Raw genomic sequence first — 119,125 nt, 5'->3', positions numbered from 1 at the left:
GAACCAGATATATGTTTAGACTGTTTTGCTTCACTCAGTCTTTACCAACTAACTTCAATAATTTCTTCATCTAAACCATCAACCTGCCTCTTAGACCCCATCCCGACTAGGCTGCTTAAAGATGTTTTACCCTTAGTCAGCACCTCTATACTAGATATGATCAATCTATCTTTATCAACAGGCTATGTACCACAGTACTTTAAAGTAGCTGTAATTAAACCTCTTCTGAAAAAGCCCAAACTTGATCCGGATGTTTTAGCCAACTATAGACCTATATCTAACCTTCCATTTCTCTCTAAGGTTCTGGAGAAAGCAGTTGCTAAACAGCTGTGTGACTTTCTACAGAACCATAGTTTATTTGAGGATTTTCAGTCAGGATTTAGAGTTCATCATAGCACAGAGACAGCACTGGTGAAAATTACTAACGACCTCCTTATTGCATCAGACAAAGGACTTGTCTCTGTACTGGTTTTATTAGATCTTAGTGCTGCATTTGATACCATTGACCATCAGATCCTATTGCAGAGACTGGAACATTTCATTGGCATTAAAGGAACCGCTCTAAGCTGGTCTAAGTCCTATTTATCAGATCGATTTCAGTTTGTACATGTTAACGATGAGTCCTCCATGCATGCCAAAGTTAGTCATGGAGTTCCTCAAGGATCTGTCCTCGGACCAATCCTCTTCACTTTATATATGCTTCCTTTAGGCAATATTATCAGGAAATATTCCATAAGCTTTCATTGTTATGCAGATGATACTCAGTTATATCTATCGATCAAGCCAGATGAAACTAATCAGTTAGCTAAACTTCAAATGTGCCTTCAGGATGTTAAAACCTGGATGACCTGTAATTTTCTAATGTTAAACTCAGATAAAACTGAAGTTATTGTTCTGGGGCCTAAGCACCTCCGTGACGCATTATCTAAAGATATAGTTTCCCTTGATGGCATCGCCCTGGCCTCCAGCACCACTGTGAGGAATCTTGGAGTTATCTTTGATCAGGACATGTCGTTTAAGTCTCACATTAAGCAAATTTCAAGGACCGCCTTTTTTCACCTACGTAATATTGCAAAAATCAGGAACATCCTGTCTAAAAATGATGCAGAAAAACTAGTCCATGCATTTGTTACTTCTAGGCTGGATTACTGCAATTCCTTATTATCAGGCTGCTCGAAAAAGTCTGTTAAGACTCTTCAGCTGATCCAGAATGCTGCAGCACGTGTTCTGACAGGAACCAGGAAAAGAGACCACATTTCTCCTGTTTTAGCTTCTTTGCATTGGCTTCCAGTAAAATAAAGAGCTCATAGTACCTTACTACGCCACCAGAGCACTGCACTCCCAGAATGCAGGGTTACTTGTGGTTCCTAGAGTCTCCAAAAGTAGACTTGGAGCCAGAGCGTTCAGCTATCAAGCTCCTCTCTTGTGGAACCAGGTTCCAGTTTGGGTTCAGGAGGCAGACACCATCTCCACATTTAAGAGTAGGCTTAAGACTTTCCTCTTTGATAAAGCTTATAGTTAGGGCTGGCTCAGGTAGTCCTGAACCATCCCTTAGTTATGCTGCTATAGGCCTAGACTGCCGGGGGATTTCCTATGATGCACTGAGCTCCTCTCTCCTCTACTTTCTCTCCCTCTGTATGCAACCTCATCCCATTATTGCATGTTACTAACACAACTTCTCCCCTTTCTTGTAGTCTTGTGTTTTCTCGTCCCTCTCCTCACTCCTCCTATCACTTCCTGCAGGTTTTCTGGCTCTGGAGCTGTGGAGTCTGGATCTGTGGCTGCGGGTCACCTGCTGCCACCGTGTTCCTGCTCGACACCCTCTGCTGCAACGACTATTGTTGCTAGTCTTATTGTTATTATTGTTATTATAATCATTAACATTACGACTGTTACCATTAACACTACTATAAATATCTGTACCATTTTTCATTTAGTCTATAGCAACATCACCTTTACTGTCTGTACCTCTGTGTATATTGTGTAGGCTGCCTCCCTCCCCACTCTCTCCTTACATCCCTCTCTTTTTCTCTCTGTTCCTCTCCTGCTCTCTCTCTCTCTCTCTCTCCCTCTCTCTCTCTCCTTCACCCCAACCGGTTGAGGCAGATGGCCGCCCACCCTGAGCCATGGTTCTGCTCGAGGTTTCTGCCTCTTAAAAGGAAGTTTTTCCTTGCCTCTGTCGCCTAGTGCTTGCTCTTGGTGGGAACTGTTGGGCTTCTGTAAATAACATCATAGAGTACGGTCTAGACCTGCTCTTTTCTGAAAAGCGCTGTGAGATAACTGTTGTTGTGATTTGGCGCTATATAAATAAAATTGAATTGAATTGAAATGCCTTGCTACCACTGTGCAGGCTGGTGGTGGTGTAATGGTGTGGGGGATGTTTTCTTGGCACACTTTAGGCCCCTTAGTGCCAATTGGGCATCGTTTAAATGCCACGGCCTACCTGAGCATTGTTTCTGACCATGTCCATCCCTTTATGGCCACCATGTACCCATCCTCTGATGGCTACTTCCAGCAGGATAATGCACCATGTCACAAAGCTCCAATCATTTCAAATTGGTTTCTTGGTGAAAGGGGGTCAAACACAGTATTAGTATGGTGTTCCTAATAATCCTTTAGGTGAGTGTATATCCTGTTGAGTTAACTGGTATTGATACTCTTATGATTGCGCCACAGGTCTTGACACAAATTTTAGCTTTTTTCCAATATTTGGTTTGATATTTTTAATGTATTTAAAGTCATCTACATGGTATCCCAGTGTTCACACCTCAAACAACCTGTACGCACGTTAATAAATTACATTTAAATGAAATGAACAACTGAAGCTACAGGATGAGCTAGGGTTGGGGTCAGGATCATTGGCATGGGTGGTGGCAAAGGTCACACAACTTATGAATATTTATCGCATAATAATTTACATTATCAAACTATTGATTGCATTACTTTTAGTAGAATTTCCTGTAGTGGAATAACACAGGCAGCTTTTAGTTGTCTTCACAGTCATGACAAAGGCAGTTTGACTAGCTCAATGCTGATGAAATCCATTATTTACTCTGTGTCTGTGATCATGACAAGCATAAGACAAATTCATTAACACATGCAAATTACTTTAATTAGAATTATCTCCATATCTTGATAAGCAAAGAGGGGGGTCTCCCAATCTCCCTCCATGGTGCAAGTTTCATGCCACACTCAAACCAATCAAGCCTCTCATCTGCATATCATTAATTAGCGTGACAAATTCAAGAACCAATTAGCAAAGACACAAGATGAGGAGAATAAAAGTTTGAGGATATGCCCTACAACTGACCTCATATGTACATACATATACAACACTACGCATGAAGAATGTTCCAGGTGTGTATCAATATCTGTGAGCAGATCATTCAAGTTTATGTTTGGAATTATAATTATTATCATTACCTTAGTCTGCTTCAGTTACACAGAGATACAATTTCAATTCCAATTAGCTTCTGATCATTATATGGAACGAATCAATTAATGCTTTGGTTGAACAAAAGTGTAGAATAGAGGCATATTATTCAGCAACCCTCTGCCTATTTCCATGGCAAGGACCCACCCAATCTCACCTGATCGCACTCACTCCTAATCAATGGTCTACTTTTTAAGCTCCACCCATTGGCTTTGTTTCCGGCTGGCAGCAACACAAACCGCATGTGAGGGCCCTCTGTCACTGTGACGCAGATATACATCTATGGTTGTGTGTGATAAAGTGAGTTTATTGCCTTTTTCATATTTGCTGTATCTTAATGGATATTTGTAAACTTGATTTGATTGAATGCTTGACTAGTATACATATCAGTAGATACTATATTCCTCGGTTTGATCGTTTGCCTTGAGACTACAGATATCACATTATGTGTAAGTGTGCAGTGCACATGGCTTGTTAATTGTAGTTCTTAAGGAAAGGCAGAAAACAGTATAACCTAACTTAGACCACTATGAATTTTTTTTATATGGAATTGTTAAATGAATGGTTTTTTTTTTTGTAGTACTTTATAATTAGGCCTACCCTTTACCCCTTCGTTGTTTGAGTACAAATGTTTGTTTATTTGGAACCAATGTTATACATTGGTTTACTGTATTGTAATTGTTTCTTTATCATTTTGTAGAAAACCATAACCGTCAAGCCTCATCTCCTGTTGCTCTTCATGTTTAAATAGTGGCAATAAATGGCTTAAACAGAACCATTTGTCCCTTCTGCATTATTATCGATGTACCATGATGATCAAACTCCTGTGAACCAAATATAGAAAGATTTTACAAAGTGTCTTAAGTATCAGTACATTAACCAAGAAATACACTAGTTTTGAAATTATTTGAATACTGAATAGTTACTATGCAGTAACAATATTGAATTTTCTAAAATCTCATTGGCAACAGCATCAGTAAGATCCCAACTGCGTTATAACCGACTAGGTGACTGGACTCAAAAGCAGACTCAAGGCAATTCAAATCCAGGATTTTAAAGCTTATTGAAAAGGGTGTTGGAGCAGAACAGAGGGCAGACCAGGGATTGGAGACCGAGTGAATTTCCAGGAAGGGAATGAGCGGGGCGTGACAGACGGCAGATCCTCCAGGCAGGCAGTGATCCTGAGCACAGGGAGACGAAGATCTCACAAGAAACAAACAGAATACACAATTGTTGGCCGCAGCGCAAATACCACTAAGGTAAGCTGACAATCTGGCGACGAGTGAGGTGAAGAACTGGGTTGATATACTGCCGAGTCTTGATTAGTAGAGTGCGGATCAGGTGTGGAGGTGGAGAGCCAGGGCCGGAGTGGGAAGCCACACCCAGAAAGGCACAGGGAGACTCAGACACTGGGCGGGAGAAGAACATGGACACAAAGGGTAGGGAGGAGAACGGCATACTCATAACAAACTGTATTCTTCACGGACAACTTGATCATCTTTGCTATATAATTTGTTGAACAGAAAGGCTGTACTTTAGGGCTGATAATGCAGCAGTTAATGTTTGTAGAACGGCACTAATCAATGTTTTCATTAACAATTGGTCAAATGGTAATTTGTTATGTAAAAGGTGACATTATCACTAACTGTACAGTTCCCCTCAGCTAAATGGACGTTTTAGCATCTGTCAGTTCATTGTTTTGGTTTTACAACTTGAAACTTTACTTTTTACTCTCACCCTCTGCTCTCGTAACTTTTAGTGAAATGCTCTGTTAAACCCACTGTATGTGTCCTGAGGCCTGTACTAAGTGCAACATACGCAGGATATCTTTTTGATGTCTGGCTTCACTAACCCTAACAATAGCGATCACAATAAGCGGTTACACAAAGCTGGAAAGTCAGCCCAGGGTTTACCAATCCAGCCATGAACGTGTTCACATAAAAGGGATGGTGTTTGCAACATATGACGAATCGCAGCAGTCAACTGGGAGCAGAGCGGTAAATTTTACAAATTAAAGACAAACTAGAATATTAGACAAATACAAAGCTGTTAAACACATAATCCAGAGTAACACAGCTGCAGCTGCAGAATGCAGGAGGACAGCTGCTGAAATTGCCAAGTGTGAGTGAGTCAGGCCTATAATGTCACTAGCCTATAATTAGGGCATGATTAAAACAATGTGTTGCTTAGATGTATTCTTTTTATTGGTTAGGTTTTTATTGGCAGGTTAGGCGTGTTGTATAAGTTACCATTGCAATGTACCCTGCTAAGAAGTGAATCACCGTTGTAACCCTGAAAACCCAAGGTTAAACGTGAAGTTGCCTTGTAAATCTTGCTTCATAGCACCGACCTCTACTCAGCAGCAAACAGCAGACAAAGTTAACTAGCTTGTGAGCATAGTGGGGCATGTAGGAGCTAAAGTAAATAAGATATGTCCTCTAGCTGGTGCTAAAAGGAGAGTGAATATTAGACTTCCATTTGTCAGTTGGATAAAAATAATTCCAAATAAATGATGATGTGTCTTGATGTCTGCTTGTGTGAAAAGGCAAGTGCTTGCTAATCTGTTTACCTCAACAACTTTATAAGGTGAAAATATGTCAATGTTGTCATTAACTTCCTCATGTGTCTTGGGTAACTTTACTTCCTGTGTTTGTGTTTTCCTGCCTGTGTAATTGTCTACCACAACCTAATTAGTTTCACCTGTGTCCAGTTATCCTCTTCTGTCTTGTGTTTAGCCCATGTGCTTCCCTTGTCTGTTCATCTTCATATTAAGTGTCCCAGGTCTTTCCCAGTGTTTACCTGTGTTTAGGATTTTCTGATGTATTGGGCCTTTTTGGATTTTGTTTATTGTATGCTCCTTAGGACTTTTTTTGGTCTGGTTTGGACCTTTGGCTGCATCAACTTTAAACCAGTGTACTCTTTATTTTTAAAACCACAGAATTGATCCTACTCTTGCCTCTGTGTCTAGGTCCACTCCCTTGTGTTCTTGTTTCCTCACTTGAATTTAAAGTGACAAATGTTATGTCTGCAGCTTGTTGCAGTGCCCCTAAGCGGCCCAAAAAAATAAATAATGCAGGTTTAAAGTACTCTTGCTGCATCAGTAATAGAGTTGTCAGGTGCTTAACAGGCATTTAGTTTCAGTACAACACATGTCCAAACTTTGTTATGTAACAAGTCTACAGCCACTAAGGCTTGAATATACTCTGGAGCGGAGGCGCACATGTACAGCCACAGACACAGAATACTTCTGTTTATAGCCTGCTACTTTCTGGAGTCAGCTTGGCAGACTCGTTCTACACATGCGCAGTAGATCGGTTGGTGCCCTGGTAGCATCGTCGGACAGGTCCGCGTGGTCATAAAAAACGGGAGGCACGCGGACGTCCGCACAGACCAAGCAGGAAGCTTCCGGTCTGAGACATGAATCCAATGTAGAAGTCCCTTAAACTTGCGTTCTATTGAACGGCCAGCAGAGGACAACTCTTCTGGTTGCCAAAAGAAATCCGGTTCCATTACAAATAATGGAATAGTCTCACGTGATTTATTACCTCAGTAAACACTTGCCTGATGACTTTATGGTCTCAATCGCTAGTTTCAAGTCTTCAACACAACATGATGTTCATTTAGTAAATAATGGTCCCATTTAGAGGAAAATAGACTATAAAGCAGAGTATGTTTCAGGGCGGGATTATCTGTTTAACAAGTCATTACCATGGCGACCTGTCAATCAGGCTAGCGGGACTCGTACCCTCGGCACTGTGTATATTTAACCAGCGCCGTTGAAAAAGCATATTAGGAGGTGGCTGTTCACTTTCTCTGGTAAATACATTTAGTTTTAAGCCTGGTGTTTGCTAGACAAAATTATCATCCTGCTTAAAATGACAGTTTACCTGAATTACAGATCTAAGCAAGCTAGCTAGCTCCATACACATGGCCATTAGCTCCACCGTCTTGTCCAAATATGGTCATGTCCAGGTCCAGTGCCGCTGGTTGCAAAAACTCAACATGGTGGTGCCCTGTCGGCCAAAGTTCAGCTTCAAAACGACAGTCCACAAACCTACAGGTGACGTCACGATGACTACGTCCACTTCTTACACTTCTTCTACAGTCTAAGGCACAGACTCTATGCGTACCCTGTTTATGGCGATTTCTTCCGCCACGCGGACCCTCGCATACTCGTGGACATGGAAAGTATAATCCTTGCTTTAGAGGTGGAAATCACAACTGTCTTTGCTGTTTCAAATCATCTTGTTCTATTCAGATCAAAGGTTAGTTTTCCCCCCTAAGCCATTTAAATGTGCTTCAGTAGGCACAACAGTAGGAACGTATTGCCATACAGCTGCAATGTTCAGTGCTGATTCAGACTCTTCAGTCCAGTGGTACATTCAGTCAGTTGGTTCAAGCTGTCACATTCAGTTAGTACAAAACAAGTCTATACAAGCACTGCACATTAGGTTAATAGCTCTGCAGACTAATATTTATGACTAAGTTATCAGATTATGACTGGCTTTTTCGTAAAGGAATTAATGAACTGTGAATTACAGCTTATCTGACAACAGTACTCTCAGTCACCAGTGATGAGCTTCACCACCAAAAGCTACTGATTTAGTCAGCGATGATGATGATGATTCAGTATAATGGGTATGCGTTGATGTCACTTCCCCTTCTGGAACACGCTGGACTGAGTGGCAAAACCATTAACCATTAGCATGGCTGCGTTTAGCAAACCAGGAGTAAAACAAGTGATTATTTGCTCAAATTAAAGGCAGTCGGACTCGACAGTGATCCTTACTACTTACCAAAGAACCAGTGGTCCAGCTCTTTCCCATTTTAGATGTGGTGTTTGTGTTTTAGCTGATTCAAGCTAACACTGCTGCTCGTCTTTCTGCAGCGTAACTGCGTTCTGTGATGCACATACCCTCTATAGTCAGTTCAGTTTAAAGATTTGTTGTAAAAGATTAATTCGTACATGAACAGCTCTAACAGCCATGCTAGTGGTATAATGGACAACCAATGAACAGATCAAACAAGTGGCAACGCCCTCCGTCAGCTGTACTGCGACACAGAAGAACTTTGAGCATCACCATGCTACCACGCGCCCTATGGAAATGTTTGTTTTATAGTTGTTCACCTTAGTTTGCATATTAGTGTAGTGACATTTGGTTACATGCTAATTAGCACTAAACACAAAGTACAGCTTAGGCTGATGGGAATGCCATCACTTCTAAAAATGTTGTTCATCAATGAATACATAATACATTTGTGCATACAATTTTGATCTGACAACTTGAAGGCGCCATGCAATGAAACTTGCATATGTCCTCCGGCAATGTGATGAGTGATGACGCGTGTCCTCAGTGTTAAATAATTTCCAGAAAAACCTCAAAGCGTTCCAGGCGCATGATGGCGGTGAAAGTTAACGTTAACGACTATGAGAAACTGATGTTTCTTTGTCAAGTGTACACACAATTGAACCCTCAATTGAAGCCCTTGGTGTTAATTCACCAGCAAGGACCACACAATCAACAGATACGATCAAATGATTTATATCTGATCGAAACAGAAAGATGTACGAGGCTTGCAGTTGCTGAATAGACATTCGAAAGAGTTGTGGGGAAGCTATGATAGAGGAGTCCGCCATAGCACCCTGGTGCAACGGACACTTTATAACCCTATGAAGAGGAAGAAGTACATCAGGAGGCAGGACAGAGAAGGGGGGGGGGAGGGTGCACACAATGCAAGAGCAAAGAAGAGGAGATGTGACGTGTGGGTATTTATGGAAATACTAGCAATAACGTGAGTGATGTGTGGTCCTGAAACTGCTAATTAGCTCCACTTAAAAAGATAGCAGTTTTAATGAAAACAAGTGACATAAATATACTTAAATATACTAGTTATGTACACATCTAGCTACATCAGCTGGTAATGGAACAGTGGCTAAGACAATTGCCTTTGGTGTGAGAGACCCCGGTTCGAATTCACTGTGAGACACCGTGTCCCTGAGCAAGATACTTAACCCCTCGTTGCTCCAGAGGTGTGCGACCTCTGACATGTATAGCAATTGTAAGTCGCTTTGGATAAAAGCGTCAGCTAAATGAATAAATGTAAAATCTAATTCTCAAAAGTCAGTAAATGTTGTAAACTATATTTCCTAAGGTTTTCGCATTTTCAACATTTTCCTGAATAACATTTGTGCAGAGAAGATGACTTTGAGATTGTTTACTGTAACCAGCTACTTAATAAAATTGGCAAAATATCTCTATATCAATTTACATACAGGACAGGTTTTTCTATATGATAGTATGTATTTTAATTAAATAAAGGCAAGTATATTTTATGTTGGCTTTTAGTTTGTGGTTTACCATTTACACCAGAGGTAAGTGACATTTGGGTTAATCAACCCTTTGAGTTGAACACAAAGCTAAAGTGTTGGTAGAAGCTGTATTCATTATTAGTACATTTTTTATTCTCCTCATCTGAAGCAACAGGCTGACAAACAAAGACAACTTTAAAGTCGATTCAGAGGAAACTTGGTGTCACTCAGATTTGGAGTCATGACTGAAAAACCAGAGGAATGTGTTCACCCTCCATCATTATGAAAGAGCACTTTGAAACACTAACATTAAAAGCCTCATTGTTACTGTGAATGTGAAGCTAATTGGACTAACCCTATGAGAGGAGCCGCTGAGTTTTCCAGGCCCGTTAATTTGAAGAGTCACAGCTGGCTACTCATGTGTGCCTCTACCCGTCCTGCGTGCTTCACTTAAGCCTTTAATTCTGCTCTGTAAAAAGCCACACAAACAATATGGGAAAGGAGTGATCCTAAAATTGGATGAGATGATATTGTAGTTTCCATGCCACATATGAAAAGGCTCATTTAAAAAGGCACATTTTGTGCCAAAAAGCAATCATGACAAACCAGAGTAGAGACCTCGGAAAGATCAGAGACCAGCAAACATGTTAAAAATGTCAAGTTAAATGTTTTAATTTGAACGGACAGAGAATAGAGAAATATGACACTTTTTATAGTTGAAAACAATGCATTATCTGACTTTGCTTTTCCCCCTCAGACAGCTGCGGATGTGCCTACTGCCCACAGGAAAAAGCTCCCTCCCTTTTAATTAGACCAGCTCACCAGATTAGGCCTCATTAGACTGCAACACTGGAGTGCAGCTAAAGCCCATGCAAGCCTCCAGTGCATCCTACTTTAATTTCTTCTGTAATGGCCTCAGCTCAGGCCTTTGAAATCCCATTCCTGTGGGTAATCAGCCATGTTGGTCTTAGAACCACAAGCGTTTCTTGCTTCTTACTCAGTCTGAAGCGGCTATCTGTAACTCGTTGCTACACACTTGATGTAGCTGTAGCCAAATCATCCTCAGCACAATCAAGCATTCATCACATGTGAGACACAGCTGAATGACTAAATTATTTTAGTTCTTTTTTTACACAGTCTCTCTTGATTGAAAACCCCCCTACAAATTTCAACACAGAAAACATGATTAATACACTGTAGCACACGACAGGATAATAGTGCACTTTGGACATATCCTCTCAATCTTCCTTCACTTATTTATGAACTTTAGAGTGACCAGTTTAAACCGTAAAAACTCGACCCCTGCTGCTATAAACATTTAGATTGTACAGTATACATCACTGCTGCTAAATCTCTTGTAGAAACATTTTCTCCAAACACAATTACAAACACTGTATGAACTCTACACATATTCATGATGTCTGGAACTACCATCAAGAGCAGAAGAACAGAAGGTACATCGTGATACACTATAAAGAAAACCCATTCATATGGAGGGAGGGCATTTACCTGGCCCTGTAGTTGCCCTCCTAAAAAGTCAGGAATCCTTGTGTATATCTCCACCGATTAATTGTGTAAAAATTATTATAAATCCAGAACAACTTAGTGATTGGAATCACAAACCTTTGGGGAAATATAAAACAATGAAATACATTGAAGAACCTCCACTGTTAGAAACCTTTCTCTAAAACTTTGTTTCATGTCCATTTCTTCATACAGATATTTAGAGACATTAAAGGCTGATTTTAATCAATTCTAAGTGGCATCGCTGCCTCAAGGGACTGTGCTGGTGGTTTTGCCTGTAATATCTAACAATTAACTAACAAGATTAGGAGTCCACTGCCATGCAGCTCTATGATCATAGACTATTAAAAAAAAAGTCAATGAGGTGGTAATACTCATTGTAAAGAGAACCAAATCCATTAAATTCAAATATGAATAAAACTTGAGGTCCAAAGTTTGTTGGTGGTATTAAACAGTAGTGAAATAAATGTAAATATGGATGTGGTTGTCATGCTAACATGCAGCAAAAATAAAATTTCAATTTGGGTATTGTTTTCATAGCTCTGGCCAACACCTCTATTAGTTATACTCATCATACCATACAGTACTCCAAGTCTCAGAACACAGTGATGTCAGCAGCCGGACAGGTTGTAAACAAGTTAAAGGTCAATCCAAATTGTATTTTATTTGGAGGTAAAACTGAAAGTGAACACACCCATAATTTTTCAAATAATCCCTCATTGCATAGGGAAACCACAAGCGCACAGCTACACTGTACGCTGATAAAACCTTTATCAGCATACACCCTTTCTGAGCATGTGAATACTAGAAAGGCTGCAGGACCAGATGGTATCAGTGGGCTGGTCCTCAAACAAAAATATGCTGATCAACTAGCGCTGGTGTTCATAATGATATTCCACCTGTCCCTGGCTCAGTCTGTTATGCACATGTCCTTCAAGAAGTCCACCATCATTCCTGTACCTAAGAAACCAAGACCAAGGTCTGCTCCTCACTATTCAGCACACTGGACCCACTACAGCCAACCAACCAATCAACGGACGCCATAGCACACATCCTTTGCGCCACCGTGTCTCACCTGCTGTTCATTGACATTGGTTCCGTGTTTAACACCATGGTCCCTTCCAGGCTTGTCACAAAGCTCAAGGACCTGGGATTAAACAACATGGGACTTCCTGGTTGTGTCAGGTGTGGTAAAGAAGTTCTCAGAGACTCTTGATGACTTTCACAGCATTGTTTATTGAGCCCGGCCTGGGAGACTGATAACAGCACACAGATATAATGTAACACCACAACCTATATTTCTCCTTCCTAGACCTACAGAGATTCACTATGTGTCCAAACAAGGTTGTTGTTCACCACACTCTACATGTGTGAAAAATCAATTGGATATTGGTTTAAAACAAGACTCTGCTTACCTACACGCCACATGTGCCATTCAACACTCTCTACATAGAGCCAGTCAGTCTGTCTGTAATGAAACAAAACAAAGATAATCTGGATCTTGGGTTACCTAACAAATGGAAAACAGTGCATCCTTATCAAGACAACTGTGTCAGTCAGTGGACCAAGCAGGCAGATAGGAGAGGCAGAGTCTGACCTACTGTTCTGGAAAGTCACAGGCTGTCACCTTTGGCTTTCTTTAATTCAGCAACTGACCCTCACATGACCTGGGGAAACCAGTGTCATAGTACCTCTAAATTCCTTTATAGTAGTGAGGGTGGGTAGACACACCTCATCCACTCCCAGGGGCAGTGTTTTGAGCCCCCTGCTGAACTCCTGTACACACATGACTGTGTAGCCACTTTCAACTCCAACACCATCATCAGGTTTGCTGAAGACACAGCTGTGGTGGGCCTGATCACAGATAATGAAAGCATCCTGACAGCGAACATCACTGCGTGGTATAGAAACAGCACCAAAGAGGACAGCAAGGCCCTGCAAAGAGAGGTTAGTACGGCTGAACGTCTCATAGAAGGTGACCGACCCTGCCTAAAGGACATTTAAACCAGGCGGTGTAAGATAAGGCTAGCCGAATTGTTAATGATCTCACCCTCTGCTGTGGTTGAGAAGAAGGTATTGGATTCACCAGGCCAGCATGGAGAGGCTTAGGAAGAGCCTCTACCCCCAGGCCACTAGGATCCTAAATGAGGACACTGCCTACGACTTAAAGTTTAAGGAAGGGTTTGTTTTCAACCTGTCTGATCATCTCTGCTTCATGCTGCTGTGTTACAAGAGTACTTTGTGGAGTTATCATAGTGCGTGTTAAATGATGGCCAAAGCTACAAAAATAAAATTCAAGTTGTTATAAACCATAGTTTTTCTTTAACATGCTGATGTTTAGCAACTAATGTCTACCATGTTCCCCATTTTAGTTTATGTAAACACATGCCGACATTTGCTGAAATGTCAACTACTGTAGCGTATGCCGGTATTCACATTATAGTTGCCAGCACAAACAGATAAAGGCTGGGTCGCAAAACACTGAGACCGGTAGAATTACCTGTAGCCTCCCACAACTGCTTCAGGGGTAAATTCAACACAATGTACATTTCCAGAGCACTAATTCAATCAGTACAATAAGAGTCATGTTATTCTCATCACTCTGAGCTGAGTTTCTTTTTGTAAACAGAAATATTGTTTTCATACTAATTGAAATGTTCATTATTATTATTAGGGGTCCAAGCCCGAGTAGGCTGGGAACTCGCGATTGCAAGGCATCGTGGTTCCCAGTACCAGCGGAGCAGGTAACCCTATTGGAATCGTTCTCGTTTTTATTATTTTTATTCTTCTGCCGCTAATTACACTACTGCAGCCTAGACGGTAACTGCTAGGGACGCGAAACTCATAGGGTAGGTACAAGCCCCTGCAAGTAAATTAGGCGCAAAAAATCTGCACACTTCTAACTAGGGGACACTATAAGCCAGGTCAACGCATTTGGGCTTGGAACTCCCGCCTACGAAGGCGATCAAAAACCTTATATCCATGCAGTCGGGGGATCGAGCTGAATCTCGTGGTATAGGCCACGCCCATTTCCGCCTAGACTTTTTTCGCTACATCGCGAAAACTGAAAAACCTATTTTAATTAACTCCTCCGAAGTCCGATCGACACCAAACTTAGCACGGATAATCTCTGGACCAAGCTGATGAAAGTTTGTAGAGGAAATTTTGATCCCGCAAAAAATGTTGCAATTATATGCTAGCAAATGTTTGCGAAAAATGCTATAAACAGGAAATTATGTCATATCTTCGCTTTGGAATGGCCGATCGACAGCAAATTTGGAGCATTAATGTGGGACGCCCCCCTGAGGGCCTGTGCAAAATTTGGTGCAACTCGCCCCTAGGTGGCGCTATTTAATCCCAAAAAATTGTTCCTCTATAACCACAACTCACACTGACATGAAACCAGTGCCGAATTGTTGCAGCATGGTCCCCTTACTACAGGCACCAAATATGCCCATAGGTGGCGCTGTTATTGCAGATTACATGCATTTTATATCTCCATAACCACAAGTCCGATTGATACCAAATTGGGCCCTGATGACACCTGAAAAGTTCTGTGCAATTCGGCCTAAAGGTGCCGCTATAATGGAAGCTCAAATACCCCATTCATTTCAATGGGATTTTGAACCAAAGGACATTTATCCTCATCACTACGCGCCACTACATCGCACATTCATAAACTTTATGTCTACATGTTTGGGGGATACTGCCGATTCCAATGGTATAGGATATACCTCTGTGCGATGACGTTTCATTTAGCAAAATCCTTAAAACTGGAAAACCTATTTTAATTAACTCCTCCGAAGCCGCAAGTCTGATCGGCACGAAACGTCGCACGGACCATCTCTGCACCAAGCTGAAGAAAGTTCATAGAGGGAATCCGCCAAAAAACGGCCGAATTATAAGCTAAGACATTTTTGCGCAAACGCTAAAAACAGGATGTCATATCAGATCTTACGTTTGCAATGGCCGATCTACACCAAACTTGGGGACCTTATGTGGCGTGCCCTCTCGAGGGCCTGTGTGACATTTGGCGTCAATCGGCCTCTAGGTGGCGCTATTAATTGGAAATCAAATAACACTCCCATAGACATACATTCATTTCACATCTCCGTAACCACAAGCCCTTTTCATTTATAACTCTGTGATTTATAAATCATGGCGGGCCCGGACCGACTCGCGGGGCCAGGGGGGGCGGCTTGCGCCGGGAGGCTTGGACCCTGCTTATAACTGCTTACAGTTCTAGTTATTATTATTATTATTATTATTGTCAACAATGCTCAATGTTTTTTCATATTAAAAGCAGGAAGGACACAAGACTTTTAAGGAGTAAAGATTCTTGCATAAGTGGCCTGACATGACTCTTGCAGTAGTAATGTAATGTGTGCTGTGAAAATTGACATAATACTGAATTTATCAAGACAAAGGGTGAACATGGAAGAAGTGTTGACTTTGTATTAACTGGGGAGCAGGGGAAATTAGAAATAAAGGCATGGTTCTTTCTCATTGAGGTAAATAAAGGACCCAGCCACTATTTGTTGTTAATGGGTTAAAATGGTAAAAAAAAAAAAACAGAAAAAAAAACAAAGAAACACAAAAAATGATATGGTCCTTTAATACTGCAAAGTAGCCTGAGAAAAGTTTTGTACAAAAAGTGCGAAAAGAAAATTCAAGCAACATGTATCTGTGGTAGGAACCTCACCACCAGAGCGTGATTAACATGTTTGTTTGTTGAATATTTCGCAGAGAATTATACAGAAAATAATAAAAGTATCTATGTAGATGTTTTTTTGTACATCTGTCTCTCAGAGTGTGTGAGGAGACATCCAGCAGCCGAAATGACGACTCAGGAGATGTTTTCCTCAAACTGGTCACACTACGTGTGTAGTCTGTGTGATTTTGGAAATATTTCACCTCTTTCAGGAATCACATTGTCAGTGTTCTCTCCTTCTTCAATGCCCACTGTGACTGGCTAGCTTGGTAAAGGTACTGGATGATTCTGCTGGAATCACACAAATGACAGTCTTCCATCCCCCCCCACCCCCCCACCCCCCACTGGCCATGCCAGTTCTTATCAGTAATATTGCCACAGTTCACGTTAGACAACAGTCTACTGTATAAATAAATTCCAACCATCCTCATCCCTCCAACAGAGCACTGGACCAGTAGCAGTGATGAATATCTGTGGAGTGACAGTCCATCAGAATGGAGGGCGGTCAACCAATGGCAGGATTTACAGGTAGGGGAGGGTAAGGAAGAGACAGAGGAGAAAGGAGGGGGAGAAGGCACATGTTTGGTTTTCCATCCTCTTCCTCAGCAGACCTGGAAACATTGGAGAGAAGACGTTGTAAATGTTACCAGTAAAACCTATTGTAGAACAATGTTTCCTTCATTTGTGGGACTGCTGCCTAATTCGAGTGACAAGCTAACAGGTTTATTGCCGTGGTAATGCTCCTGTGAGGTTGCATTTCTAAAAGCAGCAAACTGCCTTAGCTAACTCCAGGATTTTTCAATCCGGGTGTCAAATCCAGAATGCCTCCAAACATGACCTCTCAGATGGTATGGTGTCATTTTTATGGGTTCACCTTCTGTTAAAAGTCTTGTGCTTATTTTACTTCTATTTACCACATCAGACCTAAGGGCTGACACTCACAGGAAGTTACTGAAACTCCTCCCTTGAGGTCTGCCGTTTTCCCTTTGTACCATGTCTGCATCAGCGCTGAGTACAGAAATAACCTTTGTAAGGTAAAATACAGACTAAATTTAATATGTATTAATATGATTGTTTAATGGCTTCTTTTATATTACATTAGAGCCAATGTTTTGTAAACCTTAAAGATATTTATCCCAAGACATGGATGCATTCACTGATTGTGATTGAGTTTAATGATGACTTGATTGACCTTATTAATTCACTCATCTGTTCATTCATCCCCGATTGCCATATTAATACAGTGGTGATAAAGAAATGCTTACTAGCCTCTCACCTTCTGGTCAGACATCATGCTGTTGGTCTGCAGGGGAGCTGGATGTCCACTGAGCAGAACTCCTCCCGGCCGGTCATGTTCACAGAAGATGGTCCCATTAATGTAGTGAAAGCGATCTCCAGGGACCAGGCGGTTCCTGCAGGTCGCACAGGTAAAACACTAAGAAAAAAAGAGAAACAGTTTCATGTGTTATTATTTATCAGCAAGTTATTATCAAGATGATAATATTCTCACTGATGACAGCCTGATGATGTGGTAATGGCAGCAGCGGCTGGTAGCTCCTCCAAACTTTTCAGTTTTATTGCTGAAACACGTGTCACATGTTATCTATGACAGAAATACGTCAGTAAAAGTCAGTCATCGGAAAAGGAAGCCAGGGTTTGGATCAAAGATCAGCTCCTGGCTAAGGTCTGGGCGAAACTGGACTCAGGTTGGCCAAGCAATGGGAATTTAGAGACTGTGCTGCCCACATCTTTACACACACCTGCTCCATCAACATCCTGGATCAACACTTGGAAACGAACCGTGTTCTGAGCTGAAAGAGTGAAAGACTCCGGCAAGATGAGAGGGGGCGGACTCTGTGTGTTACATCGATGATGCTCAAACTCAGTCAAAGCGGACACTTAATCATATATAATCAAACTCACCTTCAGGTGGTAAACGTTGCCTTGTGCTCGCATCACCATCTCACTCGCAGGTATAGACTGTCCACAAGCACTGCAGGCTCCACTGTGTCCAAACAGCCTGCAAATAAAACCGTGGCACAAGTCTGTCACTATCAACAGCAACATCACATAGACACACAACAAGTTTTTGTTTCCAAATGTACAAGAATTTCACAAAATGATGTTTCTGACAGGGAGCTCTGATTTATTTTTTGTTAAGGTGTCCATATCCGTCACCCTCGTCAACTCCCCGATACGCCAAAGAAGGCAGTATACGCAGCCCTATTGTCATGAAACTACCACTGGAACATATTGAGAATATGGCTGCTCAGATGCTGTTCTTTGTAAAGAAGCAAACCTCTGACTTTTTACGGTCAGTTTAATATATAGTATTTAATATTTATTTTATTACACTTTAAAAGTAACCTTTAAATTGCTAAGATTTGAAAAGGTTCCTGGAATCAGTCATCCATTTGTTACATAAAATGACTCTAGGAAGGTGAACCACTGGCTTTATTGTATTTTCTCCAGACCTCTGTGAACTTCATGAGACAAAGGTTTGGCTAGGTGAGTTGAACTGAGCCGGCTCTCCTAAGTTGCACCTTGTTATGTTGTCCTGGGTTGAGAGACGTCAATACTTCCACATGGCAAGTTTAACAATAACTTTGTTCCTACTCTGGCTAAAAGAACACAATAAAAAGTATGGCTTAACAACATCCAATGATACAGTTTCTCAGAATATGTGTTGGAGCTTTGTTTAGCGTAGATACTGATACAATCCCTTAAATGATTTTACTTACTTTAGTCAAGCTGCTTCTCCTGTATTAATTCATTAGGTTAATTCATATATAGAGTATAATTTTAGCAAAGGTATGGTATTTAGCATAGACACCAAGTGCAGGCAGCACTCTTTTTAGTCCCGTGGTCCACAGCTTTTCTTGCGGCAATAACAGATTATCCATCTCATCCTGTGAGACGGCTGTGGCTTAGAGGTGGAGCGGGTCGCCTTCGAGTGGTCGGTACAGTGCATTTATCATACAGTGGTGAAAGTTGGCTGATGAGCTCTCTAAATTTAATGATCTGCTTTATGTCTTATGCTATTTGACTGTTTTTGTCCAGTCGTTATGTGTTCAGCGGATGAAGGAGAGCTCGGTGCCCTGATTGGGAGTGTTTAGTAGATGTACAGAGTCCAGATGGAGCTGGAGATGTAGAAGAGAGCCAAGAGCACTTAATGAAGCAGCTTACTGGAGATAAAGTTAAGCCCCAGTGACATATTTCTCAAGATGAATGGCATCCGGCAGGCCTTCCCCTACATGACAAAGCTGGAGAGTTAAATCATTTTTATCAGTCAGATAAAACCTGGCATCAGAGCAAATGACTAAATTGGACTTTGGTGAAATCATTTCTGTGCAGTCGTCACAGGTAAGCCTTTTACATTCCCTGCTGTGTGTTTTTTTGCTTTTGTGTGTGGGCGCAGATGTTGTGCTGCTGTTTCTGAGACCCTGCACGAGTAGACATGCTCCTGCGGGGGTGTGACAGTTACCATCATGCCTTCCCAGAGATCTGTCTTATTGAATTAAAAACTACTGTGCAGTGCTTTGGCTAGTGATTAGCCTTCAGACTCATTAATCCATTACTCAAACTGGCTTCCCTGGATCTTTCACCATCTCAGCGGGGCCTGAAACAAAATGCTAACACAGACCTTTGGTTCAATGCAAGGCTGTTTTGTCGTTGAGTGTTGTAAAAGCTCATCATAGCTAATGCCTGTTACCTTCCCTGCTGAATGCCATGTTTTATGTGTTGCCATAGCAACATCAGACATGTGGTTTTGCTGTTGTGTGGCATCTTGAGGTCATGCGCATTATTTCCAGAGCCATCTGGATTTCATTTGCATCTAATAGAAACACCACGGCCATTCTGACATCTGGACCTTGATGAGAAAAGTCAGAATAAACTCTGGACAACATCCGTGAACAAAAGAGCACATTTAACATTTACCAAATGCGGACAAACATAAACCCTCACAGAAGAAGTCAGATCTGTGGTCTTTGAATTTGGCAGCACGCAGCAGCACTTAATCTTCATCTATCAGAGGCTGGAAGCATGTCAGCACCTGAACTGCAGAAGGCTGAAGTTTGAACAGGAAGCCTCTGTCATTCTTGTGTGTCATGACACCAATGCCCTCTGACACTTACTTGACCAGTTTGGGTCTGTCTTTCAATGGCTGCAGAGTGGCGAGTAATGCATTTCTTATCTTTTTTTATCTTTTATCTATCTAAGTACACCTGAGCAGGTACCTGTTCACACACACACACACACACACACACACACACACACACACACACACACAGTTGGGTCCTCCAAACTTTGCTATGTCTCAGAATTTGTTGGATTGGACCTGACAGATCCACAGGGCCAGAGCGGAACACATGCTGCGTCTTTAGTTAACCACACTAAATGCAAACGTCTTCTCATCATGTCACTTCTTACTTTTTTTATACACACTTTATGTTACACTTTTTATTTGCATTGGTGCCACGGAACGGAATAAATTAATGGCAAGTGGCATTTCAACAGTACTAACCTGGCACATGAGCACAAATTGCCATAAACAAATAGCATAATAATAGTCAAGCTGCAGGGCAACATCTAGAAATTCACACCACCCTTCAATGCATGCTGAGCAATTGAAACTAAGGGCTAGTGAACAGACACAACACGGACTAAAGAGTTTGCAGCTCATTTATGATTGCTGTGGTAACAGATGTTTAACTTGATATTGTACTTGGACTTTCTTAATAGTGTATAATAAGGATGCGACTGTATCAACATTTTATGCTAAATGATGAATGGTATTATCAAACTTTCCTGAAATACTTGGAGCTGAAATCTAGCGAAATGATCCCACTGTGTTTGCCTTAATCAACCTGCAGTGAAGTGCAAGCTGCAACAGAACGGAACTGAATTTTAAAAAAGGCACTTCTAATCAAAGACCTGCAGTATATAAAGTGCGGCTCTCTAAACTCTGTTCTTCAGCAGAACAGGACTCAAGAACTCAAGTACATCAGGTTCTGGTCTCAGTGAGAGAGCTCAGTCTTTCTGCCCCATTCAGCGTTCCACCTGTTTCTCCCCCGCCTGCTCTGCTCATGCTGCATGTCTGCCCGCTCACAAGACTACCAGCAAGAAACCATCTCACATTCTTGTGAAGGTGTCAATAAATCGTTGTGTGATTTCGTCTTTTACAACTGTCTCTGTGCTATCGGGTCCTCAGGAATATAAACCCCCCACACGGTGGGATTTGGGGTTAAACCTCGGGCTAGTTACAAATACAACAGGAACCTATCAACATCCAATTTGGAAGAACACTACTGGAATACCACATGAGTATTATCATCATCATCAGGAGCATTTTAATATACACCTGAAGAAACATCTGTATAGCAGACCCATTTCACTTGTGGACTAAATAAGGAATTTGTTCAAAACCCAGCCGGCCTCTCATGACTATGCACTGTATCTTGTTGCAGATTGTGGTGTAATTTTAGTATACAGTAAGAGCTTTATTTATTTCACAAGAGGTCCTAATAGCTGATGTATCATTACTGGCCTGATATACAAAGTCTGCAGTGTCTCAGTTACTCCTCAGCAGGCCTTCAGCTGCGGCTTTCCACATCCAGCCCTGTGTTTGCCCCGGAGACGTGGGCACCCACAAAATCCCCATCTGTGTTAAACCAATCTGCCTCATAGGCACTAAAAGGCACGCTGTCTACAAAGAACAAAACACAGGCACAAGCTCGCACATACACGTTTACCATTACTGTTCTAGTTTTAACATAACCTTCAGTGCTTGCTTTCACTCACCATGTGATTATCTGTCACAGACAAAAAATTTATTTCACTAAAAACAAGTTACTTAACTTCCCGTGAAATAAAATAGTGATGACAAATATTGCATACTAGATTTAGACTATGCATTTGCAAAGTCAGTGTGAGTCAGTTAAATGACAACAGGCAGAATATCTACTTCCTGCAGAGACGTTTTGATGCTGAAAAGAGGTAAATGAGGAAATTCTAACCAGGGATCTCTGTTTTGGAAAATGGCGTCAACAGCATGTAAACATTTTTCTCCAATTCTGATTGATTGCATTCAATTCCTGCAGTCCACTGTCCACTGTGGACATCGTGCTGTAGCGCTCTCTTCCCTTAGGTCTTCACTTACACTGCCTTCTCCTGTTTACCGGCACTGCCTTGGCTCCCAAGCTGCAGATTATCGTTTGATCAAAATTTGGCATATGACAAAGATAACCAGCTAACCATGCTAGCATCAAACAGACATGGTGTATTTAGTCATATTTTGGTATTCATCAGGTGCACTTGCTGTCGTTGCATGTGGAAGAGAAGTCTGTAATGATGGGTGCAATACATTTTACATTGCGGAGTAAGACTAATAGATAAAAGTATATAAACATGACATTACATGACAAACATGACGTTTCTGAGAGTAACCTGATGGTAGAGAATTATACTTGCATGATGTCTTGCAACTAGCAGACAATATCTTATGTATGTGTGCCTTTTGTAATTGGCAACTAATCTGATAACTGATTAATTGTTTTTGTACTTTTTCAAGCAAAATCACTTAACATCACCCAGTTCCAGCTTCTCACTTGTAAGCATATGCTCCTTTTCTTTGGCTTTGAATTTTTTGACTTGAGTTTTTATAGCCCACTGTTTGCAACGAACATCAGTGCTCACCTGATGTAGTCGTTCTTGCAGAGGATCATGCCTCCTTTGCTGTAGCAGGTGCTGCTGTACTCGCCCAGCTGAGCGTGGCAGCAGGAGCACTTGAGACATTGCGTGTGCCAGTACCGTTCCATGGAGAAAAGCAGGAAACGGTCTGCTATTCGACCTCCACATCCTGCGCATGACCTGCCGGCTGTCCCCCCGCCACTGCCCATCACTGCCACTGTGGGCGCCTCCACCCTGCTGTTCACCATCCTGTAACAACCTGAAGACAGGGCGAGAGGTAAAGGAGAGAGGACAAAAAGTTGAGGCAGGACAGTGGCATCTTTAAATAAAAACTCTAAATTGATATCCCCGACGCAGAGCAGTGCGAGTTTCTGTTGCGTGGTGCTGAATTTGAGCAAAGTCGGCTAAACTTCTTTTGAAGCAGACACTGTACAACCTCCTCCACTGTTTACTCAGCTCTGCCCGCTGTAGAGGGCAGGACAGACGCTCCATGGTGAGCTGGACTATGATGCACACTTTTAATCTCTGTGCGGAAAAATGTTTTTATATCACAGATGAAGCACTAAAATGTGACACTTACAGGTAAAACATGAGACTCACGTAGGCCATTATAGGAGTTTATGTGGTGCAGCTGCCCTGCAGGTACGCAGTATGCCATTAATAATATATTTCTCATGTGCCATAGGTAAGGTGGAAAAAAATGCCAAGGTCACATGCATATGCCTAAAGTGCCAATACAATGAATGATTTGTGTCCTGAAAGGGTACAGCCCTAATTAATCGATTCATTGTTTAGTGTATAAAAAGTCAACAACTATAGGGGTAATGCTCAACACAAGTTCCCAGAACCCAAGCTGACGTCTTCAAAGGTCTTTTTTAGTCTGATTAACAGTCCAAACCCAAAAGGATATTCAGTTTACAATGTTATAAAACAGGAAATGTAACTTCATATTGGATAAGCTGAAATCAGAGAATGTTTGGTATTTTTGTTTGATTTTTTTTTCAAACTTAACTCACTTAAATATCCAGGTCACATAAATCCAATGATCAGACTGTGCTGTTCTTCAGCGCAACAACTCCCGTGTTTCTTTCAGGAAAAACTTTAGAAGGGAACCAACAGTTAATTCAAGTTATCCCAAAATAAATCCATTCCTTGCTGTACATTTAATGTGCAGGGAATTTAAAGAAAAGTACAGAGAGAGAGAGACAGGAACACAACCCATCTTGTGGCTCTTGGCACCAGATCCAATCGATTGGTTTTAGAACTTCCTGGTAGAAAGCCTGGGGCTATTTACTTATGGGGTATGGGAATGTGAAACCCCAACAGGAAAACTAACACACACACACACACACACACACACACAAACACACACACACACTCCCATCTGAGACTTGCTGTTTTACACCAAACGAAGGTGTGTCCAACTCAAACGAAACCACACACACGCCAACAAATATCTTAATTTAACTGTTTAATATGTCCCATGATGAGGATCTTTGAAGCTATGCAGCATTTGGTCTTCCACCAAATGTTATGGCTGCTCTCTGACAGGATGCAGAGGCCTATACTTTCTGGAAACGTAGTTTATTGGATTCAGTTGCTAATTTCTTCATCATCATCTCTTTTACACGTCATGAAAACAAAACCAAAATGTCTGAAACAAACTGTTTCAAAATGAAATGGTTAAGAGTAACGTCACCATGGTGGAAACAGTGTAACAACCATGCCATTAGGCAACATTTACTGTATTTCTCCTGTCTTTATTTTTCCGTTACAAAACTGAACTGATTTCATGCACAGCTGGGAATAATATTGCTTTTGAATCACACTGAGTACAACCACAGCAGTGTGTCCTACTCAGCAATGAGTCAGCAACACTGCCTCTTCAGCCGCTTCCATGATTTATAATTAGCGCCAACAACAACATAAAATAATTGCAGGACTAGATTTCATTTTCCAAATGAGCAACAGCAGCACAATTTGTCCTCTAGAGCATCTAATTTCAGCGAGGGCATGTTTAGCTTTACGACTAGCCTTCCCACAAGATTATTTGAGATTGCAGCAGCTGGTCCTCTGCAGTGAAGCAGGCTGCCCTCAATACCCTTGTTTTGTAGAGTAGACACCTGGCTCTAATCAGCCACAGGAACACAATGTTAAGAAGCCCAAGGCTACATTAAAACCACAGACAGCCTCATGCACTGGGACCAAGCCTTCCTATTAGTGAAGGCTTATTCATCAATGAGCTGATCTTTGAATGACTTGAAAAAGTGAGTCCAACTATCTAATTCACAAATGAAATATTAGAAGTAAACAACTTGATTACAGGAAATATTATTAATTAAATTTCACTATGTTTGGTATTGAGTAAATATTAATTAAATGAGACCCTTAATAGTTATCCATTTAATATGAGTAGATTCAAATAGAAAACAGAATTAATTACAACCTAAACAAAAATATTGACTTGATTTGAAAAAGATAAACTCCCTAATGTATAAATAGCACTAATATTATATATAAACACACACACACACACATATATATATATATATCTCAATCTCAATGATATATAATTGAGTATTAATCATCTAGGAAGATAGCATGGGGGCAGCCGACCCAGGCCACCGGCTAGGTAGGGGACATGAACATACAAGAGAATTGCTTTTGATACATCCGTCATGAGCAGTGCAGCCTTATCAAATAAAACAGGCACTTTACTCCTGGTTTCAATAGTAAACCATAGACTGTATAGAAAAACAAACACCACAAGAAGGACAATTACCAACAAAAAAACACTATATTCTACATTTTGTATTTCAAACAAATAGGAGACTTATTAGTTAATTTTAACAAAACTCCCTTCACCGCCATGCATCATGGGAATTCTTGACAGGAAGCTTTTCAATTAAAATTTGCCTGATTACATTAATTTGAATTCACTCAATATTCTCTCTATTTGGGTGCTATTTAATGCTTATGTTTTATTTAACTACAATGGGTGGATTTTATTCCAAACATTTTTATTTGAAATTTAATTAAATATTTGCCTCAAAATCAAAAACACAATCATATTGAATATATTTTACCTAATACATTAATTCAAATCTATATGACCACAGAATCCTTTTTTACAGTGTATGCAGGCTTCTGTTACTGGTTACTTGTCTTGTTTTGCTTTTAATGAACTATATTGGGATATGAACCCCAACCTCAAGGTACACTGACAAAAGTCATCTAATATTGTTTTAGATGATTTCACTATAAACACTGCTGCTGATGAAATAACAATCTTTAGTGTATTTATATTTTTCAATATTTCATAATCCAGAGGGGTGTGTCCCATGCAGCCTAACTTGTTAGAATCTTCTTTAGAACACAGCAAGAACAAGTTACCAAGAGGAGGGTATTTAATTCTACATTGAATAAAGAATATCCATCGATATTCAGAATATTCACAAAGTCAGGACTTCAAATAAAACATGTTCAATGAATAATTAATGCCTATGTGAGTTTTTTTATTCAGTAGAACATGTCCTATCCATGCAAAACAGTTATTCAATTCAAAAGGTTTTTTAGGCTCTTGTGCAGTACCACTTTTCCTGTAATACCACCTGTATTAGTGCATGGGGCACTGCACAAGAGCCTGAAAATTGTGCCCAATGTTTTTCTAAGCTAATTTTCAACACTGTTTTCATTTCTGATCTCCCCTGGTGTGGGGTGTGGTTCTTCTGCACAAGCAGAAATACTAACCAGAAATCCTAACTTGAAGAGTGATACAACTCCAAGCAACTTAATTTAATTTGCCTTTGTCATATGCTCAGCAGTATTGGAAGACAGGAGCGACAGTTAACATTTACCCTCTGCCCTACTGGTGTCAGACTTTCATTTTCAATTCAGATTGTAGAGTAAAAATCCATTATATTTTTTGTTTTCCTGACTGACTGTTTAGGTATAACAGTATCCTGGGCTTTATCTGAGTACACCAGCCAGCAAATGTGGCTTCCTAAAGCCAGGATAAGGGCTTATCCGGGTTTGTGAGAACAGGATATGATGTTTACATGAACAAACACATAACTGGGATAGCCCAAAAACTCAATCATAACCTGGATACTAATATACAAAAGTGACCAGAGTGCAGTGGTTTGTGGCAAATTGAAGAGCACAGATACCCATGTCCCCCAAATGAATGCAAAAAAATGCAGAGCTTCTTGACTGTATTTGGAGGAGCCACTGAAATGGGACAGCCTTGCCAACCTATTATGAGTAGAGGTGTAAACTGAAAGCAGTGTAATTGTTAAATTCTGGCAATGGCATTCAAGAATGTTTTGTTAAGTTGATTTGCATAAAGTTAAAAATAAGTTTATTCAGTACATCTTAGTCAAATCCGTTTGTTCATCAAATACCTCTGTGCAAAAATGTGCAAGTGTATCAGTATGTTATAATTCCTGTTTTTCATTGGCCAGGCCCGACGCTCCCATCTCAGTGAGACCTTCACAACAGATGCAGTGCTTCCTAATTATATAGAGGAATGGTAATACTTTCACCGTGAATACTGAAGTCATTAATAAATCTTCTGTGAAGCCACCTGGAGTTAGGTGAGGAGTTGCCAACACATACACTTCATGAAGCACGAGCGCAGATACAGTCTGTTCAAAGTAACTTCAATATAGTTTTCTTCTCTATACACTCCGGTAGACTTTGCTTACAAAAAAATAAAAGGATCAACACACAATTTAAGTTTATTATCTGAAAGCGCTGCAGCCGGAAAACTGTTGCTCTTCCCCATCTAACTCACACACAGGCCCTTTCAATCACCTACTTAAAGCTATCTATCAGTGCCTTAGTGACGCAGAATCCAGGAGGAGCAGGTCAGTAAACAAAGCCACACTTCTTCTCATTTCATAAATCAAAATATCATAAATTAACTCAATATGGCTCCAACAAATACCACATATCTTAAATTCTACAATTGGCATTAATTGCACTTTATTATATAAGTTCATCACTGGTAATGCATAAGTACCACTTTAGTATCAGTGTTGGTGGCATCACTCAGTATACTATTGAACTAGTAGGAACTAGTATTATGATGTCTGGAATATGATTTATTTGACATGTAATTGTATTTATGTAGTGACTTTGTTGTTGCTGCTCTAGAAACATTTAATTATATTTAAAATGTTACAATGTTACTGAACTGATTCATCTACAAAGCAGTGATTTAGTAATGATATAATGAATTATTTATAAAGATGACAACATGACTTGATTGACTTTGGTCTTGTTATTTGATAAATGCTAATAAATAAAACAATTTGTATAAGGTAAAGCTTGACTTTGTGCATGTAGATTTCTGAGTGCACTAAACACTACACTTCCCATGAGCTTTAGAGAATCCTCTGACCAGAGCTGTGATATCTGGCATATCTAGAGCAACCAGGACCAAAACATCACACCACAGTTGTTGAATAAGTAAGTCTACAAGTGAACTGAATCATGTTGCTGAATTTATCATTAAGCTCAACCTCTGACTTCCCCCTGCCATTAGCAACGTGGCAACTGACTTTTAAGCAATAAATGTAAGTGCTTATTATGTAACATGAATATAAGATTTTACTAGATTTATACAGAGAACACAGGATGTCTTAATGGTCAATGGTCCTGCTGTTTTTCCTCATGTATTTCCTGTCTTCAGCGCCAGATTCCTTTGGGCGGCACATCACCAGCCGTGAAATCAATTAGTGGGCCGAGTCTGCGTGAATACAACAGCTTCCACTAAAATAAAGCGAGAGCAATCTCTGGCTAGGTCAACCAGCTCATGCGTTAACTTGACGACTTCTTCTACCTTGCAGTTAGTCTCTCCTTTTGTCATTCACGTGCATTTCTCACTAGCATCTATATGGATCCACACATTTCCTCTGGGTATTTTGCAGGTGGTTGCTGGCAGCAGCAGTCAAGCACAGAGAAAGTGATTTCAACTTCTCTCTCAAGCTCTCTTTTTTTCCCCCCATTCTCAAGAGTAGCCCCCATTTGTACAATTCACCGTGTCTCGCCTCTCTGTATGACAGCATTTAAGTGTGGCTATTCAGGACAATTTGCCTTAATTTAAACGTGTTCAGACAACACAGCACTCCAGGTAAAGTTCTGCTCTGCTACAATAAAAAATACCCTAAAATGTTCAGGGCTAGGCTAGGATTTATATACTGTACATTATCACATTATTAGTGACTATTTGAAAGCTGAATAAATTAATAAATACCATTTTATTCAGTTAGGAGCAAATAAATGTTTATGTGACATATGTGCTGTTGAAAACTGAAAATTCGTCACTCCCCTGGCACATACTCAGTAAACGGACCAGTTGGACCCCCCTAGTCTTTACTAGATACTTGTACCCTCCTCACCCAAAACAAAGGCTGGTGAATTAGCAACTATTTCTTCTGGCCTGGTAACAAACTGGCTGATAAAGCGGTCAATAAAAACAGGAGCTAATAAAGAGAAACATAGTTCCACCGCAGTCTGGAGCCACATGCAGTCTCAGGTTGACAGAGCCAATAATGGCTCATTGTCCCCAAACTGAATGCAAGTGCCTGATGCCTCTCGTACTGTAGGCTCTTACACAGGAATAACTATTCTGTCAAAATGTATTTCTGGACTCCATGACAACAATTACATCTTAATTCAAATGAAAAGGCAAGCATTTAAGGATAGAATATCTGTTTCCATTAACAAGCCTATTCCTGGACAAAGGCTTGTTGGATCAGAGGTCGTATCAGACCATGGCATTGTGTGACACTCTAAACCTTTTAGTATGAGTGAACCTCTAGAATTGCTCTACCTAATAGAAAATATAATCAAGTTGAATAAATAATTATAGTATCTCTGACCCTTTATGCATGCAGAGGTATAAAAAGTATGTTTTAAAATATGTTCAAAGGCTTGACTGATCAGTCTTGTCAGCCATCAGACACTGGTCTACTGTTTCCCTGGGATTTAGCTAAGATTTGTGGCAATTTACAACCCAATACACACGCACCTCATTGGACCAATCGTTTTACCCAGAGGTTATTTTATTTTTTTCATCTACAGTACATACACTAATGAAATCATGGATCCCCAACACACACACACACACACACCTCATCTGATTTAATTAACAAATAACCTCAGCTCATATAAGTCTGGGGAAAGCTACTAAGTAAGCATGAGGAAGGCAGCAGGGACTCCACAGTCTCCAGTAATTTAATGGTCAGGCTGGCACCACACTGAGGTAGATTGGGTTTCCTTCTCCTGAGAAAGACGTGCTGTTTCATTAAAACGGGTCTCTATTGAATCAACACCAAGGGCACGAGGTCCTGTGGCAAAAGTGTTCTCTTGCAGAAGCCTACTACAGTTGCAGTCAAGTTATAAAGATGCCTTTCCAGGGCTGTATACACATGCACAGAAACAGGCTGCATGCACAAGTTCTTCACGTCTTCAAAATTAAAAGGGAAGTCAATACACTTGCAGATCTGCAGTATAGGCACAAACACTGAGGAACAACTTATTTCACTATATTTTCATACATTCTTCCAACTGCTACTAACAATATAATTACTACTACTAGTTATTATTATTGTTATCATTTTAGTACAGTTATTAATGTTTAATAGCAAAACATTACCGTGTGGACTCAACCGTTATTAAAACTAGCCTAGTTAATGTTCGCTTCGCTTCGGAGAAAAAAACAGTGACACAAATAACCATAAACAAGTTTCCCTAATCTTGACGCTGAACAAAAACGCCATTAAATACCAAGTAATTAGTTAGCCGAGGTCGCTGAATTATGAATTATTTTTATACAATTCAGGTCAGTTTCCGTTGTGTAAAACTGGGGGGGGGGGGGGTTAAAGGTAAAGTTTTCCATGAACTGGAAGCTGTGGGAGAAGCATGTTGGTTTACTGAGTGAAGGTTCGCTGTAATACAACTCACCTTACTGCTGTGCGCTTGGAAGTCGTCGGAGTGAATAACTTAGTTGCAGAAACGGCAGCGGCTTCCAGCTTATCTCGCCGTCAGCTAAAGCACAAGAAAGTGCCAGATGTTGAAGAACGACCCGTAAACCCTTCAGCTGCTATAACGTTACTCTCCACGTCTGCCTGTGTGGTGAAGACCCGAGTAGTGTTGGACAACTCCTCTTCTCTTCTCCCATTTAAAGCTCTGTGGCTGTGGACGGACACCAACAGCTCACTGACAGCCAGTCACTTCGCTCACCAGTCCCTCCACGGCTGTCTTTGTTCCTGCTGAGAACTGCGCTCCCGCGGACACAGAACAGAGGTCTGCAGTCCTTCCAACGGGTTTATAACGTACTCCTCCTCTGACGTTGAAAAGGGGTGTGGCTCCTGGCTCCTGGCTCCTGGCTCCTGTCTCCTGTCAGGATCATGGTCAGGATGGACCAAGTCGCACTCATCCTGCTTGTAGTAAGGATATGTTTCCCTGGCATTAGAATAGTAAAGAATCCTTATCACCAAAGAATCAGAATCAGAACCAGCTTTATTGCCAGGTATGTGTACACATACGAGGAATTGGACTCAGGATTGTACATTGCTCACGATGTGCTTACTAATACAAAAATACAAAATCACAATAATAAGAATAAAATAAAGTCAGACACAGACTTCAGTGTAGACAACACAAGTATACACACTATGAACAAAAACAATATAGACATGTTGATATATAGTGCAGTGAGCAGAGTGCAAAGGATGCAGGAGTATGTAAATGTCAGAGGTGGATGTGATATACAAGTACATATACATGCATACATGTACACATGTACATAGTCCAATGAAGCATAGTGCAAAGGATGCTGGATTAAATAAGTATTGTGTGCAGGAGTTATGACTTGAGGTGGATTTGGTATCTACAATATGACAATATAACAGTATGAACAGCACTGAAATAGAGAATGGTGAATAAATAAGAAGTGTTAGCCAGTAAACAGGTGCTGATTAGAGGCAGAGTTACTGGGTTATTGCACAGGAATTGTTCCAGACACCATGAGTCAGAAATCAGCTGTTCATCAGAGTGATGGCTTGTGGGAAGAAACTGTTCCTAAGTCTGTTGGTTTTGGCATACAGTGTAAAGCCTACTTAAAGTGGTAGACAAGTATTTAGATGCTTTTAATAAAAGTAGCTATACTACAGTTCTACTTGAGTGAAAGTACATAGTATGATGTAGCCTACTTAAAATATAAAAAGTAAAAGAACACATTACACAGAAGGGCACTTTCAGTGTACAGAGCCCCCATGGCCCTGAAAGTTTAATATTTTTTTTATCTTATCCGCACGAGATATTCATTTGTGTGCAAAATGATCTTGTGCAAGGAGATAAAAAATAATAATTCTGGACATCAAGGTCTCTTGAAGCTGTGAGTTTTGTTGCGAGACAGGTTACAACTTTATCATTCTTACTAGTACATGGTGACCTCACGTAAATCCCAGCATAAGTTAAACATCTCCATCCTGTGTAGGTCTAACTCTATGTCCTAACTGAAACCCCCTGTGTGGGGCTGCAGTGTTGCGTCACATTTTTTAAGTTGATCATTTTGCATATAAAATCGCAGTTTGTTACTACAGCTGTCAGATAAATGGAGTGAAGTTAAAAGTAGGCCTACACTATTTCCATTTGATATTTAGTTATGTAGTAGCATAACATGGGAATAATTAAGTAAAGTATGCACTCAGTTGTAGCTCACGGGGCTATATGTACGCTACCTGTTGAAATCATACTCCAAAAAAATAGTGGGCAACATATCAGGTTATTCTGCTGCTAGCTACCATTAGCTAGTTAGCTCAGTTAGTCGTGCAGCTAACTTTGCAGTCCTATTAGCCAATGGAACCTGGCTCAACTTTTCGAGTTATTTAGTTTATCTGGTGTTCGTATCTGTAAGTCTGTAGCTCCGCTCTGTTAATATACTATTGCTATTTTGGCCAGGTCTCTTTTGAAAAAGATTTTAAATCTCAATGAGATCTGGTTTAATAAAGGTTAATTATTCAAAAAATCTATTCCACTTAAAAAGCTAAGAATTTTCCCCCCACTTACAATGTTGTCCTTTCATCCCTTCCTTGGCGATTGAACAAACTCTCACACCATAAGGACTGTTGTTACAACAGCCAGGAGCACTAATGAAACAAACAACATTTGTCGCCTTGATAGCAACCGCGTTAAAAACCTGGGACTCCCTGCCAGTCAGAACTAAAGAAGGCTCTTGGATGAGAGGTGAAACATCTTTGAGTATCTTAAACCAAGTCCCGTTGCCCTTGATTTTGACCCCCATTTGACAACGATAACCTCAATGACTGAGAATCCTGACATTTAAGCCTTAATGTAATTTAAATGAGTTACCCCCTTGTACAGTTGTCATGAATGGGGAAATTTGCTATAGACCGATACCAGGATTTGTACCAGGCTTTAAACATGTTTAGTTCTGCTAATGGAGCATTTTAATGGGGACTGACCGGGACTGACTGGCTTTAGGGAGCCAGCCTCAAGTGGCCATTTGATGAACTGCAGCTGTTGGCACTTTGGTGTTTGTTTCATTTTCCTGCCCTGGAGGTTGCCATTTCAGGGAGACCTAAGGGTTGTCTGGGTTGGGCGAGTGACTGACAGGTTTTAGGTTTTAGCCCATTTGCAAGACACAAACGAGCAGAGTTCAGTTAGCGGTATTTATTTAACTCATGGAAACTGAAGGTGTACATAAGATGGTGCAGGTGACATCCAAAAAGCAGAATCCATCCAAGACAGCATTTTCCAAAAATAACCAACAGAAGAATACACCAGGGAACATAACACTTGGCTGACGATGATGACCGGACACAGACTAACATAACAGACAACCATTTATATACAGGGACTAACATGCAACACAGGTGACAGGGATCAGAATAATCAAACCAAGGCAAACTGAACTATACCCTGGAACTAGAAACCTTTGGAGGAACTTGCTGCATTTCCACCGAAGGGACCAGGGTCTAAATTTAGTTCTAGGGTCTTTTTAGAGATGATACACTCCCCAACATTTTGTCCATCAAGGTGAAATGTACTGCTGAAGAGGGTGCTTCGCTGAAATTTCATTGTTCGCACTATTGAGCCAATTTCTTTTGAAGAAAGCACACAAAGCAATATAATATCATCAAGGGCATTTCTGCCAACATCAATGTATAAAACATGTCATTTATTGATGCCAGTAGGTGGCTCTATGACTATGTCTGAATACTGGCATGTTGTTAGGTGTGTTTGACTTCATGCAGCGCTGCTGGACTTAGGTATGCTGGTTAGAAACTGTGTCCGACATTCGCCAGCGCTGCAAAACGTCACCATGTCACACGAGTCTGGCGGCCGCACAAAATTGGAGCCACACTATTGCCTGGTCCAGGGATCAGTCATTGATCTCAGCTCACAGCAAGCTGATGCAGGTAGAATGTGTCCAACTTGACGGTGCTGTTTTTATACCCCGCCCCTGCAGTCACCTGCAGCTCACGTTAGACTATGAAGTCGGCGAAAGTCAGCCGCAGTCATCTCGAACTGTTGTCTTTTGGGTGGAACTCAAACAAATCAAACATGTGAAGTTTGGGTGAGATTTGACCATGTCAAAGTCCATTTACACACTACTTCCGTTCATTTACACACTACCTTTCATTTACACACTATTTCCTTTTTCATGGCAAAGCATCAAAATTTACACCATGGAGTGAATTTAATGAATCCTAAAAAGCTTCACAATTTAGCATTGATGAGGTGTTTCGATTGCACTGCCCAAATTTGAAGTCGATCATATTCATTCTCTAGGAGTATGTAAATGGTAAACATGGTTGATTTTCTGTTGGGTTTGGCTCCAAAAGTCATGTTTTAAATCTAGGGATGATACATCTGCCTTCCAGATTTCATACATCGAAGTGAAATGCACTATGTTGTGCGTTTCACTTCACTTTGTGTAGGGGGCGCTATAGAGCCCCCTGGCCACATCCAAGCCCAATCAGTGCTTTGCAATTTTTGCCAAACCTGACGTGTGTGCAAAATCTCATGATGCTTTAGCCATCCTAAGCCCCTGGCACTTTTGTGCTTGGGCCCTAATTACTGAGATGCTATGATATCAGATTGAAGTTAAAGTTCACTACAAATTTTCTATAAATAAGCCTATGTATGTACATCTTTTAAGGATACACTAGTGTTTTTGCAGTGGGACTTTTTTAGCCAAAGGGGGGCTCAGGGGAAATCTGTTCTAACCACACTGTCAGTTCCCTGTCAGTGCCTTTAAGTATGTGGTTATTTATGGTTTCTTGCCTTTTGTGATATAACTAAGCCTATAGCTTGAACCACAGTCATACATCACACCTGCAGAGGTCTGTAATGAGCACAGCAGAGTTTATGTCTGGGATAGTGCTGCTCAGGGATCCAGCGTCTCAGAGGTTATCTCGTTGTGTTAACAGTATTAGTAACCAGAATATGCTTATATGTGAAGACACTGGGGAAGCAATCTGTTTAGTTAATGGGCAGGAATAATAAAGCACATGCCAAACTGACTGTTATTTGCTCCATTAAGATGTGTTGTGGCTTGAAAGCACATCCAAACACATGGGCCTGTGTTAGTTCACTTAGCTATAAAAGGGTGAAGGCTACTTACATTTCTACTTAATGTGACACATTGGAGGTTAGTCAGTAAAGAAAAAGAAAACTGAGATTATAATCACCACCACATGCAGGCGTACTGCACACACATGCACTCACGCGCTATTTTATTAGGTACACCTTGCTAGAACCGGGTTGGACCCCCTTCTGCCTTGATTCTTGGTGGCATACTCTCAACAAGGTGTTGGAAACATTCCTCAGAGACTTTGGTCCATATTGACATGATAGCATCACGCAGTTGCTGCAGATTTGTCGGCTGCACATCCATGATGAGAATCTCCCGTCCCACCACACCCCAAAGGGGCTCACTTGGATTGAGATCTGGTGACTGTGGAGGCCGCTGGAGTACAGTGAACTCATGTTCAAGAAACCAGTTTGAGATGATCTGAGCTTTGTGACGTCGTGCATTATCCTGCTGGAAGTAGCCGTCAGCAGATGGTACACTGTGTTCAGAAAGGGATGGACATGAAAGTGTGCCTAGAAAATATCCCCCGCACCATTACCCCACCAGCAGCAGCCTGAACCGTTGATACAAGGCAGGATGGATCCATGCTTCCATGTTGTTCACGCCAAACTCTGACCCTACCATCTGAATGTCGCAGCTGAAACCAAGACTCCTCAGACCAGGCAACGTTCTTCCAATCTTCTATTGTCCAGCGTTGGTGAACCTGTGTGAAACGTAGCCTCAGTTTCCTGTTCTTAGCTGACAGGAGTGGCCCCCGGTGTGGTCTTCTGCTGCTGTAGCCCGTCTGCTTCAAGGTTGGACGTGTTGTGCGTTCAGAGATGGGATTCTTGGTTGTAACAAGTGGTTATTTGAGTTTCTGTTGCCTTTCTGTCATCTGGAACCAGTCTGCCCATTCTCCTCTGACCTCTGACATCAACAAGGCATTTTCGTCCACACAGCTGTTCACTGGATATGTCCTCTTTTTCAGACCTTTCTCTGTAAACCCTGGAGATGGCTGTGTGTGAAAATCCCAGCAGATCAGCAGTTTCTGAAATACTCAGAGCAGCCCGTCTTTCTTCTTCATCATCATTCTTCCCCATTCTGATGCTCAGTTTGAACTTCAGTAAGTTGTCTTGACCACAGGTACATGCCTAAATGTATTGAGTTGCTGCCATGTGATTGGCTGTTTAGCTTTTTGGGTCAACAAGCAATAAAGTGGCCGGTGAGTGTACAGGTGAAACTCGAAAAATTAGCATATCGTGCAAAAGTTCATTTATTTCAGTAATTCAACTAAAAGGTGAAACTAATATATTATATTAGACTCATTACATGCAAAGTGAAATATTTCAAGCCTTTATTTGATATAATTTCGATGATTATGGCTTACATCTTATGAAACCCCAAATTCAAAATCTCAGAAAATTTGAATATTGAGTCTATATATATATATATATATAATATATATAATAATATAATATATTAGTTTCACCTATTAAGTTGAATTAGTGTAATAAATTACATTCTGCATGTTTCCTAACTTGCCCTTGGCTATTCCAACAAAAATGTATTAAGTGTGACCTCTGGTGGACAAACTTCCAACATGCAAGGTTGAATGCCTTACAGAAACGGGCACATAAAGTAGAAAATGTGTGAGGCACACAAGTGGTATATCTTATTATCGGCAATGTATTTTTTAATTGCACCTCTTTGACTAAAACTCAAATTTTCACTTTCTAGGAAGAAGCACTGTACTACAAAGTTTTGTGCCCATTAAATGGTGTTTGTGTTGTTTAAACCACACTGATCTCTTTTCAGACCCTTTTCTTGATTTTATTTCTAAAAAGTGACCAGCGACAAATTTAGTGACTTACTCAGATCCTCTGGGAAACGGTGAGAAACATATTCAGATATATAATATTATAATTCTTCCCATGCATCCTGCACGGCTCGCCTGCCAGCAGTGAGAGGGTCTCTTTTAAAAGCAGCAGTCAGTGTGGCGTGTGGTGGGGCAGGCAGGTTTGAGTGGGGACGCTTGTGCTAGAGGTGGCAAGACTGGACACCTTGAGGTCAGGATACTGCACACGGGGAGATGACGGGGCTTTGTGGAAGAGAGGGATACATTTGAGCCAAATACTTTGATTCCCACTGTGAGACATCCACCATTGTGTCCCTGAGCAAGACACTTAACCCCTAGTTGCTCCAGAGGCGTGCGACCTCTGACATGTATAGCAATTGTAAGTCGCTTTGGATAAAAAGTGTCAGATAAATGAATAAATGTAAATGTAAATAAATCAAGTTCAGATTTGTGGGAAGAATAGGGTTTTATTGAAGTTTTCAGTTGAAAAGACTAGATCAATCTTCTTCACAAAAAAGAGGATTAGAAGAAATACTGATTTGAAACTATATGGAAAGAGTTTAAAGACAGTTGAATCATTTAGATACTTGGGTGTGTATTTTGGTGGACGTTCAAACTATTGTAATGTTAGAAATGTTATGAAATGCCTTTTTGGCTGCCTGATTTGGACTGAGCTGCTGATATATCATCCTTGAAATATATACCCTACTCAAAAAATTAAGGGAACATTAAAATCACATATCTAGGGAAGCCTTAAGCGGCCATCCATTGAAATATTTTTTACTCCATTTTCCCATGATAACGGGATAATTAACTCGAGAGCTCACCCATGATAACGGGATCGTTTTCTCCTTATCTTGAGATAACAAAATTAAAATAAAAAGTAGTTTCCCACAAGGGTTGGCAGGAACATTTCTTCATGATACAATCAATATATTAATAAATGCTCCCAGTTATCTTTTTTATAATCCTCTTCAACAAAGACACTGTTTCACTTGCTCACAACAGAGCATGTGCTGGACAGTGTGCGTCCTGGGTATTGGTCCACATACATCAATCTATGGACTTTCTGTTTCCCAGGCAGGGGAGTCCATTTACACATTTTCTGCTGAGCGCACAGAGATAATCACCCAACCAGAAGAGTGCTACAGGCTGCTGGGAAAATCAAGTTTTGGCTGGATAGAGATCCTGGGAGTGTATGGTTTTGTCACATGGTGGTGTGGCCTATAACCTGTGTGGGTACTACAACCACTGGTGATATTTTTACTTCAGGTTAAAATGAAAGGGTGGAATTAGTTTATGAGTACTATAATCATACAGAAAGTAAATAGGCTGCACAGAGTGTGTACATGTGTTTATAGACGGACCAAACATCCATAATAGAGTGGGTATTGAGAGAAACAATAGGAAATATAAAAGAGGAAGTAATGACCAGACTGAGAAGGGCAGCTCAGCGTGACTCTCCACATGATAAGGAAACATCTGTGATGGCAGTTGTTGAAATAAACTCTTTGAGGCCAAAACTCGTCTTTCTTATAGGTTTAATCAATCATCTGCAGATGGACTTACAGCTAAACTCATACATCCATGTACATGTATACTCGAATAAGTGAGGAATAATGGAGGGAATCAAAACATTAGGGCTATCCGGAGTGTGGCAGAAGGCAGAAAGTGTCTAGTCAGCTTTCTTAAGAGGACAGGATAGATACAACAAAGGGATTAATATGCAATATTCTATTTATTCTATTCTATTTATATTATTATTAATTATATAGCCTACTCTTTCTTATGCCTTGTTACGTGAGCAGCTGTAACGAAAGAATTTTCTGACAGGTAAAATCGGAGACTCTGGACACTGCAGGAGTTAACTAACTCCAGAAGACGGCAGTAATGGAACACCGAGGATGCAAGCTGCCTTTAAACCTCAAAGAAGAAGAAGAAGCGGAATCAGCTGGAGGCATATCAGGACTATTGCTGTATTTATCTTATATTTATGAACTAACGTCAGTAAAGTAACGTAAAATATCGGTTTACGCTCTACTTTTGACGAGTGCCTTCGGTCAGTCACTAACTAACGTTAAATGTTATCGATCAACGTTAGCAAACAGCGGATCTCCCCCTTTATGTTTTTTCAGCGAAACTAACGTTAACGTTACTCGAAAAGGGTGAGGAGCAGTGAAACAACATCGACACACAGCCCGTGAGTATGACACCTAACGTTAGAGTTTTTAATGCTTTGTTAGGCTCGTGTTTTCTAAATGTAACGCAAGTTGTCACGGGGAAGCTAACAGCATCACTCCTGTCATTAACGTAAAGCCTTTGTCGGTAGGAAGCAGCAGTTAATGTGTGAAGCGAGTCACACAACGAGATTCATGTTGTTGTTATTAAGCTTAACGTTAGCATAGCTGGCTTTACAGTGGGTTTTTATGGTGCAAAGTGTAGCTGGTTTGGTCACCTTTTGGTAACATTTGTGCTAACGTTAGTAACGTTGACTCCGTAATTTACGGTAAGGATCCACACCCGCTGGGCCCAGTGTAACAAATACACTTAAGCATCTGGAATGTGGAAGTAACGTTAAGTGGAATGGTTCGGTTAATTTAAGTAATAACAGCGAAGTAAGACTATTTGGAGTCTCAGTAACTTCACAACAAATGTAAACGAAATTGAGGAAGTAAAAGTATAACTGAAAAGATAAATGAATCAGTGAAATGGGTTAAAACCCCGTCATATATTCCCTTCTCCCCAAAAGGAAAGAAAACCTTTCATTTATCTTCTCAGTTTCATATTGTGAGGTCCTGGGTGCGTCATTACATCCCATTTTACTTATCTTTATTAAGATGATGGAAGGAAAGTGTCTTAAATATCCGGACTTAGTCAAAAACAAACCAAGTTTTGAGTTTAGTTTTTATTTTGGTCTTTATTTCAGGCACAATGCCTTGAACCTCCACCAACACAGTATATATAACGTTATATAGGACAATATAAGAAACCTGAGCACACAGCAGTGAAATGATAAAACTGAGAAAATGGACAAAATAAGAGTAAATAATTTGTAATGTATGCAATAAACTGTTGATGAGGTAATGGGAATATTTATCCATTATTTTTTTAAATAACGCATTTAAATAATTTAAAGCTGCACTTATAAACATTTTTGTATTAAAAGTGGATTAAATGACTGTGTATACTGCAGTGATAAAGGCATCACTCAGAGTTCCAAGCCAACATACATAATCACCAGACTGCATTTCCCCAGAGCTGTGAGGAGATTTTTGTGCCGCTAATTGTCATGGTTTTTAGGACCTCAATCTCTGCTCCTATCAACTTCATTGCCAGCTTCAGCTAAAAATCTCTGATAAACTCACGGTACACTGCCTGCCCAGCACCAAACAGCTGACACAGAAAGTTAGCCACTAGCAGGTGATAATAACGGGGCATTAAGCTGCTGTGAAGCCAGAAATGATCTCAGGGTGGGGCCGAAAACAGATTAAATATTGGACTTACATTAGGTGGCAGGAAACACTACTTCAAACGAATGCTTTTTTGTTTTGTTATTTATTCAGGGGAGAGCCCTGATCACATTTACACAGTTAAACATTCACCTGAAAGCTGTCCAGTACAACCACAGTTTCTGTGGTCTGCTGGCCACTGAGCAGCTCCACTAGAGCGGTTCGGGTTGAAGGCCTTGGTCAGGAGCACCTCAGTGGTGGGAATGATTGCTTTTCACGTTCCCCACCCAGATTTGCCCTGCCGTTCTGGGGTATTGAACCAACAACCCTCTGGTCACAAGCTTGCTTCTCTAATGCTAATGTTGCTCTGCTTTTGCTGAGTGTGTACATAGACCATGGAGGGTTAATGCATTTACCATGACAACCTTTTAGAATGATAACATGTCAGTGTTTTCTGCTTGTTCTGCTGCTAGCAAGTGGCCACAAAAGTGAATGAAATAAGCTTTAACCTGTATAATTTCCACTTTTAGTTATAGTTTTGAGTCATCATATAGTTAAGGGGTATTCATTTAGAATTCAAAGAGGTCCAGCTAGAGAGAATTTCCCGAAGCAAAGGTCCGGAACATCAAAACGACTTACTTGCGTTATCATTCAGTGCCATAACATATAGTTGTATCAACATATGTTTTTAGTCAATAACGGACTGTCAAATCAAATAATATTTCAGTCAGTTTTCACATCAAACTGGAGGGATAATAAATAATAACTACTCTAATAATAAATTCTAAATTTAAGTAAACTAGTGTAGTCTTAACCAGTTTTATAATAAACACTCAGCACATCATAACAAATGAACAGCTGTAATGCCTCCTCTTCTCTTTCATTCCCTCTTACATAGCTACCACTCCTACTTTCTCTTGTTCAGTGAGAAACGTGAGCTCTAGTTTGTCCTACAAGCTAGGATTGGAGATCTATGAGATATTCTGGTTCTGAACTGCCCATGGGACGAATGTGCATGTAAAAATCTGTACATTCTTGATTAAAAGCCATGTGACATCTCTTTTCTCTTTCGTCTCCTCAATTCGTGTGTGTTTCCAAAACGTCTCTGGTGAATCTCGCGGACTCGACTTGCAAGTATCAGAATGCACACGAGACGATAGGGAGCACATGCGATTGGTCTGTGAGTTTCCTGGTCTGCTAAACCAGTACAGTAAATGCTAGAAAAGCTGCGCGGGTTAAAATAGAAACGCTCCGTCACGAGGTAGTAAGTTTCAATGATAAATCAGCTGTAGGTCAGCGGTCCAGAGAGGACAGAGGCTGGGTCCGGATCCGGACCGCGGTCGGCCTATTAGTGACCTCTGATATAGTGTATTGTGGAACATTTTAAAGTTGAGTTTAAGCCATATTGCTTCATCTGATCAGTCCATAGTAACACAATTTTCTTCCTTTTTGTGCAGGCAGTGTTTTCCAACCAGTCCGTCAGTCCTGTGGGGCAGCTCTTGTTGTAGTGAAGGGGCAGGAGGGAATCCCAGCAGCCAGAGAGACAGCAGGACAGGCAGGACTCAGGATGCCTCTATTCTTCAGAAAGAGGAAACCCAGCGAGGACTCCCAGAAGAGACTGGAATATCAGCTGTGCCTGGTAAGAAGTGTGAGGGTTTGCTATCCAAAACAAAGAATATATATTCCAAACAACCTCAAAAACTGTTATTCCTTGTTCTGCAGTCTAAGGAAGCAGGTGCTGATGACATCCTGGACCTCTCAGCTTGTGAGCTCTCAGAGGTGAGTTACTGTCAGCAGGTGTGTTTCATTTACTTGTGCTGAAGGACTGACATTGACATAGGTAATTCTCTTGTCTATGGATGTTGAATTACAGATTATAACATTGTTTTCCTTTCACTATACATTACTGCTGCACCTGCAGAAGCAACTGTTTATAAAATTCTGTATTAGTGTGTGGATAGCGCTGCAGATGACAACACCTATTGTCTATTTCTGCCACAGGTTCCCTCGAGTGCCTTTTCCATTTGCAAGGTGCTACAGAAGAAGGTAAGAATGCAACATGGAGATGAATTGTGTCAGGTTTCTGTTCGTTATTCCAATGTATTTGCAGGTGCAGAGATTATTCTGTTCTATTTATTTAATAATGTTTCACCAATACTTACACAACTCCCCTATGTTTGTGTCTCTGGTTGAGCAGTCAGACATGTCCTCTGTTACTCTCCTTCAGGTCCTTATTCTCCATAACAATGAGCTGAGGTCATTGATACCCAAAGGGTGTGACATTAGCACCCTTTCCTTAAAGGTAATGTAACTTGGACACAAGCATGATGGGACATTTAAACGCCTGTTGCAAGCATGTTTCAGTGTTTGTTTGTTTTTTGAGATTTATGAAGATATACATGTTGGGTAATTTGGTGTAGACTGTGGGTTTTAAGCATCCTGACTGATGATGGAAAATGTATGATTGTCAACAAAAGACCAGACTTTTAAAAGCTACGATAAAATGGCTGCTAGAAGCCTAATCTCTGACTCCTGTCCTCCTCTGTCTGCTTCCAAAGGTTTTGGATCTGCATGAGAACAAGCTTACCTCACTCCCAGAGGACATTGGGAAGCTGGCGTCACTGCAGGTAAAACCATTCTGAACTCAACTCCTGGTACAGAGGAAATGAGCGTGAATAAATGCTACTCATCATCCACGTGTGTCCATTTGGTGTCCTGTCAGATTTTGAATGTAGAGAAGAACTGTTTGAAGGCCCTGCCAGACTCCATTGGGGATCTGCGGCTTCTTCAGACACTCAATTTGAAGGGTATGATGCTTCCTGCTTCCTATATTTTTCCTTTTTTCAAAATGTACAAGTCACATGACATTGGTTATGTGTTTTCCCCATCACTGTGTATCTGTACAGGTAACTGTCTAAGTGAGCTGCCATCCTCGTTTGGTTCTCTGAGCAGCCTGCGCACCCTGGACCTGAGTGACAACAACATAGTCCAGCTCCCCAAAGCTCTGGCCTATATCCGAACACTAGAGGTCTGTGTCTTGGGATTCAAACTTACAGGAAAACTTGGACATGATTTTATAAAAAACCTGTGTGTGTATGTTTGCTGTGACAGAGCTTTACACTTGATGCGGCGATGATGTCCTACCCACCTGCGTCTGTGTGTACAGAGGGGACGGAGAGCATCCAACGCTTCCTGTGCACTGGTGAGGGTTTACTTTGTGATACCTACTGCTTACACACGCTTCTGACTACAGCGTAGATTTAGAGATATGTATCCACACGCTGATATTGCCAAAAAACTATTAAAACACTTTAGGAGCCACGGTGTTGCATTAGAACATTTCTTCTGTGTAGGTCACTGCTGAGCTGAGAGTCAAAATGCAGATGTCACAGATGTGAAGTATTGATCTTTTATTATATAAATTGTACTTGAGAATTTTACTTTTTTGGTACTACAATAATAAAATCAATTGCTTTTTCTGTCCACTAGAAGAAGAGTTTTCTTAAGGGGAAACAATTTAAAGTTTGGAAAAAAGTAATAACATCGCAATAATATCGTATTGTGACTTAAGTATCGTGATAATATTGTATCTTGGGGCCTCTGGTGATTCCCACCCCTACAGTAAAATTTTTCATTTTTGCTGTAAAGTTGGATCTTTGAGGATTGACAGTCAATGAACTGCAGGTTTAGGGACTTCACGTTGGCTTCATCTTTTATCCCTGGAGGTTGCCCCTTGCATAAAGCGTAAGCTTTGATTTTAAAAAGTGATTTAAGACGTAATTGTTTCAGAGCTGGGAGAGGAGTACTGCCCCCCATCCCAGTATCTCCTGCCGGTGCTCGAGAACAACTGTGGCAAAAAGAGCTCTGACTGTTTGGATGGCTTAGAGGAGGCCTGGCAGGTACAGTACTAACACACACGACCCCCATGACAGGAGTAGAAAGTCATTTTCATGTAGTTCTGTTTAATTGGGCCTTGGTAATTGCTTCTTACATTGTATTAACTGGCTTCTGTTGATGAAACTGAAAGCGTCATTCAATCTTTCCTCACTTTCTGTTGCAGAATAAATTCAGTGACTACGAGAAGAGAAAGGTGAGTGACTCCAGCAACACAGTCACTGTTAGATTCAGCCTGTCCTGTTTCCCTCAGCTCTGCAGAGATTTTTTAGCCTCTTTTAGCTAATTTTCAGGGTTTTCCAAACCTCAAAGTCTGCTTTCATCTTTGTTTCCGCTGTTTTCAGCTAAAAGTTTCTGATAAACCGACAAAGCTGGCGACTAGCTGGTGGAGCATTTAGTGTGAAAGTTGTTGGCTGTAGCATCCTTCATAAGAAAACAAGTACAGATACTGTGTAGGCTGGGGCGCCCCATGAGCTCACCTGGTAGGTAGAGCACATACCATTAAGGCTGAGTCCTTACCGCAGCGCCATGCACGTCATTCATTCTCTCTCTCTCCTGCCTTTCCTGTCTCTCTAATTTTTCAGTCCTGATACCGATACTACTTCCTGATACTAACGCCTTGGGTATCGGCCCATGCCGAGAACCAATCTGGTACCGGTGTAAAATGAAAAAGCTTTATTCCTCACAATGAGGAAGAGACTGGGAATCATTATTTTATGTGTAAGGCAACATCAAGCGTGACATAAACATTGCTTCCTAACTTTTTAAAACAAAATGCTGTGTTAACTCTCCTAGCAAAAAGCTTGGGTGTACCGGCACGCTGCTGATGCTCTATGTAGTATTCACATAATTGAACTGTATAGATCGGCCGCCTTCTCGCTGATACCCAATCCAGCTATTTGTGCCAGTATTGCGCTGATATCAGTATCGGATTGGCGCATCCTTAGTGGTAGCGTGTGAATCTGCATATAGAGTGTAAAGCCATGAAGGTAATTTGTTCAGAGTCATTGTGTTGTTATATGTTTTATTTATATATTTCTTGTTTTTATTTTCCTGGCTGAAACGTGTGGCAGCTGCAGTGCAGTCTTCAAGCAAAGCTGAAAAGTTGACAAACATATGTACACACACTGTCTTGTCCTCTCTGTCCTTCAGGAACAGAAGCAGCAAGAGAAGCTGGCCTTTGAGCGGCACCTGGAGGAGAGGCAAAAGGAGCACACCCAGCTTGTACTCATGAACAACTCCCACAAAGAAAACATGCTCAACTCAGTCCGACAGGTACACAGTACTCACTCGCTCCACTGTTCGAAAGACATGCATGTTATTGATAATTTGATTGAGCTACAGTGGGTACGGAAAGTATTCAGACCCCTTTAAATTTTTCACTCTTTGTTTCATTGCTGCCATTTTCCAAAAATCAAAAAAGTTAATTTTATTTCTCAGGAATGTACACTCAGCACCCCATCTTGACAGAAAAAAACAGAAATGTAGAAATTTTTGCAAATTTATTAAAAAAGAAAAACTGAAATATCACATGGTCATAAGTATTCAGACCCTTTGCTCAGTATTTAGTAGAAGCACCCTTTTGATCTAATACAGCCATGAGTCGTTTTGGGAAAGATGCAACAAGTTTTTCACATCTGGATTTGGGTATCCTCTGCCATTCCTCCTTGCAGATCCTCTCCAGTTCTGTCAGGTTGGATGGTAAACGTTGGTGGACAGCCATTTTCAGGTCTCTCCAGAGATGCTCAATTGGGTTTAAGTCAGGGCTCTGGCTGGGCCATTCAAGAACAGCCACGGAGTTGTTGTGAAGCCACTCCTTCGTTATTTTAGCGGTGTGCTTAGGGTCATTGTCTTGTTGGAAGGTAAACCTTCGGCCCGGTCTGAGGTCCAGAGCACTCTGGAAAAGGTTTTCGTCCAGGATATCCCTGTACTTGGCCGCATTCATCTTTCCCTCGATTGCAACCAGTCGTCCTGTCCCTGCAGCTGAAAAACACCCCCACAGCATGATGCTGCCACCACCATGCTTCACTGTTGAGACTGTATTGGACAGGTGATGAGCAGTGCCTGGTTTTCTCCACACATACCGCTTAGAATTAAGGCCAAAAAGTTCTATCTTGGTCTCATCAGACCAGAGGATCTTATTTATCACCATCTTGGAGTCCTTCAGGTGTTTTTTAGCAAACTCCATGCGGGCTTTCATGTGTCTTGCACTGAGGAGAGGCTTCCGTCGGGCCACTCTGCCATAAAGCCCCGACTGGTGGATTGCTGCAGTGATGGTTGAGTTACTACAACTTTCTCCCATCTCCCGACTGCATCTCTGGAGCTCAGCCACAGTGACCTTTGGGTTCTTCTTTACCTCTCTCACCAAGGCTCTTCTCCCCCGATAGCTCAGTTTGGCCGGACGGCCAGCTCTAGGAAGGGTTCTGGTCGTCCCAAACGTCTTCCATTTGAGGATTATGGAGGCCACTGTGCTCTTAGGAACCTTAAGTGCAGCAGAAATTTTTTTGTAACCTTGGCCAGATCTGTGCCTTGCCACAATTCTGTCTCTGAGCTCTTCAGGCAGTTCCTTTGACCTCATGATTCTCATTTGCTCTGACATGCACTGTGAGCTGTAAGGTCTTATATAGACAGGTGTGTGGCTTTCCTAATCAAGTCCAATCAGTATAATCAAACACAGCTGGACTCAAATGAAGGTGTAGAACCATCTCAAGGATGATCAGAAGAAATAGACAGCACCTGAGTTAAATATGAGTGTCACGGCAAAGGGTCTGAATACTTATGACCATGTGATATTTCAGTTTTTCTTTTTTAATACATTTGCAAAAATTTCTACATTTCTGTTTTTTTCTGTCAAGATGGGGTGCTGAGTGTACATTACTGAGAAATAAAATGAACTTTTTTAATTTTTGGAAAATGGCTGCAATGAAACAAAGAGTAGAAATTTAAAGGGGTCTGAATACTTTCCGTACCCACTGTATGTCTTATCTCGACTAGCAGTTTGTTAGTTTGTCTTCCCTACCCTGTCTGTGGCACTCAGCCCCAATCACGGTTCATACGGAAGATGTAAATCTTTAAAAACAGCTCACAAATATATTATTATTATTATTATTATTAATATATTCATTTTTTTGAAAAGGCTAAATAATTTCCAGCTTGCCACTGTGCATTTGTTGGGGACTATTTTTAGCCGCGGATGAATCCAAATGTGGTGCTCGAGTGAGTGTTTGGGGCAGCAAGACGGTGTATGTGGGACTGAGTCAGAATAATCTACAGTGTGTGTTCTTGGTGACGAAGGAACAACTCACCCAGTGCAGCAGTGAGGCTCCCTGATGTTTTAATATTTTCTGGACAGTGGAGCTCTATGGCTCAGAGGAAGAAGAGACATCAGGCTGTGAGACACACAGAGGACTTGTTAGTATACACATTCATACAATATCACCAGACTAGTCCTTTAAACATTCAAGTGACAACTGAACTAATAGTTTCAGCAGGTGTACGCTGGCAGTTAAAAACAGGTATGGTTTTTGTTATTTGCATTGGTTGGAGGTCTCTGCCATCACTGTGGTTGTCAGTGCATATTTTATTTAGTTTAAGTTTTATTTTTGCATTTGAATGCAATGAAATTTCAAACCCAATTTCAAACTCTTGTGATTGTTTCGTGTGTGTGTGTGTGTGTGGCTATATCTATTTCTATCTAAGTATCGTAATCACCAACTTCTAATGAGTTAATGATAAGAATGGCATTCTGAGAAATTGCATCCCTAATGAAATGAAGTTGTGGGTTGTATACACTGGAAATGCTACGACCATGACAGTAAAACAACAACAAAAAACAGCAACCCAGTGGAGTTGATAGCGCCTTCTACCGACTACTACCAGTCTTTTCTGTGTGTTTTGCATTGATTTCATCTAATTAGTGTGTATAATCGGTCTGATGTTTAGGAGCAGGAGCGTCTGGAGCAGGGGGTCAGCCAGCAGCAGAGGGCTCAGGAGGCAGAGAGGCTGCTGGTGCTGGAGAAAGTCCGACAAGCTGAAGACAGCATCAGCAATCGCATCAGCAACATGCTGATGGACAAAAACAGGTAGGCCCTGAAGGAACCGGCTATGTAGAAGGCTTCAGGGTATACCAGGGTATTCGGAAAGCCCGACTGTATGACTTTCAAAACTGTCACAAATATAAACGCTAATCTTTCTGTTAAACTGAACTAGAGATGCTGTATTGAGCTCGTGTAGTGTAGTGTACACCCTCAGCGTAGCCTGGGAAATCGGCCTTAAATTGCCTGACATCGTCTACAACACAATAACTCCCTTCACTTTACGGCAGTTGGTAAACACAACAAACAGGAGCTTCAGCTGTAGTCTTTACTCACTGACTGTACATTTACTGCTAAACTTCACTGCTCCCCTGCATTCACCTACCACTCGCTCACTTTCGTTTAGCCACACACTCTCTATGGTATGAAAGGTATGAAAAAGTAAATGCAGCCCGAGCCTACTGTGTACTGTTTGTTTTGTTGCAGAGTTGGCGTGTGGATCTGTGTCACAGAATGCATGCTTTATTCATGGTGTACGCTGACGAGTCTCTGCTAACTGCACTATATTTTAATCTGTCCAGACAGAAAAAAAGTGCAGAGTTTCTTCAAACCATGGAGGAAAATCGGTGAGTAGACAGACCACTGATCCATTACATCCAAATCTATTACAGCAAAAAAAAAAACACATAGCCACAGTCATCCAATTGTTTTCCACTTAGCAGACTCAGCCTATTTATAGAGCACTTTCCAAGTAAGATGCACGTTCTTTCCAGGAGAGGGAAAATAAAAACACAATGAGAGGACACATGAGGCTTTAAAACTAAGCTTTGGCACAGCATACAGTAGTGGAAAATGAAATTTAAAATATGATTAGGTGTTAAGATAGTTCATTCTGTAAGAGTGAGTTTAAGGGAAACCATTCCTTCTCCCCATACTGGCTGTAAAATGATTCATAGCAGGTGTCTTGGTTGGTGGGTATACTGTGGCATAACCTAACAACCCTGCAGTGCTGTGCCTGCTGGTATAACATCATTATCCAATGTTATGTCCGTCTCATAGTGTCCTTTTGGAGATACTTCCTCCTCTAGCTCGTAACTGTCGTCGGTGTAAACGTTGTCTGTGCCTTGGTTTGTTCGCTTCATATTTGTAGTAGAACAAAATGAGAAGTGACAGATTACATGACTGTAACATGATTGCCTACAGCCTTACTCTGCAAGATGTGCACTGATATCTGTGCCGACTTTAGGTAAGAATATATTAAATCCCCCGCCCACAGAGGTGGGTATACGCTGTATACCTACATCACACCCACCACTACACCTCTGTTTATGTCGCAACTCTCATGTAAGAGATGGGTGACAAAACCTACAGTCCTAGTTTGTGAAACAACTAAGAGCATCTGAAACGAATATGAGCCACTGCAGCAAAATATCCATCATCTTAAGTTTTAAAGCTAGACTGTAACAGCTAAAAGGCCACAACAGCTGGACAATAAAACAATAACAATAATTATATATATATAATTTTACGATATAATTTTTTTCAATAACAGTATAACAAATGTTCAATAAATATTCAATAAATGTTTGACTTTATTAACTTGAATCATACACAAATTAGGACTTATTTTTTTTATTAAGATGTTTATTTTGTGAGGGAAAAGGGACCGAAAAAAGCTTTTACTTAATTTGACTCGTGCATATTTGTTGACAAAGATTTTATCATAATTATGTTCTACCTCAGATTTGTGAAGTGAGACACTGTTGAGCATTTAGTGTTGACAATAATTTTGAATTTAAACCACAATTAACCATCAGGTTTCTTATACTTCCACTCAATAGCAAAAATCAGCCTTTACACTCAAAAGAAATGACGATGATACTTATCATGATAAGTATCGAAATCGAAAGATATGAAAATCATAATCGTGATAACATTTTTGGCCATATCGTCCAGCCCTAGGTTCAGTGAAATGAACCTTTTTGAACCTTTGAATCTTTTTGATGGATTGCCATAATTTTTGGTTCAGACATTCATGTGTCCCTCTGAATGAATTCTAATGACTGTGGTGGTCTCATCAATACTCAGTACTTTGGTTTTTGACCAAAGTATACCTGCAAAACCAATGACATTCCCATCAGCCTTAGCTATATTTTCTGTTTAGTACTCATTAGCAAATGTAGAATGCTAACATGCTAATGTAAAATGGTGAACATGGTCATTTCTGACAATTTCTGTCTGTGTATGTGTATCAAATACACTATGGGATTAAATGAATAGGTTGTCTGTATGTCAGTGCCATTCACACAACAGATTTACATTTAAACTGAATTTGTATTACAATGTAGTATTCTTCCTGATTATATATTTACATTTTACCATGATTTTCAGCTGTCTGGCCCCGTGGTTACTGTACTGTAAAGTCAGCAGAGCATTACTTCACATTGTTGTTGTTGACCTCCCCTTCAGGATTCATATGGAGCATCTGGCTGCCATCACACAGGAAGAAGCCAGTTCACTGAGGAAGAGGGACGTGGCAGGTAAGCAACCTGGCTGATGGACGTATGAAGTGTTCTGTATGAGTCATGGCTGGAGTGCCCCTGTTATTCGCAAACCATGAACCCAAAACATTTACTTAATTTGCCAGAGACCTTTTGTTAATTTTATAAAGCTTACCAAACTAAATTACATTATGAATGTATATACATTCATTTACAAACTTACAATAAAAATGTGGCACACTATCAATTCATTATCTGTAAGACACCTAAAACCTTATTAAATCACTTTAGATCTTTTAAAGGAAAAACTTTGTTCCGCTTTTCTCAGGACAAACTTTTTATTTTAACTTGAGAAATGTCAATATTATGTAGCTGAAGTACCGGAGGTTGCAGTTTCAGGACCCCTGCGATCCTGGGACTGCAATCCTGGTACCACAGTTCTAGAACTGTAGTTCTTTTGCGACAGCACCATCTAGTGGACTTGTGGCGGTAATGCATAGCAACACGAAGGAGATTGTGGCGCAGCTGTAGGGTTAACCGGGCGACATGCATATAATCAATAACTTAAGTTTAGGTGGTTGTGGTAAGCTTGCTGGCAGTTTCAAAGTAAACAAGGGTCTCGAAATGCAGTTCCGGTCTTAGGATTGCGGCCCTAAACCTGCAGCCTCCGGTACTGCAGCTACATACTACTCAGACTTGTGCTCCCCAGAGGTTGAACCCTTTCAGTTTTGGTCAGCTTTTCTTTGGCTCTAACCTCAGGACATAATGACAACCTTGCACACAAGATATCTCATCATCAGATTGTCATGAAAATTGCTGAGCACATTCATGCTCCTGGGGGGATTAACCTTTTTCATCCAACACCAATCTCTGAAAAGGTTTATCTTTTGAACCCTATTACAGCAACAAAAGATTTTCAGAATGATGGTTATTTCCTTTTAATCCAACACGTAAAATAAACGTATTGTTTGGCATTCGTTTCCTCACTGCACATTTTCTCTTCTCTCTCTCTGGGGGTTTTTAGCGGCCATGCAGAAGATGCTGTCAGACAGCTGTGCTATGAGTCTCCTCCAGGAGGCCAGTGACTTTCGCAGACAGAACCTGGTGTCTGAGGCCTGCAGAAGGTTAAACACACACACACACACACACACACACACACACACACACACACACACACACACACACACACCAGATCCAAGCAGATGGATGTCAACACTGCAAATGCACCTAATAAATCAAAGCTTTGAGAAACATGTTGGGAACTCGGTGTGTGGTTTCTCTTCCCTTGTGTTACAACAGTATGGAGAATTTGGACAAGAAGTTTGATAAGATGCTGTCCCTCCAAGTTTTGGACAAATCTAAAGCCATTGCCCACATCTTACAGGAGGTACGTGGTGCCTGGGTATGGCTTACGTTGTGTCTCGAGAGGTTGATGGAGAAATCCAACTTGTGACCTGTCACGTCCTCTGATTGTTCTCTGCAGGAGGAGATGCAGAAAGCAGCGTTCCAGGCCCTGCAGCTGCAGAAAGATGCTGTCCACGGCTACATCCGCAACCAGGTCTGTGTGGACAGGTGGAGATGGGTGGGGTGAGGGTCCAACAACTCACTGGTGTGTTCATTTATTTTTTTAAAATGACCCCCATAGAATGGAGCTCACATCACATGATAAGCTGATCAGTAAAGCATGTAGATTCATGTCTCTGTCTCTCCGTAAATTTGCAAGTCATCCCAGTTTAGCTTTTGTTCAGAATCATATTTTGTATTTTAATACATGTTTATTTTTCCAAAAATAAAATGACAAATATTTCAGTGGAATGGCTGAAGATCTAGAAGGCGTGAAAGTGCCTAATGTGGCCTGCATTCTGCAAATCAAACAGCATCCCCAGAACCATACGCACAATCACTATGTACAGGAATAAATGCCTTGTTATAGCAGGCCTATATCAGGTAGACAACTGCTAGCTAATACATTAGTTATATCAATGTAATAAATGCTGATATAGTCAAGTGTATGCCAGTGTTGTGTTTACAGCCTGTTTTGCTGCCCCAAAGTGACCAATACAGTTAATAGAGGTTTAAGAAAATCACCATTTGGAGATGCAAGTAGTCACACACTGGCTTTTCTCACTGGCTGTTGGGAGAGATACAAGTACGGCGGTACAGACTGCAGACACTGGCCATTATTGTCATTTCTATTTCTGTTTTGTGTTTTTTTCACCTACAGTTTATACATAAATAAATAATTTCACTCATACTCGTTTATTTAGCAGACGGGTACCCTTGAGACCCACAGACCTATGTTTCCATCCTGACTTCATCCTGCGTTCAGCAGCATGTCCCTTCTCCCTGCTAGCTTCATGTTTGCTTCTTTACTGTCCCCAGATCAAGCTCATAGAGGGTGAATTAATGCAGCTGACTAAATTGGAGATTAAAAGACGCAGTCTGGATGCTGAGAACCTGCAGGTGGGTGTCACCGCCTTCTTTCTTTGCCTTCCCGCATTTTTTTCCCTTCTTCCTGTTGATTACTGTATCATTGCTATTTTCATGTCATTGCTCCATGGCAACAGTGAGGGTCAAGAAATTGTAATGGATATTAAATACACGGTTTCAAGACAGTGTTTTAGTTTCAAAATTTACTGATGAGTGTGATTTATCACTACTGTGTGTGTGTGTGTGTGTGTGTGTAGGAGGTTCTGGTGGAGCAGCGCACAGCTCTCAGTGATTTGTTGCAACAGCTGCTGAAGCAGAGAGACCAGAGAGAGAAGGAGCTGCGGCAGCTTCTGGTGAGGAAATGGCTGCTTTGAGCAGGCCTCAGTGGGCACTACTCCTCTCTTTCAGTGTCAAGCCCTGTCTCATGCTTTCCTCTGTTACATGTTATCAAAATGGTGCTGCTTTGGAGGCAGTGATTACTCACATTTGCCTTCTGTCATTTACACAGATCAGTTAGTGCTCAATTGAACCAAAACATTAAAGCTGTTTCCACCTGTTGTGTTTCTCATTCCGGGGTCAAGTGTTTAAATGACGAACAATCACTTTGTGTTTTCCAGGCGGAGATCGAGCTGAAGTCTGAGTCCAACCAGCAGAACTACTGGATGATCCAGTACCAGAGACTGTTGGATGCCAAGCCCCTGTCACTGCGCATGCAGGTACAGTACAGAGCAGGGAGAACACGCAGAAACATCTGAAACCAAACTGTGCTGCTGCTAAACTGTAATCTTTATACAGGAAGCGGGCGTGGAGAAAGAGTTAGTCAACCTATTGTGCAAACTGTCAGCTCAACACTACCTACCCATCCTGGCTCATCATCGAGTGACAACTGAGGCCCTTTACCACATGAACTCCGCTGACCTCAAGAAGGTCTGTCTGCAACATCATTCCTAACGCATTTTTATCAGTTGACCTGGGAGATCTTTGGCAACACAAAGCCACCGTTCGCCTGTAGAGAAGTGGTGTTTGCTTGACTTGCGATTGACACATCTGTCTGGTCAACATCATTATCAGTCAGCACAGATGCTGCGGGGGGAGGGGGGGGATGAAATGAAAATGAGTGTTGTGTTTACAGCTTGTTGTCCTGCCCCCAAGTAGCCAAGAAAAATAAATGCAGTATGAACTATTAATGAATGTGCAGAACAATCAGCATTATTCATTTCTTTGTTTTCAGCTTGGCATCAATGAAATAGGAATCCAGAAAGCTCTTCTGAACTGGGCTCGGGAACACCATCTGGAAGGTACATTCCTTTATTTCTATATATTATACATACTGCAACAAACTGGCAATTTGGTGACGTGCGTTTTCAAAGGAAAGAAATCATCTCTGGCCCACACTGGTCACAACAATAAGTATCAACAATCAAGATAACAAAAGCTGAAACTAACCAACATGGATATGATCGTAGGCGGTAAAAACAAGGATGTTGAGTCAAAACAAGATCATCTGTCTTTGCGGAACTCTTAATGTTCAGTTTTGGTGAAGTGGTAAATATAATTATACGTTTATTACTGAGGTCATAATTACATATGGCTTTATCAAATTTTTACTATGACCTCAGTACTAAAACATGATTTAATAAACACCTCTATGACAGAGTCAACAAAAACTGAACATTATAGGCTTTAGAAAAGATGAAACAGACTTTATGGCTTTATGAATTGTACTAGTGTAACTCAGAGTGGCCACTGTGTGTAGATTGTAGGGTGTAGGGATTAAAAGATATGCTCATGTAATCATGTAAATGGTCACATCGTATTTTAAAACGTGACACTGCAGCATTTGCATCCTAATGCATTCGAAGAACAAAACATGAATCGCTGAAATGGATTTTTTAAAAAGTTAGAAAGGCAGCTGTGCCACGGCGGATGGTCGTGTGTAATGGCACTGCGCTCGGGCACGGCACATTTCAAATCAGAGACTCCAGATTCATCAACATGTGTGTCGTGCTGCCTGAAGATGGCTGCAGGGATTTAATGAACTGAAGGTGAAAGTTCCCGTACAGTACTGGAAGAATCACTAAGAGACCAATGCAGACGCATTCACTGACCTTCTTGCTTCATCACATTAAGTGTTCAATACAAAAATGGAACAAAAGGGATATTTAACATGTGAGTGCAGGGCTTCCTCTGGTCACAGAAGTTTCAGGGCTGAAATCCAAGAAGGAAAAGTGAGGGCCCCGGCAATATTTGAAAATTCTACAAATTGATTAATGTTTAGAAAGCAACAACATATTTTTCAGTCTATTTCGAGGATGTGTATTTGTGTGTAGGGCATTGGAAAGTCCATGAAAAGCCAACCTGATTCTCTCCTCCTCCAGCAGGAGCTTGTAAGGCTGTCCAGCAGGATGAGGAGGCAGAAGTTGTCCCCACAGCTCCATCCCTTTCCCCCCCTCCATCGTTTCCCCACACCTCGATAGTCCAGATCCCCAGCCCGCCACTCACCCCGGGGACCCCTGTCACTCCCTCAGCCCCAAGCCCTGTGGAGGGACCAGGGAGCTCCGAGTGTGTGGTCTGCATGGAGACCGGGGTAAGAAAAAACAGAAAGTGATACCTTCAGTCTCAGTAATAATCGGTACTACACAGCTTTTTAAAACTAGGATCATAATGTATTCTATTCATTACTCAAATGTCTTTAAGTACTCATATTTAGATGTGAGGCCAACACTTCTAGTTCATTAATGCGGGACATGAACTTCTCACCAGGAGTGAGACGTCACTGGTGGATAACAGCTAACAAACTACAAACCATTCTTATGGTGTCCCCCAAGCTCCTGTCCTGGGTCCTGTTTTGTTTGTACACCAGGTGAATAAACGATTCACTTTCAGCAGCACAGACAGCAGCTGGCCAAACTGTCCTCACCAGGCTACCTGAAATCACAGCTACAACCTAATCTCTTCAGTAGAACAAAAAAACGTTCTGTACTCTTTCCCAGAGTCATAACTCAAATCTGAACACATATGATACACATAATTTAGATTCAGTACAATTTTTCCCAAATAAGTGATCATGGCTGCAGCTGTCGGTTATTTTAGTAATTGAGGATTCTATACATTATTCCATCAAGTCATCAAATAATTGGATAAGAAATACTTTTGCTTGGCGTCCCGGTACTGGGAACAGCTGCGTACCTCATCACAGTAACGTTATTACTTAAACTCAAGGACTAACCAGTTGGAGAATAATAACAAAGAATGAATGTAATGATAACTTTACCTTGTTTCGGTTCCATTCTGCGGACTCGATGTGTACATAGACTGGATGCTTTGCAAGTGTTACACAGATAGTCTGTGTTTGTGTCTATAATGTGAATTTGTGGAAGTTAAATGTTCACCTGTATTTTTTCTAGTAGTCCCATTAGTATTTCATCTTAAAGTGTACTGAAGTAGCATAGCACATGACATGGTTAATCTACGTTTGAGTCTAAAAGTATTATAAATGCAGCTGCAAGAACAAAACTTTCCAATCGTATCTTAAGATGCTTGATTTGAAATAGAAAGTATTCTAACTAAAGAAACTACCTTTCAATCTCTTTAAGTGCAGAGGATCGCTCTCCAATTCCTCCAGAAAATTACTTCAGAAACAAACCTTGGCAGTAAAGAACATTAAATCTTACCATTCTTTATTAACATGACTGACTGTGTCTTGTCTTTCTGTTCCTCCAGTCTCAGGTCATCTTCCTGCCCTGTGGTCATGTCTGCTGTTGTCAGGTGTGCAGCGACGCCCTGCAGAACTGCCCTCTTTGTCGTAGCAACATATCCCAGCACATACGCCTCTACCACGGCTAGAACCAGCTGTGCGACTCCTTCACTGACCACAGCGCTCTTTATTTTTGCATGATAATGAAGCTGCTGAGAGCTAATCCTGTTATGTATAGAAAAGCTTTTAGCAGGTTTTCAAAGAGCTGAGCCACTTTATGTATTAACCAAACTACTTTGTGATGTACATGCAGAAACAAGTTTTTAATAGAATAATTTTTAATGGTGTTTTTGGTTGTCACTGGGGTCTAAGCCTGTTGTATTTTGTTGTTCTTTTTAAATTCTATAATTTATTTTTTTGTATTATATATTAAGAGCCATGTAGGTGGACTGACTGTTCTTTGCCTTATTATACCTTCTCAATTGATGTGTGCCTTTTTCTGGTAATCTCTTTTTAAAAAAATACTGTTTGTCTGTGTTGTCAACCAGAGTAACACCGGTCAACAGTTATTAAGTTAACATAATCTATTGATTGTTATTGTTTTTTGTTGCATCAGTAATGCAGCCTCATAATGTTATCTGACATGTCTTGGCCTCACTGCCAGAGGCTTTCCCTTCTCTTCCAGGTACCTGGAATTCTTTATCTAGTGTTAATATGGATGAATTACATATCGGTGCATATCAAGATAATTAGAGAAACATGTTTCTGCCTGGGTCAGAAATGAGCTGCTGGATCCCTGTTACCACCCCAGTCCCCACACTTTCTCTATTATACTGCTGTGATTCTAATACTATATTACATGAGCCCAGGTTTACTGTTTGGCAATCTGAAAAACAAAGAAATGTATAAATATGCACCTTATTAGCACTATTGGAGTTCAAACGATGAAGATTGCAAAGGGAACTCAGTTGTTATGTTTATATATGTTTAGTTTTAGTTGTGAGTTCTCATCCTGTTAAACAGATGTATATTTTTTTTCTGTGGATCTAGAGGGAATTTTAAATTCTAAGAAAGTAGTAACAGAAAGCCTGTCTTTCAAAGAAGAGGCATGGAGTTTAAAGGACATGAGTGTTGACCCAACAGGTGGGATCTAATAAAAGAGGCTGTTTTATTATATGCTGTTTTTGGAGCTTGACACATTCTAATAACTACAGGATTTCTAAACTTCTGCTTTGATTTTTTCCCGTCAGTCTCACCCATTCCCCCTGCTTTATGAAAGTGCAATACTAAATTGATAAAGTAGTCATTTAAAACTACATATTAACACAGGGACTCTCTTTAAGTTGATTGTGTGCTTTGTGGTGAAAATGTTCCACTATTTCCAAACAAAGTTAAGTTAATTTATCAAATGAACACAACAGTTTGCCAAAAAGTCCACTTTAGCTTCTTTTCCATTTGTCTCTGACATAGTTTGGATCACACTCTTTGAATTGCTATAGATGGTACGTTCTGTACTACCAACACATCACCTGTTTGTAGCCATCACTAATGCTATCATACTCTTCAAGTGCTCTTAACGTTGACATCTTAGCATGTTTCAGGAAATATCTTTACCTGTTGTATATGAGTCTGTTAAATGTAGGTTGTAAGAGATTCCACTTCTATATACTGTAAATCTGACATCAACAGACTGTGATATAAAATATATGTGTGTCATTTTCCTGTACTCACCATTTTCCTGTGGTCAATATAAAAGCTTTGTGTTGCACAGACGCACTGCTGCTACACAGGCAGCAACATTTGGAAATACAGTATTTAAACAGAACCATGTTGTTACGTCATTATAAATGTATTTGGACAACTGCTGTGATTTGACATCTTGCTTATGTAGGGAGTAACATGGTTGGATTAACACCTATGAACAGTACTTCTTCTCATGTGAACATCCTACACTCGCCGCCTGCGATGAGTCATAATTTATACAGGCTGTATAAATTATGAATTGATGATTGTAGGTACATTTATTGTCACAATATAACAGGTTATATAATGTAATTGAGTTTTGTAACTCTTCGGCTACATAGCAGACAATATACATTAATACAGAAGCAATTGTAAAAATGGTAAACAGAAATAAATATTCAATGATAAATGGAGCAGTGCTGAGGATGAATCTTTACCCCTGAATACACTTGCCTTTCATAGATGACATTTTTCTTCTTTAATGTTGTAGTCACATGATTTGATGGATTGAAATCTACGACCTGGACTCTGACAGCCGTACACAGTCTCAACGTATGACTAAACGCTTTTTGGACAGATAATACAAAAAGACCACTATCTCTACAACTCCAATATCTTCCCACCTTCTTCTACAAACGAGCCACCTCCATAAAGGACAGACTTGCAGTTGTCTTCTAGTTAGGAGGGGAGGCCGCTGGCTCAGGAGACCTACTGGGACTTTGAAATGCACGCAAAATACTTGTAATCTCTGATCCAACATTACACAACAGAAGGAATTTGTAGCTCTCATGACAAGGGAAATGCATAAAAATAAACATTTTATTAATTGTAACTCCACATGTGTTGTAAACCCCCTCACCTGCCCATGTGAATGTTTTTACACAGCACAGCATTTGAAAGATAATGGCAGAACACGAATATGCCATAAAAACCAATAATGAAGATTACCTTGTGGCATACCACTTCCAACAGCAACGACAGCCTTTTGAAAGTGAGTTATTGAGTTTTTGGAGCAGCCTATCAGACGTGGCGATTATCTCAATTAATTACTTTAGAGAGAGTTATTGGATTTTTAAATGTGACGCTTTGGTGTATGCAGGTCTTAATGAGGAATCCGATTGTTAACTGTCCTTCTTTGTAAACAGGCTTACTCCTTTTACAGTCTACATTCTTCTTGATTTTTTACTTAGACACTAAACAGATAAAAGCATTTTAATGAACCCTTTGCTCGGTCCCAGTGTGCATGAAGTAAGCCTAGGGGTATCCCTTTTTCTCTGATTTGACTCCAAGAGCCCCTTGCATTCATCTGTGAGCACCTGGTATTTTTTCCTTTTGCTTCTCAGACACTGTTTTTCTTTTGTCCCCACTACATCATTTTGCTTCATATTAAAACAGAACAAGAAGGGAACAAGAACAAAGGGAATGTGTGGCTCTTAAGAGGAGAATGGCCACAAGCAGCACATATTGGCACACTGGCATCCTGGCTCTGTTTAAATCCAGATCCATCCACTGCAGATGCTCTATCCACAACCTGGATAACTAACTAGTTATTTATTAACTAGGCTATTAACTAATTAGTGCATTAGATAATATTATAACATTAAATAAAAAGTATAATGTTAGCATGATATTAATATGTTTATAGGTTATATTATTTTGGATAGTCTGCCTACAGATAGTTTAGTATTCATAACATTTCAACAGCTTTTTAGTTGAGATTCAAAAATTCACAGATAAAACCGTTTTCTGATATTACACCACTGTGGTTAAGGTTTGATTAGGGCTAATGTAAGTTTATTCATTATTATTTCAGATAAGAGTATACCATCTAGCTTATTCAGGGATCAAGTTCAACATTTCGAACGTTTGCTGTTGCACGTCAACCTTTTTTAATGTCCCGCCCCATCCAGGCTGTGATTGGTTGGTTCACGAAAAGTGACATTGAAGAGCAACTTTATGAAAAGTTGAAAATGTCTGAATTAAAGGCACCTAAAGGCACCGATCTTCTCCCTACTCTCTCCCCGCTGACAGGCATTAGCAGGCTGGCGAGAACGTGAACAGGTGAGCGTCACGTAGAGACCGTTGGGTACATAAATGCAGGTTATTGATTTAGGGTCATATGAATCGCCCAGAGAACTCGATTTTAAAAGCAGTGTCTCTGATTTTCCTTGTGTAGCCTGAATGTAGCATCAACCCACGAGCCAATCACAACGTGAAACGGGCTTGCCGTAAAGTGTAGCGTTAATGTTTAGAATGAGGAGCTGCTTGCTTTTCTTACTGCAGTTATTTGTCAATTTTATTATCGTTTAAGGCTGTTGTGGACTTAGACAGCAGTGGTAAGTGTCTTGTTCTCCTGGTATGTGGCGATCTATATGATTTGTAGTGAAGAAAAATAAATATGAACAAAGATAATTGACCATATTTTCTTGCCGGCTAATTAGCCTGCTAGCTGCTAGCCACAGTCATGTACTGTAAAGTAGAGAGTATGGAGGTAGCTAGATTAAGCTAGGAGGTTAACTGCACTTTCAGAGAGTTAGTCATAGTCATAGTTATGTAATTTAACTTATTATTGTACAAGTAACTATTGTAAATATTTACTATTATAGGGAGGTCAACTATAACGTTACTTTTTTTGTCTGCTGTAAAAAAAAAAGGACAAAGGAATTGGTTAAATGATGTCACAGTAAAATGAAACAACGTTAATGTGCTTAAACGAGCATGTTAAGAACAGATTGATAAGGCCTGGTTCACTCTATAGACACTACACTGTCTGAAAGTAAAAATCATTCCATCACAAGATGATGAAGTGACCTCATGTAAAGAAACACACTATTGCAATGGTATAGAAATATTAGAATAACAAAAATACCGTTAAATAATGGGCATACAAGTCATATCACACGGCACAATGCAGGCCATATGCTGCTATGCATTTGTTGATCCTTATAACTAACAGATCACTTTTTTAGTAGTTTGAAGTAAGTGGATATGCTCTGTGGACTTATGTAGCGCTGCAGACACCACTCTGTGTATATAAGACAGATCGAAGGATTCATTTATCTGCCTGGCCCCTACATTCTCGCCCTGTGTGTGGGATTCGTGCTCCCGCTTTGTTGCTCTTCCTTTTGGAGTGTTCTTCTGATGTAACCAATAATTTGTTTTTCTCAGCCATAATGTCAAATCCCACCCTGCGCATCCTGTTTGGGAGCCAGACTGGTACGGCCCAAGACGTGGCCCAAAGGATTGCACGGCAGGCGCAGAGACGGCAGCTTCAGGTGCAAGTGTTGCCTCTGGATAACTATAATGTGGTGAGTGTGGTGTTATTAAGTATATCAAGGAGTTATTATGGCCCTGACCATTTATAATTCCAGCACCAGATCCAGGGATGAACTCAGTTTTCTGCGATGGTGGGTGACAGCCTTTACCCTTCTACCCATTAAAAAAAAAAAAATCCTTACATCCTTACAAATACTTGTGTTTACTCCACTCATCAAACAGGCCAACCTGATCTCAGAGTCTCTGGTTGTATTTGTGTGCTCCACCACTGGCCAAGGAGACCCTCCGGACAATATGAAGGTAATAAAACTGAGTATAAAAAGACATACTGTAAGAGTATGTTGATTAATTTAGTTTTTGGGTGACCTCTCCCTGTAAAGCTGTTCTAATGTATAGCAGTAATGCTATGATGATTAATGCTTTATCACTTCATTCACATTTGATGCATGTGAATATGGGTGTGCTTGAATATTGACTTCTCTTGGGTGCATATGTTTAGTTTTAGTTTATTGTGAAATTGTGTCTTTGGCAACCATCACATACATACAACCCAAACAAAAGACATTTCTGTTAAAGACAAACATTTCAGTTTTAGAATTAAAAATATCTAATAATATTGATAATAGTTTAGTTTTGCCTATTAGGTTTGTCTGTATATTGTATGTCTGATCCTGTTCCCTTATGTGTTTCTGTCCATGTCTACTTTCTTCAAAGAACTTCTGGAGGTTTCTCTTCAGGAAGACTTTACCTGTTGGCTCTCTGAGTCGGCTGGACTGTGCCATACTGGGCCTGGGGGACTCCTCCTATCCAAAGTCAGTCCTTTTTTTACGTTTGCAGTTTCCACAGTACACATTCAGCGTGACTCCCGGCCTCTATAAAATCATCTTTTCACTTTTGCACGCAGGTTCAATTTTGTGGCTAAGAAGCTTCATAAGCGCCTCCTGCAGCTGGGGGCCAGTGTGCTGCTGCCTGTCGGGCTGGCAGATGACCAACATGACCTGGGGTAAGAAACAGCAGCATGCCTGATGCAGCTGCTAAATCATGGGGTACTTTATTAACAGTGGTGAAAAAATAAATAGTGGAATGCATTTGCATTTCAGTTAATTTTATCATGTTTTTCTACAGCATCATGTGTAAGCTTTTACAGATTTCTGTCCATGTATACCTGTGCAGTGTGCAGTGTAGGTTCTTCATAGACTCTGGGGAAAAAAAGACTGTTAGATTTGGTCCCCGTATTATTTTTCTATTAACTGAGCTTTTTAAGCAGTAATACAGAGACTGTGCACTGGTTATAATACTACTACTAATAATAATAATATGAAGTGACATCATTTTCTTAACTGCAAGTTATAATTGGCTTTCGAGGCAGCAGCCTGGGTTGGAATCTGGCCCAGGCCCTTTGCTGCATGTCATCCCTTCTTTCTCTCGCCTGCCTTTCTTGTATATCTCTACTGTGACTGTCACATAAAGCAGAATGTGTGTTTTTTTAGCTAACTAAATTTGCTTCATAAAATATTTGGATATGCCAAAAAAAATAAATCCCATATTAATTAGTTTATTTGATGCTGTATTCTCTACACCGTACTGTATTTGGCTGGCAAATTCTTGTAGATGTGGCCTATTTCACATAAACTACCATAATCACTGAGTATTTTCATGCAGATCTAGAAAAGGAATTCACATGGTAAATTCAGTATAATTCAATATAAACTGCTCTAATTCCATCAGTACAACAGAGTCTGTCATGCTGATCAAACAATTCCAATCACTTTGACAATAGCTCAGCAGCGATCACAAACAGCGCTTCCTGTATATGTTTCAGAAGGGGGAGGGATTATGCCCTAATGTCACTGAAGGGCTTTACATGTGAAACAAAAACCAATAAAAACTAAGTGGAAGATATTGTAGTTTTTTTAAAATTATAACAGTACCTGGAACTCAGAGCAGAAAAATGGTGAGTTTGACTTGACTGATGTTTAACTGATGGAACTAGTGCTGTGGAAATGTACACTTTCCAGAATGTATCAATTTATCAGCAAAGTAAAGTGAGACAGGGAACCTGGGAGGCAATTAGGGAATGACTTGCAAGTAGGAATGGAGCTGTGGATGTTGTGTTGGCGTCGTTTGCGCTTGCTTACCTCAAAATCCGTTTGAACCAGGTCAGACGCTGTGACTGATCCGTGGCTCACATCATTTTGGGAGAAAGTGTATGCTCTTTACCCATCTTTGGCTGATGTGGTTCCGCTGAGTGAAGATGAACCGTGAGTATCCACTTAATTTGACACTGTATCTCATTCTGTGTTTGCATATTTTCATAGAAAGATGATATTTCCTCTAAACACCAATTCTTTCCTGTTGGATTCTGTTTTGAATCCTAGTCAGATGGATTTTTTTTTTGCTTGTTTCTTGTGGCAGGCTCCCTCCAACATACACTTTCCACTTCCTGGGTGATGTGAAAGAGAAGACAGATGACAGGCTGAGGATTCCCATGGAGAAAAGTGTCCCCTCCCAATCCCATCCCTTTTCTGCCAGACTAGTGTCCAATAGGCGAGTAACAGACATGTCACACTTTCAGGACGTGAGGCACATCGAGTTTGATATCACTGGATCCAACATTGAGTAAGTCACTTGAGCCTTTATGTTAATCTGACAACATGTCAGTCTCTTGTCTGAAAAACCCTGTAACACTTCTGTATCACTTTCAACGATACAACCAACAATTGTCGTGCAACCAGGGCGATTCATTCCAAATGTGTGGATGAATAAATTCATATTCAGCAACGCACACAGCATGTGAGCCATTAGGAATTCAACTTCCATGCAGTGCTTGTGCACTGTCATGCCTGAGAAAGAACAGAAGACAGTCTTCTCCTTCTTGCTCTCATAACATTTTTAACTCACAAACTCTATCTAACTATTTGCTATAACAGTTTTCAATATTCATGTTGAATTCAACTTCTTTATTTTTGCTGATTACTACCGGCCCCAAAACAAGTTTATAGACATAGCACTGCCACCAAATGGACTGGAGTTGTGCTGTACTGTGATAAACAGCGGGATACACTCAGGTCTGAACGTCACCAGGAAGCTGTAATAAGAGAAATGTGCGCTGTGGGATTTCTTCAGATGAGGGACATTTTCATTTTTCAGTCTGAAAATATAGATGTGGGTAACAAACAAACTATTGTTGAATTTTCTTTCTCCTGATGAAAGTGGTGTGCCGTCTTGAACTTGATCCACCATTAGCTGTGGTTTTGCTGTGTAGGTTTGCTGCTGGTGACGTGGTGATGATGCATCCTTGTAACGCTCCAGAGGACGTACAGCAATTCTGTCAACTGCTGAGATTAGATCCAGAGGCAAGGTTCACTCTCAGGGCCACTAACGACACTGCAGGTGGGTGTGTGGGTGGGTGGGTGTGACTATGGCTTAAGACGTGCAAGTATATTTCATTTCCAGTAGTGACAAAATAGTAAACTAACCTTCAATATAAGTGTCAATATAAAATAAATAAGACATTATGAAATCATTATATCACATTGTGTAGAATGTATAAAAGAACCAATAGACTGTAAAATTATTCAGTCAATAAGAATTGAAACTCATTATTTCATAATCATTTATTTCCAAAATCTTTTCCAGTGATGCTTTTATTTCTTGACTCTTTTCAAAGTCACCTTTTATGTCATAATTTCCCTTTTCCCAACATTGGAATTATACAGGGCTCCCACCCAAACCAGTTTTCCAGTCAATGAAAACACATGGAAAATGAGAGAAAAAGTAAAATGTCCTGGAAAATTATTTCAACTTTATGTTGCAGTTGCTCTTTTATGTTGCAGCAGCGTTGTGAACAACCCCCAAGTCATGTTGGGATTTGTAATTAGGCAAAATTGTAGGCTATTATTTGTGTTAGGCTGTTCACTTATTGGTGTTCAGGCAGCAAATATAAATCTTGAGAGAAACACTTGCCAAGCAAAGAACACAAAGGACTTTCCAAAAGAAACAAAGCGTCAGTTAGATCACCTGTTAGAGCATGTGCACAATATACAAAAGCTAAAGTCCTTATCGCAGCGACTCCTGGTTCGATTCCAGCCTGGGCAGCCCCTTTTGCTGCATGTCACCTGCAAGATCAATTTGTCATAATGTCTGTGCATGTAAGAGATGATTTCATAGAGACGTTTTAGCCAAAGACTGCACGTCTTTAAAATCAGACTTTTGCAGAGAGTGTTAGTGGATGACGTGTGATCCCTGTCTCTCACACCAGCTGGATCATTATTGAAAATGTCCTGCATAAATTCTGGAAAATGCTCTCTAGACAAGAGGGGGAACCCTGGACTAATCACAGCCTTTAAGCCTGTCTGTTGTCGCCCAGCAAACTGTCCGATAACTAGTCTTTTTTTTTAGCTTCTACCAGTCCAAGCCAACATCAACTTTGTGTACACCTGATGAATCCACATTCGATAGTTTGTGTTTTTAACCGCCCACCAAACCTGCGACAAATATCTGGCTCTTATGCAGCTAAATGCTCCACTACGTTCACCAGCTAACGTTCACCAGCTAGCTGATAACCTTGCCTGCTGCTTGCTGGTCAGGGAGTGTACACTGGGTTTATCAGAGCTTTTTCAAGTGTGGTGAGACTCAACCAACCACTAAAAATGTTCATAAAACCAAAACAGTGTGCTGAAAGAGGCCAAAGGGGACTGCAGGGTCTGTCACTACAAGTGACCGCTTCCACGTTACAGTCATTTGATCCACTGTTAATATAAAACTACTCCTTAGTGCAGCTTTGAATGAACCTTTGTTTCCTCAGTTCCAGCCAGGCTTCCTCAGCCCTGCTCTGTGCGCCACCTGGTGGAGAGCTACCTGGACATTGCCGCTGTGCCTCGCCGCTCCTTCTTTGAGCTGCTGTCTACCTTTGCCACCAACGAGCTGGAGCGGGAGAAGCTGGCAGAGTTCAGCTCGGCAGCAGGCCAGGACGAGCTGCACAGCTACTGCAACCGGCCCCGACGCACCGCGCTGGAGGTGTGTATTTTATTATTTTTAGAATGTCATTATAGCATCTTTTAAAAGTGTAAAAAAACAATGAGGCTGCTAATAACGATACAGTCCAGCCAAAGACATCCTGAAATACTTCAGGCTTTTAGTATATAAACCCTTTCTTTGATTTGCTTATTGAGTGTTGTGCTCTTGCTGCTGCAGGTCCTGGCAGATTTCCCCCATACTACAGCCGAACTCAAAGTAGACTATCTCCTAGATCTGTTCCCTGAGATCCAGCCTCGCTCATTCTCCATTGCCTCCTCTCTTCAGGTAGCTCATCCTTCATGATTGCTATTTAACTGCTAGGATAAAATATAATACAATGTATGTGTTTCAGCTGGATGCCTTAATCAAAGCTGTAAATGAAATAAAGTGAGGCATAAAGACAGATTCAGGAGGAATCACAGTGAAATCTTGACTCTAGAAATGCCTTCACTCTCTCCCTATCTCTCCCCACAGGCTCACCCTCACAGGCTTCAAATCCTGCTAGCTGTGGTGCGTTACAAAACCAAACTGTATAAACCACGAAGAGGCCTCTGCTCCACCTGGTTAGCCTCTCTGGACCCTGCACAAGGTCTCTCACCACGCTTACCAAGTGCTTGTATCACAACCACATAGATGATTTACTTCTGATTGACTGGAGGTTGTGTGTTAGACATACATGTGTTGTGTTCCTTTTGTCTGTTAGTAGCGTACAGCTTTTCCCAGTTGAAATATTGGGCTTCGTGTAAAAACCACTCATATAAGAGTGCTTATAGAGAACTATAGAGGCATTCAGTATTCAGAATGTTCTCATGGGTACAAACAGAATTCACATTATAGATATGATTCTGGAATTAACAAAAATAAAATATGACCACAAACGGCAACAGTTTTAAACTACTGAAGGCTGCTCGCTAATAAAGTTTAGGTAAAAGCACTTTTATGTTATTGCTCACGTTATCTATAATCTACATTTCCACAGCACTAATTCCATCCGTACACCAGTCATGTCATCACTCACTTTCTCCTTTTAACACAAATACTAAAAGCAATACTGTACACACTTCTGCACAGCACACCCTCTCATAGCTGTTACATTAAAGCCATGTGACCTTTTATTGTTTTGCAGGGGAGGTGTATGTGCCTCTGTGGGTGAAGAAGGGAAGTCTGAAGTTCCCTAAAGAGAAGGACACCCCTGTGATAATGGTTGGACCTGGAACAGGAGTGGCGCCCTTCAGGTCGGCTTTACAAGAGAGGATTGCTGAGGGAAAAACCGGTGAGATCTTCACCTCTCTGACTTTGACTTCACATCCTTTCACAATTCGACATGACACGCCTCCTCCTTGTCTGCCTGCTGTTTAGCCAACGTCTTGTTCTTCGGCTGTCGCTCGGAATCCAAAGACTTCTACTTCAGTTCAGAGTGGGCGGAGATGACGAAGGCTGGACATCTGACCCTCTTCACTGCCTTCTCACGAGACCAGGTCACACACACTCAACTCACTGACTTAAAGGCAACACAAGAAATACCATAGAACTACAAATGATGATGACTATAGCATCAGATTATTCTAATGTCAAACATTTAATTAGTGTTACCTGCTTTCAGACCATAGGCAGACGTCTTTAAAAGGGCCATTTCATTACCACTGTTCCAGGTATAAGAAGGAAGTTTGCAAACCACATTTCCCTCTTTCTTTAAATTAGTGGATGGCTAAATGTACTGTATTTTAGTCATTCTTTTTTAAACATAGAGAGAGTATGCCCAAAATGTCACATAGTCTCATATAGTATAAGAAGAGAAAAATGGCAGATGATTTGACAGTTTTCAGCTCAGAGTAAAGCCCAAACTTTTCAACCTTTCCTATAGAACCCAGGATTGACTGTGAATATGCATTGAGCATAGCTAGCTGCCCCTGGCAGCACTGGAACTGTGGCTGTGTGTGTCTCCTGTGTGTGTCTCCTGTGTGCTTTGTGGCTCATAATGAAATGTTTCAGGAGGAAAAGGTGTATGTGCAGCACCGTGTGAGGGAGAACGCTGAGCTCCTGTGGGACCTGATTGCCAATAAAAGTGGCTACTTTTACATCGCTGGGTGAGTCCAAGGCACCAATACTCAACGTCTCCTTTGTTCACATCTGGGTATTTAGGAAAGCGTCACAATTTTTCCAAATCTGTCAGCTGCCCATATGAACATCAACATCCTCCAAACATACAGTCATACATTAATCATGGAAACTCAAAGCGGTTCACCGTGGGGGGGGGCTCACCTCAACCAATGTGTAGCACCCACCTGGGTCTAATCATGAGATCATCTGTGTTTTCATTATGCCGTGTGTTTTTCCTGTCCCTTTTATTGATGCTGTGAATATGCAGTTCTGATCTTGTTTTTTCTATGCAGCAATGCTAAACAGATGCCAGCCAGCGTGTGTGACGCTCTGAAAGAGGTGTTCCAGCAGGAGGGTGGCATGTCCGCCGAGGATGCTGAGCAGGTGCTGGCAGCCCTGGAGAGGTCTGGCCGACTTCAGAGTGAGACCTGGTCCTGATCACATGACCACAACCCGCTACTCTTCAGAGTTCACATTTAGCTGCTGCAGCCATGTTGACCTCAAAGTGGAATCAAAGTGGTTTCATCCATCAATCAACATCAGCATGTTCGAGCGTAAAAGTTCATTCCTGACCTTTTGAAATAGCATATGTGACAAACTAATGCTCAAAAGGTCCACTTACTACATTTTTGGATCTTTTAACCACCTCTCAGTATTTATTATGCAAATGAAGCAGGCGCAGGTGTCATCACATGACCCTTAGGTCAACAGTAGGTTGTATTGTGGTGCTGCAGTTAACATCACAGCCTGTAAGACTGTGACTCTAGCCCTGTTTGAAAAAATGCAGCCCTCTCATTCATGTGAATGGGACCAGTCCAGCAGTGCAGCAGGGTCACCAACGCAGAGGTAATGTGTACTTTGGGACTGTCTAGACGACCACCTGTAACCATGTCAAAAAGCCAGTAGTAGTAAGTGAACCTTTGAGCTGAGATTATGTTGTTACATACAACAGCAACATACTTTAGGTCATGGCTAAAGTACAACATTACATTTTGCACTATGGAACTGACGATCAGTAAAAACTGTCAGTCATAGTTATACTTCTCTCCCACTCTACCAAACCCCAGCAAGCTTCCTGTTTAACATGTTGAAATCTGTTTTGCTAACAAAGCTCAGTCTACATGTGTTCACATGATTCACTGCACACTATCCATTTATATTAATGGAGCCATTCTAGAAACTGAAAGAAAATCTCACGTTAAAAACTGCACTCTCTTGTTAATGTTTGGACTGCAACCTAAAATCTATTTGACTCTAAGATCCATTAATGTGTTCAATGGGGCCTTTCTAAAAGCCAGTAGTGCCTCACTAAGTGAGACTGTTGTCATTAAATGTGTGCTTATGAATGAAGCAGCAGAGAAGCACTAATAACGTGCAAAAATGCAAGCGGAGGTGAAAACTTTATAAGCAGTAGGTTGGAAGGCCCAGGACAAATTAGACCTTTACAATACGCCGTTGGAGCTTCTTTTGGTGGAGGCATAAAGAGGTTCCTGAGGTGAAGCAGGACACAACATCAGCTAAGAAAACATTTTCTATAATAATATATTATAAACTATACATTTTCTTAAGCTTGCAGTTGAATTTTGAGTAGCCTCTCCATAAACCTGAGCAAGCCTAGAGAATTAGTGAATTTGCTTTCCACTAGCTTTGGTGGCCTAAGATAACCCCACCCTGACTGGAGAATTGAACTTACAAATGTTTTTTCACCTCAGTAAGAAATACATTTTTACTGGATGATGTGTTAAAGCAGCAAATGAGGATAAATTGTTATAAAACAACCCACTTGCAATGGACAACCCACTTGCAATGGATTGTATATAGTGTTATAACAGATCTTTCCAATTTTACATACAATTACAGACATGTTTTCAGTTGTACTGAACAAAACCTGTTTGCACTTACTGTCTGGATGTGTCATAAGCTTACTAAGACTGCCAAGTAGAAAATGAAAATGTTAAAATAAAATAACAGTGATCTCTTATTACCTGAAAGTGCTGGAGTGGGTGAATCTTAACTTGAGGAAGCTGTAAACTTGACTTGTTGACTTGTAACCAATGATGCAGCAGTACAGTGTGAGACTTAATTGTGATTGATTGTATGAAACTTGCTATAATAAACCATCTTAATCTGACTGTGACAGGTTTTGTTATTGTTTTGTTGTCGTCAACTGAAAATTGCTGCTAATCTGATGAGGATCAGTTTGCAGTTAGTGTACGTCTGAGACTGGGAACTGAGTTTACAAGCCTTATTGTCGTATCTGCGATTTCTCTCAAAAATGTATTTAATTTTTCCTAAAAATGAAAAAGAAAGTTTTTTAGTTATCATGCCAGTGCTCTGCTTACTTTTCAATTTATTTTTGCGTGTCAGATATGAAAATGTAAATTTGATATTACGTTTTGACTGTGACTTTTTTGTATTGTTACATACATCATGTGCACACAATGACATTGATTAAATTATTTCATTTTAATATTGGGCAGCCATAAACCCGAGCCAAATCCTTTGATTTGTAATTTTGTATCTGTTTAAAAAAAAAAAGTTAATTCAAGGTCTAAAATTAGTTAATGCTTAAACAGACTTTACTTGAAATCATAAATACAAACCAACATATTTAGTCTTCATTATCAGAATTTCATTTTAAACAAACTGGATCAACTATGCAGTATGTAACGTAAAACTGTTCTTAGCATATTTTCAAAAGTGTTTCATCCACTTCCTTTTAAGCACTTTGTAACTTGTTTTTGAAAAGTGCTCTACAAATAAAGATTATTATTTTAAAAGTAGCAAAGACAAAAAGTCCACAGATGAAAAAGGAAAGTTCAGATACAGAAATAGGTTTAACTAACATTAGATGTTATAAAATCAACATTCTGCTCTAGAGGGGCAGAGAGAACAGTAAACTTTTACTGAACCCTTATGTGGAGAAGCGTCATTTTCAACTGAACCTCCTCTCCAACTGGAAATTCTAAATGGATCTACAGATGCAAGGGATTCTTAATTTCTCTTCTCACAGTAGCAGGGTACCTCCTGTAAGTACAATATACTAACCTACATTGTCAATCACTGCTTTCCATATTAACAAGCACCGGGAATAGGCAAAGATTTGATGCTTTGATAGAAGTGGACTGATTCGACCAATCTCACAGTCGAATCTTTGCCGTGCCGTTATGAAACAAGGTACCATTTTTGCACACAGACAGATTCCACTATTCGATTCGCCCTGCTGAGCCCGACAAGGTGCACTGACATTATATGACACCTGAAGTCAAATGTTTGTGAGACATGGCACACCAGAGACATTAGTCACAGACAACAGGCCTCAGTTCTCAGGTGCAGACATGAATGTCTTTGCAGCAGACTATAGATTGGAGCATGTGACGAGCAGCCCCAGGTACCCACAAAGCAACAGTGAGGCTGAACGAGCTGTCCAAACAGTCAAAAAGCAGCCGACCCCTACCACACGCTTGCATGTTTGCGTTTAGAGCAGAACCAGAATATTCAAAGTATGTAGAGCTATTTTCTGGAGCTATACCATGTGTGCAGTGTAATTAGCCATTGGAGCCACTGGGAGGATGGTTTGGTATGTAAGCAACAGCTCAGAGATCAGGAATGCAGGGAATGGCATCTGTAGGTCTGAAGAAGGATTCCATCAGTGGCTACAGGCCTGAATAACACCTAGACAGATAGACATAGGTTCACGTTAGGTCCTTTTGCCTTTTCATCTTGCCTTCTGATTGTTCTTAGAACAGTAAATCCTGCCTGTACAAGGGGCTACAGCCCGGCCCAGTTGGTCATGGGCTGCTGCCTGCACACCACCCTGCTGACCTTTCCTGCAAAGTTGCAGCCAGACATGTCTGAGGCCTGCGGAGAGTTCTGCACAAGGAAAGAGAGAGGAGGTGGATGGACACGAGTAACTACGACCAAGAAGACAAAGTGTGGATCAAGAACACCAAGACAGGCACGGTGACATCTGCACATCCTACGCAGTTATCATACCCGGTCAACGAGTCAGAGTTTACACTTATGAGGAACCACCATCACCTAGCGCTGAGGCTGCCAGCTACAGACAGCAGCTGTGAGACACAACAAGCACATACTACTGAGGAGGTCAATCACAACACCAGAAAGAACACTTCAACCGTGTCTCCAAGGATTCCTCAGGTCACACCGGAATGTAACTTGTAAGAGTAATGATAATTCTCAGTTGTATGTAGGAAGGATGTTCTATAACCTGTGAAAGAAAATGATTGGATTAACTGAATCTATATCATATAGAGGTGAATTAATGCAAAATGTTTTTGTTGCATTACGCTTATGTGAAGCTAGATGTAACTGGCTATAGTTAGAGTTGACATTATCTCTAGGAAAGAGAAATGTGATGTTTGATGGCCTCCATCTTATTCCTGCTCAGTGCCATGACTGGGTGGTGAGAGGACATGATGTCGACCGGCTCCAGGAGCCATGCCCATGTTCGGTAAGAGGGGGTTTGTTGTTTGTTGTATTTCTGACCAGCACCACTTGTTGCCTTACAGAAGACATTCTTCTCAGGGCCCACAGGGTCATCTTGTCGAAACGGCTGGGCTGAAGGGTTTTACGCGGTGAATTTGGAGCACTGTTCAATGCCACCCACTCTTGAAAATCCACCAAATCTTTCAATGGACCATCTGAAACTTCATTGAAGAGGTTCTCCTTCTCTTCTGTATCTGGAGGAATCGTAAATGTCTGTCTTGAAGGGCACTCTTCAAGTTATGGGACATCTGTCATGAAGTATAGCCTCTTGCTGGATGTGGGGCAGATGTTTTGTTGCGCTCCACTCCAAAGGCCTTCCACATTATGCCCTATGGAAGCTGCTCCAGAACGACTAGCTTGTACTTTGCCCCATTATTGGAACTGCAACTGTAGTGGTGAGCCACTACTGGCTTCCATCGTGTTGTGCTCCCTGCACATAAAACACAGGTGTTGCAGTTCCTGTGTGGCCGGGGCATTCATTTTCTTCGTCATTTCAGGCCTTCTTGTGTGATTTTTCCAACACCTCCCTCAGGTCTCACTGGCTCCTAGCTCATCTGGACCCTGCACAGTGGTTCCTGGCTCATTGGCTCCTGTTTTGTCCATCTCAATCAAATTCTTCCCCTCCTCTGTCCTCTCCTCCCTCACCTTCCCTCACTTCCTCCCTCAATCTGAAATGCTGACATGGCATTGTTGGGGTGTGTAGGTTAGTCATTGAAATCAGAAATATTATAGCGATGCCAAAGTTCGTTTTGGGACAATAATTGTTGTCACTGGCCACTGCATGAACGTGTACCGGAGTTTCTGGGGTGGCTCTTACTGCAGGGCCCTTCCTCCTCTTGGGCTCAGGGTGATGCACAGATATGGTTAGAACAGCATCAGCCCTCAATTTCAGTTGGCTTTTTTGTTCTTGTGAATTGCTCTCTCTCATAATGTGCCTGCAGAGTGGCTTATGAGACACAATCCAGACATTACGCCATGACTGTCAGTCACAATTGTAGACATGTACGTCCGACAGTAAACATGCTGACCAAATGAGGGGAATAAAGGTAACTTCAGTTTCCAGAGAAAGGGGGTCAATTAACCCCTTCCATCCGCCCATCTCCTCTTATCCAACTGCACCTTCTCCCTGTCTTTCTCCTCCCGTCTCATTGCACCTTCTATACTGTAGTTCCAGGTCCCAGAACCTCCATCTTTCCATTTTGTCTCTCCCTGGAATCCTGTAAGGCAGAGTCCAGTTCATCTGTAAGGAGGTTGTAGATATCCCTGCAGACTAAAGTCATGGTTTCCTCTGTATACTCCCCTGATGTGTGGTTGCAAGTGTGGTCACTCAAACCTCTGTGCTAACCTGCCACCTGAATTACAACAAACCTCAACAGTGATGTACCGACACCCTGCCGAATGGATTGTATTTAGTGGATGTTATTACTTTTGTTATTAGGGAGACTCCTTGGCACCAGACCGTGTACATGGTATTGGCTAGCAGTTGAAATATTGCCAGGGATGAACCCCTGATACCTAATGATGACGAACACACCCCATGTCCACAACACTTGTAATTGGAGGAAGGAGAAATTTAAGTGTTGGGCTAGCCTACATGTGTAAGGTTGGTTTGGAATTTATACATTACAATCAATATGTATTTAGATACAAACTATTTTGTGCTATTTTGTCTCTACAGTCGAGTCGAGTTAACTATGCAGTAACTTTGGTCGCTTTTATGCACAATTATAGGGGACAAAAAGCACTTGGACATGTTGCTATACATAGCTAGATATTTTAGATATGATGCTATGTATGGCCATTTATGGATGAATTTCTAGAGCTTATATTGAAACAGACTTCACAGTGCTGCAAGATTGCCACAGCAGTCGGGACAGCAAAGTCCAGATCTAGCACTACCAACATCAGGAGTGGAAGACCATGGGTGGGAGAACAGACTGGACATGAGTGCTGAGCTGCGGGGTGAGGCGTTAATACCGCATCCCTGACCAGGTTTCAGCACTGGTATTGCCCATGAAAAAGGACTTGCTGCAAAAGCAGCTGGTGGAGGAATGCAGCGGCTATTTTGAACACTTGTATGCCTTTCCAGGCCTGCTTGGTGGGGCGGCTGTGGTTCAGGTGGTGGGGTGGGTCGGGTCGAAAGATCGGCGGTTCGATACCCCGGCTCCTCAAGTCTGCATGTCAAAATATCCTTGGGTAAGATACTGAACCTCAAATTGCTTCAGATGGCTGTGGGAATGTGTATAAATGTTTCTGATAAGCAGTTGGCACCTTAGCCTGAAAGTGTGTGAATGGCTGAATGTGACTTGGTGTAACGCTGCTTTGAGTGGTCAGAACCGTTGAGAGCTACAGGAACAACGTGACAGCGAGATCAAAGTGTGTCGCAACTCTTTTCAAAGGGTCAGTATGGAGTTCACCTTTGACCGAGCGGATGTGCACGTCTGGCCAGTACGAGTTATAATTCCAATGTGTTTTATATACTAAGTTAGCAGCTTCTTTTTGTAGCTGAGCGTCACTTTTTTTTACATACATCTCATGTGGCAGCGACGGCAGGTCATTTCAGCAGTTGTTGTTGATAATTCCAAAAGTAGCGTTATAACAGGTCAAAATAACACTTATCTGTGCTTGGGTTTATAGGATCTCTGCAAGCCGGCGTCTGTACTTAGCCAAAGATGGTTTATAAGGTTCCATCAGTAAGAGGTCTCCCCAGCAGCCAGTTTCAGGAGTCTTCAGTTAAACTTCCATTTATATCATATCAATAATTTAAGCTTAGAAACTCAACAGTTTTGAACCAGGACCTTCAGTATTTGGATCAGGAAACTTGGGAAAAATAAGGAGGGCTGAATTTGGTGTGCTTCAGCTGTTATTCCAATGCGTCAGATACATTTAATGAACATTTAGGTAAATAGAAGCATCAGATCAGACTCTGTATCAGCACATACCCTAAAACTTGATTGGGACATCCCCAATTTAAACGAGTAAAAACACAGCCACAGTCTCTGTTACCCCATTGACCACAAATTACCTGCAAACATGTTTCCAATAAGCTGTATAACATCCACAAATTCTAACTCCAAACAATATTTAAACATGTCAGCTTAAGAACAGACTGCTTGAAGTTGCTGTGCTTCAGAAATGCTTCCAGTAAACACTGGGGTAAGGGTGTGGTCTGTGATGTGATGCCATATTTCCAGTTTGGGTAATAAATAAATATTGGGCAAAGTGATGACAACTGTAAACAGTGTAAGAGTGATGCTGTAGTTTGTAGTCTGGTGGGGGTGCAGTGCTAGAATAATGAGTGCATCATAGTCGACTGTGCATATCCAACCAGCCTAAGTGGAACAAAGATTTTGTTGATCCTGAATGGGAGACGGAGCAAATATTTATAAGACAAGTGTAATGTGACTGTAGCTTAAGGCCGGGTAGCCCAGAAAAGATGACTCAGCAGTAAGCACAGAGCAGAAGACTGATGCTTGTAGTTACCAAACACACTCCCACTGCAGATCATTTCCAAACAAATAATAAATCGCTGACTAGAAAAACATCATTTCCACATTAGAAATACTTTGTGTACATATAAGGCTGTCCTCGTTCTATCCACGGAGGAGGGAACGGTCCTCTATCTGAGAGCCAGTGTGTGGACTTGGTAGATCTCCTTTGGGAAGTTCATTTGTTGCTCCTCGTGGACGATTCGGAGGCCCGCTCTGCTCACGAGACTGTGAACTATTTCCAGGTCGCGGCAGACGCTGCTGTCCACCTCATCAGGGACCACGCCCTCATACGACACATTGTCCTTGATGACGATGAGGCCGTTGGGCCGCAGGGCTTTCTGGCAGCGTCTCAGAAACTCCACAAGGTGATCGTCTGTCAGGTGTCCTGAGGGGGAAAAAAAAGGAGCAAAGATGTTCGGTGTAGAAAAAAAGCAGGCTTATGCCATATGTGAGGAGTCGGGGAGTGAGAACAGGTTGTAGGGATACAACACCGGTCAAAGATAGAATAAAACGCAGCTCCTTTGTTTTCAGAAAAACAAAACAGATGTCTGTTTTTTGGTTTTCTGTTTTTCCATTTATCCGTTTTGGTGTTAAAACAGAAAAAACAAAAAACGACTTGGTTTTCCCGATTTGGTTTTGAAACGAAATAATGAAAGAACGAACCATACACAGATTCAGGAAGTTGTCCAGACAGACAGAGTCCTGGTGCCACAGCATCACAGCTTTTGTGGGATCAACGTTCTCAACATTGGGCGAGAGTGAACGCACCACTGAAGATGTCACTCACTAATGTGTGAGAGTGAGTGTGGGGAGAAGAGAAGAGTAGCAGATTCAAGTAGCAAATAAACACTAAACTAAGGTGGAAAATTACCCAGAACAACCTCCTGCCAATATAATACGATATAAATACGATATAAACCACCACAACCCCCGCCCGCCGCCGCCGCCGCCAGAGAGCTCAACAGTCCGAGAGCGGTTCTGTCTCTTGGATCCACGACACGAGACCATGGACTTTAGTGTCGCGGTTCCGGTCTCAACAGGTGTTCATTTCCAACCCTTCTATAGTTATTAGAAATTGTATCTCTTCTGTTTGTTATTGTGTTTTTTAAATTACATACTTACTGCACATTTTGAGTTGTGTCTAAACAGAGTGACAGAGAGGAGAAAGTCCCTCCCTGCAGATTGTCACACAAGGAGATGGTCCTTTTAACTTCAAGGCTGCAGAAGAACAGACACGCTGACACACCTTTTTGTTTGGAGCATCTGGCCAATTACATGTTGCACTTTCCAACAGTCTCAACGATTACATAACCATTTTATTTGTAAGAGCTGCACAAAATCTTTCTATTCAAATATAAATTATTATTTAGGGCTGGGCACCTTAACACAGTTTTTTTTTTAATTATTATTATTTGGAAAGTCAAACAATGGGTCACAGGAGAGGTGGGATGTTGATCAGCCTGCAAATCAGCCATCCAAACGAGCAGCGGAGGGAGGCTTCAGCAGACTACACTGTCATCTTTTTCCTGTATTTTTCCACCCGCGATCCGTAACTACGGCAGCAGGTGAGCCGCTTGCTTGTTAATGACGCAACCTATCAAACAACTCAAACAACCCAAACCAACATCTGCACCCTGTGTTCAATACTGAATACACGCACATAAGACGACCGCTCCATACATTAATGGTTAAGTTGAGATTTACAAGAAATATTTTATTGCTACTGTATAAAGGGAATACTGCAGGCAACAGCACCTTATTTGTTTAAAGCGTTTGCAAACCACGTTATTGCACTTTTGTGTATATAGCAGTACATTTAAAAGTGCGCAATAACAGTTCGCGTAACAATGCGATTAATATTTTAATTAAACAGAAAACCACTGCTCACTGATGGCAACCATGGACGCAGACTCACCAATGACCCATTGGATCCAGATGACATCATAGCGTCCATTCTCTGGTACAAAGTCCTGCAGGCCGCAACAAAGGTAGTTCCCCACTCTCTTGCCCTCTTCTCCCAGGTATGTCTTGGCTTTGTCCAAGAACTCCTGCGTCACGTCCACCAGGTCCACGGTGTTGAAAAGAGGAAGCAGTAAACGCTTGGTGATCCTCCCAATGCCTGCTCCACAGTCCAGAGCACAGCCGCTGCCCGTCTTCCCCTCCCCTTCCTTCGACGGCAAAAACACAAAAAAGCTGTGACACACGCTGCTTCTGTCAGGATGCAAATGCTTTGAAAGAGCACAGAGACCACTGAACATTACAAATGTAATAAAAGTCTTACTACTGCTACTACTAATAATAATAATGTTCAGAATTCAAATCAAAATGTGTCCCCCTTGTGAGTTTTTGGAAGATGGTGAAAGTTAGTTTGGAGTCCTAAATGTCCTCAAGTCACCATCGCCTTTTCTAAATGTTAACATGTTTCTCCTAAATGACAGCAGATCTCATCTAACACCATTACTGGCTAGCGTTAAATATACTGTAGAGAATGATGAAGGTGAATGACTTCACTTCTGACAAACTGTACCCCACTCTCCCTTAAACACCAGTCAGGTTCTGAAATCTATTCATTCTATGATTATAAAAAATACAGCTAAACATGTATATTAGATTGTACTATGCACAGAATAATGGAGTTATACATGAATTTATTTTGTCTTGATATCGGCATTATATATTGGCCATCAGCCATATTGCTCTCTAAATATTGGCCATTAAAAAACTTAGATCAGTCAAACACTAGTTTATTCATTCTGCATTGTATGTAATCCAAGGTCTCTGCACACTGGGTTTAAATGTTATTTAAGTATATTTTTAAGGTCAAGTCCAACAATTCCCAAGTCAAGATCTAGTCTAAACTTGTGTTTCAAGACCTAAACAGGATGAGGTTTCTAAGTTGAATATTATATATAAATAAAGAGTTAATTTGCTGCACACTTTTTTTTAACTTGGAGCTTTACTGTCATTCCAGGCTCAAGTCCAAGAGACGTCATGAGTCATTGGTGTTAAAGTCAAAGTTGAGTCTTTAAAGTCTTTAAATTTTTTTCTTTAAAAAGTCAGTTCGTAAGTCATTCCCATCTATAAAGAGTTTCTTACACCGAGGAACTTCTGCAGGAAAGACCTGGATCCATTGATATCGATGTTGGAGATACTGCCGTAGCCTCCCAGCATGCCGTCCACTGTGGGGGGAACCTCCTTCCAGTAGTCCTCTGCATTGGAGTAGAAGCTTGCCTCATCTACTGCTTTGTCACCCATCCTGTCACAGTCCACAGATGACATAACTCACTCACAAGAAAACGGTCTAAAGGGTCACCACCACCAGTCCACCACCACTGTGTAGCAGTCAGAACCAGCATTTATCAGACCAGACAACCTTTTCATTATGCTATAACTCTCTAAACTGGTCACGGTTCCTAGGTGTTGTATGTGATGTGAAAATTGTGCAGCAGATATTATAGCAACAATGGAGTGGGTGAGTTGTGTTACATGTTACAATGTGTGTCACATATTTTTATACACTGACTCTTTTTGTTTTGTCTCTTCAAAAAGCAATTTGAAACTGTATTTTTTTGCACTCAGACGTACCTAGACATTTTGCTATTGTTGACTAGTAAAATTACTTTTTTATTATTCCAATTAAAAGCCTTCATTTGTTTTACATGTCTTTACTTCTTGTGCTTTGTGTTTTCTTGTTCCTGGGTTATTGTTTTTTTTCATAAAAGGTGTCTTCCACCTGTTGTGCACCACACAACTCTGTAATTAAGATTAGATTAGAAAGCTTTATTAATCCCCAATGGGGATCACATCAAACAACACCCCCAAAAAACCAGAAAAGACAACCAGTATGTGGGCACAGGACAAGAAATAAAAACAATACACCCATTAACAGCTTTCTGAAGCAAATAGGACCAGTTAATTAATCATTCATGTTCAGTCACCTCTGTCATATCTCAAAGGATGTATAATCAAACTTCCCAGTCTAGCAATGTGTTATGTGTACCGGGGTCTATCACCTGCTCTGCATGTAGATGAACACACACACACACACACACACACACACACACACACACACGCAGTGTGGGCAGCAGCCAAATCTGTAGTTCAGCTGTCAGCCCTCATCTTGTGACCAGGACAGGGCTCACTCTTCCTCTGAGGCTCTAACATCACAGGGAGCCCAGGCCGAATGAATGAGACTGAGGCTGGAGGATACACACGTTATACAGTCCTACCGGGTGTAGTACCATTTTAAAGATATTATATATTATTATTATATATATATACACACTTATTAAGTGGCGTGGTCCACTGGTGTTAGTCTCCAACTTGACTTCACACAACTGAGGGACTTTTCAGCACCCACATTCATTGTAATTCTTATGAAATAACACAACTGCCCACACCACAGTGTTAACATGACCCTTCTTTTACCACAGAAAAGCTATTAAATGTATTTTACGCACAGTTAAAGACATATTAGGAACAGTAATAACTTAGCTATAGCAGGTTAAAACCATGTTAGAACGCGAGGAACCGGGACGTCATGACCGCTTGCACGTGGGAAGTTAAAGTGCGTAAATAGGGCTGGACCTTTAAAATATGAGGCTGCATTTAACGAACTTGTAACAATACATTTAAAGCTAATAATAAAAAAGCTGTCCATTGTAATTTCAACATGAAACTTTACACATGACTGTCGTATCCCACCACACTTAACGTTCATTTTAAACTGATAACGACACAGTTTCATTACAAGTGCCGCTAAAAAGGCCCTGCACGTGAAAAGTTATATGTTGTAGTTTTAGCCAACCAGCTAATGTAGTTAGCCGGCGGCAGCTCTTCTGGTTTCTGGTATTTCTAAACTTGACAAGAAAAAAGCGACTCTTTATAATAACACTAACCTCGTCTTGTGTCACCGCCAGATCCCACCCGCTCCTCTGCCTCTCACAGACCCGGTCCCGGTGTCAGTATTTCAGTTTTCTATTTGGGACCATCTCTGCTCAGGCACCACGTCATTTCCTTATTTGGTTCCCAGGAGGAGAAGTGGCAACAGCGCCCCTGCTGGCTGACCTTGCTGAGGCACACATGCTCACACCTTGATCATGTTAATTAAATCTAGCCTATTCACAAAACACAAAACAAATATCAGTACAGTTTGATGCATATTATGGTGATATTGAAAAAACAAATTAAAGTTGAGAAAGAAATATGAAAAGAAATACAACAAACAAACTGTATACTTCAAACTAATATACTTCATAAATGCTCAGTTAAATTAACCGTTATTAAATGCTGCCTCACGACTCATTAGAATACAAAGTTGTTTCCTCAGGTATTGCTAATGAAATTATGGAATCTGCATATTTCTGTCCTATTTCATTGGGTTACAGCATTCAAGTGTTCTTTTTATTCTGTTTTTCCCTTTCTGGTTGATTTTGGTATATTCCATGTCCATCAGATGTGTATTTAAAATCTGGTACAGAAGCATCACAGCTGCATTAGAATAAGAGCAGTCTAATTAATGATTCTGAGTTCTCATTGGCTTGAGGAACACAATAAGTTTTGGATCTTTGAATGCATTTTGTGTCCTTCCAAGCAGACACTTCAAACAAGAGTTTGGTATTTCATCCTGTCTGCTTTTGTTGTGGTCGAAGTCAGTTCATTATGATGGTAGCCCCGCTTTAATCTTGAGAAGCTGCAGAGCTGCAGTGTCTCTTTATTAGTCACTGTAACTTACACTGAACATTTCCAGCTAAACTGAGACTTGTACTGGACCATTTTCTCTCTGCTCTGCTCGCCTGCCATTCACCAGTCTTGTGCACAGTTGTGCAAGTCTGCCGACTGGTATACCATACACACACACACACACACACACACACACACACACACACACACACAACGCCACACATGCACACTGACTCCCCCTACTTTAAGGGTTAGGGTTACAACTTTTGATTTACTCACACACTTTAAAAAGATTTATTAAAAGCTTCTTTCTTTTCACATTTTCACATGTTGATATTTAAATCATAGTAGGCTGTATTTTAACTTACTGGGAGAAAACCATACATTGAGCACCCCCATATAACCAAAATGGTATGATTCTCGTTTCATAAGGGTGATTCGACTGTGAGATTGGGAATCGAATCAGGCTCCACCAATCAATTCATTGACTAACAATAAAAATACAAATAATATTATCATATTATTTGTATTTGTATTGTTTGTTGTTTTAATAATATTACAGTACAATTTATTTATTTAGTTATTAGTCTAGATTGTGTTTGTGCTGGTTGTCCTCAGTTCGTGGCATGAGGAGCTGACTTCAGAATTCTCAAAATGAGGGTCTAAATTCAGTTTTTAATCCTCCACTGTAAAGCAAGGACACCTATTCTGGTGAGGGAAAAGTGAATACAAAATACATTCACTGGAATCAGCCATTTAGATACAGAAAAGTGTTGATTCTCAATTGCCTCAAAATGTAGTCGTGCCAGCAATCCCCACACCAGAATGTAAACGCCCCCCAGGTTACTAAACATGACCTCAGTGTGTTCAATAGTAACAGCCCTGAACACACAGTGCTTCCACTGAACATATATTCACTGACACAATACTGCCACTGGTTTTCCTGAATCACTTGATTCATTTCCAAACAAAAACTGTCACCCCAGCTTGAAAACAGCAGAATGGTAAAATACATTTATGAATTTCAACTGTGCAAAGTCAGTATAATTAGTAACACCTGTGCTTTTCCTACTCTGACAAGTCCAAATGTCTGCTGGGAAAAGGGCCTCACTAGCAGTATGTGACTGTGGTTGAACTGACTAACTGTCAGGTGTGAATCTGTGAGTGTTAAAATGCTTAGCAGTACACAGCAAAAATATGCAGGCTGCAGACATCTTCATCACTACAAAGTGGTGCAGTTGCATGATGGAGAATCTTACAGGAGAGCTGCAGTGCAGAAAACAAACCACAGGAGGGCAGTGCAGTATAGAGCTAAGAATTATCAACTTCTGTCACAGCAGTTTATTGTCAGTTTAAGTCTTGCTCTGCCTTCTACCCTTAGTGTTGGTACTGTGAAGCTGTAATGTGCTGACGTCTGACATATCACCATATTATTACCGGCACCATTTCTCTACATGTTTGATTTCCCAAATATAGATTTATCCTTATTGATTGTTCATATTTTATTAGTCATAACTAGTGTCAGTGTATCTAAAGAGTCTCCATTATAGAAGAAGACACATTTTCATCAGAAAATAAGACTTTACCTTGCTATATTCCAGGCCTGCTGACACACTGCTACCATCAGGGTAAAAAGGCTGGTGTGCATCAGAGCAGCAGCTCTATCCAGAGACACATGGTCAGCATGAAATTAAAGGATTTTTACACTATGCTTGGCAAGTATAGATACAGTCGTCATAAAACCCAATAGATAAATAAAATAAAAAATAAAAACTTTACTACATACAGTCAATGTGTTTTCATGACGACTGAGCAAATTCCATCTGCTGAGGAAGACCATGAGATGTGGCTGAAAGCTTCTGAAGAAGCTAGGGGTACAATCATTCCGTCTAGCTGACTATCTATTTTGTTCATTTTATAAAGCCACCATGTCTGCCACACTGTATTTTTTGTTACCACCACTGGGGGCAGAAATAGTCAGACTAGTGTTTCAGAAACACAGAAAAATTGTCAGATGCATCTGCCATCATAAAAGGGGTTTGTTGTTAGACGATCCAACAAGCACTTTTTTGAAATACACTGGGGCCTTAAAGTAATGCTCAGTTCAGTCTTGGTTTCTAATTTTCATTAGTCTGTTTCATTTAGTTCAACAAGTCTATATAACCTACACATAAGCCTTCTTTCTAAAGTTAAGAACTCATCAACATAACTGTGTCAGCATGTTTTTGCTCCTAACCAGTGAGGAACACACAATATCAAGGCTGAGCTGCCACCTGAATATCATTACCTTCAGTCACCAGTGGGGGGCGCTCTAGTGCAAAAAAACACTTGTGTTGTTGGTGTCACTAATGATCCTGTATACTCAGTCCAGCTTGAGGATCTGGTGTTGAAGATTTGTTCATTCCTGCACTGAACACACAGTATGTTGCTTGTAGGAAAATGATCAGTTATCAGTTATATATGTGTGTGTGTGTGTGTGTGTGTGTGTGTGTGTGTGTGAAAACTGGTATAGGCTACATGAGAATATTTTATTTATGGACTGTATGTGCAGTATATAAACGAAGATGTGTTGTAAGGTCCTTGTGAAAGACACAGTACATGAAAATAAGAGGGATAAAGAATACAGATATGCTGTGCATAAAAACAGTTTAGTCAATTTTCATTGAGGTTGAAAAAGAATCTGATACAGACAAGGGTTGACATATAGCTGTGTGTACTACATACTAATAATATGCAATCTGTACTCGTCACTAATGATTTTAGTGCTCTGTTTATGCCGCACACTTTGCAATGCCCTGCTGGTAATGTAACATGTAATGATGCCATACATGCGGCAACAGACATCATTCAAACTGGGACTTGGAAATCTGCAATTTTCACTTCAGAAAAAGAAAGCAACAGTGCTTTTTAGTTTGTTTGTTTTTTCTTCTTACAGCTGCTTCACTACTATGCACGATTCGTTTTGATTTTTGTTTCAGGCTGTACTTTGCTTTGACATCAACAGTATACTCAAAAATAAAGTTCGTATGTATAGTGCCTTTTTGAATATACCTAAGTTTGTCACTTTTCCAGTGTGGTTGGGTAACCATAGCAACTATACTCATGTTTCTCAATATGTTACCAGTTTACTTACTGTTGACTCTAACCTAACCATGGGTAACTGCGCTCTTTAAAAATGGATGATGATTTGAAAACAGCCTGCCTTGTACTTTTTTGGTGAGTAGCCTTGGTGTGAGCACAGTGATGCACGGGGAGCTATCAAGATGGGAAATGTCATGTTGGATGTTGGAATATAAAATGTTAAAGACCCACCAGAGATGACCTGTCTGCAGGGCAGTATAGCTGTCACTGAGAACACTGAGGGCTTGTCCTTTCTATTCTGGGAATTTGATGGTTTTAATGACCACAGGAGGGCTGATTCTGACTCACTTTAGACCAATTATCTTTAAATTTACTATTTTAGTAAGAACAAATAAATAAGCTGAAAACTGCTGCCTGCTGAGACCGAAACCAAAACTATGAAAGCACCGAGAGTGAACCAAAACATTCAAGTTGTGGGCTGGAAAATCAAAACAACAAACTGAAAGATACCATAAAGAACTGCAGTCAGGTGATAAGGCTCTGTGGGTTTGTCACTATGATCAGCCCCTTTCACATTCAAGAATCCATATGATCCATAGTTAATATAAAAATACTGATTGTAGTAGCTTTAAATTAAAATACAACAAAGGTCTATAGTACGTCTCCACCAGATTTATACCATGGCAGGTTTTGAAAAACATTTAGACTGTCATATAGGAACATAACTAGAAAGATCTATAGATAGAAAGTTTATTGTTGTAATTGATGATCAGTGCAAACAGTTAGTTTTGAAGTTTTGGGATATGGTCTGGTAATGTTTGGTACAAAGCTTGAATGATCCTACCTTGTGAGGTGAAGATGAATTTAACCAAAAGTCTACAATTGCAGAAAAAAGTATGTGAACCCCATGGAATTACCTGGATTTCTGCATTAATGGATCATATAATGTGATCTGATCAACAGTAGACAAACACAATCTGCTTAAACTAATACCACATAAACAATTATATGTTTATGTTTTTATTGAATACACTGTGGAAACATTCACAGTGCAGGGTGGAAGAAGTATGTGAACCCCTAGGCTAATGACTTCTCTAAAGCTAATTGGAGTCAGGAATCAGCCAAATGGAAATCCAATCAATGAGACGAGATCTGAGGTGTTGGTTAGAGCTGCCCTGCTCTATAAAAAAACACACCAATGTTAATTTTGCTATTCTCATGAAGCATTGCCTGATGTGAACCATGACTCAAACAAAATGAGCTGAGAAGATTAAGAATTGTTGACTAGCATGAAGCTGGAAAGGGTTGCAAAAGTATCTCTAAAAGCTTTGATGTTCATCAGTCTATGGTAAGACAAATTGTAAATAAATGGAGAAGGTTTAGCTGTTTCTACTTTCCCTAGGAGTGGCCATCCTGCAGAAATGATTGCACGAGCACGGCGCAAAATGCTAAATGAGGTTAAGAGGAGTCCTAGAGTGTCAGCTGAAGATTAACAGAAATCTCTGGAATATGCTAACATCGCTGAACAAGAATGGAGGAAACCACAGCTGTCCAAAAAACCCCATTGCTGCACGTCTGAAGTTTGTAGAACAGCACCTGGATGTTTCACAGCACTACTGGCAAAATATTGTGTGGACAGATAAAACCATTGATAACAAAATCAAAACCTCATTGTTGAGGTTTAGTATGGTGGAGGGGGAATCATGGTTAGGGGCTGCTTCGCTGCCTCAGGGCCTAGAAGGGTTGCTATCATCGATGGAAAAATGTATTAATTAAATGCAGGTGAATGTAAGGCTATCTGTCCGCCAATTGAAACTCAACAAAAGATAGATGATGCAACAGGACAATGACCCAAAGCACAGAAGTAAATCAACAACAGAATGGTTTAAGCAGAAGAAAATACACCTTCTGGGGTAGCCCAGTCAGAGTCCTTAGAGACCACAACCCAACTGAGATGCTGTGGCATGACCTGAAGAGAGCGATTCACACCAGACATCCCAAGAATATTGCTAACTGAAACAGTTTTCTAAAGAGGAATGGTCCAAAATTCCTCCTGACCGTTTGTTCTGATCTATAATGACAGGAAACTTGTAGGTGAGGTTACTGCTGCCAAAGGAGGGTCAACCAGTTATTAAATTCAAGAGTTCACATTCTTTTTTCACCCTGCACTGTGAATGTTTACACGGTGTGTTCAATACAAACATGATAAAATATAATTGTTTATGTGGTATTCTTTCAAGTTTGTCCATTGTTGTGACTTAGATGAAGGTCATTTTATGACCAATTTATGCAGAAATTCAGGTAATTCAAAGTGTTCACAGTTTTTTCCTGCGACTGTATGTTCCATTACCATCATCTAGAAACAGGCAGGTTTAATGGTCTCCTAGAAGAAGAGATGCTGTGTGTGTTTTGGGAATTGAACCTGTTTTGTGTGAGATTTTATTTGGATGCCCACGAGAGGAGGCAAAGTTCTCTGTTTCCAATGTGATGTTATATGTCATAAGTTATGTTCTTTTCTGATAAATATTGTTTCACCACTGCAGCTTTCTTACAAGTCTATGTCGGCCAAACACACACATCAAACAACTACTAGGCTACTACTACTATTACCCACTTTCTAAATACTCCTAATACTGTTACATATTCCTCTCAACTGTGAGACAAAGGGTAAAGACACAAATGACCACAGAGAAGAAGTGATAGGTTGTTGTTTCTCAAGGTGATCTCTGTTTTAAATGAAAATATTAACACAAAAGGAAGATTTAGAAATATACTCATCACACACCGAGAGAGATTTGAGAAACACAATTCATGGAGGGAAGAGATAAGGGGGAGAGAACAAGAGCTCCACAGTTGTGGCTGCTGCACAGTTGCATTTTCTCATAAATATTTCAGGGAGGTAAAGTCCCCCTCACACCTCCATCCTGCACTCACTGCTGTGGTTTGGGCTGCAGAGAGAGCCAGAGAAAAGAAACTGACCTTACCATTACCTTAGCACCGACATGTTTTTTTAAAAAAACAACTGCCTCTTTGGAAGATTGGAAAATCTCTCACTTATTTTTTTTCCTTCTTCATATTTTCCACTTTTCATGGGATGCTGCACTCTTTCGGGAGGTTTTGGTCAATCCATAACATTGTTGACTCTATGTTTAGGCTATTCAACTAGGCAAGTGTTTTTTTATTGTCAACAAATCCCATGAAAAGACCAAAACCAACAATGCTTATATTTTCTGACCTCCCTACCCTGTCTGTGGCACTCAGCCCCTAGCCCATTGGTTCATATTCATAAATATGTAAGTCTTTAAAAACAGCTCATAAATATTTGGATTATTTTTTATAAAACGTTCAGAAATTTCTCAAACAGCGTGTCAATGTAGTTTTAGCAAACATTACTCTGGTGAGTATTTGGGGCAGCAGGACGGTGTATGTGGGACTGAGTCAAAATAAATTAGTGTGTGTGTTCATGGTAATGAAGGAACATGTGACCCAGTGCAGCAGTGAGGCTCACTGATGTGCTTTAGCTTCTGGACAACAATGAAGCTCTATGACTCAGAGGAAGAAGAGACATTACGCTGTGATTCACATGCAGTACTTGTTAGTAGATGCATTCACTGTTGGTTTTGGTCTACATCATCAGAGGCATCACCCCTCTTTCCTAAAAGAGAATATATCTCAGCATCTGCACCACAGATTTTGTCTTTTTCAAATCAGTGAGAGTGCAATACTATATCGCTAGAGAACCACATTACGGCCTTTATCATGTCAGATCATAATTTGTTTTCGTGGTGCATATTCCTAAAGACGTTGTGCAAACCAACTGACACAGTAATTGCTGTTGGGGCCCAAGAGAAGGTGTTAGTTATCCTACCCTTTAAAGAAAGTTCTAGACCTCTACTGGTGATGTAACTGTATTTCCTGTAATTAACACTGGTTAAATGTACAGGAGATGCTACTTGTTGTTTAGGAATGACTTCACATCTTGGCTCAGCAGTGACCCTAATAGCTAGTGTAAGTCAGTCCAAGCCTGAACATCATTAACAGTGGACACAGAGACAGATGGAGGGGTGGTCCATCCATAAGGCTACAGAGAGGGAGACAGGCAGAGGGAAACAGAAGGAGGCACAGTGAGACAGACAGAGATACACGGCTATTCGAACTTTGGTGTTCTATCCCAGTCTTATTGGAAAACCGTCCACAGTGAACTCAGCACTGAAATTAGATATTGATCCTCTCCCCCCGCTCCCTCTCCTCTCTCTCTCTCCCTATATGTCCCTCTCCAGCTTTGGGACTCCACATTTTCCCTTTTGTTGATTCCGTCTTCATTTAGTCCTCCTCTCTATTCCTCTTTATCTCTGTCCCTCTTGGGATTCCTGTCATTTACGAACCCTTGATTCCATCACTTGCATCCTCCCATATGAGGACAGATATAAGGATGAGATATGAGAATGAAGGAAATGGTGGTTACATGTCCAAAATGGGACGTTTTGAGATTTCAATGAACCGCTACATTGTGGAAAACTTCCTTCTTGACCTTGACAAAAGCATTGTTTATTGTCTTTTATTAAGGAATTAAAGACAAAGATCTAATTAATTGTTATTTGATTATTTTCCCAAGTGCTGCCCTCCCTGGTTGAGGTAAGACCTTAATTTAGGTTATTGTTAAGGTATGGTAAGGGCATCAACTCGTTGGGGTAAAGTTGGGTAGAGGTGAGGGGAAGTGTTTGGATGCTTTTGTTTTTGTAAAGGTAAGCTTGCAACTTGCATGCCTGGATCGGAAGACACAAACTTGGGAAACAGAATTTACAGGTAGAAATCTAAATGTACAGACCTGAACATGCAAACTTAAATGTAAGAATTACATATCCCACGTAAATACTGCACGGTTGCATATGAACATGAAATGTAGTTTATACACAATGGAGGAAACTTGAAACTTGACATTAATTTCTGACATGTATTCACCATTGATGTACTCGTCTAGCACTCAGCAGTGCATCACATCACTTGTAGTTTTTGGATTTAAAAGGAATGCTAGAAAACAGAAATGGAACAATGCACAAAAGCTTGCCAAGAAGAAAATAACAACCAGCGCTTTACTTCCCCCATCTCTTCCCTTTCTCTTTCCTCTCCTTCTATCTCCCTCGAGCTCACCTTCACTCATCACCTCATCTATTTTTTCCCTTCTGTTGCCAGGCAACAGACAGGAAGAGCATCACTTGGAGACGTCAAAACCACAGGAAGAGCTTGCAGGAAGACACATCACACAGATGTTCCATGGAAGTACCAGGGTCTATCCGAATAGAAAAAAAGTCCTCTTTTTTTAGCTTTTCCTTGATGGAAAATGTCATGCAGGAAAGATATATTCACTTTCTTTTAACTTTACGCCAGTATGAGATATAAAAGTAGTTTATTTGGATTATGGAGAATATTTATGATGGAGGGGAGAGGGATGGAGGATGAAAGGGGTTGTTTAGGGTTCGAACTGAGACAAACAAGAACGACAGGGGTTAAACAAGCTTATATACATGTGTGTCCTCAGTTGATTGGGTTAGGAAGGCACAGGTGGAGGGATTGGATGAAGCACAGGTGGCTGAATTAGTGCGAGAGAGAGGCGAGGTCCTGTTCCTGAACTTTCGTTATAAAGCTCCATTTGACATTTAAAAAACTCCAAACTTGACCAGACAATTTTTTCAATTTCTTTTGCTAACACAGCTGCACACTCTCTGTGCAGACAAAGATTTTCTGTCTCTATGTGAATTCGTCCTTTACTCCAACTTCAAGATTGCCTTTGTTTCAACTCACCAGTTCTTGTCATAAAGTTGATTTAACGACGGTGTTCTTATCTCCACATTGTTTTTTCAGTTGATTAGACTTTTTATAACTTCATTCAACGTCACATTTTCAGTTCAAACAAATAATTATTTCACTTTGTCCATGCAAGAAAACTTCTCTTAACTAGTCTAACCTACATATTATTCTACCTCACACTTTTTATGTAAAGCCATGAGGAACTCTTTCCACTGGTGGAACTCGTCTTTTCTTGTTTACCACAAAAGTGTCTATATTTTGGTTGGAGTTAAATGTATGAATGATCTGCAGTGTATAATTAGTAGGAATGAGTGAGTACACCTCTATTCTTATCTGCATTTGTTCAACAAATTAAATTTTCTGAATCCGTACTCAGAAAGGGTGGGGCCTATAGTGGACATGGGCGGGACTAACTGGAAGTTATTTAAGCCTGAAATTTGTATGGGTTACTCAGAAGTTGCTATATTTATTAGAAAACTATTTACAGAACACCCTCAGAGTAGAACTTTGTGGCAACGTTTTTAATTACAATGGTAATCTTTTTTTTTTAAAAAAGGTTCCTATATTTATAGTTTATTAGAAAATAGATTTGGACACATTTTACCCTGATGATACTCGAACTTGTATCTAGTACTATTATCTGTACCAGATAGTCTTTTCAACCAAGTACCCGCTAAACCCTAATAATTAGTTGATTATGTCCATGTTTCAACTTTAAAGGAGACAGTTTCTCCCAAACTCGAAAGACACCAAAATTAAAAACTAAAATTAAATGAAATTAAAAACTCCAACGAAGGTTAAAATCAAGGGCAACTGGACTTGGTTGAAGATACTGGAAGACGTTTCATCCCTCATCCAGTTCTGACTGACTGGCAGGGAAACTCAGCTATTTAACCTCAGTGGGGTCGTTGGCCCGGGTCATCGATACCGCTGGTTCGTTAGTGTTCCTTGTTGCTGTGACGACAGTCGTTACAGTCGTTAAGACTACCTGTGGCCAAGACTGAACGACCATCGTTGGTATCTTCACCTGAGGCCAATAGGTTACCTTTGTTGAGTTTCCTGGGAAGTAATGAAAGGACAGCATTGTAAGTGGGGGATAAGTGGTGGCGTAGACCCCCTCCCCTGTTCAATGACGGCTTCTCAACCCTGGTGTAGATGGCTTCCTTGACACCTCTTTCAAACCATCCATCTTCTCTGTCTAAAATGTGCACCTGGTGGTCCTCAAACTCAAACGAGTGTCCTCTGTCCTTCAGATGTAAGTAGACTGCAGAGTCTTGACCTGAGGAGTTGGCCCTTCTGTGTTAAGCCATGGGTGGTGGGAATCGAACAGTAGGTATTGGTCTGTGTGTGTGGGTTTTCTGTAAACACCAATCTGCAGGCTCCTGTCCTCTTCAATGTGTACAGCGCAGTCCGGGAAGGCCAAACTGTTGTGAACATCTTCTCGTGTGAACTTGATGTTACTGTCCACAGAGTTGATGTGTTCTGTGAAGGCTTGCACTTCCTGGCTTTTAATTTTGACCCAGGTGTCGTCCACATATCTGTACCAGTGGCTCGGTGCTATTCCTCTGAAGGAGTTGGGCTTTATTCTCCACTTCTTCCATGCAGATGTTTGCCACAATCGGGGATACCGGTGAGCCCATGGCAAAGCCATGCTTCTGTCTGTAGAATCAACTGTTGTACTGGAAGTAGGTGGTGTTTAGACAGTTTGGATGAGGGACGAAACGTCTTCCAGTATCTTCAACCAAGTCCAGTTGCCCTTGATTTTCTCTCAAGGTACGAGCTGGTGTGTATGGGACTAAAAGTTCAGAAATATAACAAGGCGAGAGGCCATGAAGAGCTTTAAAAGTGATCAATAGAATTTTAAAGTCAATTCTAAAACATACTGGGAGCCAGTGTAATGAAGCTAAAATAGGAGTAATGTGGTCATATTTCTTTGTTCTGGTTAAAAGCCTGGCAGCTGAGTTCTGGACAGTCTGGAGTCGATCAATAGATTTTTGGATTAAACAGGTGAAAAGGCTGTTGCAATAATCCAGGCGTGATGAGATGAAGGCGTGTAAAATGGTCTCGGTGTCCTTAAAAGTTAACATAGATCGAATTTTTGCTATATTTCTAAGTTGATAAAAACATGATTGAACAAGCTTTGTGGTGTGCTGCTCGAAATTTAAATTACTATCAAACCAAACACCAAGGTTCTTTGCCACAGGCTTAATGTGATTTACTAGGGAATCAGCAGATGGCAGTATTTGTTTTGCCATCTGCTGGGACCCAATGACCAGGATTTCTGTTTTGTTTGAGTTCAGCTGGGGGAAATTATCATCCATAGACATCCATTTTTTAACTTCACAAAGGCAGTTGTTACAATAAGTGAACTCAGCATTCCAGGGTCTGTGGATCTGACGGGCAAGTATATTTGTGTGTCATCAGCATAAATATGAAAAAAAATGCCATGTTTATGGATAATATGTCCAAGGGGAAGCAGATACAAGGAAAACAAAATGGGTCCTAAGACCGACCCCTGAGGCACACCATATTTAACTGGACAGAACGAAGAGACATAGTTGTTTACAGACACGCAAAACTTCCTATTTGACAGGTAGGATGAAAACCATTCTAGGGCCGTACCAGAGATCCCCACCCAGTGCCTCAGTCTGTCTAACATGATGTTGTGATCAATGGTGTCAAAAGCAGCGCTAAGGTCCAGGAGTACCAGGACTGAGCCAAGTTCAATCAACACACACACAAGTCTCAAATAAATGTTCCGTATAGCGCCTTTCTAGTCTTTTTGACCACTCACAGCACCTTAACACTACATCTGCATTCACCATTCACACACATTCATACACTGAGCCCTAACATTCACACACTAGCGGAACAGCTACCTGGGGCAATTTGGGGTTCAGTATCTTGCCCAAGGACACTTCGACATGCAGCCTGGGGGAGCCGGGGATTGAACTGCTGACCTTCCGATTAACGGGTAACCTGCTCTACCTCCTGAGTCAACACAATGAAGTAATTTTAGATTCCAGCAGGAGCCTTTCTCACCGACCTGATAATATTTACCACGCTGTTCTCTTGGCAGGCGTGGCCATCAAAACAAAAAACAAAGGTGCACCCAAGCGGGAACCTCTGGCTCTGAGAAGTGAGGCGAACGCGAAGTCCCTTGAACCTGCATTGTATCAAATGGCCAGCAGGGGGTGACTCCTCTGGTTGCAAAAAAAGTTTGGTTCCATTAGAAATAATGGCAAAATGACCCTACTTCTCAGCTGATTTATTACCTTAGTAAACACTTTCGTAATGAGTTGATGGTCTCAATTACTAGTTTCATGTCTTCTTTAATACAGCATGATGTTCAGAAAGAGTATAGACCAGAATGCAGAGTTTGCTTTGGGGCGGGACTATCTATGATTGACAAGTCATTACCATGGTGACCTGTCTATTAGGCTAGAGTGACTTGTAGCCAGGGCACAGCGCTGTTAGCTTGTTAGGAGTTGGCTGTTCACTTTCTCTGGTGAGTAGCCTACATTTTACACAGTTGACATGAATTACAGATGCACCTATCTAACCAGGCTAGCTAGCGCCACACAGAGCTGTTGGTTCCACAGTCTCGTCCAAATATGGTCATGTCCGGTGGTGCTGGTTGCAAAAAATCAACATGGCAGCGGCCTAACGGCCAAACTCAAGGCCGACTGGTGACTCAGCAATTAAATTGGTCAGTAAAACTGTATCATATGTTATTGTGCATTTTACATTTGAGGAATCTTTTTTCCATGTCAGTGATTACAAAATATGTACAGGCTTTTCTGCTAACACCGCATCAATTACAGGTAATTGCACCATGAAGGAACCTGTGGGTATGGACCTGCTGACAGAAAGAGGTCAGTGTATAGACTGTAGGCATGTAGAAAAATGGGTGTTCCAAAGTACTGTTTAGATCTACTAGGGTTTAGACAGGATAAAGTTAGGGACAGCTTCTGGGATTGTGACACAGTTTCTGTCACAGCCCAAACTCCAGCGACAAATTGTGCTCTGCAGTTCCCCCTCCATCCAATATGCAGACTACATGCAGAAAATGTTTCTAGTTAGTTTTACAGTGACTACTGAAATGCCCACAGAATTTATCTGTACAGTGACAGAGACTGGAGGAGGTGTTTAATTAATGTGAGCCAGGTGTTATTCTCATTGATGATCCCAGAAACTCAAGATGGCTCACACAGCATTATTTAATGAAGCTCAGCCGTGGAGATCATTCATCACTCAGCATACAGAGTTAGAAACTCAATGCATAGCCAACACCAAAATCTGGAGAAACTCTATGGTGGTTCCCTACAAGATATTTAACTGGCCAAAATCTGATAGCCAATAAGTTGGATGTTAGACTCAAATGCATTATATAAGTCACATTGGGATCTGGAGGTCTCATGTATCACATTCTAAGAGGAGACAGAGAGTCTGTAAATGCACAAGACTCTGTAAAATACTGTTATCTGCTAGCCTTGAGCCTGAACTACAGTGTCTCCCAGCTGTCCTCACACTGATAGGGAGAGGGACAGACGCAAAGTGCTATATTTAAGGATCAGTCTACTTCTGGAGACAGTTAGTGACCTGTATATGACCTGTACCTCACCTGTTAACTGAATTAAGCTTACTAAGAAAATTATTACTGTTGTCCTCACTCCGTGTACCACAGCCTAAAGCACCGTCAGTGCTTTTCAGACTGGATGAAATGGATGCATACTATAACCCAGGAGGTGGTTTTGGAGATGTCCTCATCTGACCCAGTGCTCTTGCTTGCTAACAATGTGCAAGTGTCCACTGACCATTGAAACTGGCTAGTTAAGCAAACCCTTGACTCTATAGGAGGTCTGTATCTATTTGTGTTGATTGTATGGATAGGAGAAGAATAGATGTATATACTGGTCAGTCACAAATTTGGCTCGCCATGGTCCCTCATTGTATAGTTTCGCAGTAAAAAAATATATAACAAGTTCAACAGCAAGAAAATATATACCTGGATGGGAAAATAACATACTGCTTATGCAGTCGGCTCGCCACTGTCAGCTCCAGCAAAGCACTCTACAAAAGACCGAGCTATTTAGCCTGCATAGCCTATATAACCAATTTAGCATTGCAAAAGAATTTAAATGCCTATTATTGCCTGCGTTGGGAAAGTTAAAAAATCTAAGACTAATTGATTATTTTTCTCTGAAATTGGAAATTAGATTTCTCTTTGCTCTATAACATACTAATCCCATTACTCAAGTGCTTTACAATAATAAGTCAGAAGATCATGGAGATCCTGAGCCTTACCAGTTTGAAAAACTGGCTGGGTCCACACACAGCACTAGATGTCAGAGAATGGTACAAAGCTAGTGGTTCTCTTTCACTTAGGGGGATAATAGAGCCACTTATAGCCATTTTTATATTTTCCCGTGGAAATGAGCAGGTCAGTGATCTGTTGCCACAGTTGAGTATATAATAGTATAGTAAAGTTTATAGTATATAAAGTATTAAAAACAGTAAAATAATACTACAGTATTGGCTATTTCATCGTAGTTGAGGATTAGTCACATTTGGCTTAACTGACCTTTCAACTCTAAATATAAGCAAGTTTTTTGTACACAATATGTGTACAGTTGAAAAAAAAATCACCTGTATTAACATAATACACTGACATGATGTGTACAGCAAAAAAAAAAAAGCGTTTCAAGTATGTTTGGTCAATGGGCAAGTGGTTCGCTATGCAGTTAGCTACAAAAGCTAATCTGGAGGAATCATTTCTGTATTTACTTTTGGTTCTAATTTCTTGATTTCTTGGTCAATATTATGCACATTACTGCACAAACTGTAAAGCTCTTTCATTCTCAAAACACATTTATTATACATACTATTAATCATTTTAATTTAATTTATACGTCTTGACTTAAGTTGTACTTGTTTTGGCTTGTGTATTGTCACGCACTAAAACTGTGAAAACCTACTTGGAATAAACCTGATTCTGATTTATGTCAAATCATGATTATTTGGAAAGCGTAGGACTTTTGCTTAGTATGTACTGTAGTGTACTTTTTCTGGACTCTGCATTTCTCTGAATTTCTACAATAGAGGTGTAAATGTAAATGATGAGTCAGAATGGGTACAATATTGATAATAACACCCAGGTTGAAAAATACTGGAATAATGTAAATGTAAATCAATTAAAGCAGGAAAAGGTTTTAAACAAAGTATAATTATTATGTGCAGGTCTATGCATGTGTCTACACATGGCATGTAGGACAGGATTTGGTTGCGTGTGTGGTGTGTGTGCATGCTAATGTGTAAACCCAGCTCCCTCTGCTCATCAGCATTGTGTGGTGTTTGCTGCTGCTAAGAAAATGTTCCACATGATTTATCTTTAGTCGGTAATGTGGCCCCTTTTCATGCAAGTAAAATGCATCCTTATCTCTCTGCAGCTCTCTTTCTCTCAGCTCTGCTTTTGATTCTTTTTTCTTCCTCGTGGCAAGCACAGCGGCAGCATTTCCTTCTCCTCTGTGTCACCTCCACTCCCTCCCTCCCTCCCTCCCTCGCTGCCTCGCTCCATCTCCTGCTGCTTCCATCCTCCCTCCCTTTTCCGCTGTGTGTTTGCAGATGAAACGGGCAGTCTGCCAGTTTTTCATATTTCTTGGCAGCAAAGTGGCTAGCCAACTTCCTGGGGATGGGGAGTGGGGGGAGTTGGGGTTTGCAAAAGGTTACATTTGCACAATGTATCTATGAAAAAACAGCAAAGAAGACGGAGTGAGGGAGTGAAAAAAGAAAGGAAGAAAGAAAGAAAGAAAAAAGAAAGAGTGGAAAAGCTGGGCTGGATCAGCTAAACGACTCCTCTGTTGTGGGTAATGGAAAAAGCCCTCTGGGGGAATATTCAGTATGCAAGAGTATCGAGTTGCATGCAGTCATTACAATGATGTCTGTCCCTCTCTGTTTCTCTTTTTGTCTACCTTCTCTGGAATGTTCCCTCCACCACACACACACACACACACACCTCTACCTCACCTTCTCTCCCCTTCTCTCTGTCTGTGTGAAAGTGTTCTTTGAGGCGATAGCTTTGGGATGGGGGAGCTGGTGGAATCATCGCAGTTTGACGTGTTTCTGTGTGTGTTGGGTGGTGTTACTGCTGCTGATTATATACCAACAAATATCCAGCACAGAACAACTGTGTGCTCTGTCCCGCTGTGCTGTCAGGATTGACTGAATGTGGGTAGATAGTGTGAGACAGAGGGAGAGTTAAACAGTGAAGTGGAAAGACTGAGGGGGAGAAAATTCAGTTGTTTACTTCAACACTTCACTTCTCCATCCACATCTGTCTCTATGGAGAAAGCTAAGGAGAAAGGGTCTACAATAAAACATACAGGAGTGCTGAAGGTATCTTTAATGATGTCCAGTTTACAGAGCCACTCCCTGTTTCAGCTTTGACCTGCTGTACTAACCGCAGTATTGTGCACTCAGTCTCCTGTGCAGTGAGGGATTAGAAGTGGTGCAGAGGTTAAGTCCATCTCATTGTCTCCTTCTAGGGATGCTTCTCACCCTACCTTATGACTGTTGTCCGTGTCATCATATTAGAGACTTTTCAGCAATATCAATATCAGTCCCCCACTTTGGTCCAGAGTAAAATATCTCAACAACTATTGTCATGAAATTTGGTACAGACGTTCCCAAGGGTGTCACTTTGTGTTGAAAAGTGGTGGGGACATAGGGGCTCAGGTCAGGGGTGTGAAGAGACACTCACGAGACATCACAATATGTGATATTAGGTTCACGAGAATGGGGCAAAAAGATCCTTAATCAGTGTTTTAAAGATATTCTCAGTGCCGAGATATATGAGCGGAGGTCTGGGGGGAGCTCCCCCAGGAAATTTTGATCATTACACACTTAATTTCTTTCATTCTGGTGAAAGTTTCTGCACCAACCTATGGTGGAAATGTTTTTAGTAATGTAAAAGGAAACACAAAATTCAAGTAGCACGTGACAAAATAAATAAACATAATAGAATATAATGCAGTGCAGCTCTCAGGCATTCTGTGTTGTTGCTTTCGGATCTGTTTCTCCTCTAGATCAACTGTACTCATGCAATATCCCTGCTGAGGCAACACATATGTAGGCATGACTTAGTCTTTCCTCCTCTGTTGTCATGTTCACAGGGAGAGAACGGAAAACTTGGCCAAAAAGAAACTGGGTCAAGAAGTTGTTAAAGTCCACATTTTTGAGTCATTGTATAATCAGTAGCTTGTTTTTCTTTTTTTGCTTAAGTTACTTATTTTGGACAATGCACCTTTGTTTCTTCTATATTTGAATTGCATTGCATGTTTTCTTAATGTGATAGGGAAGGCAACAGGGGTTTAGCACTAGGACCCAGGTAAAGGGGCAGAGTCTATAAATAGGGAAGGGAAGATCACCTGGTCCTTTCTTTCTGCAGTCACACACCTGAGGGAGCAGCTGAGGCCAGCCTTTGTTTGGTTCTTGATTGGGTAGGCTCTATTTTTAAATAGGTTTTACTTTTAAAAAATGTGTAAAAATCTAAGGCTAATAATGCATTTCCAGAACTAGATCTTAGAATAATTTGTAGTTTATTTTATTAAAGATAAGTTGAAGAATTGTTAAAAACCTGTTATTTATTAGACTTCGTGGTGGTGAGGGTCCAAAGCTTGGAGTGATTGTCTAAACACATCAGCTAAAGCACAGGTATGTGTAAGATGGTTTTAAACAAGATTTTAGCCTTTTTTTATATGAATGTAACAGGAATATTTGAAAATATAGATCCCAGTCACCTGCATGCCTTCAACGGCGGGAGGGGAATGTGTTTCTAAGTCAAGCAAGGTATGATAATTGTTACATTTGCTTATGTTTCATGAAATGTTTCTTTTAAAGTGTTTTTGTATCTTACTGTGTTTTTGTTTGTCTTGTTTCAAATAGAAGTTATTAGGAGAGCCAACCACTGTCTTTTCCCACCGGTTAGTTTTATTGTGCTCACACTAGATCCTTAAATGGGCCATATTTTGTGTTTCTGGCTGTGTTAAAGGGGGAAACTGAAAGACAGAGTAACCATTTTGCATGGGTGTTTTGTGTAATTAGTGTGTAGCATGCAGATAGTGTTTTTCCATATTTGGTTTGAGTGTGTGGGTTATTTCCTTATTTGTTTATCAGTTTGGTTATAATTTGTCGGTGCTCAATTCTACATCAGTTTCCCTGGTAATGCAGTCTAGTCCTGAATTGTGTTTTTCTTTTGTTTTGATGTAACAAATAAACTTTATATTCCTATACTGATATAGTAGCCTCTGGTCCAGTTTGTTCTGGTACTTGTGTATGAAGCAGCATGTGGTTTACATTAATGTGCAAATAAAACTTTCTGAAGGCATTTTCATTTGGTATTTAACTGAAAGCTATATTTCAGAATGTAAATTATGCTTTCAAAAAGTGAAGGGGACAAAATCAGCCATTTCAAAAAGTGTTGGGGACATGTCCCCAGCGTCTCCAGTGTAAATGACACATGGACGTTCCTGTTCCCCACAGAATGACTTGTAATAACTTTGGCGATCCTGTATGTTGGAGCTACTCCCTTGTTTCGTAATTTAATAATTAAATTAGTAATAATTATTAATAATTAATTAATTAACTTTTAATAATTATTAGTATTATTTTAAATTAATAATTAAATTACTTTATTTTATTGCTGTTTTGCCTTAAATAATCAGCTTGATTATTTTACTGACGTGGATGTAGAATATTAATGTTATTATTTTAGTTAATTTGAGTACTTTTTGGGCTTTTGTTTTGAAGGTACTGGGCATCTTGGGCATATGAATCTACATATAGGGGTAGTCACATTTAGGACAGGCAGGAGAGGGTTCATGTTTTTTTGCAGAGGCTGCAGATGCCATTTGTTTGTATGCTTGCTTAGATGGAAATAAACCGCATAAACGCTATGCTTGCCTGGACATTGGACTTATTTTTCCCTGCGTAAGATTCGTTTGTGGGACTTTGGAGGATGCGCGTAGCAACTGCGCAATACCTCGACTGAGACATTTACGTCATTCATTCAAAGGAAAGCCATGGCACTGAAGCATCATTATGCAACAAATGTTTCCCTGTGCTACTGCAAATAAATTGAGTGGAAATTAAGCCAGACTAAAGGGATTTGAGAACAAGGAAACAATGTCGCAACAAACATATCAAAAGTGAAGAGTGACACATTGTCGATGCACACATTGGTATTTTATGCAAAAACGTGCCAAGAAAAGAGGTCTTTGAAATGCAAGCAAGCTAAGAAGTACATGGAACAAGTACGTGTCTTGATGGAATCCACTGATAATGTGGACTCAAACCCAGTTGGGAAAATGCATTAAGTGTTATGAGGAAGCTAATGACATGCATGAATCCTTCTTCTTGAGTTTGAAATTTCCAGAGAATTAAGTTCAAAGACAAAATAAATATTTTCATGCAATAATGACCATATTCTGATTTCACTGAAGAAGTAAAGGGCTGGTTGTCTGAGGCTGCTCACCCATATGTGCAGTCAGTTGATATTGTTACCGAAAATCCTGACAATGAAAGTGTAACTTCTGATGGGATTACAGTGGGTACGGAAAGTATTCAGACCCCTTTAAATTTTTCACTCTGTTTCATTTCAGCCATTTTCCAAAAATCAAAAAAGTTCATTTTATTTCTCAGTAATTTATTAAAAAAGAAAAACTGAAATATCACATGGTCATAAGTATTCAGACCCTTTGCTCAGTATTTAGTAGAAGCACCCTTTTGATCTAATACAGCCATGAGTCGTTTTGGGAAAGATGCAACAAGTTTTTCACATCTGGATTTGGGTATCCTCTGCCATTCCTCCTTGCAGATCCTCTCCAGTTCTGTCAGGTTGGATGGTAAACGTTGGTGGACAGCCATTTTCAGGTCTCTCCAGAGATGCTCAATTGGGTTTAAGTCAGGGCTCTGGCTGGGCCATTCAAGAACAGCCACGGAGTTGTTGTGAAGCCACTCCTTCGTTATTTTAGCGGTGTGCTTAGGGTCATTGTCTTGTTGGAAGGTAAACCTTCGGCCCGGTCTGAGGTCCAGAGCACTCTGGAAAAGGTTTTCGTCCAGGATATCCCTGTACTTGGCCGCATTCATCTTTCTCTCGATTGCAACCAGTCGTCCTGTCCCTGCAGCTGAAAAACACCCCCACAGCATGATGCTGCCACCACCATGCTTCACTGTTGAGACTGTATTGGACAGGTGATGAGCAGTGCCTGGTTTTCTCCACACATACCGCTTAGAATTAAGGCCAAAAAGTTCTATCTTGGTCTCATCAGACCAGAGGATCTTATTTATCACCATCTTGGAGTCCTTCAGGTGTTTTTTAGCAAACTCCATGCGGGCTTTCATGTGTCTTGCACTGAGGAGAGGCTTCCGTCAGGCCACTCTGCCATAAAGCCCCGACTGGTGGATTGCTGCAGTGATGGTTGACTTACTACAACTTTCTCCCATCTCCCGACTGCATCTCTGGAGCTCAGCCACAGTGACCTTTGGGTTCTTCTCTACCTCTCTCACCAAGGCTCTTCTCCCCCGATAGCTCAGTTTGGCCGGACGGCCAGCTCTAGGAAGGGTTCTGGTCGTCCCAAACGTCTTCCATTTGAGAATTATGGAGGCCACTGTGCTCTTAGGAATCTTAAGTGCAGCAGAAATTTTTTTGTAACCTTGGCCAGATCTGTGCCTTGCCACAATTCTGTCTCTGAGCTCTTCAGGCAGTTCCTTTGACCTCATGATTCTCATTTGCTCTGACATGCACTGTGAGCTGTAAGGTCTTATATAGACAGGTGTGTGGCTTTCCTAATCAAGTCCAATCAGTATAATCAAACACAGCTGGACTCAAATGAAGGTGTAGAACCATCTCAAGGATGATCAGAAGAAATAGACAGCACCTGAGTTAAATATGAGTGTCACGGCAAAGGGTCTGAATACTTATGACCATGTGATATTTCAGTTTTTCTTTTTTAATAAATTTGCAAAAATTTCTACATTTCTGTTTTTTTCTGTCAAGATGGGGTGCTGAGTGTACATTACTGAGAAATAAAATGAACTTTTTTGATTTTTGGAAAATGGCTGCAATGAAACAAAGAGTGAAAAATTTAAAGGGGTCTGAATACTTTCCGTACCCACTGTAATCCTGAAGACAGTGCATCCAACATTTCATTTGTAAAGGAGAATCATTCCAGATTAGACTCTCAGTTATCAAGAGTATCTTCAACCTCATCTGCAAGGATAAAAGCAGAAGCTGATAAGGCAGCACTTATGGTGCGCATGGCTGCATTAAAAAGGAAACACTTGTTAGAAGCCAAAGAAGAGGAATTAAGAAAGGAAAAGGAACAGTTGGCTCTGGAAACTGATCTTGCTGTGGCCAATGCTAAACTTCATGTGCTGGAAATGAATTCAAAGTGTGGTTCTAAAGGATCACACGGGATGAACTCCTATTATGGAAGGAACAGGCAAAGAACAGGTCACCTGAATCCTTACGCTGATCATTTCATTCAAGAACACAGTGACATAAAAAGTATTCACAGTGAATCTCACCCTGAGTCCCAGGCTCTGATTGTCAGGCCTAAAAAAGTGGAAATAAAACAAACAGACATCAGACCTGCAACAAGTGACCAAGCACAAAGGACACAAATGGTTCATGATGCTTAACAAATAGGACGGGAATCCTATCTTAACCTAGCATGCAACGATAACACCCAGAATGATATTGTGAGCATCATGCAATGACACAATGACATCACCGCACTGTTGGTTCAGCAAAATTTGGCATCTGCCCTGCCAATGAGAAATATTCCTCTGTTTGATGGTGACCCTCTTCAGTTTCAGTCCTTTATCAGAGCTTTTAAAAACTGCGTGGAAGAAAAAAACAAAAATATGAGTGACTGCTTGAACTTTTTGGAGCAGTACACCAGGGGTCAGCCAAGAGACCTGGTGAAAAGTTGTCAGCACCTGCCTCCTCAGCAGGGATACCAAAGAGCCAAATCCCTTCTTGCAGAACATTTTCGCAATGAGCACAAAATTGCCTCTGCGTACATGGACAGAATTCTTACCTGGCCCCTCATTAAGCCAGAGGGCACTACAATCAATTTCTCTGTTTCTTCGAGGTTGCTCCAATTTAACACAGCAAACCATGTACATGAAGGAGTTGGACATGCCATCAAACCTCAGAAGCATCATGATGACACTACCTTATAAACTAAGGGAAAAATGGAGAAATGTTGCATGTGATCTGCAGGAGCAAAGTGGAGGCAGGGCTGTGTTCACTGACCCTGTGACCTTTGTTGAAAAACAAGTCAAATTTGTCTCTGACTCACTTTTTGGTAATATACAGGATTGTCAACCTACCAGCTACATTAAAGCCTCCAACGCTGGTCATGCAAAGCAGAGGAGAAATGGAAGCACCTTTGCAACCAGTGTCAGTTCAGTAAAAGAAGGAAATAACATCTACATCGACAATAAGATCAAGTCCTCTTCTGCCCAAAGTAATCTCAAATGCTGTTTATTCTGCCAACAAAACAATCACTCACTGGATAAATGCTCACGGTTTAAGTTGAAGATGCACCGGCACAAGATAAATTTCATAAAGGAAAACAGAATTTGTTGTGGTTGCTTAAAGGTTGGTCACACCAGCAAAGACTGCAGGAGTCGTTTGGATTGTAGTGCGTGTCACCAGAAGCACCCATCAGTCCTTCATATTGAGGGAAAAGGTACATTGTTCAAAGAAGCACAGGAGTCTGTGAGCCTTCTACTGAGTGTGTCACCTGGACAACAGACATGTGGTCATATAGGGGCCGGTGACGAGGATGATGCTGTCTTCTCAATTGTTGCAGTTCAGGTTAAAAGCCAGATGAGTAATACAGTTGTGCAGACCTACGCATTTTTGGATCCTGGGAGTTCAGGTACTTTCTGCACTGTTGATTTGGCAAGGAGACTAGGCCTAAGAGGAAACCCAGCAAACATTCTATTGAGAACAATGGGTCAAAATGATTTTATTGAGTTGCCTAATGCTTTAACTCAAAAGATTATGCCAGTGTCAAGGTTGAACATTCCACGACAAGAGGATGTTGCTAAATGGTCTTACCTGAGGAACATAAAGCTTTATGACGTGGATGCAAATGTTGATTTGCTCATTGGAACCGATGCAGCAAAAGTGATGGAACCCTGGGAGCTGATTAACAGCCAAGGTGAAGCACCATACGCAGTCCGAACGAGAGTTGGCTGGCTAATTAATAGACCACTTCGAGGTGGAGGCAGTAATAGAGTAAAGACTGGCTGCTCTGTTGTTACAACCATTGTACATTAAACAATATAATCATGATTTTAACGAAAAACATCAGAGGAGCAATTACAAATGTCAAGAGAGGACATCAAATTCATGAAGATTGTGAGAAGTACAGCAGAACTGAAAAATGGACGTTATTGCATTTACTTACCTTTCGCAGAAGATCCTGTCTTACCAAATTATTGCAGTGTTGGCGAAAAGCACCTTCAAGGCCTTAAGAGGAAGTGTGAGACTCTCAACTCTCTAATTGGGGTCGTCATTCGGTTCAGGAAAGAACCTGTTGCAGTCATGTCTGGCATCCATGCCATGATTCATCAGGTACAGGTGCCTGATAAACATGTGAACTTCCTTCGCTTTCTTTGGTGGCCTAATGGCAATACTGACCAAGAACCAGTGGAACATCGAATGAGGGTACACTTGTTTGGAGCTGTAAGTTGTGCAAATTATGCCTTGAGAAGAACCGCAGAGGACAATGTGTCCGATTTTCCAGATGAAGTGATCAGTACAGTTCGTCATAATTTTTATGTGGACAACTGTCAACAAATTGCAAAGGACTTGACTGCGCTCTGACAAAGGCGAATTTAGTCTCCAAAAATGGGTGACTAATAGCCGCTCTGTGTTGACTGTGTTGTCAATCCCAAGTAACATCAGAGCAACAGAGATGAAAGAACTGGATTTAGACACGGACCAGTTTCCTATGGAAAGAGCACTTGGACTGCAATGGTGTGTTGAATCTGACAAGTTTCGGTTTAGGGCTTCAATACAGGAACGGCCACATACCAGGAGAGGCGTTTTGTCTGTGGTCAGCTCACTGTACGATCCATTAGAGTTTTTGGGCCCCTTTATCATGCCAGCTAAGTTAATGTTACAGAAGCTCTGCAGAAGAAACTTGAAGTGGGATGAACAAATCCCCCCCTCCTTTTCTAAACAATGGTCTGAAATGAGTGGATTCAAGGTGGATCGCTGCGTTAAACCTTCCAACTTTGGAACATCTGTAACAGCCCCAATTCATAACTTTTCAGATGCCAGTCAAGTTGGATATGGTATGGTGTCTTACCTGAGACTGAAAGGTGGTGATAACGTACGTTTCATTTCTTGTGGGAAAGACCAGAGTTACGCCCCTGAAGCAAATCACCATTCCTCGTCTGGAGCTCACAGCAGCAGTTCTGGCTGTCTGAATGGATAGAATGCTTCAGAAACAGTTGCAGTGGCAGCTGGAGAGGTCAGTGTTTTGGACCGATAGCACAACTGTCCTCAAGTATATCTGCAATGAAACTAGACGCTTCCATACCTTTGTTGCAAACAGAGTTTCGGTTATCAGAGAAGCCACAGACATTGACCAGTGGAAGTATGTGGGCTCCAAGATCAATCCTGCCGATGAAGCATCTCGTGGATTGAGAGCAGAGGAATTTCTCACACATAGGAAATGGATTAAAGGTCCAGAGTTCCTCTCTTTGTCGGAGAAGGAGTGGCCAACCACTGACGTGGATCTAGCTGTGATGCCAGCTGAGGACCCAGAGGTCAAAAGAAAAGTAGCAATGAATGCTATTGTCAAGCACTCAGAAGATCCCACAGAGCATCTCATTAATTATTTCTCATCTTGGAAGAAGCTTAGAACATCTGTTGCCTTGTTCCTCAAGCTTAAAAGAGTTATTTTGCTCCTGAGGCAGAAGAGAAAAGAGCTCAAATCCACTGAGAGCGACAGAGACACAGGAGTTAAAGGTTTAGTTTAACAGAGACTTCAGAGCTTCAAAGCCACACTTGGAGGGAAACCTTAACTCCAGAAAGTTGTGATGAAGCAGAAAAGGCAATACTTCGTTTTGTTCAGAAACACTGGTTTAAGAGTGAAATCGCCACCCTGAAGAATGGCTTGGATAATGTCCCCAAGGACAGTCCATTGTACAAGCTGGATCCAATATTGGACGGTGACATTCTCAGAGTCGGTGGTAACTGCGTTACCATCAGAAACTAAACATCCTGTTATCCTTTCCAAAGATCTGCATGTTTCCCAGCTTATTTTACATCATATCCATCAACAACTAGGACATACTGGTAGAAACCACATGTTGAACAGACTTCGACAAAAATATTGGATAATTAATGCCAACTCTGCTGCAAGAAAAACAATTGCAGAATGTACAACATGTAGATGCTATGGAGGAAAACTTGGAGAGCAGAAGATGGTAGACTTAAGCAAGGATTATATTTCCGCGTCCGCGAGTACGCGAGGGTCCGGGTGACGAAAAAAATCATCATCAAAGGGGGTATGCGTAGGGTCCGCGCGGACGTCCGTGTGCCTCCCATTTTTTACGCTACATCCTAAAGTACTGATGGTGCTTCTCCTTGTTCATTGCACGCATCTCCTTCACCAACATAATGAACTCCCCGTCTTTGGTCCTGTTGTCATTAAGTGGCCGCACACACCACTTTCTTCTTTTTTCCCTGTGATTGTGCTAGGTACAGCAGACAAAGCAGCTCCTCTTCTTCTTGCATGGAAGTCGACATTTTTTACTGTATACGCCGATCTACTGCGCCGAACTACTGCGGCGATCTACTGTACACGCCAATCTACTGCGCAAGTGTGGAACGCGTCTGCCAAGCGGACCCCAGAATGTAGTATAAACAGAAGTAGTCCACGGAGTCCGCAGCTGTCCACGTCCGCTCCCGAGTATAATCAAGGCTTTACCTGAAGAGAGGGTTATGCCAGACAAGGCTCCCTTCACAGATGTGGGAATTTTTTTTTTTTTGATTATTTTGGCCCCATAGAAGTTAAAAGAAGAAGAAGCTTTCTAAAAAGGTATGGAGTGCTTTTCACCTGTCTGACCAGTCAAGCAATACACCTCGAAATGGAACACTCTCTAGATACGGACTCCTGCATTAATGCTTTGCAGAGATTCATTTGTAGAAGAGGTCCGGTGTCCAGCTTAAGGTCTGACAATGGCACAAATTTCACTGGGGCAAACAAGGAGTTAAAGTGAAGTCTTGCCGCTTTGAATAATGCAAAAATCTGTGCCTTGGTTCAAGATGGGATTAAGTGGAGCTTTAATACACCCACAGCCTCACATCAAGGCGGTGCTCAGTAAGAAGTATACTCACCTCTGTTCATGGACAACAGGTATTGGATGATGAAGGCCTGCAGTCGCGGTTTAGTGAGGTAGAGGCCTAATGACCTTGAGGCCCTCACACCAAACTATATTCTTCTGCTAAAAGGAAAACCCTATCAGAAGAAGATGGAAGCAAGTACAGTATATTGCTGAGCTGAGAGGATCCTGGATGATGGGCCGAGTTCTGAGTACTAAGTCAGACTCCAAAGGATTGGTTCGCTCTGTGTGCCTGTTTCGCCTTAAATAATCAGCTTGATTATTTTATTGACATGGATGTAGAATATTAATGTTATTATTTTAGTTAATTTGAGTACTTTTGTTTTGAAGGTACTGGGCATCTTGGGCATGTGAATCTACATATAGGGGTAGTCACATTTAGGACAGCCAGGGACCATAAACATCCAGGAAAGCCCAGAAGAGGATGGACTTCCTGCGGCAGCTGAGGAAGTTCAACCTGCCAGAGACAATGACGGTGCACTTCTAGACCGCCGTCATTGAGTCCATCCTTATCTCCTCCATCACCATCTGGTCCGCTGCTACCACTGCCAAGGACAAGGGCAGACTGCAAAGTATCATTCACTCACCAGAGGAGGTGATTGGCTACAATCTACCATCCCTCCAGGACCTGTATGCCTCCAGGAGTCTGAGGAAAGATTGTGGCTGACCACTTCTATCCCAGACACAAACTATTTCAGACACTTCCTTCGGGGAGGAGGCAGCACTCCATAAGGACCAAAATCTCATGCCACAAGAACAGTTTCTTTCCGTCTCCGGCCTCATCAACAAGGCCCGGGACCCCTACTGACACTAACTCTCATTCCCCCCTAACCCCCACTTTACAGTACGTTATACTCCTACTTTAAATTGCTGTACATTTAAAACCCAGGTAAATATTTTGTATCCATCCATGCAAAACTGCAATTTAAATAAAGTCATATTATTCTTTTATATTTTTAAATATGTTTTCATATATTATTGTAAATTTTATATTTTATATTTATGATGTGATCTGTAGTACTTACTTTAACTTTGTTAATTTGTTCTACCTTCTATGTTAATTTTTATGCACCAAAAAATCAAAGCAAAATGGCAATGGCAATAAAGCTGTATATGATTATAATTATGATGGCCAAGAATGTGACAAATAAACAATTAATGGGTGTAACACTAACCATATGAAAGGGTTGTGCAAGTGCAGTGAGTTGCCACAAATGGCAGCCAAGAATCGACAGCTATACCCATTGTTTCTGTAGCTACTGTTGGTACTCAGTCTTCCACAGATCAGAGGGACTACAAAAGGTACTGCAAGGGAATGCAAAATGTATTCTAAATGTGACCATGCGGCGGTTCTGTAGACATGTAAAAGCGTAAATTATAAAAGAGTTTATATTGATGTTCTGACATTTTGGGAAATTTCAATTCAATTTTTTTTATATACAGTGGGGGGAAAAAGTATTTGACCCCTTGCTGATTTTGCAGGTTTGCCCACTTACAAAGAATGCAACAATCTACAATTTTAATCATATGTACATTCTAACAGTGAAAGACAGAATCCCAAAGAAAATTCCAGAAAATCACATCATATGAATTTATAAAAATTGATAACCATCTGATGAGGAAAAACAAGTATTTGACCCCCTACCAAACAGCAAGTATTCTGGCTCCTACAAGCCAGTTAGTCTTTCTTTAAGACACAGCCCCAATCCCAACCAATTATCTACATCAAATACACTTGCCTCACCTCGTTACCTGTATAAAAGACACCTGTCAACACCCAAACAACCAGCATCCAACATCACCACCATGGGCAAGACCTAAGAGCTTTCTACGGACATCAGGGACAAGATTGTTGATCTGCACAAGGCTGGGATGGGCTACAAGAGAATCGGAAAGCAACTTGGAGAGAAAAGATCAACTGTCGGTGCAGTTATCAGGAAATGGAAGAAGCACCACACCACCGCCAACCTCCCTCGGTCTGGGCCTCCACACAAGATCTCGCCTCGTGGGGTGTCCCTGATCATGCGAACGGTGAGGAATCATCCCAAAACCACAAAGGGGGAACTGATGAATCAACTGAAGGCAGCTGGGACCACAGTTACAAAAGAAACGGTTGGTAACACACTACGCCGTCATGGATTGAAATCCTGCAGCGCACGCAAGGTCCCCTGCTCAAGAAGAAACATGTACAGGCCCGCATGAAGTTCGCCATTCACCACCTGGACGACTCAGAAGAGGCCTGGAAGAAGGTGATGTGGTCAGATGAGACCAAAATAGAACTTTTTGGCCTCAACTCAACTCGTCGTGTTTGGAGGGCAAAGAACACCGAGTACAACCCAAAGAACACCATCCCCACCGTCAAGCATGGTGGTGGCAACATCATGCTTTGGGGGTGCTTTTCAGCCAAGGGGACGGGACAACTCCATCGTATTGAGGGGAGGATGGACGGGGCCATGTATCGTGGAATTCTGGACCAACATCTCCTTCCCTCAGTGAGAGAGCTGAAGATGGGTCGAGGATGGGTGTTTCAGCACGACAACGACCCTAAGCACACCGCCAAAGCAACAAAAGAGTGGCTGAAGAAGAAGCACATCAAGGTTCTGGAGTGGCCTAGCCAGTCTCCAGACCTGAATCCAATTGAAAATCTTTGGAGGGAGCTTAAAATTCGAGTTGCCAGGCGACAACCTCGGAACCTGAATGATTTGGAGGCTGTCTGCAGGGAGGAGTGGGCCAACATCCCTGCCGAAATGTGCACAAACCTTGTCACCAACTATAAAAACCGTTTGACATCTGTGCTGGCCAATAATGGCTTTTCTACAAAATATTAACATGCTGTTTGTTCAGGGGGTCAAATACTTGTTTTTCCTCATCGGATGGTTATCAGTTTTTATAAATTCATATGATGTGATTTTCTGGAATTTTCTTTGGGATTCTGTCTTTCACTGTTAGAATGTACATATGATTAAAATTATAGATCGTTGCATTCTTTGTAAGTGGGCAAACCTGCAAAATCAGCAAGGGGTCAAATACTTATTTCCCCCACTGTAGCATCAAATCACCACAACAGTTAACTCACAGCGCTTTTCATAAAAGAGCAGGTCTAGACCGTACTGATATTATTTACAGAAGCCCAACAATTCCCACCAAGAGCAAGCACTAGGCGACAGAGGCAAGGAAAAACTTCCTTTTAAGAGGCAGGAACACAGGGGCAGCAGGTGACCCGCAACCACAGATCCAGACTCCACAGTTCCAGAGCCAGAAACACCTGCAGAAAGTGATAGGAGGAGAGAGGGACGAGAAAGCACAGGACTACCGGAAAGGGGAGAAGTTGTGTTAGTAACATGCAATAATGGGATGAGGTTGCATACAGAGGGAGAGAAAGTAGAGGAGAGAGGAGCTCAGTGCATCATAGGAAATCCCCCGGCAGTCTAGGCCTATAGCAGCATAACTAAGGGATGGTTCAGGACTCACCTGAGCCAGCCCTAACTATAAGGTTTACCAAAGAGGAAATTCTTAAGCCTACTCTTAAATGTGGAGATGGTGTCTGCCTCCTGAACCCAAACTTGAACTTGCTTCCACAGGAGAGGAGCTTGATAGCTGAACGCTCTGGCTCCTAGTCTACTTTTGAAGACTCTAGGAACCACAATTAACCCTGCATTCTGGGAGCGCAGTGCTCTGGTGGCGTAGTAAGGTACTATGAGCTCTTTAAGATAAGATGGTGCCTGACCAAGACCAAGAGCTTTGTAGGTAAGAAGAATCATTTTAAATTCTATTCTGGATTTTACTGGAAGCCAATGCAGAGAAACTAAGACAGGAGAAATGTAATCTCTTTTCCTGGTTCTTGTCAGGACACGTGCTGCAGCATTCTGGATCAGCTGAAAAGTCTTAATGGACTTTTTCGACCAGCCTGATAATAAAGAATTTTAGTAATCCAGCCTAGAAGTAACAAATGCATGGACTAGTTTTTCTGAATCATTTTTAGACAGGATGTTCCTGATTTTCGCAATATTACGTAGGTAAAAAAAAAGGCGGTCCTTGAAATTTGCTTAATGTGAGACTTAAACGACATGTCCTGATCAAAGATAACTCCAAGATTCCTCACAGTGGTTCTGGAGGCCAGGGCGATGCCATCAAGGGAAACTATATCTTTAGATAATGCGTCACGGAGGTGCTTAGGCCCCAGAACAATAACAGTTTTATCTGAGTTTAACATTAGAAAATTACAGGTCATCCAGGTTTTAACATCCTGAAGGCACATTTGAAGTTTAGCTAACTGATGAGTTTCATCTGGTTTAACTGATATAACTGAGTATCATCTGCATAACAATGAAAGTTTATGGAATATTTCCTGATAATATTGCCTAAGGGAAGCATATATAAAGTGAAGAGGATTGGTCCGAGGACAGATCCTTGAGGAACTCCATGACTAACTTTGCGTGCATGGAGGATTCATCGTTAACATGTACAAACTGAAATCAATCTCATAAATAGGACTTAAACCAGCTTAGAGCGGTTCCTTTAATGCCAATGAAATGTTCCAGTCTCTGCAATAGGATCTGATGGTCAATGGTATCAAATGCAGCACTAAGATCTAATAAAACCAGTACAGAGACAAGTCCTTTGTCTGATGCAATAAGGAGGTCATTAGTAATTTTCACCAGTGCTGTCTCTGTGCTATGATGAGCTCTAAATCCTGACTGAAAATCCTCAAATAAACTATGGTTCTGTAGAAAGTCACACAGCTGTTTAGCAACTGCTTTCTCCAGAACCAGAGAGAAATGGAAGGTTAGATATAGGTCTATAGTTGGCTAAAACATCCGGATCAAGTTTGGGCTTTTTCAGAAGAGGTTTAATTACAGCTACTTTAAAGTACTGTGGTACATAGCCTGTTGATAGAGATAGATTGATCATATCTAGTATAGAAGTGCTGACTAAGGGTAAAACATCTTTAAGCAACCTAGTTGGGATGGGGTCTAAGAGGCAGGTTGATGGTTTAGATAGTTAGTCGGTACCCTCGACCTTGTTTTGGTGTTTGGTATTGAAATTGAACATTTAGTGGTGTTCCCACAGAGGGGCTACAGAGTCGAGTGTCATTCGCAGCGAGCCTGCAGCACTATCAACAAGATGATCGATTTGGGAGGGACTGAAACTAGCATAGGAGTCCTCCATTACTTTGTGATCTGATAATGAATTTAGAGCTGATGGAATCGCATCCTTAAATTTAGCTACAGCACTATCAGACAGACATCTTGTATAGAAATTTTTGCCCAATGGCGTGTAGTTCAGCAATACAAACTCAAAAGTTATCAAACAGTGGTCGGACAAAGAGGGATTCTGTGGGAACACTATTAAATGTTCAATTTCAATACCATATACTGGAACAAGGTCGAGGGTGTGGTTAAAACAGTGAGTTGGTTCATGAACACTCTGAGAGAAGCCAATGGAATCTAACAGAGAGATAAACGCAGTACTGAAGCTGTCATTCTCAACGTCTACATGAATATTAAAATCCCCTACAATAATAACTTTGTCTGTTTTAAGGACTAAAGTTGACAAAAACTCTGCAAATTCAGATAAGAATTCAGAGTACAGACCAGGTGCTCGTACACTATAACGAAGAGAATTGGTTGCAGTAATTTCCAACTTAGGTGCGAAAGACTAAGAACAAGGCTTTCAAATGAGTTATAATTTAGTTTAGGTTTAGAGCTGATTAGTAGGCTAGAGTGGAAGATAGCTGCAACTCCACCTCCTCGGCCTGTGCCGCGAGGAATGTGAGTATTAATATGACTGGGAGGGGTGGATTCATTTAGGCTAACATATTCTCCATCACCCAGCCAGGTTTCAGTAAGACAAAATAAATCAATATCATAATCTGATATTAGTTCATTTACTAGTACACCTTTAGAAGAGAGAGATCTGATGTTTAAGAGTCCACATTTAATTTTCCTATTAGTTTGCACTATTGCTCTTGTGGTTTTAATTTTTATGAGGTTTTTATACACAGCTCCTCTTCTGTTTACCTTTGATTGTAAAAATTTCGATGGTCGGGGGACAGACACCGTCACTATAGGATAAGTAAGAAGTAACTCCTGAAATGGAGGAGCAGAGAAGTGTGTTAGACTGCGACTCTGCGTAGGGTTTTGGGTGGGTAACTGCTGAAAAAGAAGGGCAGAGAAATGTGTTAGACTGCGACTCTGCCTCCTGGTCTCAACTCTGGGTTGTCATGGATTTGGTCCACTAATAAACTTGTCCAGTTTTCTAGAAATGAGAGCTGCTCCTTCCCAAGTGGGATGGATGCCGTCTCTCCGAATAAGACCCGGTCTTCCCCAGAAAGTCTGCCAATGATCTACAAAGCCCACGTTGTTTGCTGGACACCAGTTTGACAACCAGCGGTGGAATGACGACATGCAGCTATATATGTCATCACTGGTCAGATTTGGCAGGGGTCCAGAGAAAACTATGGTGTCCGACATTGTTTTTGCAATGTGCACACTGACTCAACATTAATGTCGCCCGCTCTGGCCCCAGGGATGCACTTATCTATGGCCGCTGGCTTCGCTAATTTCACGTCTCTCAAAATGGAGCTGCCAATGATCAGAGTTGGCTTCTCAGCGGATGTGTCGCTGAGTGGGGAAAATCTGTTAGAGACGTGAACAGGTTGGTGATGATTCAGATAGACAGTAAGCAACTTGCTTGTGAGCATTGTGGAGCATTTAGAAGCTAAAGAGTCACATATTTCCCTTTAGGAGCTAAAAGAAAGATCAGCATTGGTTTAGGACTACGGCTGCAGAATATATTGTTTCAGTGTTATGGCCGCTGCTGGCTGCCTTAGAGTAGTAGTTGTGTTCTGGAGTTCTCTGAACAGTATGCAAATCCCAGCTGCGAGTCCCTGTTGAGGATTGGTTCCTCTGGACCTGGAACCACCTACTTCCTGGTTGCTGTTTGCTGGCATCTGATTGGTGTGGTTGAAGATCCGACCGAACCTGCCAACCAGGACTCGCCAATCAACACCAGCTGGCCTACAAATAGTTTGTGTTTCTGCAGTTGGAGGTGACTGTGAGCCAGTGATCAGTTCGCCTCGTTGTTGGTTGTGTACCCTTGTGAATAGTGAATTTCTTGAGTGTGGAATTTACCTGTTTCTGTCAGTTGCCTGCCTAAGCAGCTTCCGTCAGTTAGAACCCTTGTAAACCACATAGTGAGTGGCACTCTTTAGGTTTGAGCATTGTCTGTTTGGTTTCTTTGCATTCTTGTAGAGCATGTAGGTACTGACCTCCTTTTGTTCAGTGTTTTTTTGAGTAGAGAGCTGTCTTTGGACAGTACCTCCTTTTTGTTTCTGCTTTTTGTCAGTACCTATATAGCCTCCTTTTGTTGTGTTTTCTTGAGACAAATCACTTAATTAAACATTTGACTTTAACCTAAATTCAGTTGTCCTTTACCACCTTCATTCCAATCCCAAATACCTTGTCATTGCCCTACCCTAACGAGCTGGGTTGTAACAGCATCAACAACCTGATGTGCGCATGTGCAATGCTCATTGCTACTACATTGCAGGATGGCAATACTCATCAGGATGGCAATGTCAAGAAAGGCAAATTTAGTAAAACATGTCATGCTACAACTTTTTTCCTGCTTGATACAAAAACTAAATTTGCAAGAAAAGTAATTTTGCTATAATATAATTTAGTCTGATTTAAGTTTGATCAGGCCCCACTAGTCGCCCACTAGAACCTGGAAATGAGCGCTGCCTGATCAAATGTACACCTTCACCAGAGCACAAAGCGAACTGATGGTTGTGCATGCAGACCATCAGCTGCCTGTAAACATGTACGTAACTGTTATGAGTTGTAGTTTCTTCCCTGTGAGTTTGAGTTTTTGCCATTGTTTCGTATGTTTATTTGCCTGTTTCTCTCGTTCCTTGTCCTTAGTAGTTTGTCTCGTCTTTTATCTTAGCTCTTGGTCCTGTGTTTTAGTTCTTTGTCTTTGTTCCCAGTCCTGTACCTCGGTTATGTTAGTGTTTACTTCTTGTTCCTCGTCTGCATTATTTTAGTTCAGTCTGCTCTGTATTCTGTGTCTTAGCTCCTCGTTCTGTGTCTCGGTTTATGTCTTAGTGTTTTGGGTTCTGTCCTGTGTCCAGTATCAGTTATATAGTCTGTTGTGTTTTGGGGTTCACTCATGTCCGTCTCTGTCTTCTTGATGCATTAGTTTCCAGTTCAGTGTTTTACTTCGCTTCGGTCTGTTTTCCTGTTGGTGTTAGTTCAGTGGGGATGTGTCTGCTTGTGTCTTGATTTGTTTATATTTATTCCTCTGATCTGTTATGTGTTCAGTAACCTTTGCCATGTCTATTCCCTTCAGTATCCCTCTGCCTGACTGTCTCTCTGTTCTCCCCTCTGTTCTCTCCCTGCCTACCGGTGTCTCGTTAGTCTCATGTCTGTCACCTGTGTTGCTCCCACCCTGCTCGTTAGTCCGTGTGTGTGTGTGTGTGTGTGTATATATATATATATATATATATATATATATATATATATATATATATATATATATATACCTGGTGTTTCTGTTTAGTCTTTGTCTGGTCATTGTAGTGTTTAGACGCTCTGCCTTATGTTGTGGTTTTTCTTCGTCTTGCCCTGGTTGTTCCTGCTGTTTTTGGATTACTTGTGTTTTTGGATTTTCTGTTGGATTACCGTTTGTTTGGACTGTTTGTTTTGGATTCCCTGGACTCAGCCACTACTCTTTTAAGTGAGCTCGCCTTTTGTTGGTATTAAAACCCTTTCAACTGTACCTGCCTGTTCCCGTGTCTGCATTTGGGTCCACCAACCTTCTCCACACCACACACCCTGACAGTAACGTGGCTACTACAGAAGATGACTAATCACTGCGGGTATCAGCACTCATGGATGATCCATGTTAACAATGAATCCTCCATGCACGCCAAAGTTAGTAGGGCTGGCTCAGGTGAGTCCTGAACCATCCCCTAGTTATGCTGCTATAGGCCTAATCTTAATATCCACTAGTGTTGTAGTCAAGACCGCCCAAACCGAGACCAAGACCAGAGTTTATCGAGACCGAGACAAGACCAAGACTTTTAGGGGCTGAGAGCAGCCGAGACCGAGTCAAGACCAAGACCAGTTCCCTGCATTGCATGGCACGCAATAAAATGTGGAACGAGATCATAGGTACTTCACAAAGTGATCTGAAAGATCCACATTCCCATTAAAACACCCACATACAAACACTAAGAGCTGAAAGCAACGTAAGCATCACAGGGAGGGGTGACAGTTGTTAATGATTTACTTCCAATCAAAGTTAGGATGTTAACAAATCAGACAACGCAAAAGCAATTTATTGATATTCCCAAAGTTATGCTCTTGACTGGTCTTAAAATAAAATCCAGAGTCTTCAATGTCCGAGACAAGACCGAGTACAAATGCGGTCGAGACCGAGACAAGACCAAAACCATCAATATGTGGTCTTAAGACCAAGACCGGCCTCGAACTACAACACTAATATTGTACTCCTCACAGACTTTGAGGAGTGATCTCATTAAGTCTGTGAGGGCTTTGCGTTTTTGATTAATGATGCTGTTTTGACCAACAATAATACATTGATAATTGACAAATAGCCCATAGATGATTATTATTACCACTCGTCCACTCTGTAGAGCAAGAGCCTGCTAGATGTATAAATCAAGCAGTCCGTTAAGTGCCTTGGCCATGAAGAAAGTAAAAAATGTAAAATAAAAAGTCCCAAACCCACAATAGTGTGCAACATGTTTCAGCGTTGTCAAGGTAACGCAATAATGTCACAAAGTGCTGTCTCTTTCCTATTTACAGCATTTTGAGCCC

General features: G+C 41.0%; 4 protein-coding genes across 6 annotated transcripts; 2 read left to right on the top strand and 2 right to left on the bottom strand.

The window, feature by feature from the left end:
* Positions 1 to 10,393: 10,393 nt before the first annotated feature.
* On the bottom strand, positions 10,394 to 30,998 carry lmo4a (LIM domain only 4a). The gene is made up of 5 exons (XM_038734100.1): positions 30,640 to 30,998; positions 22,675 to 22,927; positions 17,902 to 17,998; positions 17,255 to 17,413; positions 10,394 to 16,589 (listed from the first exon to the last, which is right to left on the bottom strand). Exons 2-5 carry the CDS (start codon positions 22,914 to 22,916, stop codon positions 16,581 to 16,583), a joined length of 507 nt encoding a protein of 168 aa, XP_038590028.1. The 5' UTR covers positions 22,917 to 22,927; positions 30,640 to 30,998; the 3' UTR covers positions 10,394 to 16,580.
* Positions 30,999 to 39,051: 8,053 nt separating this feature from the next.
* Positions 39,052 to 58,963, top strand: lrsam1 (leucine rich repeat and sterile alpha motif containing 1). Of its 3 annotated transcripts, none has more exons than XM_038733838.1 (25): positions 39,052 to 39,333; positions 42,044 to 42,221; positions 42,305 to 42,361; positions 42,584 to 42,628; positions 42,810 to 42,884; positions 43,141 to 43,209; positions 43,305 to 43,389; positions 43,489 to 43,610; positions 43,694 to 43,784; positions 44,372 to 44,481; positions 44,643 to 44,672; positions 45,629 to 45,751; positions 48,419 to 48,558; positions 49,092 to 49,136; positions 50,980 to 51,050; positions 52,036 to 52,135; positions 52,311 to 52,398; positions 52,495 to 52,569; positions 53,394 to 53,474; positions 53,699 to 53,794; positions 54,059 to 54,157; positions 54,237 to 54,368; positions 54,673 to 54,739; positions 55,820 to 56,028; positions 57,165 to 58,963. In XM_038733838.1, exons 2-25 carry the CDS (start codon positions 42,150 to 42,152, stop codon positions 57,285 to 57,287), a joined length of 2,205 nt encoding a protein of 734 aa, XP_038589766.1. In that variant the 5' UTR covers positions 39,052 to 39,333; positions 42,044 to 42,149; the 3' UTR covers positions 57,288 to 58,963. The 3 variants fall into 3 exon arrangements, with proteins under 3 accessions (XP_038589766.1, XP_038589767.1, XP_038589765.1); XM_038733839.1 differs by having other exon boundaries at positions 42,040 to 42,221; positions 55,823 to 56,028; XM_038733837.1 differs by having other exon boundaries at positions 42,040 to 42,221.
* Positions 58,964 to 61,110: 2,147 nt separating this feature from the next.
* Positions 61,111 to 71,050, top strand: ndor1 (NADPH dependent diflavin oxidoreductase 1). Its single transcript, XM_038733711.1, has 15 exons — positions 61,111 to 61,217; positions 62,050 to 62,189; positions 62,380 to 62,457; positions 62,872 to 62,969; positions 63,062 to 63,160; positions 64,317 to 64,418; positions 64,573 to 64,776; positions 65,423 to 65,550; positions 66,965 to 67,176; positions 67,354 to 67,461; positions 67,651 to 67,765; positions 68,303 to 68,449; positions 68,536 to 68,654; positions 69,169 to 69,263; positions 69,570 to 71,050. The coding sequence occupies exons 2-15, from the start codon at positions 62,055 to 62,057 to the stop codon at positions 69,712 to 69,714; spliced, it is 1,785 nt and encodes a 594-aa protein (XP_038589639.1). The 5' UTR covers positions 61,111 to 61,217; positions 62,050 to 62,054; the 3' UTR covers positions 69,715 to 71,050.
* Positions 71,051 to 76,630: 5,580 nt separating this feature from the next.
* ntmt1 (N-terminal Xaa-Pro-Lys N-methyltransferase 1) lies at positions 76,631 to 82,320 on the bottom strand. The gene is made up of 4 exons (XM_038733712.1): positions 82,175 to 82,320; positions 80,373 to 80,532; positions 79,192 to 79,444; positions 76,631 to 77,661 (listed from the first exon to the last, which is right to left on the bottom strand). The coding sequence occupies exons 2-4, from the start codon at positions 80,529 to 80,531 to the stop codon at positions 77,405 to 77,407; spliced, it is 669 nt and encodes a 222-aa protein (XP_038589640.1). The 5' UTR covers position 80,532; positions 82,175 to 82,320; the 3' UTR covers positions 76,631 to 77,404.
* Positions 82,321 to 119,125: the final 36,805 nt, after the last annotated feature.

This window comes from Micropterus salmoides, unplaced genomic scaffold, assembly GCF_014851395.1.
Source record: "Micropterus salmoides isolate LMB-PRFRI ecotype aquatic unplaced genomic scaffold, ASM1485139v1 Ms_hic_scaffold_20, whole genome shotgun sequence".
Classification (NCBI taxonomy): Eukaryota; Metazoa; Chordata; class Actinopteri; order Centrarchiformes; family Centrarchidae; genus Micropterus; species Micropterus salmoides.
The sequence above is the reverse complement of the archived record's forward strand: the minus strand, read 5'-3'. Positions and strand labels throughout refer to the sequence as shown.

What these genes read in the sequence shown, in the direction of transcription:
- lrsam1 (XM_038733838.1), top strand. Translation starts at nt 42,150, where the DNA reads ATGCCTCTATTCTTCAGAAAGAGGAAACCCAGCGAGGACTCCCAGAAG. An exon ending in TTAGCACCCTTTCCTTAAAG is followed by an intron (nt 42,885 to 43,140) that starts GTAATGTAACTT and finishes CTGCTTCCAAAG; the next exon opens with GTTTTGGATCTGCATGAGAA. An exon ending in GGAAGCTGGCGTCACTGCAG is followed by an intron (nt 43,210 to 43,304) that starts GTAAAACCATTC and finishes GTGTCCTGTCAG; the next exon opens with ATTTTGAATGTAGAGAAGAA.
- ntmt1 (XM_038733712.1), bottom strand. Translation starts at nt 80,531, where the DNA reads ATGGGTGACAAAGCAGTAGATGAGGCAAGCTTCTACTCCAATGCAGAG. An exon ending in TCCTGCAGAAGTTCCTCGGT is followed by an intron (nt 79,445 to 80,372) that starts GTAAGAAACTCT and finishes TTGCCGTCGAAG; the next exon opens with GAAGGGGAGGGGAAGACGGG. An exon ending in CTGGATCCAATGGGTCATTG is followed by an intron (nt 77,662 to 79,191) that starts GTGAGTCTGCGT and finishes TTTCCCCCTCAG; the next exon opens with GACACCTGACAGACGATCAC.
- ndor1 (XM_038733711.1), top strand. Translation starts at nt 62,055, where the DNA reads ATGTCAAATCCCACCCTGCGCATCCTGTTTGGGAGCCAGACTGGTACG. An exon ending in CCCGACGCACCGCGCTGGAG is followed by an intron (nt 67,177 to 67,353) that starts GTGTGTATTTTA and finishes TTGCTGCTGCAG; the next exon opens with GTCCTGGCAGATTTCCCCCA. An exon ending in GATTGCTGAGGGAAAAACCG is followed by an intron (nt 68,450 to 68,535) that starts GTGAGATCTTCA and finishes CCTGCTGTTTAG; the next exon opens with CCAACGTCTTGTTCTTCGGC.
- lmo4a (XM_038734100.1), bottom strand. Translation starts at nt 22,916, where the DNA reads ATGGTGAACAGCAGGGTGGAGGCGCCCACAGTGGCAGTGATGGGCAGT. An exon ending in TGCAAGAACGACTACATCAG is followed by an intron (nt 17,999 to 22,674) that starts GTGAGCACTGAT and finishes TTTTATTTGCAG; the next exon opens with GCTGTTTGGACACAGTGGAG. An exon ending in GCAACGTTTACCACCTGAAG is followed by an intron (nt 17,414 to 17,901) that starts GTGAGTTTGATT and finishes TTTTTTTCTTAG; the next exon opens with TGTTTTACCTGTGCGACCTG.